This window comes from Stenella coeruleoalba (assembly GCF_951394435.1).
Source record: "Stenella coeruleoalba genome assembly, chromosome: 6".
Lineage (NCBI taxonomy): Eukaryota > Metazoa > Chordata > Mammalia > Artiodactyla > Delphinidae > Stenella > Stenella coeruleoalba.
Window position 1 is genome coordinate 127,146,422 of NC_137151.1, and position 138,908 is coordinate 127,285,329.

General features: G+C 60.6%; 3 protein-coding genes across 4 annotated transcripts in view; 2 read left to right on the forward strand and 1 right to left on the reverse strand.

The window, feature by feature from the left end:
• Positions 1–1,750: 1,750 nt before the first annotated feature.
• GPR35 (G protein-coupled receptor 35) lies at positions 1,751–2,668 on the forward strand (the record flags this gene model as incomplete). The annotated part of the gene is made up of 1 exon (XM_079924954.1): positions 1,751–2,668. The coding sequence occupies one exon, from the start codon at positions 1,751–1,753 to the stop codon at positions 2,666–2,668; it is 918 nt and encodes a 305-aa protein (XP_079781080.1).
• A 14,400-nt stretch (positions 2,669–17,068) lies between these two features.
• On the reverse strand, positions 17,069–83,159 carry KIF1A (kinesin family member 1A; the record flags this gene model as incomplete). 2 transcript variants are annotated; one of them, XM_079923608.1, is made up of 47 exons in its annotated part: positions 17,069–17,271; positions 17,631–17,749; positions 18,648–18,840; positions 19,084–19,236; positions 20,107–20,231; positions 21,030–21,107; positions 21,603–21,797; positions 22,666–22,811; positions 23,123–23,184; positions 24,124–24,257; positions 25,193–25,307; positions 34,458–34,563; positions 37,157–37,241; positions 37,335–37,401; positions 37,653–37,761; positions 39,193–39,248; positions 40,192–40,310; positions 41,650–41,740; positions 41,874–42,042; positions 42,240–42,378; positions 43,083–43,168; positions 45,390–45,508; positions 51,949–52,188; positions 52,883–53,020; positions 54,419–54,597; positions 54,945–55,093; positions 55,829–55,922; positions 56,102–56,174; positions 56,257–56,437; positions 58,146–58,229; positions 59,123–59,229; positions 59,509–59,588; positions 61,827–61,902; positions 62,147–62,226; positions 63,119–63,252; positions 64,883–65,025; positions 65,671–65,749; positions 66,732–66,807; positions 69,702–69,719; positions 70,164–70,229; positions 70,470–70,547; positions 71,803–71,914; positions 72,986–73,164; positions 73,530–73,595; positions 74,329–74,508; positions 75,561–75,637; positions 83,054–83,159. In XM_079923608.1, the coding sequence occupies 47 exons, from the start codon at positions 83,157–83,159 to the stop codon at positions 17,229–17,231; spliced, it is 5,304 nt and encodes a 1,767-aa protein (XP_079779734.1). In that variant the 3' UTR covers positions 17,069–17,228. The 2 variants fall into 2 exon arrangements, with proteins under 2 accessions (XP_079779734.1, XP_079779735.1); XM_079923609.1 differs by lacking the exon at positions 51,949–52,188.
• A 50,632-nt stretch (positions 83,160–133,791) lies between these two features.
• AGXT (alanine--glyoxylate aminotransferase) overlaps positions 133,792–138,908 on the forward strand; it is a gene marked incomplete at its 3' end in the record, with an annotated part of 9,204 nt that continues 4,087 nt past the window's right edge. The window contains exons 1-5 of the mRNA XM_079923757.1: positions 133,792–134,060; positions 134,156–134,348; positions 135,663–135,727; positions 135,900–136,000; positions 137,667–137,737. Of these exons, the coding sequence (XP_079779883.1) occupies positions 133,830–134,060; positions 134,156–134,348; positions 135,663–135,727; positions 135,900–136,000; positions 137,667–137,737 (661 nt within the window). The 5' untranslated portion in view covers positions 133,792–133,829. The remainder of the gene's footprint in view (positions 134,061–134,155; positions 134,349–135,662; positions 135,728–135,899; positions 136,001–137,666; positions 137,738–138,908) is intronic.

Consider the following 138,908-nt stretch of genomic DNA (forward strand, 5'->3'; position numbering starts at 1 on the left):
AGCCTGTGCAGAGTGTCGCTCAGAACAGGGCGAGAACAAGCAGAACCCTGCGAAAACGAGGAGAGAGGCTCCTCGGGCTGTAGACATTTCATACACGGTGAAAGGGCCCATGACAATGTAATTTCTGGCAAATGTGCCGTTGATAATTCAGCAGAGATAGAATGGGGGTAACTGGTGGAAGACTTCTGCTCTGGCTACAGTCTGAGCTCCTGCCTCCCTAGTGGCCTGTGGCCTGGAGGCTCCCAGGGGGCCGTGGCTGAGGAAGTGGGCGCCCGCATGCCGGACACCAGTGAACCTGACACTGCAGCCGCGGGCTCCAGGACTCTTCCCTTCCCGTGTGGGGAGGGGGCCGGCGGAGCAGAACACACCAACCTGGCTGCGGGCCCTCCCCTGAGTGGACTGAACCCCCTTCCCTACCTCACCTAAAGGTCAGCGAGCCCCCAACAGGGCCTGTGCCCATGGGGGAAGGAAGGCCACTCCCGTCCCACCCCTCCAGGCCCTTCCAGCCAGAGAAACAAAGGTGGGGGGATGGGAGGGGGTCTGGTGGGCGTGCGCCGCTCACGCATGCGTGCTCCGTGGTCCCGCACGTTTGACACCAGCACCCCCGGGTGCTGCCCGGCTCAGGGTGAAGCCAGAGCCTGACCTTTGCACCATCTGCCCCGGCCCCGAATGTCAGAGCGCTGACCCCGCCCACCTCCACCCTGGTGAGCTGATCCCAGCAGCCCCGGGCTGTGTCACGGAGCATGTCCAGGGGAGCGAGAGGCACGGAGGGTGAGGCCACGTGCGTGCTTCTGATGACAGGGTGTACGACGCCCAGGGCCACCCTAAGGCCGGCTCTGAGCCACGGGTCTGCACCCGGAGGAGCAGGGCTGCCCTCATGGCCCTGGCTGTAGGGAGCTCAAGGGGACTCCTGACCCCAGGGTGGCCTCAGGCCAATCTAAGTGGGACCTCAGGGCAGAGAGCTGGGGAGGGTCTCGGAGGGAGGGAGGGAGGGAAGAGGGGGGAGGGGGGAGGGAGGGAGGAGGGAGGAGCGGGGAGGGAAGGAGGAGGGAGGAGGGAGGAGGGAGACGGAGTTCTGGAGTTTTCTGGAGAGCTGGTTGACTGAGCCACAGACCCTGCTGTCCTGAACCTCGGCAGCCAGGAAAGGCCAGGCGGGGCAGGTGCCGGCCCACCGAGGCGCAGGTGTGGATCAGACGCGGGCACCACCTGCAGCTGGGTTTGCCGAGCGGGTGGAGGGGGCAGTAGGCGGCCCTGGGCTTTGTCCTCAGCCTGTCTTGGAGTCGCCTCTGAGCGTCCCCCCACCCTGTGAGAATGGTACTGGGTCTGGGGCGAGGCTGGCCCCCCTGGCCCCCCCATCCCAAGAGCTGGCAGAGTTGGGGTGGCTGGGACTGGAGGTGGACGGTGGGCTCCCGATTTCCTCTCTGCCCAGCGGCAGGCAGGTCCCTGCAGACGGGGCTCGGGAGAGGGGAGGGGAGCTGGGTCCAGCCCTGGGTCTGCTCACCGTGCACCTTGGGCCCGCGGGCCTCTGAAGGCCTTGGTTTCCCCACCCATCCAGCAGGTGGGGGTGGCCTGGAGGGTGCCTCAGAGCTCCTTTTGATTTCTTCTTTGGGAAGGTGAACTGGGGGCTCCTGACTGCAGGGTGGGCGCTCACCGCCTGCATCCCTGGCCGGAGGTGGGCGGGCCCGGGCTCCCCTCCCGGCCTGCGGCCTGCGCGCCTCACACCCTGCTCCCCTCCTGCAGCCCCAGGACCATGAACAACAGTACCTGCGGCTCCAGGGAGCTCCCCGGGCCCCAGGCGGTCAAGTACATCTTCTTCATCTACACGGGCGGGCTCCTGGTGCTGGGCCTGCTGCTCAACGGCCTGGCACTGTGGGTGCTGTGCTGCCGCCTGCTGCGCTGGACGGAGACCCGCGTCTACATGGCCAACCTGGCCGCGGCTGACCTCTGCCTGCTCTGCGCCCTGCCCTTCTTTCTGCACTTCCTGAAGAGCAGCACAGACTCGCCACTCTGCCAGCTGTCCCAGGGCATCTACCTGGCCAACAGGTACATGAGCATCAGCCTGGTCATGGCCATCGCCGTGGACCGCTACGTGGCCGTGCGGCACCCACTGCAAGCCCGCGGGCTCCGCTCCCCACGCCAGGCCGTGGCCGTGTGCGCCGTGCTCTGGGTGCTGGTACTGGGCTCCCTGGTGCTTCGCTGGTTCCTGGATATGCAGGATAGCGGCTTCTGCTTCTCCAGCCGCTCCAGGCAGAAATCCTACACCGTGGTCTTCTCACTGCTGGGCTTCTACCTGCCGCTGGCCGTGCTGGTCTTCTGCTCTCTGCAGGTGGTGACCGCCCTGGCCCAGAGGCCAGCCGCCGACGCAGTCCAGGCGGAAGCCACCCGGAAGGCCTCCCGCATGGTCCTGGCAAACCTGGCCGTGTTCGTGGTCTGCTTCCTGCCCTTCCACGTGGTGCTGACTCTGCGCGCGGCCATGGGCCTGCGCGCCTGTGCCTTCGATCTTGCCCTCCAGATCACTAGCAGACTCTCGGACGCCAACTGCTGTCTGGACGCCATCTGCTACTACTTCATGGCCAAGGAGTTCCAGGAAGCATCTGCGCTGACCGCCCTCCGCACCAGAGCCAAGGCCCACAAAAGCCAGGACTCTCTGTGTGTGACCTTGGCCTAGGAGGTGGGCCACGGGCTCCTGGGCAGTGCTGCCAAGGCGGGGACTCGTGAGCAGCGACGAGGAGCTCCGGGGTCGGGCTGGGGGCGCTCTCACGAGGCCCAGGTGGGCAGAACAGCCCAGGCACGGAGCGTGGGGAGGAGACACCCCTAGCCCTGGGGCCGAAGAGGGGCAGGGAAGACGGCAGGAGGATGAGGCCTGAGCGAGGCCAATGCCAGGGGCCCTGGGTGGGGCTGCACCCGGAGCCTGGTACCTCTGGGGTGCCGGGGGGTGGGGCCTCCTGGGTGCTGTGAAGCTCTGATGGCTAGCTTTCTGCTGCTGCCCCACAGGGGCCGGAATAAAGCTCTCCACCAAGGCTCTGTGTGTGCCACCCACACTCACATGGCGGGAGGTGGGGGCCTGGGGGCATCTTCCCAGGTAACTTTCTAGAGCTTTCCCCGTGGGGGCTCTCCTCGGGCCCTGCCACCTGCTTCCCACCCCTGCCCACACTCCACATCCGTCTGGCAGTTCCTGGAGGGGCCACGCTGGCCGCCCTGGAGGGCTGGCTCTCATCTGCCTTGCCAGGCCCAGGCCCGGGCCGTGCCGAGTGTAGGCAGCTGGTCCTGAGCTCCCAGGCCAAGTGTAAGGAGGGGCGGAGGGGACGGTTGACGTCTGTGTCTGGCAGGTGACACGAGCGAGCATCTGTAAGGGCCAGAGGTGGGAGGAGCCCCACGTGCCTCAGCCCGGGGCGTGAGGAGGCCCTGGAGACAGAGACAATCTCTGGAATAGAGAAAAAGTGAGAGATGGGAGAGAATGAGAGACAGACGAGGAGAAGGCAAGAGGCAATGGGGGTGGGAAGTGTGGAGGAAAGGAGCAGGGGGACAGAAAGCAACGGGGGGAGAGTGATAGGGAGAGCAGGAGAGAAGGCCCGGCCAGAGACGAGAGTGAGGAAGACGTTGAGCAGAGCGAGAAGGGGCATCCGAGGAAGGTGAGGAGGGAGCACGAGGGCAGAGCCGGAGACGAGGGACTAACAGACAGACAGACGACAGGTCAGCCTGGTCTCCCCGAGGCGCCAGGCCCTCACGCCCTCCTGCAGACCGGGAGCCCCAACGGCTGGCCTGGGAGCCCTTCTGGTCCCTCAGAGGGTCCCCGAGAGCGGGTGGGGGTCCTGGATTCTTGAAGAAGGGCCAGGGGCCAGCTCTGCCTGCCACAGGAGTCTGGGGACCCCACGCCTAGGGCCGCAGGAGGATGGAACTTACAAGGGGCCACGTGGCCTGGGCGGACAGGGTAACCGGGCGGAGGTGCGGACCGGCAAAGGTGCTGGGCTGAGCAGACGCCTTGGGTGGAGAGGCCCAGAAAGGACCCCCCACAGAGCCCCCTGCCTGGAAGGATGCCACAGTCCACGCCCAGGCACAAGGCCAGGGGCTGGGGCCCCTCGTCCCACGGGGCAGGGTAGGGGAGGTCCACAGGCTGGAGGGGGCCTTGGTGGAACCCCCTGAGGTTAGGGGAGCGACACCCTGACCCAGCTTGTTCGGGAGCCCTGGGGCTGGCACTGGAAGTCGGCGGGAGAGAGGGAGAGAAAGATGGCGGGGCTGGGGGAGGGGGAAGAGAAAGGCGGCGGCATCTCCCTCCCTGGCCCAGGTGAAGCTCAGCCCAGCCGGGGCAGTGCCGGCCCCTGACCCGCTGAAGCTCCCTCCATCTCCCCCGCCCGCTCCAGGCCGTTGGCCTCGGTGCCTGTGGCCGCTGCCCCCGGGAACGACTCCAATGGCTGCGGTACGGGCAGGAGTGTCCTGTCCAGGTGGTGACCAGTGTCTCCATCTGCCTCCTCACGGCGCTGGGTCTGCCCTCAGCGGCCCGGCACACTGTGTGCTCTGCCACTGTCGGCGTAGGTTGACAGAGACCTGCATCACCTGGTCAACCAGGTGGTGGTGACCGCCTGCTGCTGCTGAGCTGGACGGATCCTGCCCCCAGGGCCGGGAGGCCGCCCGTGCGAGGTCCTGCAGTGTCTCCTAGGTCAACACCTACAGGAGCAGGTGCGTCATTTCAGCGCGGCCTGAGGGGAAGCTCCGGGGGACCCTGCTATGCCCAGATCGTCATGGACCTCAGGATGTGTCCACTCCACTGGGGCCAGAGGGCCTGGCGTGGAACCAAATGACTGGATCAGCACAAACACCTGCACTAAGAAGCCCAGGAAGGCGACCGTCCTGAGGACTCATGCTAGAGCCCGGAACCCCCAAACCGGGGCCGGGCAGTAGCGGTGGGTTCCCCTGACAACCTCAGGTGGCCAGGTGACTGGAAGAAGGATCGGGAGGCCCAGGCCCCTCCTTGGCCTCCCCAGCCACACAGGGAGATTTGTTCATGCAGAATGAGGGCGGACAGGCCGCAGGCAGGGCAGTCCCAGGCCAGAGCTGCTTTCCTGCCTGGCCACCAGCCTCAGCCTGAGGGAGACAGACTTCTTGGCACTGAAACAAAGCAGCAGGGCCCTGCACCTGCAGGGTGGTCAGCATGGCCTGCTGGTAAACCCCCGTCTGCCCATGCAGGTGCCCCACCCATGGCCTGGCCCCGGGGTCTTCCGCTGCCAGGAGGTCCAGGCTCACCTGGAGGCCCCGGCCACGCTGCCCGCCAGCAGCAGTTCACCCGCCCCCTCCCGCACTTGCTCTGGTGAGGTGGTGAGTACCTCTGGCCCCTGGGCGCACTGCTCTGGGCCCAGGCCCAGGGACGCTTCAGATGGCCCGTCAGCAGGCTCCTCGGAGAGGCCGTTTATGTAGCCAAGGCTGGTGGCGGCATCAGTGCCCTCGGCCGCTGCTCCAGTGCCGAGGACGTCAAGAGCAGCCGTCCTGTCCTTGGATCAAGTGCAGAGCTTCTCGGGGTGCCAAGAGCACGGCCACAGCCCCTGCCCCCGTCTCCTCTCGGGGCTGCCTGCTGGCCAGAGTGGCAGCTGGCCGGCAGAAGGAGGTGTGGCCCTGGCCCGGCATCGCCCCCTCTGGAAACTGCAGGGCATGAAGTCCGCCCCACGGGGTCCAATCCTGACCACCGGTGGGTGGGGAGGGGGTTCCTGAAGGGGGCACCGCCATGTCATCGTGAAGAGGCAGCGCCTTGGAAGACAACCCCGAGCTGCGAGTGACCCCCGGAGGGCCAGACCCGAGTTGACTTATTCATCAGCAAGTGGAGATAAAACCAGCCCCGTGACAGGCACTGGACCCCAAAACGTGCACCCCGGAGCCTCAAGGGCTGCGTTCTGAGGCCTCGCATGGAGGGAGCAGGGAGGAGAGAAGCTGGGAGTGGGCCAGATAGGATCATGGGGCCTTGCAGGGGGATGCGGGCTCCACGGGTGCTCTGAAGGTGGGGGAGGGTTTGCGTCAGAGGAGCCGGAGGCGCTCTTCGTGCGGGCCTCTCCTCGTGCTGCGCTGGGGCGTCCAAGGGAGGGCTGGCCAGGGCCAGGGTGGCAAGGGCAGAGGTTGGCCAGGATGAGGGCTCCGACCGTGATGAGGGGCAACACGGGACTCAGTGGGACACGCTAGAGGGGCGTGGCTAAGGAGGAAGAAAGGGTGCCCCCAGGAGTCCGGTGTCCTGGTTCCAGTGCGGAGGGGTGTGAGGGCCGGAGGAAGCAGGCAGCAGGCAGAGGCAGCGGAGTGACCCTCCGTAACCAGGAGGGTGCTCTCTGGAGAACAGCGGGGCGGGGTTGCCCAAGGGTCACGCTAAGTTCTGTCTCTTCTCAAGGACACCCCGGACCCCACCCCCACCCCTGCAGAACCCCCACCGGTTCTGTAGTCTTTGCGCCTCACACACTGGACTGGAGGCCAGAATCGCTGTCCTTGACGATGCTCAACTTGCTGGTCCCAGCCCTGCGCCCCGCACGGGGCAGGGACAGGCTGGACAGGACAGCTCTGGCGGGCGGGGGCGGAGCTTCGGCGATGGGGGCGGGGCCAGGCCACCGGAGCCGCCCACGTCCCCGCCGCTCCAGGTTCCGCCCCTCGGCGCCAGGTCCGGCCCATGCCCAGGGCCCCGCCCCTTAGCGCCCCGCCCCGCCCCCTCCCCTCCTTTTCTAGGAGGTTCCGCGCCCCGTGGGGCTGGGGCCCTCTGGTGCAGCCCCTCTTTCGTCCTCAAAGACTGTTCAGGCTCCAGGAAAAGAGCTGGGGGGCGGCTCCCGGCGCTGGTGGGGAGGGGGAGGAGGGCCGGGGCTTTGCCTTCCCCCTCACCTGCCTCTCACTACGCAGCTGTGTCCAGCTCTGCTTAAGGTTTTAAGTTAATTTACGAAGGGAATGTGAATTCTGCACTGCGACCGAGACCGACAGGGTGAGGATGGCATGCTCAACAGAGACCCAGCGGGGCACACAGGCAGCTCGGGTCATGGGTCTGTCCTGCCTGCCACTGTCCCTCGGCCCTAACTCCTTCCTGTAGGACTGTCCCAGTCTGCCGGGCGGTGGGGCGCTGCAGCGGAACACCACAGGCTGGGTGGTCTGTAAGCGGAGCCCCGACATCAGTGCCCACTTGGTCCGGGTGCCGGCGTGGCCGGGTTCTGGTGGGGCAGGCTCCTGGTTCCCAGACCACCGTCTTCTGCTGGGTCCTCACATGGTGGAAGGGATGCGGGAGTTCCCCGGCATCTCTTTCATAAGGGCTCTAATCCTGTCCCCGAGGGCTCCACTGTCGTGACCTAATCAACTCCCGAAGGTCCCACCCAGTACCATCCCACCCGGCCTTAGGATTCCAACATAGGAATTGTGGGGACACACAGACATTGTGACCATAGCAAGGGGCAAGTGATTTGACTTCGGTCATCACCTAGAGCTTGCCTGGTACATAGTCAGTATCACAAGGTGCTGGTGTCTGTTAGGAACTTCCAAGCCCCCCTAGATGAGAACCACTTTGTTAGTGAGAAGTGCTACCCAAGAGAAACAAAGCTGAGCCCTGGGCCCCTGCCCTCCCCTCCCTGCGTCCCGGCTAGCACACACGCAACAAGGCCCATCTCCCCTCGCCTTTCCTACCACCTCCAAAGTTTACACCCCAGCTGCCCTGTCCTCAGCCTGCCACAGCCTCTGGAACCCTCCCGCCTTTGCCCTGTTGGCCTCAGCTGGGAGCCCAGTGTGCCAGGGCCGGCAGGCTCTGACCTGCCCTTAGGATAGCCTGAGGTCCCGCAGTCCAGAGCGTGGTCCCGCAGCCTGGCTGCCTGCGCGCAGGTTCGCGTGGCTTCCTTACCAGCCACGGTGTTCTCGCCTGTATCCTGGGATCCTTGGATCCAGGGTCGCCTCTAACATTTGTAGGGCCAAGGACATGAGTACAGGTGAGACCCAGGCACGTCCAAGTATTGAACTTACACCCGAACCCTCGGAGTCTGGCCTTAGTTCCCAGCCCAGGTCCCCAGGCCTGGAGACCCCATCCCTGGCAGGGCTCTCCGGGAACCTGAGGCACATCCCCAACTTCAGGGTCTCCCAGGACTCCTGGGAGTGAGTCCCCGGCTGGGAATGACGGGGGTCAGGGTGGCCTCCCTCAGGCACCCCTTTTCAGACTTGGGATCCCGAGGACTCCCCCAAGCCACCAAGTGAGCAGAGGACAGGGAAGGGCATGTCCCGCCTGCACTGTCCCTCTGAGCAACTCTGAGAAGCGGTTTTCAATGCTCCTCCCATCTCATCCCCTGGACGTGCTGCAAGGCCCCTGGGGGTCCAGGCACCACAGGCCTTGGTCCCTCTGTTTGTACGTAATATTGCCACGAATGGTCACTATCTTCCTGTCAAGATGCCGAGGCAGCTCTGCATCAGACTCGGGGAAGGCTGTGGGCCTGGAGAACCCCAGGCAAAGCTTGAGTTTCGGGTGTTGGCTTTGAGGCCTGGAAATGGGGAAGGCGTTAGAGAGTCAGGATAAATGGCCACCCATGAGATTTAGCGGCGAGACCTTTGATAAAATGGTCACCTGCATCAAGGTCAGGGCCAAAGATCACCAGGAAGCCTCCGTCAGCAGCCAGCATCTGTTTTTTTTGTTTGTTTTTTTTTTGCGGTTCGCGGGCCTCTCACTGTTGTGGCCTCTCCCGTTGCGGAGCACAGGCTCTGGACACGCAGGCTCAGCGGCCATGGCTCACGGGCCCAGCCGCTCCGCGGCATGCGGGATCTTCCCGGACCGGAGCACGAACCCGCGTCCCCTGCATCGGCAGGCGGACTCTCAACCACTGCGCCACCAGGGCAGCCCCAGCATCTGTTTTATTACTCACTGCAGCGGGGGACTATCAGGATTCACATTTATAGCAGGTACATTTATAAAACTCTATCCCAAGAATTATAATTCTATCAGGTCCCCATTTGAGATGTTGTTTGATCACTTAGGCGATAGCATTAACACTGAAAGAGAAAAACATCAGAATTATTCTAGAAGACAAAACAAAATTCTTGCTGTGGGGCTGGATTATTTTATTACCCTGTTTGCGACAACAAGATACTGTAATTACACTTCCCACAAATGGAATAACTTGGAAGCCCTCACCTTCTAAGGGAAAATAAAAATGATTTTAGTGGGCAAAAGCATCTCTCTTGGTTCTAGATCTTCAGAAGCTCGTGGGAAGGTGGGGGCAACTCGGAGGTGACTCATTGCTGGGACCCCTTGACCTAGAGCCCATGCCCTGTGTTTCCAAAACCTGTGGGCGAAGTCCCAATAGAAGCGAACATTAGATCTTAGGAGGAGAAAGGAACGCAAGAGTTGATGAGACTGAAGTGAAACTTTGGATGAAAATTGGAATGCTTGCACAGACTGCAGGGGAGGTGCATCTGCTGTAGCAGAACGTATTCTGGGGATATGTACTGTGTCTGACTGGGGACGGCATCCCCTACCTAATCCCGTAAAACAGGAGGCGTGTAAACGCGCCCTTCAGCCAACATTGATCGGGAGTTCTAAGTGGGGGTCAATGAGATTGTCCAGCCCACAGAGGTTATTAATACGAAATAGTATAGGACGCCTGATGGACGAAAGGGGATTACCATCTTCATTATGTCCGGTAGAAGCTGGAGCGCAGTAAGGACAAATTGAACTATAAGGCAAAAGAACTACTGCCCCATGTGGAGCACAGACTGGGCCTTAGGGTAAAAGTCAGTGAGCGCCACCCAGCGGGGACCACTGGGATGCTGGACCGGAACATTTCCGTCTGAGATGATTGGTCAGCTATTGGGCTTTGATTGAGATCACTCCTCTTACCCTGGGACATAAAGTAATTCTGAAACATCCTAAGTGATGCCAAAGAAACCGCCAGTGGGGAGGTCCGTGACCAGAAGAGCTCCCCAATAAGATGGAAATTTTATTTACTTATTTATACGGGTGCATGCTCCCAGAGGAACATCCATGATCAGGGAGCCTGTTTCCCCCTTGCACTGACTTTGGAACCCCTGAGGAGCCGCCAGACGCCACTACCGCATGGACGGTGCCCTATACACAGCTCTCAGCAGACCAACAGAGGGCTGCCTGGTTTACGGACGGCAGTTCCAGGGGGATGGGCAGCATCCTGCTTGCATGGTCACCATGTGATCAAAGAAGGTAAAAACGAATCAGCTCAGTGGGCTGAATTGCATGCGGTTTGCCTCTGCATTTGAGTTTTTACTGACTCGCGGGTGGTGGCCAATGGCCTGGCCATACGATCAGGTAGATGATCAACAGAAAACTGACCTGTTAAGGAGACAGTCCCACGCAAATCACTATGGAAATTTAAGGGGTGCATTAAACTAGGGCATTTCGATACCCATCAGAAGAACCCCCTTCCAGGATCAGAGGTGATCGGGATTGGCAAATGGCTATCCCGGTGCTTTTGCCTAAGGTGGCCACAGGGGCCCATGAAATGAGGGGACATGTGGGCACTGCAGCCACGCAGAGATGGGCTGAATCTCTACAGGGGCCTCCTGCACCCGCTGAGGCACAGAGTGCCGACAAAGGCTGTGTGTCCATCAACGAGAGAGACTGAGACTGCAGACGGCTGGGGGTAGGTTCCCAGCTGGCGGTGGCTCCCACAGGGCTGACAAGTCAGATTGATGCCCCATGGCCCCAGGTGGCCACAAATGGGTCCCACTAGGAGCAGATGCTGACCCTGCCCTGGGCTTTGCGGGCCCAGTGGTAGATGCAAGCGCTCAGAGTGCCAGCAGGGTTTGCACCAGTTTGTATGGTCAAGTTCCGTTCCTTCAGACCAGAGAAGACACTTTCATCTTCAGAGTAATGGTCTGACAGAGAATTGGAGCAGGCGATTGAAACACTGGCTGTCTGAGCGGTGGGGAGATGTGGCACAAAGGGCCGGTGTGTGCTAGGGGCCACGGGCAGCTCCTCCCAGAGAGCTTCCTGTGTTTTTCTGGGGGGTCCAGGGAAAGGGGGTGAGGGAGAAGCTCGTCCAGCTATACAAGTCTAGGAAGACTTGAAACGGGGAAGGATTCTAGTGCGACTGTGCGGTTTGGTGCACATATATTAAGGATTGCCTTGTCTTCTTAGTGCATTTAACCCCTCTTATCAATATGTAATGTCTCTCTCTGTCCCTGGTAATCTCTTTGCTCCGCAGTCTATGTCTGATATGAACATAGCCACTCTGACTCTAGTTCATGTTTGCACGGCGTATCTCTCTCCATCCTCTTACTTTCAGCCTCCTTGTCTGATGAGGGTTGAAGTCGGCTTGTGAAAGGCGGCATGGACTAGTGTTTTCATGTCCATCCAGCCAGGCTCTCTCAATTGGCGTATTTGATCCATTTACATCTCAGTGGATGTTGACGTGATAGGGCTTTGTGCTGCCACTTTCTTTACTGTTCCTTCTGTTTCTGTCTTTCTTCTGTAGAATTTACTTTTAGAATAGTTTTAGATTTGTAGACAAGTTGAGAAGATCGTACAGATAAGTCCCACGTGCCCTGTGCTCCCTTCCCCATTGTTAGCATCTTACATCTGTGTGCTGCGTTTGGTGCGATCAACGAACCAATATCGATTGTTGTTATTGACTCCTGTCCATAGTTCATTCCTATAGTGTAGTTTTACATGTCCCAGCATCCCATCCAGGACGTCACGTCACATCTAACTGTCCCAACTCCTGGGCTCTCCTTGGCTGTGACGGTTTCTTAGACTTCCTCGTTGTTGATGACCTGGGCACATGTTTTGTAGGATGTCCCCCTATTAGAATTTATCTGGCCTTTTTTCACTATTAGACTGGGATCGTGGGCGGGGGGAGGAAGACACAGAGGTAAAGTGCTATTTGCTTCTCGTCATATCAGTGTACGTACTAGCAGCATGATAGATCACCGTGGGTGTTGACTGCGGTCACCTGCCTCAGGTAGTGCATGTCAGGTGTCTCCACTGGAAAGTTGCCCTTTTTCCCCTCTTTCCGTCATGTCATCTTTGGAAGGAAGTCACTAAGAGTGGTCCACACCTATAAGGAGTATGGGATAGGCTCCGCTCCTTGAGAGCAGAGTATCTGCGTCAATTGGAATTCTTCCACACAGGAGTTTCTTCTACCTCATTCATTTATTTATGCGATAATTTATTTTTATCAGCGTGGATTCGTGGGTATTTATTTTATAAAGTGGGTTATTGACTCAGTTTTTTTTTTTTTTTTTTTTTTTTGCGGTACGCGGGCCTCTCACTGCTGTGGTCTCTCCCGTTGCGGAGCACAGGCTCCGGACATGCAGGCTCAGCGGCCATGGCTCACGGGCCCAGCCGCTCCGCGGCATGTGGGATCTTCCCGGACCGGGACACGAACCCGCGTCCCCTGCATCGGCAGGCAGACTCTCAACCACTGCGCCACCAGGGAAGCCCTTTGTTGTTGTTTTTTAAATTTTTATTTTATGTTGAGTCTAGTTGCTTTACAATGTTGTGTTAGTTCCAGGTGTACAGCAAAGTGATGCAGTTATACATATACGCGTATCTATTCTTTTTCAGATACTTTTCCCATTCAGGCTATTACAGGATATTGAGTAGAGCTCCCTGTGATACACAGTAGGTCCTTTTGGATGATCTGTTTTATATATAGGAGTGTGTATCTGTTAATCCCAAACTCCTAATTTACCCTCCCCCACCTTCCCCTTTGGTGACCACGAGTCTGTGAGTAGATTTTTGTTGTTGTTGCCCAGACTGTTCCAGTCTCGGCCACTGGGGACCCTTTTCGGTTGGGTCCTTGTCCCTTTGACATACTCCCACCAGTGTGGGTGTCTGGGGGGTTTTCCTACCTTCCTGGCGCTACAAGATGCTGCAGGCTCACCTTGTGTACTTCCAGCCCCAGCCCTAGAAGCAGCCATTTCTCCAGGAAGTGCTGGTTCCTTTGATCGGAGGATGGGTTTAGAAATCAAGCTCTGGGAGCTGGAGGGGTGCTTTTGGGCCCTCTCTGCAGGCACCGGACTCCTCTCCAAAAGACCCCTCCCTCGCCGCAGCCGGGCTCCCACACCCCACGCAGCCAGGACGGGTGGGAGTGTGCTGGGGGGAGGGAGGGGCAGCGGGCCGGAGATGGGGGAGCTCTTGCTGGAGCCAACCTGGACGTCGGGCCTGGTGTCTGGAGCCCAGGAAGCCAGAGGTGTTGCAGGGCAGCCCGGCCCTCGCTGCAGGCCCACGAGACCAGCCCCTGGAGCCCCTCCCACCACTACCCTGATCACTTCCTGCCTTCAAAATGGGCAGTTTAGACCATCAGGGGCTGGAGGGTCTAGGAGGAGTAGGGTTGCAGAGAAAGCTCCAGGGCTGTGCCTGGAGGCCTCAGCAGAGGGCAGCCCCTCTCGCCCTGTAGCCAGGCTACGGTTAACGCCCGCTGCCCACAGCGGGCTGCCCTGATCCCTACATGTACCGCAGCAGGTGCGGAGCAGCCCACGCCTGGGGCGCTCCCCGTGGAGAAGCAGGGCAGCCGCAAGGCCTCCTTCGGCTGCGCGGCGGACTCTCTGGCCTCCCACTGACCTCTTTCCCATTGCGCCTCCTCCCTGGAGGGCCCTGGGCTAGGCTGGGCACTGCGTGGTCGGTCAGCCTCTCCCCCTCCCGGCACAGAGGCCGTGAGGGCGCAGCCAGGGGACCAAGGAAAGGTCCTTGGAGCAGGTTAGCGGCGCTCGTTCCTTAAGTGGCCAGCACGGGGACAGCATAGGGGCTTAACCAGCACCCGCCAGGTAACGCTGACATATAAAATAACGGGGTTGCCTGGGCATGAGGCTGGCAGTACAGGGGTGGCATACCCAAGGGCACCTGGAGCTGTTCAGACAGGTGCAGCCAGGTACTGATGGAAGCAGCTGGATGCGACCACGATAAACACCACCTTGTACCTCCCACCCCTCAAGGCTCTCTCCCCTCCCCACCTCGCCACTGGGAGATGCGTGCTGTCTCCAGACAGCGCTGGACACCTGGCCCTGTGGCTATTTCGGGCCCCAGCAAACAGACCTATCGCATCAGTAAAGCCAGGCGGAGACCTGCGGGTCTGGTGTTGCATGAAGAGCCATGTTTATTTCTTAACTGGACAGAGCCTTGAGTGCACACACATCGTACAGGAGCCTAGAGCCTAACACTTGGGTTTCGGACATCAGGGAGCTAGAGTCATTACATCAGGACGGCAGTTACAGTGCAGGGGCTGGGGTGTGCCACACAACCACGTATGTACAAGCCACAGGGGAACTCAGGGGACAGCTGGCCGCAGGACGCACGGACTGGGAAGAAGCCACAGCCTGTCGTCTCTCCCGGGGGAACACGTGGCCCAGCCCCAGGGATACAGGAGGGTGCCTGCGGGGTCCCCACACTGAGGAGAGCTGACGGAGGACCAGCGTGGCCACCCTGCCCGTGCCTGCAGCATGGGCGACGTTTGGGGACCCTCCCCGAGTGCCTTGCGACATCCGCCCCAGAGGTGTCGAGGGGGGACGAGGACTGCCGGGAGACCACGTCACTGCAGCCGCCCTGGTGTGTGTGTGTGTGTGTGTGTGTGTGTGTGTGTGTGTGTGCACGCACGCGCATTGTCGGTGAGTGAGACAATGATTACTCAGAACAGAGAGGCCTTGAAGCTTACGAGCGTCTCAGTAGCCGGCCCTGGGCACCAGCCGGATCGCTTTGGAGCCGGGGCGCTCAGCCGGGAGCCCAGCATCTCCCTCCCTGGGGCTCCTACTAGGGCCGCAGCGGAAGGAGCCCACCCCTCCCTGGGGGACGGAGAGCCCTCTCCAGGCGAGCACGGCCTCAAGCACAATGAGGCTGCAGCCTGGGCGGCAGCAAGCACTGAACCGAAACCCGTCCAAGGGAGACGGCTTTCTGGATCTTTCTCTCCTTCCCCACTCGCAGGACACAGCAGCCACAGCCAGACCTGACTTTCCTGTCTGCACCCCACAACCTGAGGACCCTCACGGGCCTCCAGACCAGCCTCCCATGTCACAGATGTGGCAACTGAGTCCCAAACCACTCGTCTCTGGCTTACGTGACACCGGGCACGAGAGAGCAGCTTTCCTGACTACACACGGAATTCTCGGACCCAGGCCCTCGCGTGGAGCTGGCCTGAGAGGAGGAAGTGGTGGCGGGTGGGGGCCACCAGGTGGGCCACACCTGGTTCCGAGTCACTGCCAAGACGGCGCAAGGCCCAGACGAAGCAGCCCTGGAGGCCTCCATGGCCGTGGAGGCCCCTGAATTGGGGGCGGTTCCCAGAAACCCTCCCGGGGGCCCCCTGCCCCACTCAGCGGGTGCTCTGCAGGTTGGCTGGCCCCAGACACCTGTGCCCGGGGTGAGAGGGCCTCAGACTCTCAGGAGGCCTCCGCCTCAGGCTGGCTGACCTGAGTGGCCGTGGCCTGGCCCTGCACCTCCAATCTCCTCGCAGGAAGGAGGGGCTCTCGGAACCGACCCATCTTAGAGCAACTCACCCCACCTGTCTCTCCTCCCTGCCCTCAAGGCCATCGTGGTGGCCCGCGTCAGCACTTGCTCCAGAGTGTGCTGTCCCTCTGCCTCTGCGTCTTGGCCTCTGCCTCCAGGGAAGCCCTGTGCGGGGGGCACAGGCCTGCTGGTTTCTGGACAGTGTTTGACTTCAGTCTGGAATGTGAACCCTCCGTCACCCCCTCTTGGGGGACGTGGTAGGGGCGGGTCTTGTGCTGCGGTGGCTGAATGTGCCTCTGAGTGTAGGAACAGGTCACTGAAGACCCCGTGGTTTCTCTGAAGGGCTTATGGCCTGGGCATGACACACGACCAGACTCTGAGCCCGGGGCTGGCTCCTGCCCGGTCCCGGGCAACCCTCAGGCATGGGGTCTGCAAAGGGGACGAAATGGATATTGTCACGAGAGGGCAGAACAAGACAAGGGTGACACCCTCGGATACAGGAGGAAGCCCCCTTGATGACGGATGACCCCAGCACTGGCTGCCCTCACCTGACCCCATGGAGTTTTCTCACCAGGACTCAGAAACTCCGCTCTTGGGGCAAAGAGGGGAAGTCACGATTCCTTCCCTGGAGCTCACCCCGGGTCTCACAGTGGCTGCAGACGCCGCACCAGAAGCCCCTCACTGCCTGGACCACCTCTAAACACAGCTCCCCGCACCCAGCCGGCCTGGACACGTGACACTCCCGGTGGGACCCTGACCACTCTCCCGTTTGGTTCCCACCAGGACAGCTGCCAGCCAGGCGCCTGCTGCCTCACCTCCCACATGCCGCCAGGGACGGGCTGCCCCACATGCTGCCAGGGACGGGCTGCCCCACATCCCGCCAGGGACGGGCTGCCCCACATGCTGCCAGGGACGGGCTGCCCCACATGCTGCCAGGGACGGGCTGCCCCACATGCTGCCAGGGACGGGCTGCCCCACATGCTGCCAGGGACGGGCTGCCCCACATGCCGCCAGGGACGGGCTGCCGGCGTCACCGGGACAGTCACACCTCAGGTAGCTGCTGTCCAGGTGAGACGTGGGTCCTCCCTCCTGTGAGGAGGATGCACCCACCTTCTGCGCTGCTCAGACCTCAGGCATCAGACCCCCCAGACACACACACGCACACGCACACACACGCACACACACACACGCCCTGGGACCAGGGCCTGCCCCACGTGCCGCTGGGCAGAGGCCTCAGCTCAGGCCGGGCAGGTGCCCCGTGGTGCCAACCAGGAGGCGCCCGGCCTGTCCAGACACCACCTCACTGTGGTCTTCCCAGGCGGCTGCCCCGCCTTGTGTGTCCCCCAGAAGCTTGGGAGGTGCGTTTGGGAGCAAGCGGGGTGGGTCCACCTGAGCCCTGCGGGTCTAGGTGAGGGCATTAGAGATGCACACTTATAAATAAAACAGTCTTACAGTTAACTCCCGAGTGGCCGTTTCAGTGTCACTAACTGATGCATATTAATTAGAGTCTGTCTATGCTTAAAAAAATATTAGAACGGCAGCGATGCCCCCGTGGCTCCTGTCCTCTGGCCTTCCTGGCGTCTCCCAGCTCTTCCCACCCAGGCTGCGTTCTGAATGAAGAAAGGACAACAAACGCGGCCTCTGCTGGGAGCACGACAGGTCGTGTGGCAGGTCCCCGGCCAGAAGAGGTCTTTTGGGCCCCAGCGCAGGCATCCCCAGGAGGAGGGGGCGCGTTGGCTGTCTGCTGGGAGCAGGGCTGGGCGGCGGATGACACGACAGATGGTGACGAGGGTGGGAGAGCGGGGCCGGGCCTGCTGGCTGTCCAGGAGGGCTCGGCTCAGACCCTCATCTGGGCAGACCTCCTCCTGGAGAGCTTGGACCTGCCGGGGGCGGGAGAGACGTGGCGGTCAGGGCGCCAGGCTGCCGGCATTAGCGTCTCTGGTTCCCCGGTCGCCCAAGAGCCGTAACCTCTGTCTCCTGTCCCTGCGACTCGCGGGGAGCGGTCCCCCCCCCCCCGCCCCAGCTTCCTTTGTGAGTCACTGACTAGGGGCGGGGCTCCGTCCACCGGGGGCCTGGCTGTCCCCAAGCCTGGTGCAGCATGTCCCCGACGTGGAGGCCCGCCCTGGTTGAGTGGCGGTTCTGAAAGTCGGGGATCTACACACTCGGTGAGGAGCGACGGCCCGCAAACGAGAATCCACGTCCTCAAGACCGCGCCCCTCCCTCTGCAGGCAGGACGTACCGTATGGTCCCCGCCAGGAGGGGGTTGAACGCGTACAGCCAGTCGTGCATGTCCTTGTCGCTGCTGGCCTGCAGCAGGATGCCCCGGTGTTCCGTGCACACGGCGAACGTGTTGGGGGTCTGTGGGGGGGCGCTGCCGTGAGGGGCGCCAGGCCTCCCGCGGTCAGCTAGGGGCGGTCGCCGCTCCCCCGGGGCCCAGGCGGGGGGGAAGGGCCCTCCCCCCAGGGGGAGCGTCAAGGATGAGGAAGCAGAAAAGAAGACCCCGAGGAGGGGGCAGCGCTGCTGCACGCACAGCCCGTCCTGACCCTGCAGGCGGTGGCTCCCCTCCGGAAGCCGGTATCTTCTGGTCATCCCCGTGGCCATGCCCGAGGCTACCTTGTCACTGCTCTGTGTCCCCGTGGGATGAGTCAACCCCTCACAGGCCAAGGTCCCTCCCCCGGGGACCCTGGCTCAACTGCTCGCCCAGATGTATCCTCTGGGGCCCGTTAATCCTGGCGTCTTCTCTCAGGCCCGAGCCCTCGACGTGGTGGGCGTGGGTGGCGGGCTGAGCTCACACCTCCCCCTCCCCCACCACAGGGAATCAGTGCCCAGTGGGCCCTGTGGCCACCAGCCAGGAGTCAGGGCTACTCACGTCCAGGGCCACCGCTTGCTCAGAGAGGAGCAGGGGCAAAGCCAGGCACAGGGCGCTGGACTCCTGGGCCCACTGCCCCGCTGGCCCTACAGGGCTCCATGACACCCACTGTGGGCGTCCCCAGGAAGAGGGGACTGTCGTTAGCCATCAAATGGGAGAGGATTAACGCCTGCCGCACCCGTCACCGCCGTTGTCACCAGGACTACAAGCCCCGTGGGTGGGCAGAGTGGCCCCGGGACACGAGAGGCAGAGAGACAGTGAGGCTGACCCCAACGGCCCTGCCCGTGACAGACGGGCCCGGCTTCAGTCGGGCAGTGGGCAGACGCAGGGCCCGCAGAGGAGGACCCGTCCCGGCTCCCGCCCTCCCCGCCCGCGGCCGCGTCGCACCTTGAGCATCGCCTGCTGGTCCTCGCTGTACTCAACCTGGGCTGTGGACAGGTTGAGCACAAACCTCTCCACGGCGTCCTTGTCGCTGTTGTACATGTAGGCGTAGGGCCGCCGCACCACCACGAAGCGCTTGGCCCAGCCAGCCGTGTGCGGCTCCAGGAAGTGCAGGTACCCCTTCTTGGAGACGATCGGGCTGGGGATGGGGACGCCCCAAAACCATCTTTCTGCAGCTGCCCACCAGGTGCCCAGCCCCCGCCCAGCACTGGCTCTGGCTCTGGTCCACCCTCCTGCCCTTTATGTCTGCTTATTCTCCACTGCTGTCCTAGGTCAGGGGGCCCCTGGCATACAGCTGTCTCCGTTCCAGGTCAGGGGCGGCCCAGCTGTCCTCGCAGGAGCAGAACGGGCTGGCCGGTGCTTTAGAAGGGCCCTCACGCACCTGACCCGGATCTCCTGGATGTCGGGCACCAGCAGGCGCCGGGGCTCCTTGTCGGCCTCCGTTGCCCGGGCAGGGGAAGGGGACTTCTTGGAATCCATCTCCGGCAGGGGCTCAGGTTCTGGGCTGGCCGGCCGGGAGCAGGGCTGTGGGGTCCTGGGAAAGCACAGTGAAGCCCCTGCACTCCTGCCAGAAGGTGCCTCTCCGGCCCGGCTTCCCGACGGCCAGCGTTACCCGCTCAGAACCGCCAGGGCGCCTGCCTGGGCCTGCCCCCCACGCTGGCTCAGACCTCCGGCCGGCCCGCCGCTGCGCCGCGCTGTGTGGCGGGCAGGGTCCACACCGACGCAGCGCCTTCTCCCGTGGCATGTTCTGGCTCCCCACCTCCACCCCCTGTGAAAGCGGCTTCCGCGTCTCTTGTCTCCAAAGTTAAACTGAAGCTGACCCGACTTCCTCAGGGACCGTGTGCGTGCAGGGAGCTGCTATAGTCCACTGGAGCCACCAGGCCCAAGCGACGGACCCGGTGGCCAAGGAGGCCTGACTCAGGATGGCGCCCAGAGGGCTTGATGCCTTTTTCTTTCAAGAAGAAAATCTGGAAAGCCTGAGGTGTTATACGACCTGATGGGTCAGACACGAGCGCTGTCAGCAACGTGCGCCCTGCTCCCAACACCGCTCGGCAGGTGTCAGGTGGGCTCAGGTGTCCTCTAGGCTCCGCTCTGTCACCACTTTTCCCACTGAGTATTTTGTGAGAGCTGCCACTGAAAAGGGCTTTTTGTTCAGTGTTCCGACCCGTTCCTGGTTTTATTCACGACTGTATTCTAAATCTACGCTTTAGCAGAAAATGACCTTGGACGGCGCCGCATCAGCTGGGCAGGGCAGACCCCTCCCCCGGCCCTGCCCTAGTGCGCAGCTGTCCCCAGACACGCAGCCCCTCGAGCCCTGGCTTCTTGCTCTGTGCCCCAGTCACAGCCGTTTTGTCGGTCAGCTTGTGCAGGTGGAAGCTTTGCCGGGAGCCTGGAGCTCACTCACCTCAGTTCAGCAGCCCCGTACCGGCCCTCGACCAGGGAGGGGCAGGTGGAGGAGGGGGTGAGCGTGGCCGCCCCCAGAGGGGACATGGACGGGTCCCGCAGCAGGGTGACAGACATCTCGGAGAGCTGCGGAGGAGAGACGGCTCTTCAGGGACAGCCTCAGGGCCCTCTGCGGGTGGAGACATCCCTGCCGCGGCACCTTTGCCTGCATTTTACCCCTGTTTAGGGCAACCCCACTCCAGCTGCGGGCTGGGCTCTCCTCCCAGCCCAGCCCCCACCGTCCCCCGGCCCACCCCGCCCAGGGCTTCAGGCTCTGCCTTTTGCTGCAGGAGGTCCTCGAGGCTGCGAGGACCGCTGGGTGGGGGTCGGGGAAGGAGTAGCCTCTGAGCCCCGACTTCAGGGTGCGCAGCCTGGCAGCCGCGGCAAGAGGAGGTTTGGGCAGAGGGAGAGGCCGGTGCGGAGCACAAAAGCCGGGCAGGGCTGTCTACCAGGCTGAGGGGGGACGGGTGATGGGCCCGAGCGCTGGAAGGGAAGCCTGGAGCCTGACACGGGCCAGGGCCAGCCTCCAGCACGAGAGCCGCCCCAGCCTTGGGCGTGGGTGTAGGGCTGCAAGACCAGGGTGGGCCCCCAGGTGAGGGAAGGAAGCCGAGGAGAGGGGGCTTGGCCAGCCCAGGACACAGGCAGCTGGGTGAGGGCCAGCCTGGACAGGGCCGGGGACTGGGGAGAGTGGGAGCCAGGGACGACACCGAGTGGACACCCCTGGGCCCGGCGGGCCCCAGCCTCAGGCCCCGGGAAGCCAGCCCCTTAGCTCTGAGGCATCCCTTTAGGCTGGGAGAGGAATGTTCCTAAGAAAACCCTTATCTCCCTCTCTCGGCCACAGCAGCCCCCCCCCCGCCACCCCGTGGGCGGCCCCTCCACGCCCACCTTGCTCTCGCTGGCGCTGACGCAGACGTGGCTGTGGGTGTACTCTCTGTTGAAGGAGTGGGTGAGGAGCCGTAAGCACTGCCGGGAGAGCAAACGCCTGGTCAGGGACCTCCCGGGACCCGGCTCTGCCACGGACACAGGCCCAGGACACGGGAGACTGGCCGAGGGGCCAGGCACCCCAGGTCAAGGTGGGAAGCACCCTCACCTCTCCCAGGTAATGCGGCGGTCTGAGGAAGCCCCCCGGGGCAGGCCTGGGGCCTGGGCGGGGGTGGGGGTGGGGCCAGCACCCCCTGAAGTGCGGGAGGCCTTCCCCGTGGCCCACCCAGCAGCTGAAAGGCCAGCTCTGGTGTAGGTGGCGAGCTCCCCATCAGCACAGGTATGCAAGAGAGAGCAGGTCACTGCCTGGGGGAGTAGAGGCTATAAGAGGTCCCCGGGTTCCAATGTGGGTAGGGTGGGGTGGGGGTGGGGTCAAGGTGATCCTACGGACTCATTCTCCCAGGTCCTGGTGGCCGTGACAAGTCACTGGCACCAGGAAAGGGCCAGGAGCATGGCCGCCGCCCACCTGCCACCCACCTTGACCGCTAGCTCCCGCTGCCTCTCGTTGGGAGCCTCCAGGGACGACGGCCGGCCCGCAGCCGCGAGCGGGGAGCTGGACGAGCTGTGGGCCTCGGAGTCCTCGCTGGAGATGGGGGACAGGGCCTCGGGACCAGGCCGCTGGGCCGTCTCCAGCTTCTCCCGCAGCAGCAGGTAGTGCCGGGTCTTCTCCACCTGCACAGAGGAGCACGAGTGTGGCTTTGCCTCTGCTCCCGCCAGGGCGGGGAGAGCGGGCGGCTGCTCTGAGCCCCAGGCCTGCTCAGGCCCGGGAGAGCCGGCCGCCCTGCTGGGCTGTGGCATGTGACGTGGCGCCAACAGACCTGCCCGTGCGCCGCCGTGAGCCAACGGGACGGACACTGTGTTCCCGCAGCTGCGTTCCGGGGGGCCGTGCGCGCTGCAGCTGCGGACTCGGGAAGGGCCCAGAGGGTGGACATGGCCCCCGATGCCCGCTTCCCACCCACGCCCCGGGTCAGCAGTCAGTGCCGCTGCTGGACACTGGCCGTCCTGGCCCGAGCGACAGAAGGGCCTCGCCCCGCCCACTAGTTTCCCTCCCTGTTCCTTTCTTGTCTCATCTACGTGCCCAACAGTCTGCGCTTGGGTCAAGAATGAACTCCCGGGCTTCCCTGGTGGCGCAGGGGTTGAGAATCTGCCTGCCAATGCAGGGGACACGGGTTTGAGCCCTGGTCTGGGAAGATCCCACATGCCGTGGAGCAACTAGGCCCGTGAGCCACAACTACTGAGCCTGCGCGTCTGGAGCCTGTGCTCCGCAACAAGAGAGGCCGCGACAGTGAGAGGCCCGCGTACCGCGATGAAGAGTGGCCCCCGCTTGCCGCAACTAAAGAAAGCCCTCGCACAGAAACGAAGACCCAACACAGCCAAAAATAAATAAATAAATAAATAAATTAAAAAAAAAAAAAAAAAAGAATGAACCTCCCATCCTAGCCGGTGGCGTCATGCGGCCCTAAGCCCTGTGACGGGCGGCTCGAGGGCCACGCGCTCCATCCTGGGGGGGGTGGGGACCTGGTGGGCTTGGCCCTCTCACCTCCTGCAGGAGGCTCAGCTTCTCCAGCTCCCACTGGTGGTCCAGGATGAGGCTGTCGCTCCGCGGCCTCCAGCCTGCCAGGTTCTCCTCACCCCGGACGTAGGCCACGGACGTGTCCAGCACCCGCCGGCGCCGCCGCTGCATCCCTGGAGCGGACGCCCGTCAGACGTGTCCCTAGCTGCAGGCTTATCCCCCGAGGGAGGCAGGACCCCCCCCCCAGAGCCAGGTGTCCCGCGGGGTCTCGGCTGCCCCTCCTCTCCCTTCCTCTCTCCCCTCACTGTCCTCCAGCCCCCCAGCAACTCCGGGGGGCACGAGGTGAGCACTCGAGTCTCCAGGTGAGGGGCCCCCAAATGGCAGCGTGGCTGAAGTCACCCAGGTGGTCCCAGGGACGGGGCTCCCTGACCTCCAACGGTGCCCCACCCCACCCCCGACCAGAGAGCCCAGGGCAGACGCTTACCTGGGCTGCCCGTGTCGGCCACGTGGCACAGGCTGAGCTCGTACACGCCCGTCACGCGATTGCTGCCAGGAGTGGTGGGGGATGGGAGGAGGAACGTCGCCACCTGGCCCCGCGTCGGCCAGGCACCGACTCTCGCCACCACCAAACGCACACTGGGCACGAGTCCTGCAGCCGCCCACGCCAAGCGGCCTTGCACGAGGTGGCAGAGGTGCTTGGTTCCCCGCGATGCAGTCCCTGTACACGGTCCCCATCCCAGACTCCCGCTGGGCCCCCCTTCCTCTTGGGACCACTGATTCTGCCAAGGGCTCCCTGCTAACCTGCTCATGGAGAGGGGCTCACGCTCACGGGGTGACCTCCTGGAAGACAGGACCATGGCCAGCCCAGGACCCCCACCCCCCCTTCCTCCCGGCTGTGCCAGGGCAGTGGGGACACAGGGGCCACGAGACAGTGCGTGGGGAGCCTCACTGAAGGCTGCCAGTGGTGACCCCCAAGAATGCAGGTCAGAGCGCAAGAAGGGACGCGGGTCCTGGTGTCCGACTCCCCCACGTGCCCCCAGCCTCCAAGAGCACTGGCTTAGCACAGGTCCTCAGGAAGTGCTGTCCAGAGTCCCGCTTCCCGCCCAGCCCCATGTTTACCCAGTTTCTCCCACAGAGTGGGGGGAGCAATCCCAATAGCACAGATCCGCATGGCCCCTGGGGAGGAAGGTCACCAGCACCTCCCAGGGAGGCCCCAGAGTGGACACCTCAGGCCTTCCCACTGTGCCCTGTGGGGAGAGCCTGGCTCTCTCACACCCCCCAACATGACATCGGGGTCCCCACAAGTGCCCGGCGGCGTCCACTGACGGTCCGAGTGAGATGGACCCCAGAGCCGGAGGCCCGACGGGACCGGGGCAGGTCCTCCGTCTCATGGGCCAGCCGGCCTGGAGTGCACCACGTGACATACTGCTCCGCGCAGAGCCCAGTCTGGTACCCGCTGCGCCCAGGGCGCCACTGCAGGCTCACCTCTCCGAGGCCCGCAGGCTCCCGCTGCCGAACAGGTTGCGGATGGAGCGCGAGGCCGGCAGCTTGGCATCGCGGGAGTAGAAGACCATGCAGAAGTCCTTGGTGATGACGGCCGGCTGTGTGCAGTTCTCCATCTGCGGAGGGCAGGGAGGGGCTCGTACCCAAGGACACCCCGGGGGCTCGGCTCCAGCCGCACCTAGCCATCTCCCCCTCGGGGCACAAGAGCCTCCGCACCGAACCACAGCCACGAGGGAGAGACAGCGGGGCACCCACTGCCGGGGGCCCCAAGTGTCCCGGACACGGGCCTCAGCTGCCTCACCATTAAATCGGGGTGACACACTCCCCAAAACGTTTGTGAGGATCTGACCGGACCCTGTCTGTGCACCCACAGTTTAACTCTCAAACGCCACAGGAAATGACTGCACAGCAAGCGAGGTGCTGTCTTAAACAGCCGGTTCTTTGGTTTTCCCGAAGCTCCGGGATAACTGCTGACAAAGCTGGTGTCTTGTCTGGGCAAAGCCCTGCAAGTGTTTTCTCAGCCTGAGCCAACCTCATCCCGTGGGGCAGTCACACAGGTAGGTCCCCATATTACAGCTGGAGTAGTTAGGCTCTCAGGGGGTGGATGCCTTCGTCTCTACCATCCCGCTGGCTGCCGACCCCAAAGCCCCGCCCCCATTCCTCAGTACTGTGCACAGCAAGAAACGCCCACGCCCCCAGCCTCCTCCTGTGCTTCAAAGGGAGGTCACGGCCTGAGACCCTGGGGATGGGGAATGGGACGCTTCTGCTTTTGTGCTGCCTGGAAGATAGATGCAATGTCTGGTGGTGCTGCAGCCATCTTGCAACCCCAAGGACAAACCCATACACTAAAGGTAGCAGCATTAGTTAACTGCGAGCACAGCCATTAAAAGTACATAGATTTAATTCAAGGACTTAAGAAGGCTTCTGAGAAGAGAATAGGGTTGACTGGGTTTGTCCAGGGCTAACAAGCACCCTCACTGCCCCTTGGCAAGCAGCTCAGGCTTGGGGGACGGGTGATTTTGGTGGAGTGCCCTGGGGGCAGGTTTCTTGCCTCAACGTAAGCAGAGAGGGTCATGTAGATCTTCTCTCGGTAAGGGGTGACCCGGTTCAGCAGGAGGGAGTTGTGCATGGAGCTGTCCCACGCAGCCTCAAACTGGTAGAAGGTCCTGGACGGAAGCAGAGACAAGGTAGAAGGTCGGATGTGGCTTGCTCTTGGTGGGGGTGGGGACATGCAGACGGACAGACACAGACAGACAGACGTGTGGGCCACCCGCAGGGAGAGCCGCTGGGGCCACAGGTCAGAGGCCCAGGTGTTGGTGTCCAGGGAGGATGGAGCCCTCCTTACTCAGGACCATGCCAGGTGGGGGACTCAGGCGCCCCCCAGGGTGAGTGCGGAGCCCTCTCAGCTCCACCCTGGGGGAGGGGGAGAGGGGTCCCCTGGAGCTGAGGCAGGAGTGAGAGGATGGAGAGGGGAGGAGAGGAAAGGGGAGGGGGCTGTGACAAAGGGGAGGGAGGGTGAGAGGAGGGGGGAAGGGGGCAGAGGCGACGGTGGTGGTGGGGAGACCATGGGAAGGGGTGCCCAACTCCACCCAGTCTCGGCCTGAGTAAGGAGGCACCCTGGCCTCTCCCTGGCCTCAAAGGGAGCCCGCCCGGCTTTGCCGACACTCTCCATGGCCATCTCCTCCACCAACCGACTCGCCCTTGGGGGAGGATGCTGGGGGTGAAAACCGGGGTGGCCCCTCTCCCAGACGGCATGGCCTCCGCCCACCTCAGCCAGGCCCCGTGGAAAGGCAGGGCCCCACGTAGCACAGAGCGGGCAGTGGTGGTTTCTTCCTGTCCCCAGTCTCTAACCCGGAAAGTAATGACCAGTGCATGAGCCAGGGGCCAGGAAACCCCTCTGAGGGCAGCTCAGGGCAGGCCCAGGGCCCAGACAGTTTGGTGGGCTCCAGGGCAGGGTTTCCTGTCATATGACAGCTTCCGTTTTCAAGCATCTGATGGCAGAGCTCTAAACTCTTGCCTCAGGCCGGGTGCTGTTTTGAGGACCCTCGTATCTGAGCTGGGGCTGTGCCTCAAGGCACAGTGTGGCCGCTCTGTGGGCCCTGGCAGCCCCCAGCCTCACCCGGTTTCCGTCCAAGCATCCTCACGCAGACACAGTTGAGGAACGCATCACCACAAGCAGCCCTGACACGGCCCGGCCCCTGTGGAGGAGCCGGGCCCACCCGGCAATGCAGAGGGAAGAGGAGGGAAGCCGCGGAGGGGCAGGGACAGTGCCACGGCCACCCCCTCTCTCCATGGCGCAGTCCAGGGGCGCGGGAGAAGCAGCGGGACAGGGCAGGGCCACTGCCGGACACGCCACTGAGGAGAAAGTTCCAGAGGCAGGACGTGAGGACAATGGGGTAACCAGAGAATGGGCAGAGAGAGCGGGGAGACACCGGGGGAGAAAGGAAATTGAAAGTCAGGAGAGGACAGACCGAGCGAGCGCAGAAGAGAAAAGTGAGCTGTACCTAGTGTCATTTCCGAACGAAACGCTAAAGGCGGTGGCAGCCAGGACACACACGTACACACACAGAAGAAATTCACGTCAGAACGAGCACCGCCACCCGGCCAGGTACCAGCTAACTGACACGGAGCAGGTGGGGCTGGGCCACACCAGCCGCGGAGCTGCTGACTGCCGTCTCGTGGGGCCCAGACGCGGCCCACGGGGGTGGGGGGCTCCCTGTGGGTGGGGCCCACTCTAAGCCCCAGCCCGGGGACCTGCAGACACCCCTTCCCCTGTGTCCACAGGGAGAGCCTTGGGTCCATCTCCAGCAGGACCAGCCGGGCGCACCTGGAGCTGCCACCCAGACCCAGAGGGATGCCCTCTGTCCCAGGGGTCCGCAAATGCCCCAGGTCTGCGGACAGAGCCAGAGGCCCGCTGCAGCGCAGCTCAGAACAAATGCCCCCCCGCCCCCCGCCCCCGCCAGCCCAGCTCCAAATGCCACTTCACAGCACGTGACCTCGGGCTGACAGCGGACACGTGACCTCGGGCTGTGCCCTGCTTCCTGGACCAGTGACGGGCAGTCACTGCCCCTCCTCATTGGGACATCCTGCGGGTTCAGTAAGCCGGGGAGGAGCTGAGGACAGGCCTGGGAGGCATTACTGTTATTACAAGTCCTCTCCCCAGGAGGCCCAACCGCACCCTGGGCACGGCCCAGCCTGAGGCCCCGGCCCTGGCAGGCTGGCCAGCCCCAAAGCCTCCCGCTGGCCCCGGGCCTGGCTCAGCGCTGCCACCTCTGTCCACCTGCCTAAAATGTTGCTACAGGACGCTGCCGGCTTCCTTCCCGCCGCAAGTGCTCGGGGCGTGAGGACCCAGCCCAGCCCAGCAGGGCGGGAGGGCGGCAGCCCACCGACGTGGGACCCAAGCAGCCCCCCTGGGCCGGGTGTCACATGGCAGGAAACTAAGACCCAGCGGGCTGAGAGGGAGCCGCGGTGCCTCCCGGAGGTGCCTGGCCTGCGGGGAGACCACGCCAGGACCGACTTGTGAGCAGCCCCAGCGGACCCTCTAGGGTCAGGTCACCCGGAAGGCGCCCCTCCCCTGCGGCGTTGCTCACTCTACCTGAGCGAAGTTCAGTCGGCCCCCCAGGGACACTTTCAAGGGGAACGTGTGGCCCAGACTTGGGGTCCCTGGACCCGCAGCATCTGCACCACCGGGAACTGATCAGAAATGCAGATTCCGGGGCCCCCGCACTCACGGAAGCAGAAACGCTGGGGTGGGGCCACCTTCAGGGCAGAGCATCAGAGCTTCACCACTGGCTCAGCACCGTCATACTGTGGACCCTCTGCATCCAGCCCATTCTGGGGAAAGTGGCCAGTCCCTCCCTCCAGCGAGGCCGTGCCAGGCTCCACCATGGATCCTGGTCCTTCGCCCTTTCCTCTGCGTGCCGTGCCCTGGGACCCCGTGTTAAAGAAAGGGGCCGCAGGCAGGCCAGCCTGCACCCACAGCAGAGCCCCAGGGGGTTCCTGCAGGGCCCCCAGCCGGACGGAAAATGCCCATCAACACAGTCCCTCTGCAGCAGAGTGGGGACCCAGCATGGAGAAGTCCCCCACTCAGACACCTCCGGTCCACTTCCGGGAGCCTCCGGCTGACATCCTGACTCCAAGCGAGCCTTCCAAGCCTGGGAGGGAGGGGTTCCTGGACGAGGAGGCCTGTCTGGCGGCTCTCCTCCAGCCAAAGGGGTCAGGCAGCGGACCCCGGAAACAGAACCACCCCAAATTAGCTCTGGGACGAGAGCGTGATGCTCAAACAAGCGAGGACCCACACGGGGAAAACTTGAAAACTCAGTTAGAAAGTTTTGTTGACGAAGAAAACGCCACATGTTGTAAACATCTTTTCTGTCCTGCCACAAGTAGGCTGCAGCTGTTTCGTTTTCCCCGGGGTTGGTGGAGCGGGAACCCTGCCTGTGAGCACGTGTGGGTCCGCGGGAGGCCCTGGGCTGCCCGGGTGGGAGGTGACGGAATCTCAGGGCTCTCGACACGAGCACCTGGTCATTCTGTATGAGACTCTCCCACGCCTGCTGCCGACGGCCCATCAGAGCTCGTGTAAACTTCTGGCGTGCGTCACAGCCATGGTGCAGCAACAGGCCGGCGTGGGGCATCCTAAGGCGAATGGGTCCGCCGAGAATCTGAAAATTAAACCCCACGCTCGAGGTTGCAACCTGAAACTCGTGATGCTCTGGGAACTATGTTTCTCGAAAGAGTGTCACACTTGCAGGAGTGGCCCAGGTTCTTGGGGGTGGTGATCTGATGGGCAGGTTTCCAGGACTGAGCCCCCGGACTGCAACCAGGGCAGCCCTCCTGTCCGGTGGGGACCGTGATCCCAAGACGTGCCCACGCGGCTAAGAGCAGTGGAACGGCCTCGAACCTCAGGAATTCTGCTGTGTCTGGATGCCACACGTGCTCGGCCAAGTGGCATCACCCACCTCGCAGAGCGAGCTCTTAGACCAGAGGGACACAGGGGACGGAGGATCGAGGGGATGAGGGGACAAGCGAACCCCCGGGCCAGGCTTTGAGCTTCCTGGGGACTGACTGTTCCGGTCTTAGTCTTTAATCCCCCTTTCTAACACCCCAAAGAACGTGGCTCACATGTGACAGATGGATGAATGAGTGAGGGAGGGTCATGGCCCCATAAGTGGCGCAGCATGGCAGGACAGAAGGGGAAAGATCCCACATCTGGGCCCTTCCGGGGAGGCTGGAGTAGCCTTTGGGGCACCTGGGCCACCTGTTTGGGGAAATCAGATCCCGCGCCTGGTGGGATGGTGGGGGTCACCGTGCACTGCCAGTGTCCCCCAGCCTTCTCCTCAACACCTTTGTGCTTTAAAGGGTCATGAGGACCCTTTCTGCTCCAGGCGGGTGGAAACCCGAGCCCTGGGCAGGAGCGTGAGCTGGGGTAAGAGGCGCGGACAGCGTGGAAGGTCTGACCCAGCTCTTCATGGGTCACAGGCTGTGTCACAACCCCTCCTGCGTGTCTCGGAGGCTCCGCAAGGTGGGCGTGAGTCCCTGGTATTTAAGTGGGGCCCCTTCGGCAAAATTGGAGTGGTTAGAAGAAACAGGCTCTTGCTCAGGAGGTATGTGTTTTAAATTAAGTACGAGTATTTTAAATTAAATACTAACGAGGTAGTAGTGAAAATAACCACACAACTTACATTAATGAAGTTCCACACGCAAGACCCCTGCTGAGAGCTTTCCACGTTCATCTCATTGAACATCACCACCTTAGGCCCTAATAAAATCCCCATCCTGAGGCGGAAGGAAACCAAGGTTCCAGAAGATTCTGCCACTTGTCCACATTCACAGCCAGGCTGCCCCAGCCCAGTCGGTACAGCCCCAGTCCCCACCCCACTCCAGATGGGATGGGTGGGGGTCACCGTGCACTGCCAGTGTCCCCAGTACTGGGGACTCTGCTAGTCCCCAGTACCACCCACCACAATGGTTTCCTGCCCCGCAAAACACAGCCCCATGAAGCAGGCACTAGCCCGAGTCTTGGGGTGCTGACCCCTCACCTCTCTGAGCGCCCTAAGCCTTCTCTTCGGGCCAAGTCCACTGGGGGCCGATGAGCCCACCTCTGAAACTGGGGGCTGGGGCCCCCTGCTCGGGTGCAGGGGTGAGGTCCTCCTGAAGTCTAGGGGCTGGCGAAGGAGACCCTGCCGGGAAGGAGGGGCTCCCCCTTCCTTTCCTGGTGCCATGTCTCCTCCTGGCCCGAGGGTATGTTTCCATTTTACCCAGAACCCTCCTGGAGGCATGAGGTATTTGTAGGGGGGTGTCCAGGACCAGCCTGAACACCCTCTATCATGCTGGGCTGCTTGTGGAAACGCAAACTTGAACAGAATGCCCACACACCCCCGTGCGATCGTACTGATGGGCCTGGAAGTTTCCACTCATCAGGGAAACAGCCCCTACATCGGGACCCCTTCAGGGATGAACCCGAGCCGATGGGATCCCGCCCCAGCGCCTTCTGAGACCCGGCAGACTTCCACCTCCAGGACCAGCTGGTAAGCTGCCACCTCCAGCAGGCCCTCCGGGCTGCCCGAGAGGCAGGTCCCTGCTCTGGGCTCCGCAGGGCTGTGACCCTCCCCTGGTACAGAGTCCACTGCCGTTTTCTCCTTGACCAGGTCTCGGCCGCACCCAGCTGCGTGTCCCCAGGGAGGGCAAGGATCTGCTCCTGGAGTGGGTGCGTACGTCCTCGGGCACACCCCGACAGGAACCACAGGCTGCTCACTGCCCCAGGGGGCCTCAGCTACAACTGCCCGGGGCACATTCACAGTGACCATCTGTCCTGACACACCACACCCATGACCTGACAAGGACACGGCCTCCGAACGTCCTGCTGTGCCCCCAACCTGGTCCTGGGGCTCCCCCCTCACAAAGGGGCAGGTGCCACCCGTTCCCCTCCCCGCAGCTTAAAGCCTCAAACATCGGCACTGGAAGCCTTCCTGCCGCTCCTTTCATCCTTCAAAACAGTGACCCCCAGGGCCACCAAGCTCTGGCCACAATCCACAGGGACCCATGAGCTGCCCGCCCCGGCTTGGCCCCCAGAAGCCTCTCCCTCCCTTGCCGCCCAGCCTGGCAAGACAGTTACGGCCTTGACCCTCCGCTCAGAACAGACTAGAGTCTCACGGACAAAGTCTGAATTAGGGACCATGAGGCTGTCCACCCCCAGGGTCTCAAGGACCCTGCACCCAGTCACCGCGCGCCAGGGCCTCACTCGAGTTGGGAGGGATCTGCTGTCCCCGGCCCAGGAGCCCGTGCCTCGGGGGGTTGGACCTGGGGCCACCCGAGCGCGTCCAGAGCCTGGGCCCACCCACCTACTTCCAAAAAGGGTGTGCGGTTGGAGCCACCCGCCTGGCCAGTCAAGGGGCTCGCATCCAGGCCTGGGAAGCGCAGAGCGAGGAGATCTCAGCCGGGCTGCTCCTGTCTACGGCCCCTCCCCCCTCCCTCTTTTCTCTTTCACTTTGCGGGGAGTGGGCCTGGCCGGCCAGCCTGCATGCGGGTGCTCCCGCTGGGGTGCAGGGACGGGCAAGGCTCAGGGGTGGGGTGGGGGGAGGGGAGCAGGAAGTCAGCCAGTGTCTACCGAGGGCAGGAAACTACCAAAGCGGCCAAAATCAAGAGTGGGGGCAGAAGGGACGCAGCCAGGGGAGGGTGACAGGGAAGGAAGCAGTAGGAAGAGAGAAATACAAAAGGAAATAAAATGAAAGGAGAAGATGGGAGAGACGGCAGGGAGAGGTGAGCAAGTGTGGAAGGAATCCAAAAAGCGGAAATGAAATCTCAGGGCTGCGGGGGTGGGAGGCGAGGCTGGAAGGAGACCAAGGGGCGCAAATGGTACCTAGGCATGTCCGAATCAAGAAACTGCCTGCAAAACACAAACAACCACAGGTTAGTGAGGGCGGGGCGGCGCGGGGAGAAGCCGTCCGCGGCCACAGAGGGGCGGGGCGGCGCGGAGAGAAGCCGTCCGCGGCCCCAGGCCCACTCTGAGCCGGGGAGGCTGCAAAGCGCGGCACCTTTGAGCGGGGAGGAGGCTGAGGCCGCGGCAAAGCGGGTGGGCAGCTGAGGCTCCGAGGCCCAAGCAGACCTGGGTCTCTGAGCCTCAGCGTCTCTGGGGGCAGAAGGGCCTGCCGGGTCCCCCGCAGAGCAGCCGGGCCCATCGCGGCTCCGCGGACGTCAGCCACCGTCCAGGGAAGACGAGGGCCCTCGGGAGGAGCTGCCGGCCTGGCCAGCTAAGCCTCAGAATGTCTCCTGCCGGGGGCCACCCCCCGAGGAGCGTCCCTGAGATTTTCCAGGCCGGGCTGGGGTCGGGGCAGTCCTGGGGCCGTACAGCACGGGCAGAAGCCAAGCAGGGGGCAAAGCAGCTACGGGCAAGGACTACAGCCCCAGCCCAAGGACGTCCTTGAGCCGTGAGGGCCCGGACCAGCCCAGAGCTGGCCGGCCTCACTGCCCACAGCCCCCAGGGAACAGGACAGAGCCCGTCAGCGATGGGTCCTCTGGCCTCCAGGAACAGGGAGAACCTCTTTAGCCAAAGCCCCACTGACCCGAGGTCCAGCCAGGAGCAGCTGTCCCCTCCACTGCCTGGGGACTGAGCCCAGGACGAGGTCCCCCTGTGCCCTGCAGCAGCCGTGCTGGCCGGAGGACGGGAACCCAGAAACGCAGTCTCCCTCCTCAGAGCAGGGAGACCGTGTAGGGCGGGAGGCCCAGAGGCACCCCCGCCCCCTTCTCCCCCCCCCCCCCCCACCCTTTCTTGCCCCAAGAATCTAGGAATTGCCGAGGCAAAGGAAGGGTCAGAGGTCAGGGGAATGCTGAGGTCATTCTCCAGGTCCAAAGCGGCACTCAGCATGGCAGACAGAGCCCTCCCGGGCCCCACCTCCCCCGGGGTCCCCACCCCTGACGGCCCGGGCACAGCGGCCCGTGTCCCTGCAGGCAGCCCGTGCGGGTGGGCGCCAGGCCCTCTCTGCCATGTCCCCAGGGTGTGTTCTCATGGCGACAGGCCCCCCCTGCCCCCGCACTGTGCCTCACTGGCCCCTGCCCCGAGGTAAGCCCCGCCTGCCTGTCATGGTGTCCCCCGCCCCTGTGAGAACACCCCCCCAGCATTCTTCACCCAATCCCTCCCCGCTCTGGACATGAGTGCAGGGTGAGTTTCTTCTGGAAGGTTCTGGGGCAGGGCTGGAACCAGAGCCACACCTGCCCCTGTTGGGGTCTCTGCCCCCACCCCCCAAGCTGCCCACACCAAGGGATGGTTCCCTACAGCCACTCTCCAGGGAGTCAATAAAGAAACTGAGCTCCGTCTGGTCCCAGGACCCTTTATCCTTATGGATCCAGTTCTCCCTGCACGTGCGGGGTGCCCGCACTCCGCTCTGAGCACACCCAGCCCTCAAGACATCTTTCCTGCAAACACAGCCGCGAAGCCCGCGGAGACGCCCATGGCTCGAGCGCAGGGTCAGCTCTCGGCTTCCTCCTCCTGGGCCTGGTCGAGCCCTCGGGACTCGGGAGCGCCCTCCCCGTGTCCCCGAAGCCCCAGAAAGCAGCACCTCAGACACAGCCAAGCCTTCCGACCTTCCCCCCGGGAGGGCGGCTCTCAGTCATGAGCTGCCTGCCCCGGCCGGGCCCCCACAGGCCTCCGCCTCACATCCCCGCCCGGCCTGGCAAACCCCGACAGGCCTGCTTTGTCAGGGGCTGCCGGGGGGGCCACATCCACCCACCCTGATGCGGTCAAGCTCAGACTGCCCAGGTTGCAGAGATCTCGGCCATCACCTGGGAGCTTGGAAAGGAACAGCCCAGTGACGAGGAGCGTGGGCTAAGCTGTGCCGCTGGGCAGACCTCCACCCCGGGACGCCAGACTGCCGACCCAGCTCGACCCTGAACTCCAGGACCCTCGGCCCCAGCACCCCTGCCAGAGGGTACAGACTTGCCCGCAGTGGTGTGGTTGGGAAATCCAACCTGTTTGTCCGCCCCATGCTTCCCACTGCCCCATCCCGCCCACCCACCCACGACACTCCCGAGGACAGGACCCAGCTCATCCGCCGGCAACTCCCACGCGGCCCCTCTGTCGGGTGACCGAGTGAGCCAGAGACAGGACGGTGCGCAGACAATCCTGCCGGGGGAAGTCGCGGCCACAGGCACCCCTCCCTGCACCCCTTCCCGGAGGGCTCAGAAAGGAGGGCTTGGAAAGCTTTGGGCCCTTTGTGGCCGGGGGGGCCAAGTGGATGAGCTGAGAACGCACCCTGGGTTCTGACGCGGACCCTCCTCCAGGGAGTCGGGAGCAGCCCTGCCGCCGCCCCCAGGGGACTCACCGGTCGTCCTGGGCCGGGTAGATGTATCCAGACGAGAGGATGTTGAGGGACAAGATGTTGGGGTCGATCAAGGACTCGTCGGTTTCCGGGGTGTTTCGGATGCGACCTACAGGAAAGGGGACAGGCCGCGTGTCACTGCCCAGGAGGGCAGGTGGGGGGCTGGGTCCCTGCTCTCCGCCTCTGCCTGGGCCGGAGCCTCCACCTGTGAGGCCACATCACGTGGCTCCCCACGTGGCCACAAGAGCACCTGACAAAAGGCAACACCGGGTGCGTGGGGGACAGGGAGGCCCACACGGGGTCTGCACCTGCACGTGGTGCCGCCTGTCAGTGGGCGTCCTGCCATCTTTCCCTGCGGCCTAAGTTCTGAGTTTCTCAGTCTTTCAGCCATCGATAACTCTCGCAGTATCTCCCCCACCCCAACTGATAGACGCCAGTCCCTCAGCCTAGAACTCACAGGCCCTCCTACCTGCTGGAAAAGGAAATCTTAGCAAGATGAGAAGGAGAAAATGTTCCCTTTTCTCTTTACACTTAAAAAAAGGAAAAAAGAAAAGAAACACTATCTGCATCAAAAATCTCTCCCTGTAAGAAGCATCTCCAACAGCGCCCTCCAAGGCGCCCGCACTTGGGTGGGGGGTGGGAGTGACTGTAAACGGCACCAGAACCACTGAGTCAGAACTCCCTCTTGGTGGTTTCAGTAATAATTTCGTGCCTCGTAGAGATCCTTAAATTCACTGCTCTGCTTCCTCGAGGAATAAACAAATACTGACTTTTCTTTGTTAAGCCAGAAAGGAATCCCTGGCCTCTCCCCTCCTCCCCGCCCCCCATGCAGAGTTGAAATAAGACCCAGCACCAGGACAGAATTCTGAGCCCACACCCTGGGGCTCCACTTCCTGGAAGCCTCTAGCAACATTTGAGCTCTGGGAGAAGGCAGGTGTGGGCCTCCAGCCACGTGTCCCCGAAGGGTGTGTCCCCCATGGCTGGAGGCTAAGGCAGGGGAGGGCCACACGGCCCCTCCTGGGGCAGCTCAGCTGCAGGAAGAGACCTGGCCCGTGTGCCAGCCTCACCCCTCCTCACCCCCCGGGCGTGGGCTTCAGTGGAGGCTCTTCGGAGGGACTCTGTCGGCTCAGAGTCTGCCCAGGGCTCCACCTGCAAAACTGATGCCCTCGGAGCCCCGGTCAGGCCGAGACGTCCACTCAGGTCTGCGAGGTTGATGCAGCCCAGAGCGGCAAAGCCCAAACCCCTTAGCCCAAGAGTGGGGGCCTTGGTGTTCCTGCCAGCATCTCCCCGAATCCCCTTCAATAGCACCCTTATCCCCTCACCACACACACAGGCGAACACCCCTGTCTGCATTTTCAAATGGGATGTGGCCCGGAGAGCAGAGAGAAAGGTGGGATCCCGGGACCAGGGCCTGGCTCCCCAAGGCCAGCGAGGGTGCAGCCTCTGTGCAGACACAGTCCTAGGGATGAGGGTGATGGGGTGGGGCGTCAGGGAGAGTTTCCACCAGGACCAGAGCCGGGTCAGTAGGTGGTGTAGACCCTTCCCTCTGGGCAGAACAGGCTCGGGGTGACGGCGGCATCATTTCCCACCCACGTGCAGTACGTCCGCGAGCGAGCTGGGGGTCTGCTTCACCTTCTCTTTAAATTGATGCGGAGTTTTTAGACTCACCCTAAACAACATCTGAAATGGGGGTGTGTGTGCTTGTTCGACTGTTTTTCTGATTTGTGTGAAAATAGATGCGAAACGTCTAGAATGAAAGCGTTTGTCCTGGGCCCCCAGAACCTCCCTGCCCACAATCCTTCACTTCGGGTGCAGGCGATGGGTCCCTTGTCACAGTCCTGTTACTACACCCTCAGAACCCCCCCTACAAGCCCCAGGGACACTGCCCTGGAGCTGTTGCCCCCCGGCCACAGCAATGCCCCAGGGTGGGCCCTCCACGGGGCCCTCAGCTCCAGGCCAGGGTGGCGCGGGCAGCTTCATGCTGATGACACGCTGGAATGGACCGTGGTCCCTATCCTTGAACGGAAACTGGGAAGACAAATTCTTTACAAAGAATCAGCAAAGGAAATGTTTCCAGTAGATGAAAGAGTTCAGGACATGAAGTTACAGAAGGAAAGCGTCTAAGCTCCTGGGTGATCTCTGTAAGTTGAACTGTGTCCCCCCAGAAAGACGTGTTGCAGCCCTGACCCCCAGAACCTTATTTGGAAATAGGACCTTGGCAGACGTGATCAGTCGAGATGCTATCACGCTGGAGTCAGGTGGGCCGTCATCTAAGTATCTAGGCCCTGTGAAGACGGAGGGCGGGGTGATGTGTCTACAAGCCGAGGAGTCCCTACCAACCACCAGAAGCTGGAAGAGGCGAGAAAGGATTCTCCCCTGAGGTCTCGAGGCACCGTGGCCCCTGCTGACACTTGTATCACAGGACTTGTGCCGCCAGAACGGGGACAGGATACATTTCTGTGGTTTTAAGCCACCAGTTTTTGGTACTTTGTTACGGCAGCCCTAGCAAGTTAGTACAGCGATTAAATAGAAATCTGGACTCATCACCTGAGGCCAAGCCCTTCTCTTCAGGTGAGGGGCTGAGGCACAGGGCAACAGGGGCAGGGCCGCGGTTAGAACCCAGGCGTCCGGCCAGGGCCCGGGGTGAGGGCGTGGTCTGTGCTCTTCCCCCGAGGCCCCCCCCCCACCCCCGCACCACTCACCCACGACCAGCTCTCGCACTTCCTTCCAGTGAATGTGGCTGCCTGTCTCGTGCAGCAGAGTCACGGTTATCCGTCTCTGGATGCCCTGCGAGGCACCAGGAGAGAAGACAGTCAGATGGCCTGGGGTCCCTGGGGGAGGGGGCGCTGGAGGCCGGCGGGAGCAGCAAGCGCTTCGCACCTGGTGAAGCAGGAAGGTCCCCATGCACGGCATCCCGCCACGGTGGTCCACCACTGCAGGGATGTAACTGGGAGAGAGACGTGAGAGCTGAGGGCCGCGCCCCTCCTCCCTGCCCCCCACCCACAGCACACACACCCGGCCCCCAGGAGCAGAAGGGGTGAAAACAGGAAAACAGATCAAAGGTGGGGCGGCCCGGTCCGGGAAGACCAGAGTGCCACCACGTGCCACCTGGCCCAGCCCCCGGACCCCTCCCTGCCCCACAACCCCAGAGGACCCCAGCCCATCCCCAGCGTGGGCTGCACCAGCCTTGGGACTTACTCGCCATTGGCCTCCAGCTCGCAGATCTCGAAGTAGACCAGCAGGTCGTACTTGCAGTGGCAGGGCCCGGGGCAGGGCCGCGTCAGCGTGCTGAGCTTGGTGGCGGGCACTGGGGGCGACAGGGGAGAAGCACACACCGGTGGGAAGCTGAGAAGGCACGTGCCGAGGGTGCGCTCAGAGGGGAGGCCGGGGAGGGGACGCCTCAGGAGCAGCGAGGTCGTTGCCCTCCAAGATAAAGCACCAGCGGACCCCTCCCCAGGGCCCAGGGTACGCCCCGCTCTGGGTACCGACGGGCCTGGGGACAGACGTGACCGTGGGCCTCTCTGTGCCCCGCGGGAGGAGCGCTCAGCCACGCGCGCCTGGCACGGGCTCTGCAGAGGGCGGTACTTGAGCCACAGAGAAGCAGCAGGACGGAGGAGCCCTGCCCGCTCGGAGGCCGCACAACCCGCCCAGGACCCTCTGCTACACCACCCTCACCCTCAGCGCCACACCAGCCCGAGCACCTGCCTCCAGCTCAAGGGGCCCCGGCCCTCGGCTCCCCCTGCCCTCCACAGCCCCTTGCCCATCAAGTCCCACCTGAGCCCCACCGCTCCACCACAAATGTGCCTCTGGGTGTCCCCCTGGAGGCTGCAGGGAAGGCTGAACAGCCCAGGAAACACAAGGGGCCAACCTAAGACCCACAGAGAGGCCAAGAATAATGTCCACGAGTGGTCTGCAGGCCTGGAGGGGCTGGCGTGCGTCCCCCTGCGGTGCCCTCAGTCTGAAGACCACCATCTTACGGGGGCTCGGGGGCGGGTACGCAAGGGTCACCGCGGACGTGGCCCAGGAAGCAGCAGATGCACCTCCTGCACGGCCCGTCTCGGGCACCCATGCCGGGGACAACGCCCCCCGACCTCCAGGCGGGTTCCTGGACAGTGAGGGCCTCAGCTGCACCGCCCGCCCCCGTGCTGACGCTCCAGCCTTCTAGAGACTGTACCCCTGGACTTCAGCCCTTGTCGTGAGGGCAGGAAAAAGCCCTATAACCCCTTTTAACTAAAACCCAACCGATCTCCCGGGAAGTGGCTCCTGCTCCCGGGGAGGGGCTCTGGGCGCCAGGCAAGGTGCTGACCACCCAGGGACCCCACTGGCCTGGCCACCACCAGCCTCAGCCTCCTGTGGACCACCTTCCGGCTCTGCCTTCCACCCCAAACCTCGTCCAGCCTGCGAGGTTCAGCTCAGATGTCCCTGCCCCGCTGAAGCCCCTGCCCCCCACTGTCGGCTCCGGGCAGCCTCACGGGGCTCTGGGCAGGCACCCCCGACCATTGCCCTGCTGCCCTGTGCGTGCCGAGGGGTAAAGGACGTCCCTGTACCTTCGCCCTGTGCCCCCCGCTCCGGTGTGAGCCCCTTACTCCATGGGGACCCCATGAGGCCAGCAGGGGCAGGGTGGCCCCAGGAGGCCGGAAGAGCACCGACCTGTCACCAGGACAGCACTCGGCCTTGGAGGGGCCGCCTACACGGGCACCCACTCGCCCAGGCGTGCACCCAGGAGGGCCCCGCCTACCTGGCTTGGACAGAGGCATGACCCGCGGGAAATGGCGGCGCGAGGGCCTCAGGGGGCTGTGGAGACAGAAGCACCCGTGTGAGGTGACCAGAGGCTGGTGTCTGCGGGCCCCCACGGTGGAGCGGGCAGCCGAGGGCAGGGGCTGGCCGGGGAGGCTAGCAGGCTGCCAGCGCCAAGCCCGGGTCTCCCTCCCTCCCACAGGGCCCGGGGAAGGCCCGGTCTCAGGCCCTCCACCAGCTCGGAGCGAGAGGGGGGCCCCTCAGGACCCCAGAGCCCACCTGCGAGGCCCCACGAGGCCCCGAGAACCGGGGCAAGGGCCAGGGGCTCCCGGGACAGGGCCCCCTTGGCACTCCCAAGGACCGACAAGGCTCCTGGGGCCAAGTACCCCGAAAGCAGCTCCTCCCTGGGCCCTCTCTTTCCTCGACACCCCAGATGCTTTGCTCTGGACCCCTCGTGTCAGCTGAGGGGAGATGGAGGTGGCGACAGGGGGTCCCACTGCCCCTGACGCCCGTCGGCTGTTCCCCCCACGCTCTGGGTGGGGTGGCCCCAGAGGGCACTCGCCCCCCATTGAGTGAGCCCCCGGCAGGTTGCAGCAACGAGGGAGCAGATGAAGGGCCCTCGTTCAGTCTGCGGAGCTGAGGACTCAGGGACCCTTCGGCGGAGTTCTCGGGGGGCCACAGAAGCCGTCTCCCCATGGGCCACCCCGGCCTCCTCCAGCCCAGCACCCGGCTCCCCTCGGCCCCAGTACGCGGTCCGTGCCCAGCCTAGGCTGAGGTTCTGACAGCGACGGTCTTTAAGAAACCCCTCCTCGGTCCTCAGGGGTCATCTCTGACCCGCTCTGGGTCCTGCCGACCCGGGAAACCGGCCGCCGTAGGCGGGAGATAGGCGGTGGGAGGCGCGCGGCTCTGCAGCTGCCGCACCAGGCTTGTCCGGGGCACGGGCCGACCCTGCTGGCCAGGGGGTGGAGAGGCCCTGACCCCCCGGCCCGGGGCCGCTGACCTGAGCACGTCCTTGCAGAGGGGCGGGAACGGGTGCTGCTGGTAATGACCGAAGACCTCGAACACGATGGGCTGGCTCTTGATGTACTCGATGAAGGACCTGGTCACCTCCACGGCGATCTGGAGGGAGGTGTGGTCGAGGGCGGGAGGGAGAGGCACAGAGGTGAGCGCTCAGCCCCCACAAAGGACTCGGCACTCCAGGCCCACATTGGAGACCCCCAGCCGGGCTGACCTGTGCCCACGACGCGGGCAGTGCTGCTTGCCTAGGTCTGTCCAGCCCACCTCTCCTACTGTCACACTCCCAGTGGACAGGCCACCGGGCAGCGGCCCTAGGGCTCGCTCCCCGGGACAGATGGGGCTGGGGGCCCCTAGGCTCAGCTGCTCCTTCAGAACACAGAGCTGGACGAGGGGCCTCTGTGATCCGGTCTGACCCTCCTCGGGCCCTCGCCCACTCACCAAGAGTTGTGGGTTGAACTGTGCCCCCCCGATTCATAGGTTGAAGTCCTAACCGCCCCCTGCACGTATGTTTAGAGACAGGGTCTTCACAGAGGTGATCAAGTTAGAATGGAGCCCCAATCCAACATGACTGGTGTCCTCGTAAGAAGGGGACATTGGGGCACAGGTACGGACGGAGAGATGACGTGAGGACACAGGGAGAAGACGGCCGTCTACGAGCCAAGGACGGACCCTCCATCACAGCCTCAGAGGAACAGCCCTGCCCACCTGGGTCCCGGGCTTCCAGCCTCCAGGGCCGAGAGCTGCTAAGTCTTTGCTGTTGAAGCCCCAGGGCGTGGGGCTCTGCCGGAGCAGCCAGGAAAGGAGTCCACCAAGCACACCTTCAGCCCTGGCCCATTCCCCTGCCTTAGAAACCACGGGAGCCCCTCTTCCCGAGGGTCAGGACAGGCCATAGCTCGCAAGGCCCTTCTGAGCAAGGCCCCTGTGCCTGCTTGGGCTACACACCCACAGCCGGGCGGCCAGGGTCAAACTCGCATCCCCTGGCCGGGCCCCTGAGGCCTCGCCACCCGACAGTTTCCGTCATGGCCCCATTTTCCTGCCTCACAGCAGCAAGTCCCTGCTCTCCTGACAGCCTGGCTTGGAGACACTCCCCGGCCCGGAGCTCTCCTGGCCTCTCGGGCGTCTGCCCGGGCACCCTGCAGCTCTCCGCGTGCCCTGCCCCGGCCTCAGCCCCAGCGCCAGTCCAGGGTGGCTTCACCGGGCACCCCAGACACTGCACGTCCACATCTGCCCAAGGCTCGCTGCAGGGAGCCCTCGGGGGCTCTGATCTGCCCCCACCCCCAGTCTTAAACCCACCAAGGCCCCCGGTGCCCAGGACAGGGCTGGTGCTCAGAGGAAGGAGAAGCCGTGTTGGAGAGAATGAATGAAGCTGGGGGAGGCTGCACGAGGCCCCGGGCCCAGGAGGGGCCGGCCATGGAGGGGAGAAGGGGCTCTAGGGACGTACGTTCTGGACGTGGTAGAAGCCGAGTGGGGGCCCCCTCCCCGTGTTCTTCAGGGGCTCCGTAGAGAAGGCCTCGTCATGGCGATGGATGAAGCTGTGAATGGGGAGGAGACGTTCGGCGGGTGTGGGGCCTGGACACGGGGACCCACAGCCTCCCGGGGGTCACCAGGTGCCCCCGCACCTTGCCGAGACCCACCCGCACAGCCCGGCCCCGGTACGAGACTCACTTGAACTGGCAGAAGATGTCGGCGTACTCGGCGGAGATGCTGGACGCCTGCAGGACGGTCACGCGGAAGGTGAAGGTGCTGCCCAGGCCGAGGTGGTCCAGGGCGGCGTCCAGGGGCCCGTCCAGGGCGGCTTTCTCGGGGCTGTCCAGGAGGCCCTCCGGGGTCACTGCTGCTGGGAGCCAAGGGCAGAGGGGCATGGCGGGACCCGAAGGGGCTAGAGCCCGGGCTCGAGGGCTGGGCCTCACCGCCTGTGCCGGCTAAGAGGCGGGGAGGGGGTGCGGGGGTGGGGGGGGCGAGGAGGAGCTCCAGGCCCTCGCGGGGTTGGACCGTGTCCCAGAGCCTGTCCCAGCAGCCGCGGGGACCCACCTGAGCAGGTGTTGTTGTTGACCTCATCGGCCGAGGGCCCCGCGTCAGCACCCTGGCCCTGGCCCTCCACGATCCGCAGCTCCTCCTGGGAGGTCCCCGAGCGGGACATCCCCACCACGGGGCAGGACTCGGACTGGAACTGTGTGGGCAGGGGACACAGTCAGACAGAGACGGCCTGGGCGCGGCCACTAGAGCGGCGTCGAGGACCCCGGGAGCCTCGTGCCAGGACTACCCTGCCGTGGGCGGGCACCCACCTCCCCAGGCCTGTCTCTCATGCTCTCACGGCCTATATTAGCCTACCAAGTGGGAAAGGAAGGTGGGAAACGGTCTCTGGCCTTAAGTTCTGTCCCCTCTCCCCAGTCAGTACCCCTCCCGCAGCTCCTCCCCACTGTGGGCAGGACGCAGTGAGACTCTCCCATTGGCTTTCAGGGCCCTGGCCAGGTCCCCCCATAGCCTCTGCTGCCTCGTCCGTGCCCCCGCACTCTCTGCCTGATGCCCTCTGCCCCTCCTGTGCGTCCCCAGCACTGACGACCCCTCCGATAGGGACCGCGATCGCTGGGGGGCTCTGGGCCCAAGGCCTCAGAAGCACTGAGGTTCAGGGTGGGGCGGTGGGTGGCTGGGTGGTGTCAGGTTAGGAAGGGGCCTAGAGGAGAGAGGAGGAGCTGCCCGCCCCGGGGGGGCACCGAGCGGGACCCCCTCCTCCGCCCTCTCGCCTGAGAGCACAGATGGGAGCCCTGGGAGGGAGACACCGTCTGCCCTTCCTCCGAGTGAGGCCCGGAGTGCTGAGGGCGGGCTGCAGGCCTGTCCAGTGGCGCCCATGGCTGCACCACCCCTGCACGCTACCTTCTCAAAATGCTGGTCGTCAAAGGAGATTTTGGCGGTTCCCGACTGGCGGACGCCGGAGCCGTAATCAGGGGCCTCTTCGTCGGCTGAAACGAGAACGGAGCAGGTGGTCAGGGCCCAGCTGGCCCCCCGGTGGGAGTGGCAGAGCTGCCCGGTGCGGGGAGGGCACGGGAACCAGGACGGGCTCTGACCCACTTTGGGGGGAACCCCGACACCGTCAACTGGCTCTGGAAGAATGAGGGCGCTGTCCTGGGCACACTGACCCCCAGCCTGTGCTAGCCCGGGGCCCAGAGGCAGCCACGTCCTCGGCACGCCCGCTCTGACGGGTCCGCGAACTCCACATTTTCAGAACAAAATCTTCAACCCCTGCCCCTCTCCCCCCCAGCCCCGCCCGCCTGCCCCCACCTGCCCCAGCCCAGACTCAGATGCTCCAGCAGAACCCAGGGGTCCTCCGGACCCTACCTCCCCCTCAGCAGGGCCTGCCCCACCAGGTCCTCCTGGCTTCCTCTGGGAATCGCACCTGTCCCTCTGCCGCCACCGTCACCCATCTGGACACTCAGTGCCCCACACGCTCTCACACCCCGTCCTTCACAGTGTTTGGGGTTCCCCACTGTGCTTGGGACAAAACCCTAACCCTCCTCCTGCTGCCTAAAGGGCCCCAGATCTGACTTCCCACAGACTCCCTGGCCCCCAAGTCCAGCCACTCTGGCTAGATGCCACCCCAGCAGACTTCACAGACCCCAGGGGGCTCCAACCCTCTGTTCCGCGGCCTTGTCGGGGTGTTAACACCACCGTGCTCTCCACCCTGGCTGCCCGAGGGGCCGTGGCTCTGTCCCACCATCACCCAGGGCCGGCCCAGGGCCTGTGCACAGCCGGGCTCCGTGCTGGGAGGCTGGATCAGTCGAGCCCTGCCATGGTCGAGGGCAGGGGCAGGTGTGGCTTCTGAGACCGTGAAACAACACCCTGTGGCTTTGTAACGTTCCCTCTCCTCCACCACAGCCACTAGACAGGGGACGCCAGGTGTGGCCCGAGCACAGACCGTAGACCTATAAGGCAGCCGGCTCAGGCGGACCCACTCACCAGCGCTGAGCGGGTCAGGAAGGGCCCAGGGAGAGCCCAGGGAGGACAGGCCCCCGGGGGCTGCAGGGGCAGCGTGCCCCGGGGCATGAGGTGACACTAGATGCTCCCAGCATCCCTGTCACCTAGAGCCACCCTCCCCCCGAGCCCAGGCTCCCCCTTCTCAGCTGGGTCCCCAGGGGCCTCGGCACCATGGTGGCATGACTGGGAGGTGCGGAAAGAGCACCTGGAATGACGGGGTAGTGAGAATTTGGCGAGGGGGGACCAGACATCCAGAGTGGGGTCGTGTGAGCTGTCCAGTGGGAGCACAGGCCACCCAGGTTGCTCACACTCTGAGCCTCCCTGTCTCAGCCTGGAGACACTCCGCTGCCACACACTCTGTCTGTCCTGCCCCGTTCTGGCCCCAAGGTGCCTGGGCTGCTGAGACGTGTAGAGGAAAGAGAGTCCTGTGGAGGCCCCGGGGGCCCGAGGGCAGAGAAGGGAGGAACGGCCGTTACGGTGCGAGCACCAGGCCCTCTGGCCGAGCGCGCCCACGTCTGTGTTCTCCAGTGACCTCTCCGCACTCCTGCCTCTAGGAAGCTTCAAAGCGGACGCCATTCTCAAGGCAGCAAACCCAGGCTCAAAGGCCTGTGTGGCTGCCCACGGCCAGGAGGGGGTGCTGGGAAGGTGACTAGGCAGGGCGAGGGTGTCTGCCTCTGCAGTGAGGGGGGCTGTATCGCCAGGCCCACGGTGGAGGGGGTGTTCATGGCCTCTGAGGACACAGGCCAGCACATGAGAGGTCAAGGGGTCCAAAGGGGGCAATGCTGGGGAGTCAGGAAAGGCTTGGGGGCTGCAGTGGGCAGGGCCGGAGCTAAGGGCTGCAAGTCTGTGCGCCTGCCCTGGGGCAGAGATGGCGGTGGAGGGGGTGTGGCGGGGGGCACCTCTGCGCCAGGCTGGCTCCGTGGGTCCACCTGGGGCTGCCTGGTGGCAGGCGCGAGCCGGAGTGGGCTCAGACAGCCCTGGGCTCGGGCCTGCACAGCCCCGGAGGCCCCAGCCGACCAGGAAGAGTCCAGGAAGCTAGAGCCAGGAGCCGGGCAGCAGGGGCTTCTCCCACAGGGAGAAACAGAGGAGGCCGGGGGCCTGGGTGGGGCTGGATGCACGCGGACCACCACGCGAGGCCCGCAGAGGTCTCCCCACCCAGGGGCCCCATCGGTGAAGGGACAGAGCCAGCCCGGGCCGCCCCGCACGCACCTGAGATGGCCTGGACGGCCACGCGGAGAAAGCCCTTCACCTCGCCCTTCTCGCTGACGATGGCCACACGGTGCACCAGGGGCACGGGGTACAGCAGGTTGCTCAGGTACACGAAGGCCCTGGGGGAGGCAGGGGCCACGGTCAGGACCAGCCCGCTGTGCGCTGTGACAGGCGGCAGCGGCTGCGCGGCCCGGGCTCACGACACAACACTGCAGAGCAGAGCGAAGCGGGCAGCCAGGGCGGCAAGCAGCAGGGCGGGCGGGCAGGCGGGGCACTGCGCTGGGCGGGGAGGGGAGGGGTCCTCGGCCGCAGAGGAGACGGGAGGAGGCGCAGGGACAGGGGGCACGGGCGCCGGCGGGAGCAGAGGCTGTGGTGAGGGGGTGGGCCGGGGCGAAGCCCGCGGCCTGAGCAGAGAACAGCCGAGGAGGGAGGTTTCAGCCTGCTTCAAGGAGGAGGACCTGGGACCCGCCTCGCTGATCTACGACCCTCACGCTGGTGCTGATGTCCCCCCCCGCCCCTGTCTCCCCACCCGTTTCCCAGTGGCCCCTGACGCTTGCTCACGGACCCCACGACGGAATACGCCTCACGATTCCCTCTGAGCCCCTCCAGGAACACAGCGGGTCGGAGCTCCATGTCAGTAAAGCCAGGGCACCCCCCCCTCACCGGGGCCCAGGGGTCCGGCTGAGCCCTGAGGGACACCCCAGAAACCGTGGCACTGCCTGGCACGGCCCCACCAGCTCCCAGGGTGCCCAGAGCCACCCTCTCCTGTGCAGCTCAGCTGTGCACCCAGCTAGTGCCAGCACAGGCGGGACAGAGGCCACGTCACCCTGGCGGTGCCCCTCTCCCCGAGCCGGCCAACGAGTGGGAGTCACATGGGCAGCCAGGAGGACAGGGGGGTCCCTGGAAGAGCCTGTGCTGCCCCGCCGGGTGGGCCGGCTGCTGTGAGCACAGCTCCTCACCATTCGGGGCACCCTCCTTTCGGGGGTCACCCTTGCCTCCCACCCTGCTCTGCCCTCCCCTCCAGCCCCGAGGAGCAGACCTCGGCAGCCCTGAGCTCGCTGGGCTGGGGGTCCGGGGTGGTGGTCCCGGGGGAGGGGCATGGCTTGGGCAGGATTTGGACAGAAGAGGGTGGGAGGCGCTGGGGAGGAAGTGCAGAAGGAGGGGTGAGGGAGGCCCAGGGCCTCAGTCAGGGATGGGGGAAGGTGGGAACAGAGGTGAGAGCAGCAGGGAGGACAGTGGAGGGGAGGTGGGAGTCTGCTGGCCAGGTGGGCGCTGGCACCTGGTGCCTGGCCAGTGGGGGGGGGAGGACGGAGCTGGGAGGACAGGAGGAGAGGTGTGTCATCCCAGGCACCCTGCCCCTCGCCCAGGCTGAGCCACTGATGTCGCCCCACACTGAGAGCTCCGGGGTCCCCACTCTGGACCCCCTGTGGTGAGAGGCACGGGGAGGGGCTCTTCCCCAGGGGCCCTGATTCCAGGCCCTGGTGTCCCCTCTCAGGCGGGCTCCGTGTCTTCCCGCCACCCTCCCCCCGCAGGAGGTCGGAAACCTGAGCACCGTCCTGGCTTTTATCTCAGATGCATCAGCTCTACCTCAAAACTCTCTCTGAAATCCGCCACCCAGCCCATCACGCCTGGCCTCCCACCCGCTTCCTTCACGGCCTCCACAGCCGCCAGAGGGGACTTGAGGCGCGACCAGACCCGCACCCGCCGTGGCCCCCAAACTCTTTGCATCCAAGAGGCACCTGAGCCCCTGCGGCAGCCCCACCCGCCCCGCTCAGCCCCGCTCTGGCCCCCGGCGCCCATCTCCCTGCTCCTGCCACTGCCCCCAGCGGCTCCCATCTCCGCGTCCAGGCCGCCTTCTGCGCGGCTCTCCCTGTCTGTCTGAATTCACTCGTGGCCCATCTCTGTTGACTGCTTTTCGCTTTCTGGGCGCCCACAGGCCAAGGCAGGCCCCCGTCAGGGGAGGGTGTGCTGCCCCCTGGGCCACCCTCCTGGGGCTAGAAGAAGCCCCTCTTCCCCAGCACAGTGCCCCTTCCTCCCACGAACTCTTCGGGGGCACGGTGTAGACAGATGGTGGGGGCGCATCTGCCCATCGCGGGGTTGGTGGGGGCCTGGGGCTCCATTGCCCCGACCACCCACTAAGGTGAGCCCCGGCCCCGGTCCCAAGAGGACATTGAGGCCACAGCAGCAGAGGACACCAGCGGGCAGGGGACGGCCGGGGTGGGCTGCTGGCCTCATCCAGCACCCACCTCGGGACGGGACGGTGGTGGCCTTCCCTCGCCGGACACCCGGGCTCCTGGCCAAGGGCCTTTGATTGACATTGGGAGTGGGAGGGGGGCTACCATGAAACGAGCAAAGTCATGAGGTCCAGAAGGGGAAACGGAGGGGGCCCAGGACTCAGGCTGTGGGAGGAGGTGCAGACCCTGCTCTGCCCCTGCACCTGGAGGCCTGTCCCCTGGGTTGGGGCACCGCCCAGCCACCCCACCCTGCCTGAGACAGCTTAGGGAGCTGGGTAGGACAGCCCCAAGCTGCAGGGCCAAGTCAGCACCCACCCTCCAGCAGGTGGAGGGCCTCTTCCCCAGGGCAGGACCCCTTCCCCGGGGCACTGCCCGCTGCAGAAAGCCGGGTGTCGGGAGGCTCCCAGAAGCCCCAGGCACAGCCGGAGGGAGGGGCCGCGGCCTGCCCACTCCACCCGCAGCCTGCAGGGAACCCACAGGAGGACCCTCGGGGAAGGCGGGGACACCTCTGGTTGTGGGCTAGGTGAGGGCATGGTGCCAGGCACAGGGGTGCCTAATCAGCACAGCTTGCCCGAGGGAGAGTTTAAGGGCTGTCCAGGGCCACCTGGCCAGGAGGGGAAGCCAGGCTCAGGGCCGCCTCAAAGCCCCCGGCCCGCCCAGGGCTGCCTTCCTGAAAGGGCCAGGGGGCAATTCCACAGGGACTTCAAGCTCCCAGAAGGCCACTTACAGAACCCTGGAGGCGACCCAGGACCGCCCCTGAGGGGCAGGAGCTACCCCTCCCCCTTTTTGAGTCCGCAAAGGCCAGGCCAAAGGGAGTCTGAGGCACTGCACAGAGAAGTAAACTGAGGCAGGCGCCGGACGCAGCCCAGGTCATAGGCGAAGGCCATGGCAGGTGGGCCCCCTCCTGGCTCCCCCCCCAGGGCCTCACCGCTCCACAAACCTACCGTGGTCTCCCAGGGGGCGCTTTCTACCACGTGGCCCACCCGTGGGCACAGACGCCAGGGTCCCACACATCAGAGGGGGCTGCGCCCCTCGTGTCCTGAGGCTCAAACAATCCCACTGGCAGCCCACGAGACTGAAAACTCCAGTGAAGAAACCATATGTGCCTGTCCCTCCAAGCTCACGGGGGAGGCACTGGAGCCCCCAGCACCCCGGGCGGCAGGTGCGCCCGCGTCTCCTCCGTTCACATCCCAGCACGGAGACCAGGGCCCTCACCAACGGCGCATCTTAGCTGGACTGGCTGCGTCTTTCTTTCTTAGGGGCACAAATACGGTGCCGGAGAGCTAAGACGCCGTGTAGAGCTGGTGAAATACGCCATTCCTGCCCCATTTCACAGGTGAAGACGGAGGCCCAAGGACATTAAGGAAGTTGCTGGCAGCAGAGCCCCAGCTGGCGTGAGACCCCACAGGCCGGCTCCTGTGCAGCTCCCACGGACACCACGCTCCACCCCCCACCGGCTTAATTAATGCAGCTCATTAACTAAGTAAATCTAGCCTTTCTTGATCTTTCAGGATTTCCTCACGTCAGAGGGGAAAGAAAGCCCAGGTACTTCTGGCATTGAAAAACGGCAGGGCCGGGGCCTCGAGGGAGCCCTTGGCTGGAGGTTAGGGTCTTACAATGAAAAACACGCCTGGAATCCACGGCCACACTCCCTCCCTCTGAACCCCATCACCGGCTGTGGGAAGGCTCTCACGCTCACGGGCGCCCAGGTGGGCTCGCGTGCAGATCCAGCTGCGGCTCCCAGAGGCAGAGAAAGAAGCCGCGCTGGATACGCTCTCCTTCCTGCTGCCCCGGTCCCTGTCTGATTGGTGATAGTGACGGGTGCACTCAGCCACAAGGGACCTCTGGGGGCCCAGCAGCCACGGCCCCTGCTGGCAGCACCACCTTCGAGGGCAGGGGGCGGGGGCTGGAAGACCCCAGGCCCACCCCGCCCGGCAGCCCCAGAACTTGAGGGGATGGGGCCACGGTGCAGAGGCTGGGCCTCCCCCTCACTGCCCACCAGGTGCCGGAAACAACCTGACGTCAGCACCCGCCACCCTGGGCCAGAACAACCCAGCCCTGTCCAGAGAACCCTGCCGGCCACGGCGCACCTACCCGCACACGGGGTGGCTTGGAGCCTCGCGGGGGCCGATTCGGGCTGAGCGGCTCGGCACACAGAGCGCGCCCAGCTGGGAGCTGAGGGCCCAGCCTCGCCAGCCCAGACGGCACAGAGCAGACACGGCGGGTCAGTGCTTTCCCACCCAGTCTTGAACACGTCCCTTGGGCGGTCGCCAGTCCCCCTTCCCCGGGACCCTCCATCCCAGACAGTCACCCCCTCGCCTTCCTCTCTCTGCAGCCCACCCGCCTTCTGAAAGCCACGGTCTGAGCAGGGAGGATCATGGGGCAAAACGGAGCCCCCAGGCCCACTTCCTCCACCTGGGTTGGCCCATCTCACCTCCCAGTTCACTGGCACCCAGACCGCCAGAGGGAGACCCCCCGGGGGGCTGACCCTGGACTTGGGTGAGGAGCCCCGGCTGAGGACGGGGGAGGCCCCTGCCGGGGGCCCTGTGAGGTGAGGCACCTTGAAGCAGGCTGAGACCCGCCGGAGAGAGAGGAGGTGGCAGAGCCGGGGCTGAGTGTGGGGCAGCGCTAACCACGAGATTGGTGAGGTGCAGACGCATGCTGGGGCCCGGGAAGCCTGTCCAAGGGAGACAAGAGTGGGCGCCCCCATTTCGCTCAAGCCTTGGAGAGAGAGCCAGCGGCTACCAGAGGGAGAGAAGGAGACCAAGGGCGGGCCCTTCTCAGGGCCTGGGCCGGCACAGCTGCTGCGCGGGAAAAGCCAATTCTCGCCAAACCAAAAAGATCAGGACGTTTCCAGATGAACCCCTCGCAGACGGCCGCCGTGGGGAGCTGGCCTCTCGCTCGTGGCTTTGGTTTGGCTTGGTGGTTTTGTCACATCCCAGATCCACAGAGGGGGGAATGTCGGAAGGACCCAGCTCTTTCCGGCTGAGACTGCGAGAGCCCACCCCCGTTTCTCCCAGTGTCCTTGCCCCCGTGTGCCCCGACCCCGCGCCGGCCTGGCATCCGGCCACCCTGGCCCTAGCGGCCGGGCGTTCTGAGAGGCCCGCGTGCAGCTGGCCCTGGGGCCGCACCTCCCCCTCGGGCTCAGCAGAGCAGGAACCCAGCCGGGGCGTCTCGGAGAGAGCCACGCGGTTTTGTCCAGTGGGCCAGCATCTCACACTCAGGGAAGAGTAATCAGAATAAATCCATGACGCGCCAGCTGAGAACCTGCTTCCTTCCAGGAGGAACCAGTGGGGCCTTCACTCCACCACCCACACCCAAGGGCTCCCAGTGCAAACCCCGCTATCTGGGGACCAGCCTCGGCCTTCAGCTTTCAGTACTGGTGCTGCAAGGTCAAGACTTCCAAACACTTCCATCAGTCTGGCCCAAGGAAGCGTCTGAAACTCCTAAAGGGCGCTGTTAAAGCTATCTTACACCTTTGCGTATGTGTGAATTCAGTCTTCAGGAGCTGAATTTCCTACTACTGCAGCTAGGTTTCTCGGCCTTTCCTTCACCTTCCTGCTTGCATTCCATTCCATGGTCATAGACATAAGGATGGACTGGGTACGCCCAACCTGCCTGCAGGGCGGGGGGCCCCGCTCCCCCGCTGAACTTGGCCTCTCTCCTCTGTCCGGGAAACTGAATCATGGGCTCCTCTGCAAAGGGCCCTTTCCCACGAGGGCACGCGGCCACCGGCACCGTCTCCGGCACTGGGGGTCAGGAGGGACAGAGACTGGCTCAGAGAGAGGCCGGGCTGCCCGGGACCCAGGGCCTCAGAAGGAGGCCCTTCCACTGCCCGGGCACCTGCCCTTCCTTCCCTGCCCCCCGGCATGGCCGGCTCCAGCTTCTGCCCCTCTCCCCACAGAGAGGGTAGGGGCACTGGGAGCAGACCAGGACCCCCCATCTCTTCTGGAAAACAGTGGAGGGAGGGGAAGCCACGCTGGCCGGTGCGGGGCGGGGGGGCCGCAAAGATGCACGGCTCCACCTTTCCGAATGCCCCCGCGGGCCCTGAACGGGCAGGGGCGTTGCTCTTCCCGAGTCCCGGAGGCCTCTCTGCGGAAACAGGCCCACCAGTGAGGAGCCCGTGCCCCGGGGCACCCTGCCCTCCTCCATCACTGGGGCCCCTCCAGGAAGGCCAGGAACCCCCGCGCCCCCTCACGCCCTGTCCTGGGGAGGCCCCGCTCGCCGGGGGCCGCGCCCTGACGGCGGTCAAATCGTGCCCGCAGCAGTGCTCCTGTGCAAAAGAGCTGGTTCCTTCCCAGCATGCTGTCCTCGACCTCACCAACCTTCCTACTACACTGAACAGGGGGGGCCGGTCGTAAAACGGGTCCCGGCCGTCGCACGGCATGCGCTCCGGAAAGACGTCGTCCTCCAGGTCCTCCTCCTCCCCCACGCTCTGCTCCTCAGCAGGCTCGGCAGCGTCGGAGTCGGGGCTCGAGGAGGCGGGGGAGGGGGTGAGAGCAGCCATGCGCTCGCTCATGCATGTGTTGAGAAGAGGGTAGCTGTTGCAGCCAGAGGTGACTGAACTGGGGTTAGTGCGACAAGACAGAGAGAAGTTAACGCCAGCTCCTCGCGGGCGGACGGGGCGGGGCAGGGGCTTCCGAGGAGAACCCAAACCAAACACACGACCGTCGAGGATGCTGCCTCGACAGGCAAGAGAGCCAAAGTGCCCGGTCCCCAGGCGGGGAAGACACCGCACGGGGGTCAGTGTAGAGCTCCAGAAGGTTCCGGAGGGCACCGGCAGGTATGGTCCCGACCAGGTGCGGCTGAGGCCGGTGAGGGCCTCGGGAGCCTGGCCGCACTGAGGCCTCAGGAACCTTGCCCCGTCGGGGGCAGGGGCCGGGTGCAGCCCCCGGACCAGGAGGCTGGGGACATTAGGCGTGGACTCTGAGCTCTGGGAGGACACGGCTCCGCCTCCCGCTCACACCCCACCTGAAAGCCTGACCAAGCCTCACGTTCACACACACGGACAGGTGTCACCTGCCGGCCATGGTCCCGGAGCGGGGGTGGGTGGCGATGCTGAGACCCCGCTCCCTGGCCGGGGCCCACCGATGTGTGGAGAGGACTGGCCAGGGGGCTCAGACAAGGAAGGACCAGGGCCGGGGAGTCGGGATGGAGAAAGGCATCTGGCCGGCCCACTCCTCGTGTCAGGGCCAGGGCCCAGCCCCGCGCTCCCCCCACCTTCTCTCAATCTCTCAGCCGGGGGGAGGAGGCGCCTACCTGCCCACGAGCCGGAACCAGGGGAAGCGGTCGTAGAAGGGGTCTCCACCAGTCACCACGTTGTCACAGTCCTCAATGACGCTGGAGGGCACCTCGGCCGCCCGGTCGTACATCTCCCGCATCAGGTCCAGCCGCTGCCTGCAGGGCAGAGGTCAGCGTGGGCCCCGGGGGAGCATCCTGGGATCTCAGGCCCAGCACGGCTCAGGCCACAGCATCCTGCTCAGGGCCACCCACGGCTCAAGCTGGCTTGACAGGAGGACCCTCTGGGGTCCTCGGAGTCAGCCGACCGTGGCCAAGGGGCTTGCAGTTCGCCACACGTTCCTCTCGGCCCCCGTGATGGCCGCGGCACGTCAGCCGGGTGGGGTCGGGGACCAGCCCCGCTCAGGACGGGGAGTCGGGGCACGGAGCCCCGGAAGTTTGGGGGGCAAAGGGCAAGTTGTGAGAAGACACAGGAAACAAGGCGTTTTAGAGGCTATCCCCCGGAAAACCGGCAGGTGGTGGGAGAGACGCAGACGTCTCCCTCGGGGGCTCAGGCGCACCAGGAGGGACGTGGGGTGGGGGGGGACATCCGCCCTCCAAGAGCAGACGGCAGCCCAGGAGGACGGGGCAGAGGCAGGCACGTGTCTGTGAATGCGCGTGGGTCAGTGCGTGTGCCGGGGGCGGGGACCTCATAAGAAGGGAAAGCGTCTGCGTGTGAGGGTGTGTGAGCGGAATGGAGCGCGTATAAACGTGTCTGTGTGCGTGAGCGCGTCGTGACCACGCTTTCCGTTCTCTGCATCTCATGACGTTTCCACATCTCTGGGGCCTGCCCCGACAGTGAACAGCCTGTGGGTGAGCCCACCTCCACACAGGCCACCACCCGCCCCTTAGCCGACTTGCACGCCAGCCGGCTCCCCAGCCCTAAATCACCCGGGCACAGCCCGGGCCCGAAGCCCGCAGGCGTTATGCTGACCAGCCGGTCCTCACTGTTCACCCTGCCCTGCTTTGCCCATGAAAACCTTGCAGAGGCCGTGGCAAGGCCCTCCTCTCCCTCCTTGGACCCCGGACGGCCCTGTGCCCACGCGCCTCTCGTTTCTAGGGGCACTTGAGCAACATTAAAATTGTCTTCAGTGGCAAAGAGCCGTCCTGTCACCTTCACCCAGGAAGAGCCAGGCGCACGTCACGGTGAGCGTGCGGGACCTGAGGTAGAGCCGTAGGGCAGACACCTCCCAGGACACCTGGCCGTCCTCCCTGGGGCCCCACCCGGCCCTCCTCCACCCCCCCCCAGGTGGAGGAGCCCCCAGCTTCCTGCAGCGCCTCACCCGCCCCTTCCTCCAAACTGTGCCACTGCTCTGGTCGAGGAGAACGTGGATTCTATGATGAGGCTGGATCCTACTTACATCTTTTCTTCTGATTTTAAAAGAAATCGAAACAGGAGGAATCGCTGCCTGGACGCGTGCGCCCCTTGCATCCCACGCCCGCCTGTCTCAGCGGCCTCGGCCCAGGCCCGGGGAGCAGCCCCGCCCCACTGCCCACCGCACGGCCCACCCACTGCACCTGAGCTTCTCCAGCGTCCAGTAGTGGGTGGCCCCGTTCTTCTGGTCCTGGACCTCCACGGCCACGATGGTTCGGGGGAAGGGGCGAGTCTCTCGGTCTTTGGCGGCCTCTGGGGGCAGCAGGTCAGGCGGCAGTGGGGAGTACAGTGTGTCCGTAAGGAGGACAAACTGGAACTGGACCTGTGACCAGTGAGGAGGACGCCCGTCAGCCCCGGGGAGGGTGGAGCCCGGCCCTGGAAGGGCCTCCTTCCCGCTGCCTGTCCCTCAACCGTCCTCGGAACCTTCCCGCCGACTCCACCTGGAGAGGAGGCTCCACCTGCCCACCGGCCTGCCTACGCATCCTGCTCTGTCAGTCTGGGGCCCCCCCTCCTCCCGGGGGCTGCAGGTCAGGGGGTCTGCCCCGCCCCCCCCCCCCCCCCCCCGGGAGGCGGCGCAGCCTGGCACCGAGGCCCGGAGGGAAGCAGGACGGGTGACGCCCGCCCTCCGAGGCACAGACAGCAGGGGCAGGCGCAGCGGCAGGGGCCCACCTTCTTCTTGAGCTCGACGCTGATGGCGTTGGCCTCCTTGAGGAAGATGGCGTTGCCCCACAGCAGGTCCCGCAGGGACGTGAACTGGTACCACTTCCACTTCCGGAAGGCCCACAGCGCCAGTTCACACTCCCTCTCCGTCCACTGGACTGCGGGGAGAAGCGCACGGGGTCATCACGGGGCTGGGCGCTCGGTGCGCGGGTCCCCAGTTGCACACTAACTGGCAGGAAGCTCTGCCGCAGGGGACGACCCTCGTGCCCCAAAGAGGCCGCCGGCTCCCCCAGTGTGAGCGCCAGGGTCCTGAGAGTCAGGCTGGAGCTCAGCAAGGGCCTGGGGGGCAGCAGTGGGACGGGGGCAGGAGGGCAGACCGGGGCTTGTCCCACACACCCTCTCAGGTGGACGAGTCCAGCCGGTGGAGACCTGGTCACATCAGCACAAAGGTCCCGACCAGCTGACCGGAGGCCGAGCTGGACGTGAACACCCTGCCCTTGGGCTGCCCTCGGGCCGCCAGCAGCGAGAGGTCAGCCAGTGGGCCGCCCAAGCCAATGCTCCCAAAGCGGGTCCCGAGGTGTGGAGCAGAGACCAGCCTCCCTCGGGCAGGACAGGGGTGAGTGGACGCAGGGCACCCGCCTGGGAGCACCCACCCCGCCCCGTCCTCCTCACGCTCCAGGCCGCCCCCGCCAGAACCAGCGGGTGGGTGCGCACACGGGTGTGTGCGTATGCACGGGTGTGGGCTGCTGCAGCACAGCCTCCCGCATCCTGCCTGCAGACCGGGGACCCCAGGGCAAGGGTGCCAAGCAGCTGACCTGCAGGGAGCAGCCCGGGGCCGCCTCTTTCCTGAGCCCCCTCCGCAGCCCACCTCCACGTGGGACAGGGCCCCTCACCTTCGTCCTCTGGCCCCTCCTCCTCCTCATTCGCCTCCGGGTAGCCCCGGGAGCCCATCTGCTTCTGCAAGGCCTCCAGCTTGCTCTCGTAGTCCTGGCGCAGAAGCGAGGCTGGTAGCTCCACGTGGAGACCCGCCCGTCGTCCCCAGCCCTCCCGCCCGGGCCCGGGCCCAGGGCGCCCGGACGCAGCCCCAGCACAGCGGGCCTCCCCACTCTCCCCGGCTCCACCCCTCGGCCCCTCCTCTTTCGGCCTCGAGCGCCCGCCGCCCTCACCAGCCTCTGCTGCTCCAGGAGGTAGGTGGCCTCCTCGCGCTCCCGGCGGTACTGGTCCTCCAGCTCCTGCAGCCTGCGAGAGCGTGCGGGGGTGAGGGCGGGCGGGGCGGCGGCGGGTGCGGGGGGCGCCCGGGCGGCAGCCCCTGGGGCCTCACCTCTGCTCCATCTCCTGCTTCATGTCGATGCCCTGCTTCTCCAGCAGCTCGCGCTGGGCGAAGGCCCAGTCCACGGGCTCGGCAGGCGTCTCCGCGCAGGGCGTGCGCTCACGCTCCTGCCTTGCCTGCTCAGGGTGGTTGAACCGGAACACGTGGCTCTTTCCCATGATGATGCGGTTTCCTGGGGGATGGAGGCGAGGCCAGAGTTGGTGGACATTTGGCCTCGGCTGGTCTCGGGGGTGAGAGGGGGGAGGAGGAGGGAGAGAGGACGAATGCAGCCGGGGCTGCATCCTAGCACCACCCACCCCTGGGGGGGCCTCCAGCCGCCAGGAGCCGGCCCCCCGGGTCCTGTGCCCGGGGTCACCCTTGCCCCCGCCAGGGGGCCACCTCCCCCACCAGGACCTGAGCGGGCCTCCCCACTCTCCCCGGTTCCTCCCCTCGGCACCTCCCCTTGCAGCAGCAGCGATGGTGGCAAAACACAGCCTGGGGCTTCTCCACTGCCCCATCCCCTCCAGGGCCCCACGGGTGCCACCCCCGGGGCCAGCCTGGCCTCCTGCTCCCGTGCCCTGGGCCTTGGCACTCCCCTACCCGAGGGCTGGGCTTGGCCCCCTCCTGCAGGGAGCTTCCCTTCCCATCTGTCCCACCGGCGGAAGCAGGGCAGGGGTCTGCGTGTTTCCGGGGCAGGGTCCACCCTGTCTGCAGGACCCTCCAGGGTGCACCTGTCCCACGAGGGCAGGGCCTGCTGTCTCTGGACAGTCCTGCCGGTGGGGGTCTCTTTGGATGGCCTAGTTTCTCTCCAGCTTTTTCTCCAGGAACCTCGGCTCTGCCTTGCGGCCTGCAGAGCTGGTTCAGCCCCTCTCCCCACAGGAGAACCCGGGCCTGCAGGCTGGTCCTCCCCAGGCCTCCCTCAGCCCTTCCCCAGCTCCCGAGCCCGGCTGCCCCTCCCAGCCCGGGCCCTGCCCCGAGCCCGCAAGCACCAGGCCCCATCCTGAAACAACAGGGGGGAGAAGGGAGCTCTGGACCTGCCCTGGCCCAGCTCAACTGCCCCATCTCCCCACACTGGCGGCCAGGCGAGGTCCATGAACCCAGGATGCACGGTGTGTCCCTCCCTCAAAGCAACCCTCGGGACCCCAAAGGCAGGACCCTGGGTCCTGGAAGCTAAAAACAAGGCCCTTCAGGGTGGTCGGAGAGGTCTGCACGTCAGGCTGCCAGGCGTCACCTTCTAGGCCTCCCATCCCCTCTGCACCCCCAGTTGGGGAAGGGGAGGGTCCCCCTCATTCTTAGCAAAAAGTCACCCCAGCCAAAGGTGACATGATGGTCAGTGTTGTGTGTCAGTTTGGCTGGGCTGGGGAGCCCAACGGCGCACCTACAATCACGTGACCTCGGGAAGGAGCCCACCCACCGTTACGCAGGCGGGCCTCCCCCCACCGGGTGAAAGGCCTCAGGAGCTAAACTGAGGCTGCCCTGAGGAGAAAGTCCCGCCTGTGGAGTTCAGACGTGCCTGTCCAGCCCTCACCACGTCCTGAGCCAATTCCATTAAATAAATCTCTTGATAGGTGAACAGACAGATAGATAGACAGACAGACGTATCTCCAGGTGTGATTTAGAACACGAGGACACGAAGCCAGGGGGCCGGCGTCCGGAGGCCGGTGCAGCGCACACCCCGCTGGCTGTTCCTCTGCTCCACCACGCGCCAGCCCACCGGGCCTCTGGGACAGGCGCCCCCCGCCCGGAATCCCGCCTCGGCACCCCTGGAGCGGCCTTCTCCCCCCACCCACCCCGGCCCGTGCGCTGCCCGGCTGGTGGGGGGCGGATTGGGGTGCCGCACGAGCAGGAGGGGCGCACGTGCAGGGCGGGCGGCACAGGGGCCACCCCTGCCTCCACTGTACCTGACCGCAGGACACTGGGCTCCGTGACTTTCTTGCCATTGACGTAGGTGTCTGCCCCTTCACAGGGCTCCAGGGTCACCACGGCTATAGGACAGATGGGGGCACGGAGAGGACCGTGAGGGGCTGTCCTCCTGGCCGCGTCCCCGTCTGAGCCCAGCAAGCCCCGCTCAGGGTCGGGGGCAGGGGGCTCGACCCACCTGGCCACCTGCCACCCAGGCGCGGTCCCCGCCAGGCCCCTCTCCCCCCTGTGGCACCTGGCTTGGGCCTCGAGAAGCCGGAGGGGCCTCTCAGCCCCTCACAGATGAGGAAAGTGATGCCCAGTTGGGAGGCTCACGGGCCCAAGTCAGAGGCGGGGAGGCCGTGCTGGGTGACCGCCCCGCCCCGCAGGGTCTCCAGGTGGGATGGGAAACAGTGGCTCGCATGTCCCCAGGAGTCCCAGAGCCCCTCCTGCCTTTGTGCCCACCCACCGAGGGGAGAGAGAGCTTTGGGGACGGAATTCTGGGAGAACCAACGTCCGCAACACTGTTTAAGGCCACCCTGAAGTGGCCTGGTCACAGAGGGGGCTTTGGTCACTGGTCTGCATCCCAGAGGCTGTCCAGACACCTGCCCTGATCTGGGGGGCCGTGGGCACTGGGACAGCCCAGCAGGTGCCTTCTTGAGAAGGAAGGGTCATGCCCAGAACCGGCAGTGGGGACGGAGGCCCGAGGGCAGGCCGGCCAGGGAGAGGGACAGATGGCCGCTCCCAGCCCACGGGAAGGCGTGGCCTAAGAATAGCCGTCCCTTTGATCCAGGCTCAGTGCCCTCCTGCCCGAGAGCACCCCAACCAGCCCCCTGTGCAGGGACGGAGCTGCATGTCCCCAGCCCAGCCTTCAGAGCACCTTTCGGGGTGGGGCAGGGGGGCTCCCGGGACTGAGTGGGGAGCCAGGAGGGCCGACACCAGCAGCGCCGGGTAGGGGCGGGGCTGGGGGAGGCCATACCTTCACCGCCCCCTCGGGAGTCGCTCCGGAAGACGCAGTGCTTCTCCTTGATGAAGTGTCCGCTCAGGACTATGTCCTGCCGCTTCTCTGCGCCTTCCCGGCCCACTCTGTGTGTGTGGTGCGGTCGTCAGCGCCGGCTGGACCCAGGGCGCCACGACGCCACCCACTGGCCCGCCTGGTCCCCCTGCAGCCCCCAGGATGCCCAGCTCTTACGGGAAATGCCTGGAGAGCACAAGCGGGGGTCCAGGGGACAGCCCCCAAAGCGGCCTGGCCTGGGGGAGCCATACTGCCCAGAGGGGCCCACAGCACCCCTGCCAGCAGATGCCCGGGCTCAGCGACCCCTCAGTGGGGGAGCCCAGTCCTCCCCTCGCCCCGTCGACCCCCACCTGGTGATCCCATCCTTGATGTAGTAGAGAAGGCACTCGGACATGAGCGGGTCCTCATTCAGGTTGACGAGATGCGGCGTCTGCGGAGATAGAAGGGTCACCTCTCTTCGGGGGGCAGGGGGGGAGCCCGGCCCAGGCTGCCTGCTGCCCTCTCTCTCCCCAGGACCAGATTGCCACCCGCCCTAGGCCTGGCCTCTCGGGGGACACAGTATCCTCCCAGCCTGGCAGACAGGAGAAGACTTTGACGGGGACCCCAGAGTCTTGGGAGGACAGCTGCCAGGCGGCACGTGGGGGGCTGGGCTTCGGGAGGGGCTGGGACCCCAGCTCTGAGCACGTGAGTGCCCAGGGAGTGCTTGGAGGCTGTGGTAGGCCCTTGGATGTGCAGGGCAAGGCTGGGTCTCATGGGGCCTGGGCCTGGTCCTCCATCCTAAAATGGGGCTGCAGGTCCCCATTCCAACCGGGGCAGCCAGGAGCTGAGGGCCCTGGGATTAGGACGCTGGGCAGGGAGGGGTCGGGCCCTGGACGCCAGGGAGCAGAGAGGCTGTGAAAAAAGTCCCCCGAGCCACCCAGGTCCGACGCCCACACCTGTCCTGACCACGGCTCTACCAAAGCATGACCCAAGGCCAAGTGACCGCTTCCCGCAAGCTGCCCCGCCTGAGCGCTGCCCTTGGCTCCCCACCCCAGCCCGTGCCCAGGGCAGCCACTGCAGGCTCTGTCCACTGGGCCTTGGACCAGCACCCCCTCTCTTCACTCTCTCCACTGCTCTCACCCGGGGTCTCTGGGCCCCAACACTTCCTGACCTCACACCCGGTCCCGGGCAAGGATCCTGCAACATGGCGGAGGCTGGGAGAGCTTCCTGTCTGTTCCCCACCTGGCACCTCGGGGCAAGCTGCCCCCACCCTGAGCTACAAACCCCTCTGACACCCCTGCACAGGGCTGTGGACACCTGGTCATCAGACACAGGACAGGCCATCCACAGCGGCCCCTTCCCCTGAGCACAGAAGGCGTCCAGCCAGGAAGGGCCTGTGCTCCCTCCATGGGGCCGAGCGGGGGACCCAGCTGGCCCATGTGCTTCTCCAGAGTCCAGTGGGGACCCCACTGTCCTCCAGAGGAAGTGTCCCTGGTGGTCCCGAGGGCCGCCTTCCCACTCCTGGACAATGTCCAGACCCGGGGCCACCAGCAGATCCCTCTGCCACCAATGAAGCCAAAGGACTGCACAGCCAGTGTCCCGAGGGCACCTGTACCCCAGCTTCGCCTGCCCACCCCGGGGCACTGCACCCATGGACAACGCAACAGCTCAAGAGCGAAGCATTCCAAACGGAAACCAAAGGCCCATCCCACAGGCACTGAGGCAGGACCCCGCCAGGGCGCCACCTGCTCCCCGCCCTGCCGAGGGCCTCCCGGCACCCCTCCTCCCTGCTTCTGGGCCTCAGCTGCTCCCTGGGCCGGAGTGCGTGGGTGCAGGAGAAGCCTGAGGAGCCCGGCCCTGTCCCCGGGGAGCAGCCACCCTAGCGGATGTGCCCATCCTACCAGCGCCCCGTGCTCCTTTCCCTTGGGGCCCCAATGGCTCCATGGGGCTCCACGTGCCGCCAGCTTCGCAGGCTGGTGAACGAAGAAACCCTTTGCTGGGGTGAAAAGTCAGCCAGGCAGCGGGGGCAGGGCCTGCGGAGCCCCGTGCTGGCGTCAGAACAGACGCCACTGCCTCCAGGCAGGCTTCTGGGCTTGAAGCTAAGCTCCTAAGGGCTCTGAGGGTCTGGCAATCTTGGGGGTGGGGGCATGGGGGTGGGGGTCTGGGTCCTGGAATCACGCAGAGACTCTTCCCCTGATGTTCATGCTTCGCCCCATCGGAGCTACTGAACAGGGGGCGGTGCTCTGCCCCACTTGAGGGCCGGGGCCATGGGCAAGCTGGCCTGGGTGGGAGAAGAGGGGTCCCTGCTGGGACAGCCAGACCCTGCTTGAGCTAATCTCCGAGAGGGCAGCTGGCTCCCAGCTCGTGTCCAGCCAGGCCCTGCCCATGAGGGGTACAGGCTCCTGGGGGGTCCAGGTCCCACCTGTTTCAGGACCCCATCCACCCCTCAGGCAGCTAAGTGACCTCTCTGACGTCCTAAGGCCATAGGGACATCCCACCATGAGGAGGCAGGGTCTAGGCTCCACACAGGGAAGGGAGGGCTGCGGGTGAGCCTGGCCGGGTGCCTGGAGCCGCTCTCCCTGCTCCCAGGAGGACCCTGCTGACCTTCCAGGAGCCGACACCTGCCAAGGGCCGCAGGTCCCCCAGCCCTGTCCACATCGGGGCAGCCCAGAGAATGGCCGGCTCCTACCTTTTTGGGAGAGAACACCCCCAGGGTGCCGCCGTCCTCCCTCATGGCCACGCCCATCTCGGCCAGCAGCGCTTCCCTGGGGGATAGAGCGGGGGTCAGCACCCGCACAATCTTTCATCTGGTCAGTGAGTTCAGGTGTCCACTTGAGGGACTGGTCCCCTGACTGGGGATCGGCTCAATGGGGCCATCGGTGACAGCGGGGGGCGTGTCACTGGATGAGAGGGGACGGGTGTGTCCTGCACTGGGCGCGGCCACCCCTGGGTGCAGGAGCCGAGAGCTGAGCACAGGGCTGCTGCCGGCCCCCAGCCCGCACCGCCCACCTCTCCATCCGGATGGCTTCCGTCCGCCGCAGCTTCTCCTCCCAGGTCTCATTGAGCTCAGCGATGATCTTCTCCGTCTCCTGGGGAGCAGACAGAGCAGAGCGAGGTCAGCGCGGGGGGCAGGCAGTGGACAGAGGCCTGCGTGCCAGGCAAAGGAGAGACGAGTAGCCGGGCCTGCAGGGCCCAGCACCCCAATTCCCGGGTCCATCCAGACTGCTCGAAGTCTGAAAGGTCAAGGTGAAGGGCTGAGGGCTAAGACGTGCAAAGGACGCGTGTCTTTGCTGTGGACACACAGAGAACAGAGGGAAAGGCAGAATAAACCCAGAGGGAGAAACAAACACGCAGGGAGACGCTGACACCGGTTCTGAGGCTCGCATGCCCCAAGACCACGGGTGAGACGGACGACACTTCCCACACCAGCACCGCCTCCCCGTTTCCTTCCCAGCCCCCACATTCCAGTGGGCCTCTGTACCCCAGGTCCATCCCGGGTGGACGCCTCCCACACCTCAGGTGGGCCCTACGCCCCAGGGTGGCCGCACAGCCCACCCCCTCATCAGCCCGGGTCTGGCGCCTGTGCCGTTGTCCCCTCCGTCTGGGCTCGCCGTCCGCCGCTCACACCCGGCACCTTGTACCCACTCGCTGAAGGAAGCCAGTAACCCTAACCCTAAACGCAGGCCGCCGTGGCCAGGCCGGGAGGGTGAAGACCATGCAAGAGCAGGTTGAAGCACGGAAACCCGGGAGGGAGGGCGCAGAGGCCCTAGGACCCCCGCCCTAATCAGCAGACGGGCCCCACGGTCCTGGACAGGGTGCACCGACCCCCTGGACGGGGTGCTTGGGGTCGGGGGCCGAGACGCACCCCGCGCCCCCCTGCATGGCTCACTTCGCCTCCGACCAAGCCCCTCCGCCTGCGACCATCCAAGAGGAGGGGTCTTGGCCTAGCGCCCACCAGGTCCGAGCCCGGCCCTGCCTCACCTTCAGCCTTTCTATGGCCTCTTCACTGCCCGGGGCAAACAAGATGCGCTCGTGCAGGCTGGACACAGAGGCGGCACGGCTGGACAGGGCTGAGAGCGAGGACGACGGGCTCACACCCACCAGGGCGTTGGTCACTGTGGAGAGATTGTCAGGGACTGCACTCAGCTCCACCCCGCCACGGTTACAGTTACTGTTCTCAAGGTCGGACACGTCTACGGGAGGAAGCAGGGAAGACAGACGGGAGGAGAGAAAAGAAAGACCAAGTTGGGAAAAAGCAAGAGGCAGGTGAAGAGAAGGTAGCAAGCAGGGACCAGGAGCTGGGCACCCGCACGAGCACATGCACTGCTGCCCCTGCCACGGTGCGGCTGCGCCACCAGGTCCCTCGGCATCCCCGCCAGGGCCTCCGCTCCCCCCCCGCACACATGCCGAGCCTGCGGGCCACCGGCGTCCCTGCCCCCCTGCCCCCCTTCCCACTGCCCTTTGCTGCCACTGCCCAGCGGCCCCCCTGCACCCAGGCCCTGACTCTCATCCTCATCCTCTCCGCCCCTCGAGCCCACCACCCACCAGCCCGCCACGCACCCCGAGCTGCGGGCGCGGGCGGTGCTGTCCGCCCCGCCGAGCGGCCTGGCCGAGCCGTGGACTGCGGGACCTCCGAGGGAGCCCACGCTCCTCTACCCCAAGAAGCTGCTCTGGGCCCCCCACCACCCCAGCCTCCCTGCCCCCCAAGGCCTGGGAGTTGGGGCTGACGCAGCCCCTGGGGCGGGAGGTGCCCAGGCCCCTCCTGGCAGAAGCAGACACACAGCAGAGCAGCGGCAGACATAGGACAGCACGGGCACTGCGGAAACTGAGGGCGCCCTGTGGCCCCTGGGGTGGGGAGGCCCCAGCACGTGCCCCTGCCCGGGGAGCCGGGCCCACAGCCGGCGGGAGACGCAGGCTGGGAGGACCTGGCCGCATTCACACTCCTGGCGTTTCCAGGGGAAGGGGCCTCGGGGTGGGTGGGGTCAGAGGGGGGCCAGAGCCAGGAGTCGGGGGTGGACCCGGCCCTGTGAGCTGTCCCAGCCTCTGCTGACATTCAGGCCTGTAGGAGCGCGGCGGGCAGAGAGCCTGACCCCAGCCGCGCTCAGCCTGAGGCCTTGGCTGCCCCACGCCTCCCGGTTGCCTCAGTTTCCCAGCAGACGCGAGGGTGAACCAGGATCACGGCTCGCAGGGTGCCGTGCGAGAGAGGGCTCAGGTCCCCCAGACCCCAGGGGGGGAGGCCAAGGAGGGGTGGGTGCGCCCCGCCCCCCCCCGTGCTGCCCTAGGCCCCGCGGGGCTGGGCCGAAGCGGGGTGCGCAGGGAGCAGCGGGGGGGATACACACATTTGGGTCCTCCGGGCACAGTGTTGGCTAAGGGGGGAGGCGAGGGGGAGAGACAGAAACAGAAGAACAGGTTTGTCTCCAGAGGGCGCCATCGCAGGCCGGGCATCAGGTAGGGTGGTGGTGGTCTTCAGCGGGACGGGGGGACAACCCCGGCACCGCGGCCGGCCGCTGTGGCTTCCGGGGAGACCGTCACCGGCCTGCTCGGGCCAGCGGCAAACCCGAACCATGCAGCTCCCCAGGCCCAGTCCAGAACCCCGGCCCCCCACCCGGCGGCGGCTCTGCCTGGAGCCCGGAGCAGAGCCTGGGCCTCGGACCAGAGGGGCCGCGAGGGCAGCGGGACCTGCCCCAGCCCCGCAGCCCCGCAGCCCCGCTGCCCTGGCCAGGACGGGCGGGCACGGACACTCACTGTCGGCGATGTCACCGAGCCCCTGGGCGTACAGCAGGTCCCGCAGCCGCGTCACCTCATCCTTCAGCTCGCGGATCAGCTTGTTGTTGGGGTCCTCGTTGATGACGGCGTTACAGCGGATCTGCTTGGCCCGGTCCGCGTACCTGGGCGGCAGAGGGGGGCTGGGGGCTGTGCTGCCCGGCGGCCAAGGGCACCCGGAGCCCCGCCTGCGCCCAGCTGCAGGGGCATCTCCGACAGGGAGCCACCAGGGCCACTGACCTACGGGGGGCTTGCCACTTGGGGAAACCGAGGCCCCGGGAGGGGAAGGGACGGGGTGGAAATTTCTCCACACGGCGAGGCCTCCGCGTTTGGACTTGTGGTCCCAGGTGGACGCTGCGAATCTAACCTGCACTCCAGCCCTTTGCTGGGGCAGCCAAGAGGCCAGAGCGCCGAGCCCGGCCGCCAAGCTGCTTCCCGCAGCCCGGGACGGCCCCTGGCCGGAGGGACCTTCAGACATGCCTGCCCCCCCGTGGCTCGTTAAAAACCCCGGCGGCTCTGTGGACCACGGGTGGGGGCGAACCGCTCAGCCCGCGAGCCCAGCTCTCCCGGTCAGATGGCAGGGCCCTGGGCCACTCGAGGCCACACGCGGTGGGAAATGGAATGGGGCCCGGAAGCACCAGGTGCCCTGCCAGCCATCTGGAGTCTAAGAAGTCCAGGTGAGTCGGCCCTGCAAGGAGGCACCCGGAGGATCCACTCCCGCCCAAGCCGGCTGGTGGGGGACAGGGAGGGTCCACGCCCCGCGGACACACCTCAGGGTACTCAGCGTCTCATCGTAGTTGATGTCTGCGGGGCTCAGCGCCGCCACCATCGCCGTCCGCGAGTTCCCACCTGTGGGCGGAGAGCAGGTGGTCCCAGAGGAGGGTCAGCCCCACTGCTGCGCCCCCTGCCCTCCGCCCGCACAGGCGTAGCTGGGAGGTGAGCAGACAGCAGGCGGCCGGCCTCCCTCACCGCGCCGGGCACCCTGCTCACTTTTCGTCTACATAAAACCATGCTTTTCCGACATTTGGGGTCACATTACAACCAACAGGCCTCCCCCTCCCCATAATAAAGAGAAAAGTTGTGGAGAGTTTTATGGCCTTTACTACAAGGACTGTTTCTGCTCCATAAACGTTTCACTTTTATCCTTCTTATTTGATACGTTTCTTAACGTTTCATGTCAGATTCCCCGCTCGGGTCACGTGGATCCCAGCATCAGGAAACGCACGGACCCACAGGGACCTGTGTCCCGGGGACCACATCCCCAGGGTGTGGCCTCCAGCAGACTGCGAGGCGATGCCGCGAAGGGCTCGGGGTGCCATGCTGTGAAGGGCCTCCCCACCCACCCTGGGGCGGGACCTGGGTGTGGCCCTGGGGCAGAGGCCTCCGTCCAGGCTGCATCTCAGGTGAAGGGACACTCACTCCTGTGATTCTCACGTCCTCTCTTGGGGGACCCACCTGCCCCCGGGGTCTCCCATCTGCCCTCTCCTCCACCGGGAGGCCGGCCACTGCACCCGACGCTGGCCCGAGCCGCGGACCAGCTAGGCTGGTTCTGGGGTGCAGGGTCAGCCAGCCGGGGCTCCCCAGAATCACCGAGGCCCAGAGGGTGGGTCCTGGCTCAGGAGCGCTGACGCAGTGTCTGCTCATGTGCAGCCCCGAGGGCCATCCGGGTCCCCGGGCCTGGCGTCGCTAACCTACTGCTGACCCCTGGCCCGGGCCCCCGGAGGAGCCCCCGGGCTCGCCGCACAGCCCGGGAAGCATGGGCACCCGCCCAGGCCGGGGAGGACGGCGGCGGCCGGGCCGGGCGTCAGATCCGGGTCGGGCGAGTCCTCACCCAGGTTTTCCCGGAGAAGCCAGGTCAGCACCGAATCTCTGTAGGGAATGAAGTCTGTCTTCTTCTTTTTCTTGTTCTGCAGGAGAGGAGCATCAAGGTCAGCCCCGAGCCGCCGCAGGGGGAGGGAAGAGGGGCTCGAGCACGGGTGTGTCCCCGAAGTCCAGGCGCCTGGGGCTCGGGGCGGGGCTGCTCCCAGGGCCTCTCCGCCCCCCAGTCCCAGTGCCTCCGCTCGGGCTGCAGCCAGGGACTTGCTAGCACGTCCTGGCCTCCCCCCTCCTCCGTCGCCACAGTGTGGAGAGCCCGGGCAGGCTGATGCCAGGGGCCAGGGCCAGTGCGTCCTCGCTCCGCGCTGTCAGAAGGACCAGCGCGAGCCCATCGCCCCACACACACCGCCAGCAGCTCTGCTGACGGAGGGCAAGAGGCCCCTCGCCTGCAGGAAACCCTGCGGGGCCCCGCCCCGTGCACACGAAGCCGCCTCCGCCTGCGCCACGCCCGGGCCCGTCCCGCCTAAGCGGCTCCAAAGCCCCCAGCAACCTGGTCCCCCTCGGCACCCGCTACCCCCGTCAGGACGGGGCTCCCGCGGGCACCACTAAGCGCGGCGCAGGGGCTTCCCCGCCTCCCTCGTTCGCGCACGTTTTTGCCTCAGGAGCGTCTGCTCGGCAGCCGCAGCGGCCCCCAGGGCCCCGCGAGGGCGTTCCTCAGGGCACAGACGCATCACCCCCGAGGGGAGCCTGCAGGGCCCGCGAGTCACGGACGCTCCGAGACCCGCCGCTGGGGGGCGGCTCCCCCGCGAGAGAGCAGGTGTGGCGGCGAGGAGCCCAAGCGGCGCCTCTGACTCGGTGGCTCCCTCACACGTCCCTCCCTCCACTCCGCCCCCCGGCCGCGAGTGCCTCAGCTCCAGGACCTTCGCCGCCCCGACCCTCCGCCGTCCTGCCGGCCACCGCGGCCGCCCCTCCTGCCGGTGGCTCCTCACACGGCAGCCCAAGGGCGCAGCCAGCTGCAGTCAGTCTTCCTGAGCCTGCGGCCAACCCATGGCCGCTTCCGCTAGATCACTGTCAGCTGCTTCCTGGTGACGCTGGGGAGCGGGTCAGGCCCGGCCCTCTGGCCTCATCGCCCACGGGACCCCACGCTCCCGGCTCCAGGCGCTGAGCCCCCAAACTGGTGTCGCTCTGTTCCTGCAAAGTCTCCATCGCAGCCCCTCACAGTCCCTTCCTTGTTCCCTCACACGGTTCCCCACACGGTTCTTCACATGGTTCCTCACATGGTTCCCCACATGGTTCCCCACGCGGTTCCTCACACGGTTCCCCACACGGTTCCCCACACGGTTCCTCACGTGGTTCCTCACACGGTTCCTCACACGGTTCCTCACACGGTTCCCCACACGGTTCCTCACACAGTTCCTCACGGTTCCCCACACGGTTTCCCACACGGTTCCCCACACGGTTCCTCACACGGTTCCCCACACGGTTCCCCACGTGGTTCCTCACGTGGTTCCCTACACGGTTCCCCACACGGTTCCCCACACGGTTCCTCACACGGTTCCCCACACGGTTCCTCACACGGTTCCTCACACGGTTCCTCACACAGTTCCTCACATGGTTCTTCACACCGTTCTACATGGTTCCTCACAGTTCCTCACACGGCTCCTCACAGTTCCTCAAACGGTTCCTCACACGGTTCCTCACGGTTCCTCACATAGTTTCTTACACAGTTCCTCATAGTTCTACACAGTTCCTCACACTTCCTCTCACACCTCCACAGTCTCTCACAGTCACACCCAGCTCCTCACACACTTCAGCACACAGTGCCTCCCAGTTCCACTCAGAGCTTCTCAGAGCTCCCACAGGTTCCCTCACGCACTTCCACACGTCTTCTCACGCGTCCCCACACAATTCCACACGCATGTCCCTCACAGGTCCTCACACCACCTCCCACACTTCCTCTCACGTTTCCACAGTTCCCCCGAATCCGCACGCTTCCTAACGATTCTGCTTGTCGTTGCACATGTTCCCACACGCTCCTCACACCTTCTTGCACAGGCCCCCTCCCAGGTCCCACCCCACGCTGTTCCTCACAGCCCAGGTTCCGCACGGCTCTCTCCCCGCCACACGCAAGACCTCACACGTCCTCACGTATCTCCTCGCACAGCAGGTCCACACCTAGCTCCTCTCACAGCTCCTCACGGAGCCCCTCACAGTTCCCGCTGTGCTGCAGCTCCACTCGCCTCCTCACGCAGAGTCCCTGCACAGAGCGCCACGCTTGCAGCACAGCTCTGCACACAGTTCCTGCCAGTGCCTCACACATGCCCGCGCCTGTCACACGTGGCCCTTCAGCCTTCACGCAGCTCCTCGCAGCGCCCAGAGTCCCTCCGCCTCCTCACAGAGCTACCCGCTCGCTTCCCCCAACACGGGCCACGCTTGCCTACAATTCGTCACACAGCCCATCACACGGGTCCTTCGCATTTGCCCCCGAAGCGTCTCACGCTTCCTCTCACAGCCTCGCCCGGTGTCGCGGTCCGCGCGCTCTCTCCGCTCCTCACGGAGCCCCTCACGGCGCTCCTGGGACCCCCGCCACCGCACGCGCTTCCTCCCACCGCTCCTCACACAAACCAGGCTCTTCCACCTCAGCACGTCACACGCTCGGCGGGCTTCCCGCCCGGTGCTTCCTCCCCCGGGGTCTCCTCAGCCCCCAGGCCCAGCCCCGGAGCCACGACGCCCCCGGCCCCCCAGCCACGCGGGCGGGAGGCCACCCTCCTGCTCAGGGTCACCCTCGCAGCCCCGTTCTGTCCTCCACGAGGCTCCTCGCCGGTCATTCACCATGATCTCAGTTCCCGCCATCTCACCCACCCCCGCGGGCTGCTCTCCCCGCACCGGCCCCGGCCCGGCTCTGCTTCTCAGGCACCCCCCAACCCCCGCCCGAGAGGGCTGAGACCCCCCCCGCTCCCCGAGAAGCGAGGAAGAAGATGCTTACCTTGTTGGGCCCAGAGTCCTGCAGAGGCAAAGACAGGGTCTGAGGACGGAGCACGCCGGGCCCAGGGGCAAAGCGGTGGGGGGAGCCCGAGCCGCCCGAGCCCCCCGCACTACACTGCCTCCCCTCCACCGCCCCCCAGGCCCAGCCCCTCAGCCCGAGGGTCCCGGCTCCTCCCGACAGCCCGGGGGCCACCCAAGGCCCCTGCCCTGCCCGCAGCCCAAGGCCGCCCCCAGGGCCCTGTGGGGAGGCGGCACGTCCCCATTTCACAGGTGGGACAACTGAGGCTCGGGGGAGGGACAGGGTCGTGGCTCCATCTCCAGCCCGGGGACCCCCCACCTCCAAGCCTCTGGGCTTTTCCGTGAACCTGGCCCCACAGCAGGGACAGGTGGCCGCTCCCGGCACCTCCCCAGCAGGGCCCCCCACCCCCGAGGCCACCCGACCGCAGCGCTTGGGGCCGCTCACCATCTCGGCCAGCGCGGAGATGACCTTGCCCAGGGTGGTCAGGGACTTGTTGATGTTGGCCCCCTCCTGCGCGGGCAAGACGAGGCCGGGCGTCAGGAGGCCTCAGGCCCCTCGCTCCGGCAGGACCGGGCCTGACCACTCGGCCCTGATGGAGACCCAGCGCCCAGCCCTGCACCGTTGACCCTTCCCGCTTCCCCGTCCCACGAGAGCAGGGGCAAAGGGGGCGCCCACCCGAGACGCCCTGCAGCCACTGGGCGCCAGGCCCCGCCGGCAAGTCGGTGGGGACCCTGGTGGGGGCGGCCCTACCTTGAGGCGCGTGCCCTTGGCCCCCGTGGAGTCGGCCCGCTCGCTCCCGGCCAGGTCCACCAGGCTGACTTTGCTCACCTGCGGGGACACGTGTGTCACGCGCAGGAGCTGTGACGCTGCGTGGCCCCCGCCTCCCCTGGGTGCGGCCTGCAGGGGCCCCCCTCCCTGGGGCCGGAGCGCCCAACCCTGCGGAGCACAGCGGCCCTGCTCTCAGCTCCTCTGAGGAGGAGGCCACCTTCCCTGGGAGGCTGCACGGCCTCTGCCCCGGGCACCTGGCACCCAGCTGTTCCCTGCCTGCTGGCCGCTCGTCACCTGCACGTCACTGTCGCTATCACCCGTTCCACAGACCAGGCTCACCGAGTGGTGGGATTTGAACCTGGCTCCGGGAGCCCCTTCCCCCACTGCCCACTGCCCCCGGAGCCGCCCGGGCACTGGGCAGGGGCTCCCTCCCCAGCACTCGCCCAGCCCGGGCTAGGCAGCCACATGCACCCGGGGAAGCCCAGGGCTGCGGGCAGGAGTCGCCTGGTGGGCCTGCCAGCTGCCCTGAGCCCGAGGGGTGGGAGCTGCAGGCAGCCCGCAGCCAGGCCCCCGGGAGGACGGCGCCAGGCCGGGGTGACCCAGCCTCATCGGGGACTGAGCACCCCGAGCTCCCCCAGCCACTCTGTGGACCCCAGGGTGCTGCCCCCGGGAGCAGGGCCTGGCTGGCAGGGTGCCCAGTCAGAGAAATCGAGATGCTTAGGGTCAGAGCCACGGAGGGCGCCCGCCCTACTGCCCCTGCAGCGCCCACAGTCAGCGTGTCTGGATAAAGGCCCCAGGAGACGAGGCGCCTGCCTGGGTCCACTGACAAGGCCAAGGCTCATGGGAAAGGCATCTGGGGCGGGGGCAGTGGGCAGGGCCGCTCAGCACAGCCTCTCCTTTGTGCTCACAGATGCCGGTGCCCACGGGGTGAGGGGCACCCCCAGCCTGCACCAGGGCCCACGGCCAGCCTGTGACGGGCACTCACAACCTGCGGCCTTCGACACCGCCCTCCAAGGGCCCCCGAGGCGTCTCCGGCCAGTGGGGCTGCCCCGGAGACGTCCCTCCTCGGGCCTACAGTCTCCACCATAACCGCCTGGCAGGAGGCTGTTCCAGGGTCCACGGCCCCTCCACTCAGTCCCTTCCCCAGCCACGTGGCGCCAAACACCGAGAAGAGGTGGTCTCGCAGGGCTGGCCAGCCCCTCACCGAGGCCCGGGCTGGGCAGGGAACGGCCCGCGCCCACGCCTCACGGGCCGGCACCCGGCTGGGCCTCCCCACCCGCCGGCCCGGGGCCCCGCCCGCCGAGGCTGAACTCACTTTCTCTGTGGTGATGTTGGTCTCTGCGTCGTGGCGCTTCTGCGTGAAGATGATGTTGAAGACGGCGTGGGAGCGGCTGCTGGTCTCGTTCATGTTCGTGGCCGCCACGGTCCTGGGGAACAGAAGCCACACACTGTCACCCAGGGTCCCGTGGTCGGGCGTGTGGGCCGCTGGTGCTGCCGGCCCGCTTGACCAGGTCACTAGACGTCAGCTCCCCGGGCTCCCGGGGCCGCCCTGCCCGGCCTGGTGGCGACCGTGCCCCCTGTAGGGCTCGGGCAGGGCCCACACTGCCTGCCCCACTGCGTCCGGTGCGGCTCCTTCGGCCCCGACTCGAGCCTGGCACTCGGGGCCCCGTGACTGGGGATGTCCTGCTCCCAGGGGCTGAGCAGAGCCCCCTGGGCGGCGGCCTGCAGGCTGTGACGTGGAAAGGCCCCCAGAAGGGAAAGGGGGCTCTACTGTCCATCCACACCGGCCAATCCGGGGGGGCCAGCACGGCCTTGGGGGAGAAGGCCCGAGGCTGCCAAGCGGAAGCCAGTGGTTGGTCCCGATGTCGCCGCCGTGCAGAGCCCCCAGGGAAGCCCCCAGGCTGGGCTCGCTGCCCGACAGCTGCCTCCACAGAGGTGGAAGAGCCCCCGGGGACCCCTACTGAGTGCAGGGTAGGCCACTGGCCAGGGATCCTCACCCTCCCGCGAGTCCCTGCGTGGCAGAAGGCAGGGGGACTGTTGCCACGACAACCAGGGCAGACCCTCCTAGGCTGGGAAGCCCAGGGCAGCGTGGTCACGGAGACCAATAGCTCGTGGCCGGCAGCACCTTGTGGCCGACCCTCCCCACATGCCCGTCCAGAGGGCCATCTGCCCTCCAAGCAGGCAGGGCTGGTCCTCACAGCCTGGCCCCACCCAGGGCAGCCACCACCCCCCAGGGCGCACAGCCTGACCCCCCACGAGGAGCAGACCCTGTGTAGGCGACAGCGTCCCCTTCCTGGGGGAGCTGGAGGCCCCCATGGGCTGGCATGTGCCCTTGATGTCCTTAGGCCCACGAGGCCCACACCTCCATGGGGGCTGCTGGACAGACCCCATGGGGATACCAACAGGCACCCCAAGGACAGGTGTTCCTCGGAGAGACTCGGAGCTGCGCGGGTGGGAGGGGGAGGGCAGGGAGGGTGGGCACGTCACCCCGCACACACCGGGCCTTGTTCCCTGAGTCCATGAGGTCCTGGATGTCATTGTAGGAGGTGACAGCCAGCTTGGACAGGTCCTCCACGTAGGGCCCCAGCAGCGGGTGCTCCCTCACGCGCAGGTTGCCCTTGTTCTTGGGGTTCAGGAGGTCACGGACACGCTCGCAGTAGATCTCCATGTAGCTGACCTGCGGGGCAGCGAGGACATCAGGGACCTCGGGGGGGGGGGGGAGCACACGGTGCGGCCAGGCCCCCCGCACGAACATGTCAGTGGGGGTGTCAGCCCACCCCCTGCCTGGCCCTCCCCACACACAGCCGTGCCGGGGGCTCACCCGACACGGTCACAGCGGGGCCACCCGGGCCACGCAGCTCGGAGCAGCTGCTCAGCAGACACTGCAGAGCGGACACTGCCCTTCGCTCCTGTGCCCGGCGTGGGCTGGCACGTTTGCCACATGCACGCGTGAATGACAAGCTAAGGGCACAGACCGGTGGCGGGCACTGGCTTTAAGTCAGTAAAGCCACGCTCCGAGGGACGGGTGACGGAGAGCCCTACCTCCACGGAGTAGGACATGTTGTCGTTGGTGGTGTCGTTGATTCGGGAGAAGAGGTCCTCACAGAGCTGCAGGGACAGAGCACACCACCAGACGTGAGGCTGGGCTGTGCCCAGAGCCTCACCCCTCGAGGTGCTGTGGCCCCTGCGACCCAGGCTGGACTCTGCTCTCCCGGGCCCCTCCCGCACCCTCCCGCTCCACCTTAAAGGCACTGAGACGGCCTGTAGCCAAGGAGCCACTGTCTTCTGCTAACTCGGGGGCGCCCCAGCTGACGTCTGATCCCCTCCTGTTCCTTGCATCATCCTTGCCTGCATGAGGCGGAGGGTCTGCCATGCGACAGACCACCCAGCACTCTCCCTGCCCTGACCAGGCCAAGTACTGACCAGCTCAGGCTCGGAGACCCACCCCGTGGGCGTCCCCTTGTCCCGGGCCTCTCCCTGCCGGGAACTCCAGCCCTCACAGCCCTCCCAGGAAGAGTCGGCCCCTACCAGCAGCTGTCCCAGCCTCCCTGACTTATGGGTGTGACCATGGTGGGCACTGCCCAGGCCTGGGGCCCTCCCGCAGCTCCCCACCCTCGGATCTGGGTCTCCAGCCCCTTCACAGCCCGTCTGCCCCACGCTGCCCCTCCTGCCCTGCCCTCCCCGCCACCCCCATGCTTTACCTTCCCTCCCGGCCCCCTGCTCTCCCGGGTCTCAGCTTGTGCTCGCCTGCCTGTCCTGCCCTCACCGGGTCCCCCCGCCCGCTGCGTGCCTGCGGGATGATGCCCTGCTGGTCCCCCTCACCGGCCCCCCCACCGCGTGCCTGCGGGATGATGCCCTGCTGGTCCTTCTCCTGCTTGCCCATCATGGTGTAGGACTTGCCGGCCCCGGTCTGCCCGTAGGCGAAGATGCAGACGTTGTAGCCCTCGAAGGCGTGCTGCAGCATCTCCTCGCCAATGTCGCGGTACACCTGCTTCTGCGAGGCGTAGTTCATGTCTTCCGGCTGCGGGACAAGGAGGGTAGCAGCTGCAGGGGGCTGGGCCTGCCGTGCTGGGCTCTCGGCCCACGATGCTCACTGAGAGCCTGCGTCGCACCCAGGGCCTCCGGGCGCCAGGGCCACAGCACCGTGGGGAGGGACGCCTGCCCGGCCCATCCACTCACAGGAGACCCGGAGAGGGGAAATAGTCCTGCCCGGGAGGCAGCTTCCGGAGGGAAGGGTGGGAGGAGCCAGCCAGTCTAGGGCCAGACAGAGTGGAAGGGCATTTTAGTAGTGGGAAGAGCATGTGCAAAGGCCCAGAGGCGGGGGTACATGACGTGGTGCTCAAGGTAGCAGCTGTGGGGGTGACGAGGTGGGGCTGGAGAGGCAGCAGGGCAGGGGCCCAAGGAGTCCATGGTCCTGGCTATCACCCCTGGACGCTGTCCTGAAGACAGCGGTCACTTTAGGCAGGCCCAGGATTACCCTGACGACGTGAGGGGCGGGGCTGGATGGGGAAGGTGAAATGGGGAGCCCTGGGGCCGTCCCGGGACCAGGCACTCAAGGTGTGACCCGAGGTGGGCGCTGGCCCTGGGGCAGGGGGCCTGGACACCTTCTCAGGTTCAGGAGGCTGGGGGATGGGAGGACTGGTGTAGGCCCGATGGGGGATGGGGAGGCGCAAAGGCCGGGGCTCTCCCAGGCTCCAGGGGGCGGGGGAGGGCGTGCAGGGGCTGGCGCCAGGGGGGCAGCTTCCGCTTCGGACACCGAGCTTGGGGTGTCTGGGGAAGAGGAGAGGCTGGCAGGCAAACGGCTGTACGGCTAGGACCCTGGGAAACTGCCCCCAGTGGGCGGATGGCCCCTTGGTCCCTGCCGCAGCTGGGCAGTGTATGTCACAGCTCACACAAGGCGGCTCAGGAAGGCAGGCCCCTCCCCACAGGCCTCACCTGCGCCCCCGCCTCCCAGTCGGCCCTGCAGAGGAGCGGGGTGGTCCCTCGCCCGTTGGCGCAGAGAGGTCAAGGCGTTGGCTGAGGGCCGCACAGCGAGCAGCAGCCCACCCCCTGGAACCCCAGCCCTGGGCTTACCGAAGTGTGTGACCAGTAGGAATAGTCGAAGCTGAAGCTCTTGGGCACCTCCTTGGGCTGTTTGGGGTTAACGATGGCTGCGGGGAGGGGACAGGCATGGCGCTCAGCGCTGTGCTGCAGGGACAGGCTGACCCTGGATGCGCCCGCCCGAGGGGGACCCCAGGGCAGGGAGGCGGGGTCCTCAGAGGCCTTGGCCCCAACAAAGCCAGCCCCCCTGCCGATGGGCAGCGACAAGGGCCCTGTTTCCAGGCAGACCAGCCATCTCTGCCCCCTACCCTGTCTGACCTCCCCCCAACCCCCGCCAAGGCAGCCCAGAACAGTCCCTTGGCACAGGCACTGGGTCAGACCTCGAGCCCCTGGCCCGTCCCACCTCTCGGGTCCACACCCCACTCCCCCCAGCCCAGGTCTGTCTTGTCCGCCCTGCATGCGAGCGCTGGGGGGCGCAGCACAGTCACAGCAGCGTCCCCGCTGCTTCGGGGCCCCATCACGCCCGCGTGCTCATCCGTGTCGGGGGCGCGCTGGCTGTCCCCCCGCAGGGACACCACACGTGTCCCTCCTCCTGCCGGGGCACCTGCAGGTCCCGTCCAGGTTGCTCTCAGGGGCTGTGGGACTGTCCTCTGCTTAGGTCCTCTCCCACCCCGTCCCCCTCCTCCAGCAGCTGCACCTGGGCTGGCAGGAGGCGGTGCTCACAAAACGTCGGTTCATCAAAGGAGGAGCAATGCCACCGGCACACACCGCCGGGCCTGCTGGGCACCCTGGGAGCCCCCCAGGCAGGGCTGAGGCATCCCATGTTCCCAGGCCCTGGACAGGTCTCGGCTCCCTGAGGCCCGGGCCCAGCGGGCGGCACGTCTTCGGTGGCTGGGCAGAAGGGGCTGCGGCCCCCGCGCCCGCCAGGCTGCCCTCTGGGACGCTGTCTGAACCCCCGATGTCTGTGTGGGTAGAGGACCCCGAGGACCCCCGAGGGCCCACCTGGCCGGGGGTTTTCACCTCCACCAGGAACTTGGGCTGTCCTGGTGGGAGAGGGCTCCAGGCCACCGCTCCACGTCATCCCATCTGAGGGCCACATTCCCCCACCTACTTGGAGATGAAAGACGTGTCTGCCAACCCCTTGGACTGGCTTTCCCCAGCTGCAGTGGGCTGGGGGCCTCGCCTCTCTGGACTCCAGGACACCCCACCCTTCCCCACCAGCACATGTCCAGGGTGACCTGTAACTCACACCAAGGGCACAAGCCCTGGCCCTGTTGCAGGTTGAATTCTACCCCTCAGAATTCCCATGTTGAGTCCTAACCCCCAGGACCTCAGAACGTGGCCTTATTTACACACTTGCAGACGTAACTGGTAAGGACGAGGTTATACGGGAGTCAGGGGGGCCTTAATCCAACATGACTGGTGTCTCATGAAAGGGGAAATTTGACACAGACTCACACGTAGCGTGGAGGCCATGTGAAGGGGGAGGGGGAGACTGGGATGGTGCTTCTGCAAGCCAGAGGATGCCGGCATTGCCAGAAAACCACTCGGGGCTGGAGAGGCAGGGAATGGATTCTCCCTCTGGACCCCAGAAGGCACCAGCCCGGCGACACCCTGATCGGGGACGTAGCACCTCAGGAGCTGCCATCTAAGCCGTCCAGTCCACGGTGCTCTGCTCCGGAGCCCTGGGACGCTGGGACTCCCACAGCCTCACCCCACTCGGTAGCTGCCCCGGGCCACGGCTTGGCGGGCAGGAGCCGACCGGCTCTGGGTCCCAGACCCCAGCCTTTATGGGTTCTGGGAGATGACCCGGCACCCTCGGGAGGCCGGCAGGAGGGAGCAGGTGACTGACCATCACAGCCCTTTCTTTGGAGCCGAGAGGGGGTCACGTCCATGCTGGCCCCAGGAGTGAGGCTGAGAGGAGACCTCGCCATCCCGGTTTCAACTCCTGCTGGACCTGGGGATGCGGCCGCCAGAACCCGAACACGGTAACGCCGGCGCCATGGGAACGACAGTCATGGCGTCTCCGGAGCGCAGGCAACCTGGGCAGGGCCCCCGACGGCGCCCACCAGTGCCCCACCTCCACCCACCCCACCCAGCCACTCCTGCTCGCGGGCTGCGACACCTGCCCCCCCGCTGACCTTGCTCTGACTGTGTCCTGGTGCCGGGGCGTCTGCTGTATACCCTGTGTGGACCGGGAGCTCCCTGACGACCCCCCCACCAGGGACGGGGCACGGATGTGCTCAAGGAACGCTGGGTGGGCAGGGGACAGCCGGCTGCGAGGGTCAGTGAACGCGGAGTGGGCCACGAGGAGAGCCCGCAGTGGGGACCACCAGGCAGAGCTGCTCTGGCCCGCGGGAACTGCTGTCACCTGCCCCCTCCCCCTTGGGCGGGGTCCCCTGGAGTGGCTCTGACCCCTGCCCTGGTCCTGACCCCCAGGTGTCCTGCGGGGGTCCTGTGGTGTCTCCGTGATCACAGATGGGGTTCTGCGCTCCAGAGGGGACAGCGCTCCCCAGGTTCCACCCCAGGCCTGCTCTCCACCGACGCCTGGGAGCCCTCACCAGGGCGACCTGCCTGGACTAGGCCTGGACGGCAGCCCCCTGCTGGCACTGAGGCGATTTGGTGGCGAGGGGCTTCCCGGGCAGCTCTCGGGTCGCTTCCTCCCGTGGGCTTGAGGAGGGGGACGGGACCGCGGGCTGTTGAGCGGGGGGCTCCGTGCCCTCTGCCCCTGCTGCAGGAGCACAGAGGACAAAGGCGACAGCTGGGAGGGCCCAGCTGGAACAGGGGGCGGGAGCAGCTAAGCAGGGGAGCCGTGTCCTCAGAGCCTGAAACCCCACAGCCGCGTGCGGCGCCCGCCCTTCTGGGAGCCGTGGCCCAGCTCTGCGGAATTCCACGGGTCTGTGGTTAAACCCTGGGTAGCTTGCACCGTGGGGAGAGCACTGACACCACGGAAATCGGCAGACAGGGGTGTGTGTGTGTGTGTGTGTGTGTGAGAGGAGAGAGAGAGCGAGCGAGGGGCCTCGTGAAAACGGAGACCGAGACCTCAGTGTCGGGAGTCTCGGGGACGTTCTCAACACGGGGCCGTGCCGGTCCTCATGAACCCTCAGCGACGGCTCCTCCCACTGACCTGACTTGGCCCCCACGCTCCACGCCCCCGGCAAGGCCCCCCACGCCCGTCACTGCCTGCCTGACTGCGATCTGTGGCCCTTGTCACCGGCCCGTCTAGTTCCATCTCCGTGTCCCCACTGGAACGTCACCCCCAGGGCAGTGAGAGCCTCTGCCCTGCTCCGTGGGGCCCGATGCCAGGAGTGGAGCCTGGCGCAGGCTGGAGCTCAGCGATGTGTGCTGACCTGACCCCACCAGGCCTCGTTTCCCCACCTGGGCCGTGGGAGCACCTCAGCCCTGAGGGGCTCAGGCAGCCCTAACCCCAACCCTAACCCCAACCCTAACCCTAACCCTAACCCTGAGGGGCTCAGGCAGCCCTAACCCTAACCCTGACCCTGACCCTGACCCTGACCCTGACCCTAACCCTAACCCTAACCCTAACCCTGAGGGGCGCAGGCAGCCCTAACCCCAACCCTAACCCTGCAAGTGGAGAGCCTGTCGCGACTCTCACGAGTGGCCCCCGGGGAGAGGCAGCTCAAGGCAGGGAGTACAGGGGCATCTTGGCCTGGGGCCAGCCAGTGGCGGCAGGCCCCCAGCACCGTCGACCAAGGCTGCTGACCAGGACTCTGCTGGCCCCCGGGGTCCGTCCTTTGACACCACGTGTGTGGAGCCGTTCCGCTAACAGAAAGGCCTGCACCGCGTCACCACCTCCTGGCAAAACCAAGCTGCCTGCTGTGGACTCCCAGGCCCAGTCTCACTGTATTTGGAGCCCAGAACATTCTAGAATAGTGATGGCAAATGGGGCCGACTTCTCGGGTGGGTTAGGTTTTGAGACCGCACGGGGGCTGCTGGTCAGTAGGGTCCCGGTGGACCTTCCAGAATGGTGGTCCATTCCCTGAAAGCACACACTGGGCCCAGCCTGCCAGGGTCCAGTTGGAAGGCTGGGGGCGCGGCCCTGAAGACATCACCCTGTGGTCTGGGCGGGTCCCTCCCCTCCAGGCACTGTCCTGGGTTGGACAGTGTTCTCCCGGAACCTCACAGTGGCCTTATTTGGAAATAGGGTCCCAGCTGTAGGGACAGAAGCACACATCACGTACAATTTGGTTGGCTCACAGAACTGCTAGATTTGCTGTGTTTCAGATGAAGAGCGCTGTTATCGAGGCCATGATTACAGGATAAGAATTTAAACGACTTTTAAGCGTTCTAATTTCTGTGTCACAGTGGAGATTCCAGGTGGCACGTTCCAAGAACTGGGGTCTCCTGCTGTGCCCCTCGTTTTGAGATTCAAGGAGTACGTCACCGCCCCCGCTGACAGGGCTGGCAGATCAGCTCCTACCCTGACAAAACGACCGTGAGCTGCTGCCCAAACCCAGCTCCTGTGAGCCTCTGCCTCCGGCTGGCTCTGGAGCCGCCTGCCCCGCCCTAGCCCCTGGCCCAGGACCTCCCGGAATAGAGCTCACCCCGCCCTCCGACGCCACTCCTCAGGCAGGCTTCCCTGTGCTGGGGGCTGCCTCTCTCTCTGTGTCTGTCTGTCTCTCTCTGTCTCTCTTTGTCTCTGTCTCTCTTTGTCTCTGTCATTCTCTCTGTCTCTGTCTTTCTGTCTCTCTCTGTCTCTCTATCTCTCTCTCTGTCTTTCTGTCTCTCTCTTTATTTCTTTCTGTCTCTCTCTCTCTATCTCTGTTTCTCTCTCTGTCTCTCTCTCTCTCTGGTCTTTCTCTCTGTCTCTGTCTCTGTCTCTAACTCTGTCTCCCTCTATCTCTCTCTCTGCCTCTGTCTGTCTCTCTCTCTATCTCTCTGTCTATCTCTATCTCTCTCTCTGTATCTCTGTCTCTCTCTCTCTATCTCTCTCTCTGTCTCTGTCTCTGTCTGTCTCTATCTCTCTCTCTGTCTCTATCTCTGTCTCTCTGTCTCTGTCTCTGTCTCTATCTCTGTCTCTATCTCTGTCTCTGTCTCTGTCTCTCTGTCTCTTTCCGTCTCTGTCTGTCTCTATCTCTCTCTCTGTCTCTGTCTCTGTCTGTCTCTATCTCTCTCTCTGTCTCTCTGTCTCTATCTCTCTCTGTCTGTCTCTGTCTCTGTCTCTATCTCTGTCTCTATCTCTCTCTCTGTCTCTGTCTCTCTGTCTTTCTCTGTCTCCCTCTGTCTGTCTCTATCTCTCTCTCTGTCTCTCTCTCTGTCTCTCTCTCTCTGTCTCTGTCTCTGTCTGTCTGTGTCTCTCTCTCTCTCCGTCTCTGTCTCTCTCTGTCTCTCAGGCCCCAGGTGGATCAGAAGTTCCCCTGAGTGCAGCCCGACATCATCTCCAGCTCTTTGCTTCTGTGACACCTGCCCCACCCTGTCCTGGACCGCCCCCAAGTTCCAGGGGAGACACAGGGTCTGCCTCTGATCCTTTGTTCTTTCTGTCCATTCTACAGGTTCCCGTAGGGTTTGGTCACCTGTGAGCCCCTCAAGCCGAGACCCCCAGCTAATGTCTAAGGTGGCAACTATGCCGCTGGGGCCTGACCCAGCATGGACGGGGATTCTCACAGCCATTCCTGATGTCCTGGGTCACCCAACAGCGATGTGGCCGCAACCCTATCAGCTCCTCGTGCAGATGCCGCCTGCCCACCCAGGGTCACGCTCCCACCTGCGGTCACAGTCCCTGGCTTCCCACCTTAAGGCTTGAGTCACACCTCCTGAGCACTTTCTCCAGCCTCGAGGGGGCCAGGCTGGAGATACAAGAAAGCCAGGACCTGAACGGACCCTCCGCCCGCGTTGGGCAGCAGCTGAACAAGACCCCCAGCTTCCTGGGGAGGACAGCCCAGAGGTGCACTCTGTATTCAGAGGGTCCCAGCGAGCTGAGCCCCCGCTGCCCGTGGCGGCCACCTGCTCACCTGCTGCTTCGCAGCTTCTGCACCCCCGCAGTGCATCCAGGGACCACCTCCCACATAAGCTCTTGGCACCCAAATCCTCACCTCAGTTCTGCTTCCAGGGACCAAGCAGAGGCAGCACCACTCACAGTCACTATGAGCCCCCAGATATGCCCAACAGACCCCCTACAGGCTCTGAGTGGGGCCTCCACAACCTGCTCCAGGGCCTCCTGCAGAGACCCCCAGCCACGCCCGAAGCCTCAGCCCCAGAACAGGCCTAGGGCGGCAGCCGCCATCAGCCCTGAGCGCCCTTCCCCTGGGGCAGCCCCTCCCTCCAACCCGGTGGATGACAGAAGGGGTGGGGTTACTCAGGTGCAGGCGCACCACGGGAGCCTGCGGCGACGGCAGCAGCTCCAGGCGCAAACCTCCCGGCTGAGCCCTGCCAAACCCACAGCTGGGAGAGAGGACGGCGAATTCTTGCTCTAAGTCACCGAGCGTGGAGGTGGGCTCTTGACCAGCAGGAGATGCCAAACACTGGTTTGACTTCCAGGGGACCCCAAACAAGCCTCTAACCTAGTGTTAGAAGCAAGGATGCTGGCTCCCCTGTGGGTAAGGGTGGGTGGGGCCGGGGAGGGGGGCTTCCGGGTGCCGGCATCGCTCTGTTCTCAGCAGTGGGGTGCTGCTGAGAACTCCTTGAGCTGCACACTGGGCTCTGTCCACTCTTCTGCAAACGTGCCCCAACTCAGGACAAAGTCTGTGGCACCAGAAAGAGCAAAAGGGGAGGCTCGGGGCTAAGTCCTCTCTGCGGCTCCGGCAGCCGGGTCCTGCGCACTAGAGGGGCCCTGGAGGCCATGCCTGTCCTTCTGACCTTCTCGAAATTGCCATTCTGTCTCTTCCTACTCCCTGTTCATCCTGTTGACCCCAGGCCTCCTACTTCTCAGAAAGGCTTAAGATGACTTACAATTAGAAACAAAACAGAAGAGCAGACAAAGTAAAACGCAGCTGAAACAAGACAAGAAACAGGAACCTTGTGCCCTGGGTTGAAAAGCGGCCCCACCAGAACTCCTATCTGCCCCGAACCTCAGAACGTGAGAAACAGGGCCTTTGAAGATGTAGTCAGTTGTTGAAATGAGGTCACACTGGATTAGGGTACGTCCCATGGTCATCAGGTCACACAAAGACGCAGACATGCAGGGAAGAAGCCACGTGATGACAGCAGAGTTTGGGGTGATGCGGCCGCAGGCCAACCTGGCGGCCACAACTGGAAAAGCCACAAGAGGCAGGAAGGATCTTCCTCCAGGAGTGTGGCCCTGTCAACACCTCGGTTTTGAACTCTGGCCTCCACAACCACGAGAGGATAAATTTCCGTTGTTTTAAGCCACCCAGTTTGTGGTCATTTGTTACTGCAGTCCCAGGAGACCGACACCCCGGGTGGACCAGGAGGGAGCCAGGGCCCCGAAGGCCCAGCAGCCACGGCCCCGAGGGCCCAGCAGCCACGGCGGCCCCGAGGGCCCAGCAGCCACGGCCACGAGGGCCCAGCAGCCACGGCCCCGAGGGCCCAGCAGCCGCGATACTCACTGGTGGTGCTTCCGGACATCTGGATGATGCACTTGGAGTCGCGGCTCATTTCTCGGGAATTGAAGGGGCGGACGCGCACCGCCACCTTCACTGAGGCCCCAGCCATCTCTGCGGACTTTGTGGGTCACTCCTAGTGGCGGCGGGAGCCCCAGCGGGCACAGGAGACACCTTGGGAAAAAGGGAGACGCGAGTTAGAAACAATATCCACAAGGGCAGCGCAGATGTTTCCGGCCGTGACACCTGCTCGGATAACCAGTCCACAGGAAGAGGAACGGAGCAGGGCAGCTGCGGGTGAGAAATGCTGCGAGTTTTAGGAAAGAACGCCAACGGGATGAGAGGAGCCTAGGAAAGCTGGAGCCTAACCAGAAACAGCCGATTCGCTCTCTGGGACCCAGAAAGACTCCAGGTGCCTCTGAAGGTCAGCGGCTGGGTGGGACCGAAAACAGGTGTTTGTGGAAAGTTAGCAGAGGGAGGGTCAGGCCATGTCATGGGTTAAACTGTATCCCTTGAAAATTCACATGCTGAGTCCTAAACCCCAGGACCTCAGAACGTGACCTTATTTGGGGACGGGGTCCTGGCACTGTAACTGGTTAAGATGAGGTCCCACTGGAGTGAGGTGGGCCCTGCCCAGGGTGACCAGCGTCCTTATAAAGGAGACGCACACGGAGAGTACCACGTGAAGACAAAGACAGAGGTCTACAAGCCAAGGACTGGGGGTAAACCGCCAAAAGGCAGGAGAGAGGCAGGCAGTGGTTCTCCCCCACGGCCTTGGAGGGAACCACCCTGCACATCTGGGACTTCCAGCCTCCAGACTGTGAGACAATACACTTCTGTTGTCTCAGCCCTCAGTCTGTGGTACTTTGTTATGGCAGCCCCAGCAGAGTAATGAAGACCCCGAGACCACCATCCCCACCCGGTGAATATCCAGGACCTGCCCCCCCACCCCATGCCACCATCAGGCAGGAGGCCAGAGGCTACCCTCTGGGAGAGTGAGGCTTGGTCCAGCCTGGAGTTCTGAGGACCAGCTGAAGGTGGGTGTGAAAAGCCCAGTGAAGATGCCCAGTAGTGGGGGACCCCAGCCTCCTCCTCCTGCTGCAGGGCCCCCACCTGCTGGCTGCCAGGGAAGAGGGCAGGGTCCTCTGCTGGGGAAACAGGACCACAGCCTCTAGCAAGCAATACAGAGACTAAAGCAAACAGAAAAGGAGCACAGCAGAAAGAGACAAAGCAGGAAGAGAAGAACAAACATGTTTCAACACCTTGTAATGAATATCCTCAGAAAGGAAATTTACTCACCCACGAGCAAGTGAAGTAGCTTTTTTTCAAAGGACCATTTAATGAATAAGAAAGAGTCCTTGGAAATTAAGACTACGAAAACAGGACCTTCAGAAGTAAATAAAAAGGTTGGAAATACAATTAAGTAATTTTCTGTGTGAGGAGAGAAATGAAATTTGGGGATCAATGAAAAGAAGCTACTAAAGAAATAATTCAAGAAAACTTCCCAGCACAGCCAGTCATGAGTCTCCAAATTCAAAGAGTCTACCTACCCCACCTGCTTTAAAGGTCAGAAACCACAGCAAACTGTGAAATCTCAGGGCTAAAGGGAAGATTCCAGAAGCTTCCAGAGAGAAAGGATGGAGACTCAGAATGGCACCAGCATCTCAGGGATACCAGATGAAGAAACACTTTCCAAGTGCTGAGGAACGGCGACTTTCGGCCTAGAACTCTGAGCTCAGCCAATCACAACTGGGAGGGAGGGTGAGAGGAAGACCCAGGAAGACTCTGCAGGAGGCTAGAACCTGTGCTCCAGCAGGTAGGTGGCTGGTGGGGCAGACGTGGGTGCGGGCCCAGCCCGGAGGATGGTAAAGGGGTCCCAGCAGGACCCTGGGGCTGCCTCGAGGGGGGGACGTCCCTCATCGGAGGGCAATGGAGGGGACCCAGCCAGGAAGAAGACGGGGCTGCGAGGCGGGAGGTGGTCTCCCTACGTGGAGAAGCATCCACCAGAGGGTTTGATGAGAGGTCAGTGACGACCCCAGGCATTCCGTTATCACTCATTCCTGATACCATGTTCTTCAAGAAAGCAAATATAAGCAGAGTGCACTCCTCAGAGCAGCAGGAAAGACTGTCCACTAGTTCTGCTGGTGTAAACACAAAATACTGACCAACACACAGGAAACACAGCAGGAAGACGGGGAGAGGCCTTGCATGCGGTGGGGTCGTTAGCAGTGCGATGGGGCAGAAAAGCTGACTCTGTCCCAGTGGGATCTAAACGGATCAGACAAAACCAAAAACGGACTGTGGAGGGTGAGGCCCGGGCGGGGCTGCTGCTCCCGTGGAGACTCGCAGCCCTGATGGACCTGGGTGCCACGTCTCCATGTTACTTTGGAAAAATTTTAAGAACAAACAAAAGGGGAAAGCCAAGAGGGAACCCACGGTGTGGCCAGGCTCGGGGCAAATGCCTGAGGAAGGAGGGCAAGGGCGCGGCCACTGTCTGGCCACCACGGAGCGAGCCTCTGCACGCGGCTGCCACTCCCTGGGCCTGCTTGGCCACCACCCAGGTGTGAATGTGAAGCTGACCCTCACGTCCACTTGCAGGTCACACTCACACGGAGGAGGCACCCCCCACCTCCCAAGGACGCAGGCCCCGGGCAGGCTCCGTGCCAGGTCTGTGCCAGCTCGAGAGGGCTGTCCCTCCCTGGGCTGGAAGCCCACGGGCCCAAGATGAATGGACAGAGCAGTGCCCACGAGACTCGGGTGAGCCGGGAGGTGATTCCATGGAACACTGAGGTTTCATGACATCTCCCCTTCTGAAAAGGGAACCTTCTGCCTCAGTCTCCCTGCCTGTAATTGACACCCTCAGGAGAATCTGGCCCAAAGACCCCCTTCTAGAATGGGGCAGGGACCTCTGTACATAGACCCCAGGACCAAGAGCAGGAGGGGCCTGCAGATACCCTGGGGACCCTCTCTCTACAGATGGGGGAGGGCATGGCCAGGGCTGAGGTCAATGCTGTAAAGTCCCAGGGCCAGCTCCTAGGCTCCCCAGAACTCCCCAGAGCAGGCTGGGCACGGAGCAGGACCGTCCCTCAGGCAACACAGCTCTTCCAGAGGCTACAGGGAGAGAGGAAACTTCCAGGCCAGCCAACAGCTGAGGGCCAACGGGTCCAGGACACGAGCAAAAGCCCAGGTGGGTGGAGCAGAATTCAGGGGCTGGAATCATGCCCAGCTCCACCCCACAGCCCCTCACAGATCAAGTGCGCCCTCATCTACCCACCAGGAACGTTTTTTCCAACACTGTTTCACCTTCTTACATCCATGAATGACCGTCCAGGGTGGACTGGAGGACGTGCCTTTCTGAGAATCCACGTTTCCTTGTGCTGGAAAATCTTTGCCCTTTCTAAACTGAGAAAAGCCTTAGGACATGCTGGCTGGAGTGGGAAGAGTAGGAACAAGGTCATGAATTCTTGGTGAGAATGCAAACTGGGGTGAGATTTCTAGCAAGCCTTTAGCAACAGGCCTCATGCCTTAAAAATAAAGGCCGTACCCTTTGAATAAGTGATTCCCAAGTGGCGAAACAGGTAATAATTAGAAACGAAGAAAATATTTATGAAAGATATTCAATTTGACATTGCAAAATGTTCAGTTCTCCTCAGACTTAGCTATATTAATTCAGCGCAATTCCAGTAAGCAAAATATTCCAGCAGGATTTTCAGTGGAATTTGGCAAGTATTTGGAAGAGAGTTTTGAAAAATAAGAACAAAGAGGGGGTGCCTCCCCTGCCAGCTATCGCATTTACTCTAAAGCTACAATAATTTACAAAGTCTAGTAGTGACACAAGAACAGAGAGATCAATGGAAAAGATGAAGCTTGGCCACAGACAGACACACACACACACAGACAAAGCCAACATATGATAAAGCAGCATTGCAGGGATTGGGTGAGATTGGGATCGGACAACTGGCTATCCCATGTTGAAAAATAGAGCTAGAACTTTATCTTGGAAAGTGTTACAGGAACATATAGGAGACTCTGCTTATGGCTCTGGAGAGAAAGTATGCATTGACACCAAGCATGACAAACAAAGGAGGACTCGTGCGTCCAGGTGGCGGAACGGCTCCCCTCCGTGCACAGCTAGAAGAGCTGCATACAATTTTTAAATCTGTTTGAAGGTCTAAGAGCTACAGAAGCCACGCAGACAGGCAGGCCAAGATTCCAGAGATGGGGCTACCGGGGCAGGGGAGGACTTTCCCCAGCACTTTCTCCCTGAGCGTTTTGCATTCTGGTCACGGCCTCGAGGCTGGGAATCTAGAGTTTTCCCAGGCAGAAAGCCGTTGCTGAGGGATGGAGAACCTGCAGAGCTTTTTGGTCGAGAAAAACAAAACTTGAGAGGTCAAGATCCCAGGAGAAAGAAGCAGAGACTTAAGCCGAACAAATGGTCAGTTCTCCCCTTAAAACATCTGCCTAACTCCGAAGGCATGAGGGGCGGAAGTTTAAAACTCAAGTAGGAAGCCTCTGGAAATCAAAGAGAAGTCTTCCACGGTCTCAGGTGCCAAGGAGTCGGAGGTTAGAGTTCTGGGTCCACTGGGAGGAGGGGCCACAGCAATCATGCCAGGGTCCGATTTGAAAGCCCTGAAGGGCACAGAACCTACAAGCAGGGCAGAGCCACAGGTGGGCTGCACCTTGTCACACTGCGGCCAGCCCTGGCTCAGCTCGGCCTCTGACTGAACGAAGGACGACCCTCACTCCGCCTGCCTGGAAGAGAAAATCTGAGCCATCTGGAGCCTCGCATATGTATTCGCAGGCAACTTCTGAGACCAATCAAAACTCACAAGTCATGAAAAGAGACGGGGCTATGTGACTCAAAACAAATTGGGAAAGAAAGGTAAAAAGAAAAATAGAAACAAACCTACATATGATCCAGATCTAGGACTTATCAAACGAGCACTTTAAAATAATCATGACTTATACGTTCAAAATAAGAGAGGAAAGGATGGAGAGAATAAAGGGAAAATGGAGAATTTTGCAAGAGGATTTGAAACTATAAAAAAGAATCAAATGGAAATTTTAGAACTGAAAATACAATCACTGAAATTAAACACTGAAGAGATTAGACACATCTGAAGACAGTGTTCACGAAGTGGAAAACAGGTCAACAGAAAGTTAAAGAACAGAGAAAACAAAGAACAGAAAATATAAAACTGAGCGTCAGAGAAACACAGGACACAGTGAAACGGTCGAACATGCGTGCAACTGAAATCTAAAAGGAGAATAATGGAATAGGACAGAAGCAATACTTTAAAAGATAATGACCATTAATTGTCTAAAACTACTGAAGTATTTTAGTACTTCATCCAGATTCAAGAAGCTCTGCAAACACCAAGAATACTACACCAACGCACATCAGAGTAAGGCTGTCGAGTACCAAAGACGGAAAGAAAAGTATTAAAAGCTGGCAGGGAAAAAAAGACCTTTAAAGGAACAAGAATAAGATTGACAATTGAGGACTTCCCTGGTGGCGCAGTGGTTAAGAATCCGCCTGCCAATGCAGGGGACAAGGGTTCAAGTCCGGGTCCGGGAAGATCCCACATGCCGCAGAGCAATTAAGCCCATGCACCGCAACTACTGAGCCTGTGCTCTAGAGCCCTCAAGCCACAACTACTGTGCCCACGCACCACAACTACTGAAACCTGCGTGCCTAGAGCCTGTGCTCCGCAACAAGAGAAGCCACCGCAATGAGAAGCCTGCGCACCACAAGGAAGAGCAGCCCCTGCTCACCACAACTAGAGAAAGCCCACATGCAGCAACTGAAGACCCAATGCAGCCAAAAATAAAATAAATAAATTTATATTAAAAAAAAAGATTGACAATTGACTTCTCAACAGAAATGATGGAAGCCAAAATACAGGTTCTAAGGTTTCAACGTTAAGTAGAAAAGTAATCATTTATATTAGACTCTCAAGGATACTTGTTTCAATTGCTAGGGTAACCATGAAAAGAGCAGAGAAAGAATGTACAACTAACAGGTTAATAGCAAGATAAACAGAAAAAATTTTAAATATTTTTATTAATCCAATAGAAGGCAATACAGGAGGAAAAACAGAACAAAAAAAAGTGTCAAATGGAAAATGAAGATTGAAGACCCGAGATAAAAGCTCAAGTCAATTCGTATGGACCATTTACTCCAAGTCAAATGTTACAGTTGTCAGAACAGATTTTTTTTTTAAAGTTATAGTCTGTTGACGAGAGACATCTTTAAATAAAAAGACACAGAGAGGCTGAAAACAAAAAGATAAAATTTTTTCCTTTTCCTATTCTTTTTTTTTTTTAAGTGGACCATTTTCAAAGTCTTTATTGAATTTGTTACAATGTTGCTTCTGTTTTACGTTTTCTGTTTTGTTGTCCCTTTTGGCAAGGCATGTGGGATCTTAGCTCCCCAACCAGGGATCAAACCTACACCCCTTGCACTGGAAGGCGAAGTCTTAACTACTGGACTGTTAGGAAGTCCCTGCTTTGCCTATTCTATCAGCTACGGAAAAGGAAAAATATCTATCATGCACATTCTTTTAAAGCGCCCATGGGACATTCACTAAAATTAGCCGTATGCTGGTCATAAAGTAAAGGCTAATGAATTTCAATTTATAATTAAATTCATTAATTTCATGAAATTAAATTCATATGTTCTCTGACCACAGTAGAATTAGGCTATACATCAATACCAAACAAAAAAGCAGTAGGGCTTCCCTGGTGGTGCAGTGGTTGAGAGTCCGCCTGCCGATGCAGGGGACACGGGTTCATGCCCCGGTCTGGGAAGATCCCACATGCCGCGGAGTAGCTGGGCCCATAAGCCATGGCCGCTGAGCCTGAGCGTCCAGAGCCTTTGCTCCGCGACGGGAGAGGCCACAACAGTGAGAGGCCCGCGTACTGCAAAAAAAAAAAAAGAAGCAATAAAAAAACCTACAACCAGGACTTCCCTGGTGGTGCAGTGGTTAAGAATCTGCCTGCCAACACAGAGGACATGGGTTCAAGCCCTGGTCTGGGAAGATCCCACATGCCGCGGAGCAACTAAGCCTGTGCGCCACAACTACTGAGCCTGCGCTCTACAGCCCGTGAGCCACAACTACTGAGCCCGCGTGCCACTACTACCGAAGCCTGCACACACTAGAGCCCGTGCTCCACAACAAGAGAAGCCACCGCAACTAGAGAAGAGAAGCCCGCTCACCGCAACAAAGAGTACCCCTGCTCGCCGCAACTAGAGAAAGCCCTCAGGCAGCAACAAAGACCCAACACAGCCAAAAATAAATTAATTAATTAAAAAAAAACACAAAACCTACAACCTCTCGACTGTTTGGACATAAAGCAATACAATTCTAAATAACCTATGGGTCAAAGGAAAAAAAACTCATTGACTATTAGAAAATATTTTGAACTGAATAATGAGGATACAACATATCAAAGCTGTGGAGTGCAGTTCACACAGAACTCACGAGGAAATGTATAGCTTTAAGTCATGGGGGTCGAGGTGGGGAGTCCTTCACAGCAGTCCCAGGTCAATCCAGAACCCACCGTCCCCCAGGGAGCCATGGGTTTGCCAGGCGGACCTTCGGGACTTGAAGGTTTGCCTTGAGAAGGACCCGGTGCACGTGAACCAGCAGCTGAGGCTCTGCCAGAGGAGGATTACATCTTGTTCACCCCTTAACCCTGGCGCCAGCAGGAGATGCCTGGAGATGTCTGGGAGGAGGCTGGATGTGAGCATCTGAGGAGGAGTCAGGGCAGGAAAAATGCATCAGTTGCTTGTGAGCACTGACTCTTTAAGTCATGGAGATGGATGCGATTAAGGAGGGAGAAGGGTCAGAAAGGAAGAAAGAAATGGGGAAGGAGCAGGTGGGGAGAATTCTCAGGAGTCTAGCTGCTTCTCGAGCAGACTTTGGACCCGTCTGCCCAGGGCAGCTGGGGGCCCAGTTCCTGAGCCTTGTGAGGACGTCCGCGGGCTGCTTCCCAATCTCCCTCCGTGCCTTTGGCTCTCCTGGATCTGCTGTCAGTTACCACGTGGGCTCTGCCTTTCATTTTCCAAAACGTGGTTGCTGAGCCTCGTCTTCTGTTTTTTTATCCTTATGGAAGCATTTAGGTCTTTCTTTAGTTTACCTCTACTGTTATTTCAATGGCATTTAAGGAGGGAGAGAAGATAAATTAGAAAGGATGAACCAAACACTGAATTCTATATAATTCTACCTATGTCACTTCTGAAACAGGCCAAAAATGAGCAGAATAGCACATTATTTAGCAATCTAGAGCTAAATAACAACAGTAGCAACAACAAAAAGTAACAACAAACAGCTAAAGGGAGTTGAAAGAGGTTGCAGATAGACAGCAAAAACTGCTGATTCCCTAAATGAGTTTTGTAGATACATTCGACTCTTCCAAATCATGTTCATATTTTACCTAAAAGAATTATTTTAAAAATAATTACCAAATGGTTCAGGGAAAGAGGGAGAGAGAAAGCTAGCTCACTTTTGGTTGACAAGCGCTGGTGTGCATGAAAACAAAAATCAGTTTTGCTCATTAAAATTAATATTTCAAAACCGATGGGGGGAGAAAGGTGATTGAGAGACTCCCATTTCTGGCAATATGATGGATGAAATACCCTCCTATTAGAAATCACCTAGAAATTTGGGATAAATAACAAGCATCAGAATAAAAGAAGAGAATTCTGGAAAAGGGGGGGAAAGAGGAAGGAGGAGCTGAAATGAAAGTGGGGAGCCCATCCCACAAGCCCACCCAGAAGGAAGCTGCAGGCGTTTGCTGATTCCAGAAATGCAGAGAATTGGGTTTCACCTGCTGAGTGGGGGGATGGGAGACAGCCTCAAACACAGGCAGTCGGGACTGGAATCAAATGTCACAAAAAGTTGGATCCTGCAAAGTTACAGCCCCTGTGGAGTGGAAGGCTGGGGAAAGCCATCTGCCGTCAAAGGGATGTGGGCATTGGTCTGAAGGACTCTCAGCTCCATTGGTGAACAAGCCAGTGCTTCTGAGAATTTGAGGCCACAGCCCTGACCTCATGCAGGCTTGGGTCTAAATTCACCAGCACGATCAGGGAAGCCCAAGGTTGAGAAATTAGCTCAGAGTAGGTCTCAGGTGTTGCACCCAAAGCATCTCACAAAGGCAGATACAAATCCTCCTTGGAAACAGCTTCCTACCCTTGGGGTCCCAGTATTCCTAGAGATGAAGATCTGTCAAATAGCAGCTGATGGTGAAATATTACCCGACACAGAGATGAAATTCACCATGAGAATCAGGAAAAAAGGAAAAGAAAACCAGAACTAGATCCTCAAGGACCTCAGATGTTACAACTGTCAGATACAGGTTACAAAATAAGTGCACTTAAAATGTTTACAGAAATAAGCAGGAATGGGAAATAGTGCAGTAAAACACGAGGGAAAAGCCATGCGGAACTTTTAGATATAAAAATGTAATCCTTTAAATTTTCAAACTTAGCAGACCCGTTAATCAGCAAATTAAGTGGAGCTGAACAGAGAATTAATGAAGTGGAAAATATGTCAGAAAAAATTACCCAGAATGGCCCCAGAGAGACAAAACGATGAAACCATAAAACAAAGGTTAGGAGTCATGCAACATGGAATGATTCATTAATTTACCACAGCAGTTTTAACACACCTCGCACTAACTGACAGATCAAGCAGACATATAATTAATGAGGATGCAGAAGATTTGAACAACATAACGATCATGAACTAATGAACATACGTGCTCCCTTGCCCTCAAAAATTAGAGACATACTTTTCTAGTACATAGGGGACATTTTCAATATTTTACCTTGTCGTAGGCCATAAAGCAACTCCCAATAAATTTCAAAGACTCTGTATCAAATCATCATGTAATTTGAACACAATTAAATTAAAAATCAATAAAAGATCATTAAAACCCATATGTTTAGAAATTAAAAAAATAAACTTCTAAATAACTAACACACAAAACAAAAAATCACTACAGAGTTATAAATAAACTTAGTAGTAAATGATCATGCAAATACTACCAGCAAAATTTATAGCACTTCCACATCCAGCCATGAAGGAGTTACAAGGACCATACTTAACCTCCCACTGTGAACAACGACTAGCAAACTGGACAAAATAGATGAAAATGACTGTTTTCAGACATGGCACAAAAAGCACTGAGAGGAGGGAAACATATGAGTCTCCCTTCCCTCCAATCACTCCAAATCTTCCCAGAGACAATGTACAGACCTCAGGCACTGGGAGGTGGGACCCAAACAGCTCAGCAACTCTGATGAGTTGGGGAGATGGAAGTCAGAGTTTGGGTAGGTTGCAGCTGCTGGAATCTGTGGGTCAGAGGTCTGGAAAGGAAACAGTTGCTCAATAATAGAGCTCCAGAAATCTGCATAGGGATCCCCTTGCATCTTTGTAGACTACTAGTCCATGCCCATGGACTGGACAAAGAAGACTGAAGACTGAAGACTTCCCAAAGCTCACACAAAGTCAGAAGACATCTGTGCTTCCACCAGCCAGAATACAGTTCTCTTGGTCCCTCCATCCCAGGCCCCCAGACATTCAGTAGAGACTCCAAAGAAATCATACTTTAGTGTGGGCTTAACTAGTCCCAAAGTGAAATCTACCCTCGAGCAACTCTGTAAAAGCTTAAAATCAGGCCTTGAAGGATCAAATAAGTCCTCAAGTAATTTAACTGCTTTTGCCAAAACAAAGCCCAACATTCTTTACAGGAAGAAAGCATAATTCAGATGCTCCACAATGTAGAAATGTCTCGAATTCAATTTTAAAAATTACTACACGTGCCAAGAAGCCAGAAAAGATGACCTATAACCAGGAGAAAAATTTGTCAGTAGGAACTTGAATTTTCCTACAATCATTAAATAAATTGACTCAATAGTTTAAAATATTAACCACCAGAAAAGTAGAAGACTCAGATACTTTTTATGAGTTCTACCATACATACAAAAGACCAGATATTTCCAATCTTATACAAACTATTTAAGAGAACAGGAAAAAGAGAGGGAAACAGAGGGAGAAAGTTTATATCCCCAACTCATTCACTGAGGCTAATATGACCTTGGCATCAAATTAGACAAAGAACATTTGAGAAATGACCAATTTCACTGATGAACATAGATAAAAAAGTTCAAAATATTAACAAGAAAGTCCAGCAGAAAATAAAAAAGATAATGCAGTAGGTTTGTTTCAGGAATACCAGTATGGTAATATAATGCATGGCTTAACATTAGGGTATCTATTAATACAATTCAGGATTAAAGGAGAAAAAGGCCAAATGAGGTCCTCTATAGATACTGAAGGAGCATTCAGTCATTTTCAAAATCCATTTGTGATAAAACTCTTGGCAATAGAAGGATAAAACTTCTTTAATCTCATAATAGGTATCTAGTAAAAATCTACCCAAACACCACACTTAATGGTGAAATAGTAGGAACATTTCCTTTAAATTCAGGAACAAGTTCCGGATGCCTGCTGTCACCACTTGTATTCAACATTGTAGCAGAGGTTCTTGCCAGAGTGATAAGGCAAGAAAAAGGAATAACATGGGCAAAATATGGGTTGGAAAAGAATAAAACAACTTGTCATTATTTGCAGACTATTTGCTTATCTACACAGGAATCAAGAGGATCCAGAGACATATTATTTTAATTATTTAATTAGTGGGAAGGGTCAGCAAAGTTGCTAGGAAACAACCATGTTAGTATGCACTAGAGACAAGAGTTTAAAAATATTTTTTAAGGTGGCATTTAAAAAATAACCAAAAATATAAAGTACCTTCATAGGAATAAATGTCACAAAGGATACATACAACTTTTATGAGGAAAACTTTTAAACTTTACAAAAACATTATAGAAAATCTAAATAAATGAAGAACTACAACCTGTTCATGAAAAAGAAATTTAAATGTCTTAAAAATGTTTATTTTCACCCAAATGAATCAAAACATTCAATGTAATTTCAAATGAAATCACAAACAAGTCTTTTTATGAAACTGGACAGATTGCTTCTAAAAATTTATATGGCATAAGATACTACAAATACCAATAACAAGCTTGAAGAAACACAAGAGGGTGGGAAGCAGCCGCATAGCACAGGGAGATCAGCTCGGTGCTTTGTGACCGCCTGGAGGGGTGGGATAGGGAGGGTGGGAGGGAGGGAGACGCAAGAGGGAAGAGATATGGGAACATACGTATATGTATAACTGATTCACTTTGTTATAAAGCAGAAACTAACACACCATTGTAAAGCAATTATACCCCAATAAAGATGTTTAAAAAAAAAAGCAGCACAAGAGGTAGAAGGCAATAGGCCCCACTGATAACAAGACAATATAGAGCTGTAGTCATCAAGACAAGGTGGCTGGGACAAGCCGGTCACCACCATTGCAACAGACGGGCCCAGAAACAGACCTGCACACAGCCCTTCTGACAAGGAGGCTTTACAGGCTGATGAGAAGAGAAAGGGGTGCTGACCCAGGGATGCTGAGAAAACAGGTGTCATGGACTGAATGTCTGTGTTCCCCCCAGATTCCTACGTTGAAACCCTACCCTCCAGTGTGATGGTGTTGGGGGCGGGGCATTGGGGAGGCTATAGGTCATGAGGATGGAGCCTCATGAATGGGATCATCGCCCTAAAAAGGTCCCAAGAGAACTTGCTCCTTGTCTCTGCTCAGCCATGTGAAAACACAGTGAGTCAGCCACCCGCAACCCAGAAGAAGGCTCTCACCAGAACCTGGCCGTGCTGGTACCGCGACAATGCTGCACCCGGACCAAGCTCACGCCCTCATCCTGTACGTCCAGCCTCAGAGCTGTGAGAATTAGTTTCTGTGGTTTTTAAGCTCCCCCGTCTGTGGTACTCTGTTATAGCAGACTAAGACAGACCAGCACAACTGGCCAGTCCTACAGAATTAGAGCCCTTTTTATTCCAAAACAACTTCCATGCAGACTGAAGACCTAAATGCGAACAACAAAGTTCTGGAAGAAACCAAACACTGTTCTCTCCATGCTCACCTTTAAGAAGGATTTCTAAGCCCATGGAAGACACCAAAAGGAAAAGTCCAGGCATCGAGATACCATTGAAAGGGTGAAGAGAAGCCCACCCACCTGGAGATGTCTGTAGCCCATATAATCAACGAGAATTCATGTGCAGAGCATATAAAGAACAGACAAAATCAAAGAAAAGAGACACAAAAGAAAAAATGGGCACAAAGATATGAACAGGCAAGTTACAGGACAAGATACTCAACCACAATAGTAATTAACAAAGTGTTGTCTAAAACCATACCCAACGGATCACAACATTAAAACGTCTGACAACCCCAACTGTTACAAGGATACAGCAACAGGAACTTACAGATCACCTGGGAAAAGCTCATTGGTTCAACCGCTTTGAAAACAACACGGCAATTTTCTAGTAAGGCCGCAGACCACATGGCCAGCAGCTGTGCAACTAGAGGTGTTGTGCATGAGTCCAGGAGTTGAGAGGGAGGGAATGGAGATGCCTAAATGCCCCACACCTGGGGACCAGTCAGTCCTACGGGAGCTCCATCCAGACGCAAAAGTGAATGACGCATCCTAGGGGATCTCACAAACGTGGTTCAGGCAGCAACGTGCAGACAAGTGGACAGGGTGAGACCAGCCAGTAGAGCCGCACACTCCTGGCAACACTACTGAGAGCCCAGGGGCAAATCATGGATTCTGAGAATGCTGACGCCGAATTCAGGGTGGCAGGGAGACCCCTGGTCAGAGGTCCAGCCGACTGGGGCCAAGGCCTCGACGTGGACCTCCAGGATGCCAGCAGCACGGGCGGAACTCCGCACGATCCTGTGGCCCCATGTGCAAAGTGGGTAAGACAGGCCCTCCCCCGACTCCATGAGGATTAGGGGAGCGGTCCTCTGTAGCACAATAGCACGGGCCTCCGGGGGCTCTAGGCTGAGGGCTCATGGACCCAGCAGTGGGCAGGAGTGGGGAGTGAAGCTGAAGAGGGGGCGCTGGGTGCAAGTCTGCCTGTGGAACCACCACTTCGATGGTGAAACCCTCACCCCTTTCCCTGCCTCCTCTTCAGAGGGCTGTGGCTTCCAAATCCTCAGGCAAAAGGTAGGAGGCTCTTCCCTACAGAAACGGAAGAAAACACCAGGCAAGAGTGATGTCCTCAATGTGGACGCTGGCCCCCTGCACTCTGGCGCTTGGGACACAGCTTGGCATCCAGCTCCCACACCTTTGCCTAAAGCAAACCTGCCACTGGGCACCCCCCACCCCACACTCGGCTCCAGTTGGAATCCCACCCAGATCGCAGGAACCCTTCCACTACCCAGCAGGCCACCCGGCGGCTTCAAAGCGAGAGACCAGTAAACCAGCAGAAAACAAGCCCTGTGAGAAAGGGTAAAACCATGAGCAAAAACAAGCAAACCGACAAAAAACCTTTATAACCTGACTCAGAATGTTTCAAGATGCTACATTCTCAAAACAAGAACAGGATGCTATGAAACGGGAACACTTAGAGACAAGGAAGACGGTTCTTTTAGAGATAAACAGTGTGAATGCTGAAACACAAAACTTCCCCAAAGAACTCGAAAATGAAGTCCAAAAATTGTCCAGAAAGTAGGACATAAACGAGGAGACAGAATGAGAGAAAAGGCCAGAACACAGAAGACCAATGCCTGAATTCAAGGAGGAAAACAGAAAAAATGAAAGGGAAGAAACATGAACAGATGAAAGAATAGAGCTTGTCTTCAGCTGAAAGGTCCCACCGAGCACCAGTAAACACATAAACCCACACGTAACCCAACTGCATGGATGGTCAGGAGTCCGCAGATGAAGAAAGAATCCTAAAAGATTTCAGGAAGGAAAGTCGAGTTGTTGACAAAGCCTTCTCATAGGTGACTGGATGCAGACAGTGACGATGACAAAGGCTTCAGGGTGATTTACCAACAAAAAGTGCTCCCAGACAAAGCATCGACCAGCGTGAGGACAGAGCGAAGACACGCTCTAGAAGCCGAGGACTCATCACCCTGTTTAGGATGTCACACAAGGATGCGCTTGAGCCAAACAGGACAGGAAACTAAGAAAGAAGCAGCTCCGGGGCCAGCGGACAGAGTCCAGCCCAGGGGATGCAGCGGGCAGCAGGAGGGGGGTGGCTTCCGGGGCTGAGAGCGCCAGGAAAGAGGGGACTCAGCGGAAGAGAGAATGTGATTGAGAAGCTGGGGAAGGTGAGGATGAAAGGGATGCATTCAGTACAAGAAAGGGACAGCTGAGGTCGCCCACCGCACCACTGCTCGTCCCGGAGCTGCCGCCCTCCTGGGCACAGCCTCGGCCGTGGTACAGCCCTGGACCCAGAAGCAGGTGGAGAGTGAAGACCAGATGACACTAGCAGCTGAGTCACCCTCTGCCCCAGCCCCATGATGGCCCCCAGAAGCATGGTCCCCACTGACCCACAGGCCTTGAGCCTTGATGACCAAGCCCTGCCCCTCACCATCCTGGCTTGAGCTGATGACAGATGGGCAAGGAAACTGAGGACTACCTGAGTGTTACTTGCAGGGCTGAGACTGGGGTGGGGGGCCAGGACTCCTGACACCCCTGAGGATAGGCCAGAGGCTGGGCTAGGGGAGGGGGCCTGCAGGGAGCTGGGCCTACAGGAGCAGTTGGGGCATCCCCACCCTTATCCCAGAGCTGCATTTCAGGAGCCCTGGCAGGTCCTGATGGAAACACAGAGACACACAGACAATCCCCACCCCCGACAGAGAGGCAGCTGCTCGCCCTGGGGCCACAGGAAACGAACGCCTTGGGCTAAAGCCACTGGCCCAACAAGGAACCGGCATTTACGGAGTGGCCACTGCGTGTAAGGCACTGTGCTGGCACGGGATGGGGTGGCAATGGGGTGGGGGTGGGGGGAGCAGAAAGTGCTAGAAGAGCAAAGTTTTTGGCGTCAGAGGCAGCTGGGGTGGAACCCCAGGTCCTCTGTGACAAGTCACATGCTTTCTCAGGAGCCTCAGCCTCTAAATCCGGAAAATGGGTGCGATGCCAGCTGCGCGTTGAGGTGTTGGGAGCGCGGACAAGGCGGCACTCGGAGGTGTGCAATGCAGTCTGCCCCGATCAGTGTTCCCTTCCTCCTCACTGACCCCAAACTACCTACGTGGGGTGGGGTGGCCCTCAGGGGTGCTTCCGGCAGGCTTCAAGGTGCTGGCAGCACTGGAGGGGGGCGGGCATCTCACAGTGGGGGCTCATGTGGAGTGCTCCAGGGGAGAGAGGGCCAGGCAGGAACAAGCGGGTGAGGGCTGCAGAATCTGTGTGTGTGAGTGTGTGTGAGAGCGTGTGCGTGAATGTGTGTGTTTGCGCGCGCGTGTGAGTCTGTGTGTATCTGTGTGTGTGAGCGTGTGTGTACACGTGTGTGTGTGAGTCTGTGTGTGTCTGTGAGTGTGTATCCGAGTAGCAGCTCCAGTCAGCCCAAGAGCCAAGTGGGGAAGGCGAGGAGTGAGAACAGGAGGCCAGGGCTGGGGTGTCCTGAAACCTAGGTAGAGGGAGGGGCAGGGGGGCGTTTCCCCACCTGGGGCTCCTGAGCAGGGGATGAGGCGGGGGCGGGGACCCAGGGTTCAGCCAGCCCAGACACGAGGACAGGATTAGGAGATTAAACCCAGCAGAGGCATTAGAGAAGCAGCAGGCAGAAGCGGGGCCCAGCCACGCAGGCGGTGTGTCCTTCCCAATCCCAGGGGTGACACCTCGGAGGCCGCAAGGGGAGTGGCTTCCGGCAAGCATGGGGGGGGGCAGCTGGGAGGGAGCGGGCTCAGGGTGGTGTGTGTCGGGGGAGGGGAAAGCCCACAGGAGGGGCTGCGGAAAACCCCAGAGGGGTCAGGAGGCTCAGCCTCGGCTGACCGCTGACCTTGACCGTACCCTCCACCCTTCCAACGTCTCCATTACTCTGGGCTGGGGAGCTGGGGGAGCCCGGGGTCAGCCAGCGGCCCCTCAGCCCGAAGCCAGGACCCTGGTGGTGCTCAGCAAACCCACTAGAACAGGTGGGACGGTGCAGCACACCTGCCACCAGCCCCATCCCCGCCCCCTGCCCTGGGCCTGCCTGTTCGGGGTGAGGCCAGGTGGGAGGAGTTCCACCAGCTAACTGGACAGAACCACGTACTGAGCAGGCCCAGCAGCCCAGCGGCGCCCCTGGGCACCCTGGCAGAGCAGAGAGGTTTGCGGGAGGGCACGGTCCGGCCCCTCCAGCATTCTCAGAGGTGCTCCAGGGTATGGGGCAGGGGAGACAGTGGGAGTGGCCCACCTGGGTAGGGGTGGTGAGCCTGGTCCTTTGGGCCGAAGAATACTGAACGGGGAGTGCTCTAGGGAGCACGTAGGACTGGGCAGGAGGGCAGCCACGCACTCATCCTGGGGGTCACTCGCTGCGGAGCGACCCCTGGCCAGCCACTCTCCCTCCCAGGGGAGGCAGCCCAGGCCCCTCCAGACTCAGAAGGGTCTCAGGTCTGAAGGGCTTGGCAGGCCTGAGCACAGGCCCTGGTCAGTCAATCCTAAAGTCCAGGGTGGGGTTCCCAGTGCTGGTAGCCCTTCCACAGGCCCCAATCCTGTGACAGCAGGACCGCATGAGAATATCCCCCCCCGCCACGCCCAGCTCACCCACCTTGGCTGGCCTATTTGAGCTGAATGGGCCTAGGCAGACTGCCCCATCCCTTCTGAGCCTTCTCCTGAGGCTATGCCCCCCATCTCCACCTCCCCCCCACTCCCGGTCCCTCCCCCAGCCCCATCCCACACTCCACAGAGCCCAGGGGAGGACTTCCCTGCTCCGCGTCCAAAGGACGTGGTCAGCCCTGGGTCAGCAGTGGTGACACCAGGGGGACTGAAGGGGGACGAGGCTGGGGGGCTGGACCCCCTGCACCCAGTGAGTCTGGGTGTGACTCCCACTGCGCCCCACCTCTGGGCTTCAGGCAGAGCCTCGGCTTCCACCTGGCCGTGGCTGGCCCATCGGGAGGCCCCAGGACGGGCAGTCTATGGGCCACTCCTGCGGGGGGAGGTGGAAGGACGGACACTCAGCAGGGGTAGCAGCCAGTGGGTGGACACAGCAGGCAGCTGGCAGGCCCTCCTCAAAGGGGCCCTCCCTGGGAGCCTTGGGGGGGGAGGGGCCCTGACCCCACACCGACCCTCCCTCTGTCCTGTGGGCCGCGCCCCACAGGCAACTCCCTGCTCACCTTCAGATCCAGGCATAGCATGGGATGGAGTTTCTAGTCCCTTCCCTGGCTCTGACCCAGTACCCTCACCAGACTTCACACCCAGGTGGAGACTGACTGTCCCCTCCACCTCGTCTGGGTCTCTCAGCCAGTGGCCTCCTTGCAAGCATCAGCCCCTGAAGGTTCCTGGATCTCGACCCCAGCCAAGTGCAGTCCTGAGATCCGGCCCTGGCCCCAGCAGCATCCTTCACCCTACACCGCAGACACTGCAACCCGCTGCAAGTGCCGCACCTGCTTCATTCCTGACTACCCCCATCCCTCAGGCTCAGCTAAGGCGGGTGGCCGACCACACCTGCAAAATGGCCGCCGCAGGTACAGCCCCAAGCCCCCACTCCAGACCCCAGAGCTTCCCTTCAAACCTGCGGCGGCTTTCTCAGCCCGAGAGGGGGATGGGCACGGTTGCCCCGGTAAAGGGCCCTCAGCCAGCTCGAGAGCAGGGAGAGGATGGGTTAGGTGTGACTGTCCTGCAGAAGCGCGCGCTGGGTGTCGCGCTGACTCCCCAGGGTTAGGACAGGGGCAGCCCTGCGCCGCAGGGGCCTCTCCGCACCACCTCCTCTCCGCAGCCTTAAGATCCAATCCTTTGCTCTAACAGGCCTTTATCCCAGCAATGCAGGCATCCCCTGGAGGGGGCGGCCGCTTAGGGAGGGTCCGCGGGTCTCTGTGGGAAAGTCCTTCTTCCCGGGAACGTGGGCGCGCATCGGGTCCGCGCCGGGGCGACGTCGCGCCCGCGCCAGGCAGGCCCCATGACTTGGCATTCCCTCCTTCCCCTCCCCCTTCCGCCCCTGCGGCCCGAGGTCCCCCAGCCCACCCAGCGCCAGGCAGACTGCGGACCCTCCCTGCCCGCCGCCAGGGCTGCGCGGCGGGTTTGGAGGGGAAGTAAGGGCGACAGGCAGCTTAAAGGACTAGCGAAAGGGTCTAAGCTGCAGTGTCCCTGTCATCCGAGCTCAGGCGCCTGGGGAGCGCCGCCAGCCGAGACGTCGCGGCCCCGCAGCCCCCTCCCCTCCTGCAGGCCACACCTGTTACTGGGGCGCTGGCTGCGTGGAGGCCGGCCGCATCCACAGGCGGCCCCTCCCAAACCGTGGGTCTTTCTGGAAGGGAGACGGGGTCTCTTGGGAGGAGGACGCGACTTGGGGTGGGGCGATGGGCAGTCTCGGAGGTGCGCACCAAGCTGGCGGCCCAGCCCTCCCGCCGCAGCCCCCGCCCGCCCCGCCCGCCTGCCCGCCTGCCTGTTTGGCTCTCGGCTCCAGCATCCGCCCTCCCCCACCCCGGGGACCAGGGCCTCTGCTCGCGCCCGGCCGCCCTGAGTGCCCTCCCCTCAGGCCTGGCCGCTGCAGTCGCGCCCCCTCCCGGATGCCCCATCCGCATCCTCTCGCCTTCTCTCCATCCCTCCCCTCCCCCGCCGGTCCGGTCGCAGTCCCGGCCGCATCCCTAGGAATGGCTCCACTCCAGGGGAGGGGAGGATCGGCGAAGGGGGGGAGGGTGTCTCGAGATGCAGCCAGCTGCCTGCGCCCTCCCCGTAACGACCCCCGCCCATCCCAGACGAGAGTCCCCCTGCAGCCGGGGCCGCATCGGAGGGGCCTTTCCGGAGGGCCCTGCCCAGCTGCTAAAGAAGGGCGGACACCCCAGAATTTGCACCATTGTTCTCCGCGGGGACGGGGGAGGGTCGGGGGAAGGGAAGGGGCCGCGCGGCGCCAGCGCCTCTGGCCGAGAAGAGGACGCCAGCGCAGGGCGCGAGCTCCCCGCCCCGGGGCGCAGACGATGCAGGTGCAGGATGCGGGGTGCAGGTTCTGGACGCGGGGCTCGGGAGGCCGGGAGAGCCGCTGCCCTACCTCTCCGGCGTCAGTGGCGGCGGCCCGGCATGAGCACGGGCATGGGCGCGGGTCCCCGAGCGCGGAGCTGCTGCCGCTCCCGGGCTGCTCTCGGCGCTCTGACGGCGGCACCGCGTGACGGCTGCGGGCCCCCGGCCCGGCCCGCCCCGCGCCCCTCCCGCCGCGCTGGTTGGCTGCGCGCGGCGCCCAAGCCCCAGCCGCCAGCTGGTTTGTCGCGCGGGGAGAGGGACGGGCGTCGCGGCTGCGGCGGGGATGGGGCTGGGGCCGGGCTGTGACATCACCGCTGACACCGCGGTGCGATAGGTGGGGGAGTGGGGGACCGACACCCGGGCCCGGACGCGCCGCCCCCTCCCCTGGCGCAGCCCTGGGCCCCCCCCACCCCGACTCGGACCCCTTTCAAGTGAAACCACTAAATCTTCACCTGCCCCACCCGCGATGCCAGCAGTACAAACGCATCGACGCTGAGGGACAAAACTCGCGTTTGTCCCTCCGAGGGCCTCCCTCCTTGCACCGTGGAGGGGCTGTCGGGGGTGGTAGCGATACTGACTTCTAGGTGTAACAGGTGAGTTTTCAATCGCGCCTGGCGTCTGGGCCAGAGCCCTGGAGGGAGACCAGAGCATCGCAGACAGCCCTCCTAGCAGGGATGATGCAACCGGCCGGCCAGTGGACCTGCCGCTTCTCCTCCCGTCATGCCTCGGGTGGAGACCCCCGCCATCCTCTCGCCCCACTTCTCCAGGTCGTCAGCGCCCCCGTCCTCACGGCCTGTTTCTCCAGCTTAACTTCCTTGGACCGAGTCACACGCGGCTCTTGGTCCACACTGGCAAAGCCCAGCCTTTGTCAATCCCCCAGCCGGAAAACAGGCCACCGGGGACGGACTGGCATCTTTGCGTGCCACCGACCTCCTTCCGCATACCCCATTGCTGGGCAACTTTGACAAAGCCTCTGGCCAGCTCGCCCCCCGGAACTGCGGTGGGTGCGGTGACGTCCTGCCGCCCTGAAGCCGGGGCGCTGGGACCCCCTTCCCACGCAGCCCCTGCGTCAGCCTCCTCCGCATCCCCAGGGCCTCGGTGGCGTCGGGCAGGTGCCAGGCGCTGCCCCCAAGGTTTACCCGGTTAACCAGTTACCCCTCACACTGTGCAGTAAGGGAGGTGCTTCACCTCCGTTTGCAGCATCCGTGGGGCTTGTGCCTTGCAAGTAGCAAGGGCACAGACACATACACTTCTGCAAAGGAGGCCGCCCTACCCTCCAAAGGCCCCCAGCTAGCTTCTGTTTTTCTATTCCCTGGCACCACCTGCAAAAAGAGAAGTTATTGTTCTTCCAAACTTTTGGTAGAAACAATAAAACTATGTGGGACCCCCAGGGAGGGTGGGTCTTTTATCCTTTCTATTTCCAGCATACTTATCCCTCTGGTCAAATTCTCTATTTCTTGAGCCAAATTTGGCATTTTACATGCTTCTAGGAATTAGTCCATGTCACGGAGGTTGTAGAATAAATACTAGCATATTTATTCTTATACCTACTGTTCCTGTACTTCTTTCTCCTTTTTATTCTGTACTTTGCTGATTTGCATTTTTCTCTTTTTTAACATTTTCAAAGGACAAACTTACACTTTGTTAATCTTCTCATCTTTCCCTTTATTTCATTTATTTCTGTCCTTATCTATTATTTCCTTCCTTCCTGGTTCTTTGGGTTTGATCCGTTGCTCCACCTCGAGGTCAATTCTTAGCTCATTTACTTGTAACTCTTCTAAATTCCTTCTACAGCACTGCCTTAGCTGGGTCTCACAGAATTTGAACATACAATGTTTTCATTATCATTCAGATCTAAATATTTCTTAATGTTCCAGGTGATCTCCTTTTAAACCCAAACCCATGGGTTACTTAATAATGTTATTTATTTTCCAATAGTGTTTCTTTTATTATAAACTTTTGTTACCAATTTCTAATTTAATTGCATTATTGTCTGAGCACGTAGTCCGTGTTCCATAAGGATCCTGGCAGGAAGCAGATGGCACGTTCAAATGAGCAGGGCCTGGTAAAGGGAGTACTTACAAAGGTGTGGGTAGGAGGTAGGGAAACCACAGAGCTGAGTGACGCTGTCTCCTGATTGCCCCGGGGGTGGGGGGTGGAGGTGCCCTGGCTGTAGGAGCAGAGGCCTCCGTTGAGGAACGCAGCCAGCCTGAGCGCCCATCGGAAGGGACTTGGGAAAAAGACCCTGAACCTCACTCTCCGCTATCTGTCAGTGCTCCCTTTGTCTGAACCCCCCACTGACATGGTCTGTGTAGGACGATCCCTTAGAGCGTCGGGCAAGGGGGATTGAGAAACACAAACAGAGGGCAGCAGCCCCGTCTGCGTGGATTTCTCCTCTGGAACTTATGGAGGCTTCTTTACGTCCTAACACCTCGTCTATTTCTGTAAATATTCTGCGCGTGCTCAAAAGGTTGTGTTCTCTGTATGACGGCTGTAAAGTTCTGTATGTATTTAAAAGTTCAGAATTATTCATTATATTGATCAGAATGTGGAGATGATGCTAATTTTTGTCTGCTCGAGCTGTTAAATTATTAGTTTTAAGTTAAAGTCTCCAGTTACAATTGTTGAAATACCTACTTTTCCGGGCAAATCTGGCGGGCGTTGCTTGATGGGCGCTGAGGCAGACTCAGGCATTTCAATGATTCTGATGGATGTGCGTCGTCATTCTGCGGCCCCTCGCATCAGCGTGCATGTACGGTCCTTCTCATCTGTTGCTGGTTTTTTTCTGTTTGTTTGTTTGCTTTTGCTTTAAATTTGAATGTCATATATGAAGAGGTCAACCCAGTTTTCTTGGTCCGTATTGGCTAGTATGTCCTCTGCCAACCTTTTTATTCTAAACTTTTTGTACCTTTAAGTCTATGTCTTTTAGGCAACCCATTGCGAGGATGTCAAAATCCAGACTGCTTCCACCTTTTACTTGGAATTTAACCCACTCACATTTATAGAGCTGTCATATTGAGACTTAGCTTTGCCATCTTATTAAAAATTTCCATTTATTATATATATTCTTTCCTGTTTCTTTTTGAGTATATATTCTTCCTCCTGGTGGTTCATCCTTATTCTTATTTTTATTTTTATAGCAATTGCCCTTAATTTAAAACGCTGTTTCTTTCTTTCTTTTTTTTTTTCTTTTTCTTTTTTCTTTTTTCGCTACTCACCACCTGTTTGGTCACTTACTCCTCACTCCCTGGCAATATTGAGATTGTCTGGAATTACACAGTTCTGAGTTATTGTGGATATATTCTATTTCTTTTCTTTTGTCCTCTCTTTTAAGACAATTAATACACATTCTAAGAAACTTGGTCGTCCTTATTGTCCATACCTCTTGAAGGGTCTTCTTCATTTGTGTTACTTATGAAATACAAAGTATTTTCAATGTGGGCCTTGGGTGGAAACATTCTGAAACCTTGTATTTCTGAGAATATTTTTTATAATACTTTCAATTTCACTGGATGTAAAATTCTAGGTGCAAAGTTTGTTTCCTTCAATACTTTAAACATATGACTTTGTGGTCTCCTTGTGTGCCTTTGAGAAGAGTCCACGCTTATTGGGCTCTAGTTCCATGTTCTCTCAGGATGCTTCTAGAATTTTCTTATGGTGTGGATTTTTCTGTCTCCTGTTTGACAGTCTGTGAGTCCTTCAATCTGAAGTTGTTTATTTTTCTTTAATTCTGGAAAATTCATTTCCTTTGTTTTTCAAATATTTTCTCTTCTCTGTTTTTTGTTTTTGTTTTTTTTGGTACGCGGGCCTCTCACTGTTGTGGCCTCTCCCGTTGCGGAGCACAGGCTCAGCGGCCGTGGCTCACGGGCCCAGCCGCTCCGCGGCATGTGGGATCTTCCCAGACCGGGGCACGAACCCGTGTCCCCTGCATCGGCAGGCGGACTCTCAACCACTGCGCCACCAGGGAAGCCCCTCTTCTCTGTTTTAGCATCTTTTTTCTTTTGGGATGCCTAGCGTCGGTGCCCGTCCCCACCATTAAAACGGCTTAACAATCACATCCTTCATGTTTTAGCCCTGCCACAGCGCACTGCCCTGTGTTTTGTGCTCTGACCCTCTTCTGAGGTGCAGGTCGGCATCCGCTTTCAGTTATGTGCTCCACCCCATCACCGCTCATCGTGATGCTTTCTGGTTTGAAAATGTCCACTTAGGTTGCATTTCAAATGTATCAACTCAAGGGCTTCACTCCGCTATGGACTCGAAACGGCTTCTGGAAAGATGGGGGCAGCGGGTGAAATTGTGGATTTTTTTTTCATGGATAAAGGAAAACCAGTAAATTTGACAGGTTCAGAACTGAGGTCAAGGAGTCTCCCTGCTTCTGGTTGGGGGCTGCTGCCCTTCTTTCTTCCTGCAGACAGGTCCTGAAAACATGATCAGACCTATGTTGCAGAAATGTCCACAGCATAACAAGCCTTCTTGCCTTCACCTCATTGCAGTGTGGAAAGGAGGCCACGCTCAGAGACGGGGAGCCACACGTGGCCTGCAATCTAAGCAACATTAAAATGACCCTGCACCTTGACTAAATTCTCTGGAAGGCAAGGGTGGTTCAGTATTAAGGACTCCACCATTATAATCTACCATTCTAGTAAGTCACAGGATAAAAAGAAATAGGATGACTTTAGCAGGTGTTGAAAAGGCATTTGACCAGAGGGCCATCCATTTCTGGTTAAAAAGCAATAACTACTCCCTTCGGGGAAAGATGGCTTCTTCTTTCACTTTAGGAGACAGCATCCCTTCAGGATCTTGGGGGATAAGAGTGCAGGCAAGGGGCGGCATGGGTTAGCATCTGACTTCACTCTCCATCAGCTGTGTGACTCTGGGCAAGTTCACCAGCGCCTGTGTCTGTCACCTCTCCTGTTGGTGGGATAAGAACAGTACCAACATCAAACGACAGTGGTGAGGATTCATGTATGAAGTGCTGGGTCCAGGGCTGGGCACACGGTAAGCCCTATACAAACAATACTCGTAATGGTGAAACAGCAAAAGAATTCTCGTTTAATTAGGGATGTGCATTATCATCTCATCTCTGTTTTATTTAGAAGTATCAGCCAATGCAATTACAAAGGAGAAAAAAAGGTTAAAATATTGAAACAAAAAAAAGAAACAAAATTATCAATATTTGCAGATGACGTAATCATCTACCAAGAAAATTTAAGGGATGAGTGAAAAGCTATGGGAAACAGTACTTTAGGGAGAGGTAAGAAAAATTATCACTGAGAAGGCAACGGTTTCCATAAAAACAAATAATAACCAGTTAGAGCCTATAATGGAGGAGTCTAACCACAATAGTACTAAGAAAGGTAAATAACAGGAAATGTGCAGGTTTCTCGTTTACAAAGAAATTAGGTAGGAAAACTTCGAAAATCCATGAAAAGAGGTAAATTAATGGAAAAGTATAGTATACTCTTGGAAAGGAACAGGTGATATTGTAAAAGGTCTAGTTTTCCCTAAATTAAAGCTACACGCTTGTTGCAATCTCAATTTAAAAAGCAGCAGAAGTTCATGTAGAAAAACAAACAAGAAAGACTAGTGAGACGATTCGTTAAAAAGAAAGAAGAATAAGGAGGATTTGCCGTTAGATATTAAAACATATCATGATACTCTAATCATTAAAAATATACCAGTATTAAAAGAAAATAGATCAAAAGTTTATGATAAAGGTACCAGTTCAAAAAATTTGGAGGAAATAGATGATTTGATAACTGGTGTAGGACACTATAGGAAATACATAAAATTGGATCCCACCTGACACGACATCAAGATAAATTTCCAATGAAGTACACATTTATTTGTAAAAAATGACATTTTAGGAAACTAGAATGAAGTGTGAATGGATGCATTCAACATCTTGGTGTGGAGAAATCAGGGTACACAAGCTGATTGCTCTAAAGAAGAAGATGGACTACATAAAAAGTAAACATCTACATGGCCGAAACATCATAAACAAAACTGAGAGACCAACCCTGCCCTGGAAAAAGTATTTCAAAACGTATGAAGATGAAGGGAACTTCCTCGAGGTATAAAAAGCTTATGCAAACTAATAGCAAAAACTCTTAGTAACCACCAGAGAAATGGCCACGGACCATGACAGGGACACTTTACAGAAAGAAAATGGGCCAATAAGCAAAGATAGTCATAGTTAAAGAAATGCAGGTCAGAACAGTGAGATCTTTTTTCTGACCTGTCAGGGTGTCCAAAGTTTAAATGTTTGGCAGCATCCAGTACCCTGTGGGTGTGGGGAAAGGAGCCCTCCACACCACAGCTGCGGTTGGGGCAGTGGAGAGATTTTTCTGGGCGTGTCTGCATTCAGGTGCCCCCTCCTTGATTCAGTAATCCCACGGATAGAAATCTGCCTGCAGTACCTGCGCACAAAAATTTCCCAAGAGACAAGATAACCAAGGTGTTCACCCACGAGCCCTGGTTAAATTAATCGGGGCGCACAGGAGAGAGTTCTCTGATGTTACTGAAAAGAATGAGTCCAAAAGTTATGTGCCAGCGTGGAAAGACCACCGGGATGTTCGTTCAGTTATTTAAAAGGGGCACAGAGGAGTGTGCATAATATACCCAAACAACCACAAGAAACGGTTGGCAGTTTGCCAGCGCCGGGCCTGCTGTTGGGGGAGGGAAGCAAGGTTGCATTCACTTAAAAAAAAAAGTATCCATCTATCTATCTATCGATCTATCGATCGATCTGTCTACTTTCTGTTTATATAGTTTGAATTTTCTACTCATATTCAGGGATACTTTTGTAGGCCAGCAGCACTATCTAGGAGTAGAAATTAAGACCCATTTTCATTTTTTACTTTTTTTGGCACCATTTACAATACTAATAAATACTACATTAAGTTTTTTAAATTTTAAAAATCTATCAAAGCTGTAGACTTCCCTAAGGCTAAGCAATGTTGAAAGACCCCAGTCCCTCCAAATATTAGGTTAAGTTATATAAAATTGCTTATGTTCAACTAATTTGGATCATGAAAAATGGTAATTTCAAATGGTTTAACCTCATAAGAATAAGTTGTAGAAAAATACATTACAAAATTCAAAATACACAAACCAAGCTTGCAAACAGAAAAGAAAAACTACCCAGGTGTCACAAACCAAGAGGAAACTAAAAATGTAGTGGTGGCTACAGTCAAGGTGAGCTGATGGCAGGATGGTAATGTCTGGACAGCAACTGGGCAGGTGCAGAGGGGACCAGGTGAACCAGGTGGGTAAGGAGTCAGCTGAAGGAGCTCTTCGGGCAGGATGGCATGTCCAGGTCAGGAAAACGACTGTCCAACACGGGTCATCCCTGGGGCCTGAATGTGCTTGAACTGGGGGGAAGCTGGGAGGAAAAGGCTGGGCCGGGGCTCCTGCCTGGTGGGCACCCAAAGTCTAGGCTAGGCCAGGGCTCAGCAGAAAAGCCAAGGATGGGTGGTGGGGTCCGGGGAAGCTGGGAGCCAGGTGGAACCCGTGACCTGTGCTTGAGAAGCGATCCTGAAATTCTTGAAGGAGGCATAGAGTCATTGAAACCATATTTGCAGCAATATTGGCTTCGACTTTTCCAGAATTGTAGATAGACAGAAATACTTAGTGAGGAATTAGCATGAACCCCAATAGGAAAAAGAAAACCAAACCTGCAGAAACCGGAGACCATGAATGAACGAATGAATGAATGAATGACGGAATGAAAAGACAGGTTGCCTGAAAAGAAGCCACAGCTGGGGGAGTGGTGGGATGTGAGGCTGCTATGGAAGTACATGGGAGCCCTGGAGGAGTTGAGGGGACACGTGGAATTTGAACAATGCCGCACTGCCTCAACCTGGGCCTCCTCTGCCCAAGCCCGCCTCCCCTCAGGGGCCACAGAGCATCTGGTGTTCTTGCGGTCCAGGCCCTGGAGACCCCGCCCCACTGGAGACCCCTCTCATTGGAGGCCCCGCCCTTTGGAGGTGCCGCCTGGTTGCCGCGGCAACCCACTGCAGCCGAGTTCCGGGCTCTGCGGGGCCCGCAGGGGAACGCCGTTGCCACAGCAACGGTGGGGCGTGTCTGGCCTGGTCCAGAGAGCGGGGCGCACATCCCCGCGGACGCAGGTGTCGTTGCCTCTGCAGCGAGAGGGCCCCGCGGGGTACGGATCCGGACTGTGAGGTGAGGCCAGGCCGCGGGGGGAGCTCTGTGGGCTCGAGCTGAGTCGCGGTGGGGTTCCAGATCCAGCACTGGAAGGCCTTTATCCGTATTTTACAGATGGGGAAACTGAGGCCAGGAAGGGAAAGACCTGCTCCAAGTCAGCGCGTTGATGTCCAGGCAGAGCTGGACAGAGCTCCCCTATCTGGCTGAAGCTCCCTTGCCCACCTGGTCCCCGTTGATCCCCTACAGCAGGGGTCCCCAGCCCCCGGGCCCCTGTGAGGGACCGGGTCGCAGAGCAGGGGGCGAGCAGTGGGGGAGCGAAGCTTCATCTGCTGCTTCCCATCCCGCCATCGTTCACATTACCGCCTGAACCACCCCCCACACCCCCCGCCCATCCGTGGAAAAATTGCCTTCCACGAGACCAGTCCCTGGTGCCAAAAAGGTTGGGAACCGCGGCCCTGTCGGCATCTGCAGAGCTACACTGAAGTCACCCCCTCTCTTCAGTTTCTGCAGCCTTTCCCTAAGCTGAGCCTCCCATCCTCCACAGCCCTATGAGAAAGCCTCCTCCATGCAGCCTTCCTGCCGTCACCACTGGATGGAACGTTTCCACCCTCTGAGTTCTCATTTGTTTCATCCTCTGAGAGTCTCATGTTGTGTTTAAAGTGGGCCCAATGCCCTCCTTGGGGTCTGGGGAAGAGTAAAGCAAGTGAGCCAACAGGCAGTGTGTAAATTGTCTGAGAACCAGGCTGTCTGGGTCAGTCTTGGGCAGGAGAACACGACACTCAGGCTGGGAGGCCAACACGGGTGCAAGCATCCAGGAACCGCAGCAACGGTGCGGACAGGATTCCTGTATGACCCACCGGAGGCTGCCGAAATGGGGCAGGGACCAGACACCAGCCACTGACCTGGGTGCAGGGGAAGAGGCCCAGCAGAGCTCCTGTCACTGGCCCAGCATATGCAGTGGGGCTGGGGTCCAGAACGGGCCAGAGACTCGAGTCCTAGGGCTGGGACTCTCACCCAGGCTGACCTGAGGGCAGCCTGAGGCTGAGCACGTGTTAACACGGGGGGGCCGCCAGGGAGAGAGCCTCGAGCCCGCATACGGACACTGCTCTGGGCTCCCATCAGTAGTAACCTGGGCCCTGCCAGCGTTTGTATCATGCTGCAGAATTTGCAAAGTGCTTACTTTTGAATAACTGAGCTCCTTACACGCAGGTCCCCTTGCACAGGGAGGCACAATCATCGACCCCGTTTTGTGGATAAAGAAACCAAGGCTGAGAGACTTGAAAAGGCCCTGAGCGTCCCAGGTACTTGCGGTCAGCCTGAGCCAGACCCCTGGTTGAACACACTTTCTACGACTCCAGTAGCTTCTCAGGGGCCAGAGCCACAGGGGGTGAAGCAGCCCTTGGGGGATGGTAGGAGCAGGTTCCCAGGTGACTGGCCCACCCCAGGCTTTAATTACTGGAGGCTCTGATTAGCCGGACCCCTGAGCGCCTGCCCTGGAGAGTGGGCAGGGCTGGGATGAAGCCCAGGAGTCTGAATTTGTAGGAAAACGCCCTCCCCCTTAACCATTCCCAATCTCACCTCACTGCAGAATCACCCAGGAGGTAAGATCAATGTTATCAAACTTTATGAAGAAGGGAAATAACCTGCAGGAGGTTCCAGGTTTGGAACCCAGAGCAGAGCTGGGAGATGCGCACCCAGTCGAGGGTGGAGATTGGCGAGGCCCCAGGTGAACGGGTCCCTGGGCTTTGGGCTTGGGAGGCCTGGAGGGGATCTGCACTGCGTCTGGATAGCTCTGCTGGGTTCTGCTCCTGGTGTGCCTGACGGCCAATTGCTGACTCAGTGTCTGGCCAGCAGCAGCTGGCAGCCGGGTGGCTGGGCTGGGGCCAAAGCCCATTGTGGGGGACCGTGTCCGAACAGCAGCTGCTTCCAGAAGCTCCCTTCGTGACCCAGACCAGAAGGAAATGCTGACTCTTTAAAGGTCAGTCAAAGTCCCCAACACACCCCCTGCCCGGCCCCTCCACTGTTTTCCCTCCTCTGCACATCTGCAAAGACCCCACAAGCTCTGAGCTGTGTCTGGGCTTGTGGGGTGAGGGAACAGGAAGGGTGTCCTCTGTATCGTGAATATGTTGTTAGGTAGGGCTAGTAATCAGGACTGTCCCGCCACCCACCCTGAGCCGTGTCGAGGGAGGGAAGGTTGAGCCTCCCCAGGGATGTGGCTTATAGATTCTGCTGTCAGGCAGCAGGTGAAGCCAGGGGGAGGCTCTGGGGGCTAGAGCAGGTGCTCTGGGGTTCAGAATGGAGGGGGTCCAGCACTCTGCTAGGTGCCGGCAAGGGTTCAGGGGCTGGGTAGGGCACCATGCTGCTCAGGGCAACTGCCGTCTTATAGAAGACGGGGCCTTCCCCAGGAAATTTCTGCGAAGTGGGAAGTGTTGCGGTGGCGATGCCCAGCAGCGCACAGGGCAGGACCCCCCCTGACCCCCCACTTCCCCAGTCAGCCTCCACCCACTCTGTCCCTGACTCCTCTGGGCTCTGCTTTGCCTTCAGCCAGTGGGAGGGTCCAGCAGGAGGTTAGAGGGCAGGAGGAGAGGGTGGGGCGAGGTGGGGGCAGGTTTCCCCAGCGCCTCCTTTTCAGATCTCGCTGGGGGGGCTGCCACCCTTGTTGAGGGCTGTTCTCTGTTTCCCGCACAACCTTCTCCAGGTTCTGGTGCGGCCCGTCCCTGTGCCCTCCGGGACCAACAGACTCCCAGCGCTGCTGACTCCTGGGGCTCCCCCTCCCTCAGGGGCCCCCAGCCCTGCCTCCGCTGAACTCTCTGCAGCTACCCCAGCGAGTTTCCTCCTGTAACCCTCACCAGTACATGCTGTCCCTTCGCAAAAGCCCAAGCACGTTGACATAATTTTAATTAGGCCTAGAGCCCGCCAAAGTATCAGTAAATTATTCGAAGAAGAAACTGTTCAGGTCATCTCTTTCTCTCTGAGGCCCAGGTAACAAAACAGGAAGTACACGAGAAAAGTGTGGCTCCGGGGGACAAAATCAAACATCTTAGAACTTAGAAAACTTATTTGGTTCAATGAGGAAATAAAACTGAAATTATACTCTAGTTAGAAATGAATGAGAATGAGAATGTGCTTCGTCAGAACCAATGGGATGTAGCCATTGTGTTAAAAGAAACAAATTCAAGCCTTAAATGCTTGGAAAAAATTCAAGAAAGATCGAAAATGATTGGCCTCTACATTCAACTTCAGCATTTATCTTTTTATCTTATTTTATTTTATTTTTTGGCTGCATTGGGTCTTCATTGCCATGTGCAGGCTTTTCTCTAGTTGTGGTGAGTGGGGGCTACTCTTTGTTGCGGAGCGCGGGCTTCTCATTGCAGTGGCTTCTCTTGTCATGGAACATGGGCCCTAGACCATGAGGGCTTCAGTAGTTGCAAGCACACGGGCTCAGTAGCTGCGGCTCGCGGGCCCTAGAGCACGTGGGCTTCAGTAGTTGTGGCGCACGGGCTTAGTTGCTCTGCAGCATGTGGGATCTTCCTGGACCAGGGCTCGAACCCATGTCCCCTGCATTGGCAGGCAAATTCTTAACCACTGCGCCACCAGGGAAGTCCAACTTCAGAATTTAGATTATGAGTAACAACAACAAAATTCAACAGATAGTACAAGAAAGAAGCTAAGGAAAACCTGAAATTATGAAATAGAAAATAAACAACAATTAGACTTAAAAAAAAAAAGGATTGGTTCTTTGAAAATGAGGAGAGGATATAACTACAGAAAAGATATTTAAAATGCAATGTTTATATAAAAAGTGAAAATCTAAATAAAATTGATAACTTTCTAAGAAAATATTAATTACCAAGATTTTCTCACAAGGTGCTATAGACTGAATGTTTATGTCCCCCCATATTCATATGTTGAAATCCTAATCCCTGATGTAATGGTGTTAGGAGGTGGGGGCTTGGGCAAGTGATTAGGTCATGAGGGTGGAGCCCTCACAAATGGGGTTAGTGCCTTTGGAAGAGAGACCCCAGGGAGCTCCCTCCTACCTTCCACCGTGTGAGGGCACAGGGAGAAGTCGGAGGTCTGTGAACCAGGAAGCAGACCTTACCAGACACCAAATCTGCTAGCTCTTTGGTTCTGGACTTCCAGCCTCCAGGACTATGAGAAATAAGTTCCTGTTGTTTCTAAGCCCCCAGTCTGTAGTGTTCTGTTGTAGCAACCCGAGCAGACTAAGACACAGGGAGAGAGAAAACCTGAAGGGTCCAGTAACACAGGGGAAAAAGTGGGAGACGCAGTAAATGATTTGACTTCCCTCACACGTGCTCGCGGGTTAGGCCCGGATTGTTGCATGGGCAAGTTCTCCCAACTCCTCCAGGAACATAATATCTGTTATCTAAAGTGATCCAAGGCAGAAAAAATATGTCACGATCCCTGATTTGTCCTCTGAAGATAACGTAGTCCAACATCAACAATAGCACAAAAGAGAAACTAAAGACTAATATCACTTTCTAATATCCACGCAAACATCCTAAGTGGGGTTGAAGAGTACAGTACAAGAATGACATGTCTTGACCATGTAGAATTTGTTCCAAGAATGAAAGGATGGTTCAACATTAGGAATCTTATAATTAAATTCATCGCACTAATAGGGTAGAACAGGAAAAACCATGTCATATTGATCAATGCAAAAAATACATTTGATAAAATTCAACAATGATTCCTGATACAAATGCTTAAACTAGTAATAGCATGAGTCTTCCTAACTTCAAAGAGATAGATCAAAGCCTAACATCAGACACAGTCTCCATCACCCTCAAACATGGTACCCTACTCTATTTTCATTGTAATATTTACATGTCCCTTAAATTGTTTTATTTTTCTCTTGTTTACTTCCTCTCTTCTTCCAGGGAGGAAGGACCTTGTTTGCCTTGTTCGTAGTTGTGCTGCCAGAATGAAGAACAGTGCCTGGCACAGAAGACACAGGCCAAGAAATACCTGATGAATGACTGAGTAAACAAAGGAACAAATAAATGTTGGAATGCATAACTCAACGTAGTTCCATCAGGGTTAAAAACAACCAAGGATGGGCTTCCCTGGTGGCGCAGTGGTTGAGAGTCCGCCTGCCGATGCAGGGGACATGGGTTCGTGCCCCGGTCCAGGAAGATCCCACATGCCACGGAGCGGCTGGGCCCGTGAGCCATGGCCGCGGAGCCTGCGCGTCCGGAGCCTGTGCTCCACAAGGATGGACGCTATTGCTGTTCAAGTTCAGTATTTTATGATGCTTCTGCTCCATGTGAAGGCAGGAGAAAACAAATGCTAGATCTAAGTGTGGAAAGGAAGAAAGAGTTACACTTTTCAGATGAAATATTGTCACTACTTGGGAAATCTAAGAGAACAAACAAGGAATTTAGTAAGCTGGCCAAATGGCAAAATAACCAGGAAAAATTCCAGCAGTAAACGTGGAAGAACACCATGGCAAGAAGGACTCATAGGGAGGAACGCAAATACCCAGAAGACACAGCGAACACTTGAAAAGGTGCTCAACCCAAAGTCACGATTACGACAGTGATGACGTAGCACCCACGGCCTTCAGATCTCCGAGCACTCAGCCTGCACAGCCCCAGGCGGCCAGGCTGCTGGCCGTCCAGCAAACCCCACCCCGCTCAGGGACCAGGGCTCGGAAGGTGAGCCATTACACTCAAGATGTTACCCCAGCACAAGTCCAGAGGAAACACACACAAGGGCAGTCGTCACAGTATTGCTCAACACCCCCAAATTAGAACCCCCCTGAAAGTCCACCAGTGGAAGAGTGGATACATAAAGTGTGATGTGCTCATGTAAAAACTGCCACAGCAGTTAGGATGAATGGACCAGATCTATGTATAGCTGCATGGATTAAACCCTCAAAACACAACCCTGGATAAAAGGGGCAAACAGCCAGTGTTTACCACGTGCATTTGACCACGTAAGACATTTTTACTTACGGTTTATGAATCCACACAAGTATAGTAAAATTCTGGAGGCACGATTTTAATGTTAAAGACCTTGGAGCTGAGTTTCTCTGGGGAGGGAGGAAGGAGAATGGGGTTAGGGAAGGGTACATAAGAAACTTCAGTTGCGTCTGTGAGACATTCTTGGCTTTAGTCTTTATCGAGGTGTACTTTACGCACAGTGCAGTGCTCAGATGTGTGCCACTTAATCAGTTTTGACAAATACCCAGCAAGCCAGGCACCTTTCCATCACTCCGGAAAGTTCTCACGTGTCCCTTCCCAGTCCATTCCCCACCCCAGAAGCAATCTCAGACCTGATTTCTAGTATCAGGGGTTCCTTTGCCAGCTCTAGAATCTCAGTGAATGGAATTGTACGCTTCTGAGCCTGGACTCTTGCAGCACAACATTTCTGAGCTTCACCCATGCTGTTAACACACCGGCAGTCTCTCTTCGCCGCTGAGTGGTGATCCAGCTTTGCAGCTATGCCGTGGTTTGCTTGCCCTTCTCCTGTTGATGAGCATCTGGGTTGTTTCTAGTCTCTGACTATCATCAAATAAGCTTGAGCATTCTTGTACAAGGCTTTTGGGGGATATATATTTTTAGTTTCTCTTGAAACTGAAGAGGAACTGCTGAGTCATAGAAAAAATATATATATATTTAACTTTCCAAGAAACTGCAGTAAAAATTTCCACTCCCGTCAGTAGCGTGAGAGGCTCCACTTGCGTCGGTCTTGCCAACATTTGGTATTGTCAGCCTCTTTCAATTTTAGCCACATCTTATTTTCCTTGATCGTTCCTTGATGGCTAATGATGTTAAGAACTTTTTTATATGTTTATTGACCACTTGTATATGTGTGTGTGTGTGTGTGTGTGTGTGTGTGTGTGTGTGTGAAGTGTCTGTTCAAGTCTTTGCATTAAAATAAAGTTGGATATTTGTCTCTTTATTATTAAATTGCAGGCTTCTTTACATATTCTGGATACAACTCATTCGTCAACCATGTGCGCTGTGAATATTTTCTACCAGTTTGTGATTTGCCTATTTATTTTCTTGATGATGTTTTCGATGAGCAGAAGTGTTTAATTTTTATGAAGTTCCATTTATCTTTTTTTGTGTGTTTGGTTAGTGTTTTTTGTGTCCTGAGAAATCTTTGCTTACAAGGCTACAAAGATTTCCTCCTGTTTTCCTGTGGTTTATTCTTGCACTTTTGTTGTTTTCACTTTTACCTTTAGGTCTACGATGCAGCTCTGCTTTTTGGAGCACCGCTCACTGGAGAGCCTTCCTTTCTCTGGTCAGCCACACTGGGACCTTTGACAGAAACCGTTGGCCGTACGTTTTGGGTCCATTTTTAGTCACTGTTCTGTTGCAGTGATCAACTGGTCTTTTTTTTTTTTTCCAGTACCACACTGTCTTGATTACTGTAGGTATCAGGACACTTTATTGTTTTAAAAAACAGGATCTGAAGCAAAAGGAAGAAAATGTTAACATTCGTTAAATCTAGTGGTGGGTCCATGGATTTTGAAACCTTTCAAAATACTAAAAAATGTAAATATGTAATGGAAGACAGATTCCAATCACAACAGCAACAAAAACATATAAGTACCTGGGAATAAATTAAACAATAAACGGACAAGTTCTTTATTAAAAAAAACTATAGAAGGTTATTGAAGACATAGAATTTATATGAATAATTGAGAGATAGTATACTTTCTTGGAAGGAAAGACTGAGTATTATAAATTTAATGTAATTTCTATGAAAATCATAAGAGAGTATTTTAGGAAGGTAAGTTGGTTCTCAAGTTAATCTAGGCAAAACCAATAAGAGTGGATAGCAAGAAAAAATTGACACGAGTAAAAGAAAAAATACTCAGGGAAATTTATCTGCCTTATGGGAAATCAACCTTAAAGCTATAATAATGATAATAGCTCAATACTGGCAGAGGAATTGACAAAAAAATGACACAGAACAGACATACATGAATTTAGCTTGTGATAAAGATGGCATTTCAAACCAATAGGGAAAATCAGTCTATATTCTGAACTGTGTCTGTTGATTAAAGATCTATTTGGGGGAGGAAAAAATAAGGTGTCTTCCTCATTTTACATACACACAAAATTCCAGATGGAGTCAAAATCTAAAAGAAAAATTAAGACTTCTGGTTACTTTTGTCCCCCCAAAAATACAAATCCTAGTTTTCTCTTCCTTGGGCTATGGAAGACCTTTCCAGAACATAAGGAGTCCAGAAACCTGACAGATGGGGCCACAGCAAAATCTAGAGCTTGAATGTGACAAAATCAACCAGAGACAGAGTTAAATGGAAAAAAAAAAAAGGTCCAACCTAGGAGAAAATGTTTATAACACACCTAAAAGACTGCGTACCTGTACCCAGAACATTGAAATACCTCTAAATATTAAATCAATGCTTCAGGTACATTTGAGTGTTTATAAAAGAAGGTACTAACTTTGAAATGTTTTGAGAAATAAATAACCAATTTTTTAAAAACTACAAGAAAGTATGAGGCTATAAAAAAGAGCCCTGACAACTCAGAAAATTGTGGGTGGCCTCTACTGGGGTGGCTCCCTCCCCCACTCACCCGGGAGTCAGGAAGCAGGGGTGCCAGGGGAGGGTCCCGGCTGATTGGGGCATATGGAGGAGTGTGGGGTCCAGGCCTTCCAGCTCCCGCCTTGTTGTGACTGTGTGTTTGTATCTGTCACTTGGGCCACGTGTATGAGTTTCCTGTGGCCGCTGTAACAACGCCCCACAAACGTGGCTCAGGACGACCCAAATTCATTCTCTCCTGGTTCTGGAGGCCACAAGTCCGGATCAGTTTCGCTTCGCCGAAATCAGGGTGTTGGCGTCAGCAGGGGGGGTCCGTCTGGAGCCTCCAGGGGAGAATCTGTCCTGGCCTCTCCCACCCTCTGGACCCACACTCCTTGGCTCACGGCCCCTCCCTCCGTCTTCAAAGTCAGCATCTCAGCGTCTTTAAATCCCCGCTTCCATTGTCACACTGTCCTCTGCCTTCTCTGTGTGTCTAATCTCCTTCTGTCCCTCTCTTATAAGGGCTCTTGTGATGGCGTCTAGGGACACCTGGACACTCCAGAAAAATGTCCCCATCTCAGGACCCTTCCTGTAAACATACCTGCGAACACTTTACTTGGTAAGATGCTAGTCACAGGCGCCAGGGCTGAGACCTGAGAGCCCCGGGGTCTTCGTCTGGCCTGGTGCCGCGTGTCGCTCTCTCTTTTATGCCGAGATATCAAAATAGGTGAACGTGTGGGCGCTGCACTTCGGCTCGTTTCACCACGTGCGCTTTCCTGCCCTGCAGAGGCTGCGTAGCCCTCGCCGTGATATAGGCTCTGCCAACCCCGTGAGCTCACAGGGGTTTTGAAGGCAGAGGGCTGCTGTGGCTGGTGGCCCAGGTCAGTCACATGGCTTTGGGTCATTCCTGGAAACCCGAGAAGGTCCCGATGGTCAGGAATGGGGACCAGCACCCCTCAGTACACCCATTTCTCCTCAAACCAGCCACAGTGAATTCTCACTGACCCCTCTGACGCTGTGGACCCCATCCACTGCTGCACTTAGCGTCCCCGGGAAGCATGCCTGAGCCTCGTGGAACTGACTGAATCAGGAGGTCTGTGGAGGCGTCTGGCCCAGGCCGTTTTTAAGGCTCGTCGGTGTGACCCACGTGTGCAGCTCGGCTGAGAACCACTGTTTTGGCGGCTCCATCTGCAGAGGCATCGGCTCTGTCCCGCTAAAATGTGATTGATACCATCTCATACCACTTCTCCCTATCAGGCTCCACGACCACAGCAGTCAGAGCTGGAACCTCCCACGGCTCCTCCAGACCACCCTCTGTTACTGGTCGTGTCCATCACCTGCTTCACACAGGCTGCCTGGAGCCCCTTCCCCTGATTAGGCACTTCTGCCGACCCCTTAGGTTAAGTTCCCAAACCCAGAATTTTTGTACTCAGAGGTCATTCACCTCCACACTTTTTGGTGTTGGTAGCTTCCTGTCTGTTTTTTTCTCCCGAATTTGTGTTTCCCTCCATATGATGATGGGCTTGTTATTTTTCTGAAGAATCCATCAGTCATCTGGGACCTCTTCTGTGCAGACAAGCCCGCGAGTAGAACTCCTCTGCAGGACTGGCCGGATGTGGGGCTCTCAGGAGCAGAAGAAGCCCCGCAGCGGGGCTTCAGCCCAAGAAAACGCAGCTCACAGAGGCTTTAATCCAGAAGATGGCATCGCAGGGACGAAATGGGCAGCAAAAGCGGCTGAAGTGAACTCTTGTCTTAGATCTTGTCAGAAGAGAGGCTGACCTGGGAGGAAGCAGTTTGGGGATCAATTGCTTTCTCATCCGCTATTCAGGAGCAGAGGAGAGGGAAGCCGGAGGCCACCCCACGCCCCGATGACGCTGCTACTGGCTAAGCCTTCACCAGGAATGAGCGTGGGGCTGCGGTCCCTCTGGCCGGTGCATTCAGGTCTCCTCACTAAGCGGCCACGGGCTTTGAGTTGGGAGCCTGAACGCCTCCCGCCCGAGGTGCAATCTCTGGGGAAAAATGGGTGAAACAGAGGCGGCAGTGCACCAGGGGCTCCCAGGACCAAGGCGAGGCCTGTGCAGGCCCTGGCGGAGGAGCGCGAGCTCCCTCGGACGGGTCAGCACGGAGCAAGATGCCGGCGGCCTCGTGGTCTGAGCCACGTGCTGGGAGCAGTGGGGAGAGGGGGAGGACGCGGAATGCGTCTGGAAATGACAGGGAGGTTAGCAGAGCGCTCCTGGTGGGCGAGTCTTCATGTGAGCTGCCACACCAGGTCCTGCCTGCCTGGGACCGCCGCCCCCCAGGAGGACCACGGCCCTGGCTGAGCTGGGGGGTGCCTGCCACCTCCCAGGGAGATCCGGGCTGAGGCCCTGACGACAAGCACCCCTCGGAATGACCCAGCGTTTGCTCCTTCCACACTCGCACCCGGGGCTGAAAGCCGGGAGCCCAGCTCACCCCTGACGTCCATCAGCGTGTGCTCACTGTGGCCGCGGTCTGGGTGGACACAGGTCCAGGCCCCTCCTCCCCCAGGCCGGCTTGGTCCCTCCCCTCTCCCCGCGCTCCTCCCCGCTGTAACGGAGCTGCCCTTGCGGAAGGCGGCCCCTGCTCCGTGCCTTGTGTCCTAATTCATAAACAGGGAATTAAACAGCCTTCCTTCCCTGAGGGGCGCCAGGCTTGGGTGAGTCAAGTGCTGCGAAGTGAGGACGGGCAAACCAGGAGCCCTCTCCCCACGCCCTGGGCTTCTAGAACACACGGGAATCCCACCGCCCCCTGGGCTTTTGGTTCCAACCCTTCCCAGGAGGAGCTGGCAGAGGAGGGGCCCCAGTCCCCTTCAGGACCTCCCACCACTGTGCTTCTGGAGGGACAGTGAGGACGAGCGTCCTCTTGGGGTCCTGGTATCTCCCCGACACCTCCCCCAGCTTTGTCCGGTGCTTCTGGAGGGACAGGGAGAACAAGCGTCCTCTCGGGGTCCTGGTGTCTCCCCAACGCCTCCCCCAGCCTTGTCTGTAGCCTCCCGGGTCTCCCCGACGCCTCCCCCAGCCTTGTCTGTAGCCTCCCGGGTCTCCCCGACGCCGCCCCCAGCCTTGTCTGTAGCCTCCCGGGTCTCCCCGACGCCTCCCCCAGCCTTGTCTGTAGCCTCCCGGGTCTCCCCGACGCCTCCCCCAGCCTTGTCTGTAGCCTCCTGGTGTCTCCTCGACGCCTCCCCCAGCCTTGTCTGTGGCCTCCCGGGTCTCCCCGACGCCGCCCCCAGCCTTGTCTGTAGCCTCCTGGGCCATGTCTGGAGTCTCAGGAGCTTGGGTGCCTTGCGCCAGCTTCCTGGGGGGCAGGGGCAGGGGCAGAGGTCAGCAGGAGGCCCGTGACCTCAGTCACCCGCCCTCCTGCACATACCGGGTCTGGGGGCAGGGGCAGCACAGAAGGATGTGCTGGCATTCTCAGAGCCCCTACCAGAGCAGGGCAGAGGCAAGGGGGGATTCCAGGCTGGGAGCTGGACCCCAGGGTTTCCAGCAAGACCGGGTGAAGGTCTGAGCTGGGGTCTTGGGAAAGGAACCTGAAGGGAGGGGTCTGTCCTGAGGAAGGGGGCATCTCCTGACCTGGGATGACCCTTCTCAGGGTAGTCTCACCCTTCCCACCAGGAAATCAGTCGCGGCCTTGGGCCCCACGCGGTCAAACCTCAGACCCTGGGGAAAGGTGACCCTCCTGCCCTGTCCCTTCATCCCTCCCCTCTCAGAGGCTCCTGGAACAGGATGTCTGTGTCCCAGGGGTGCTGGGGGGTGACGGAGATGCAGGAAGAGGAGGCCGGCCGGGTGGCCAGGGGCTGGGGGCAGCCAGCAAAGCCCTCGAGACCCAGAGCTTTCCATGACGTGGGGGCTTGTCATAAATGCAGAGTCTCGGGCCCCACCCTGACCTCCTGAGCCAGGATTTGACCTTAGACAAGCTTCCTGCAGAGGCCTGTTTCCACCGATGCACGAGAGACGGTCGTCCATGAACGGAGACGTGCACCAGCAGCACACGACGCCGGGACCCGGTCTGAACCCAACGCTAACCCACCACCTTTGAAAGGTCATATTTTGGACAATCGGGAAAGTTCGTCTCTGGACGGGCCGTTAGATGATATGAAGCAACCTGATTTAGCTTTGTGAAGCATGAGGCATGTAAGAAAATGTCCATTTATTTTAGATGCACACTGGAAGATTCGGGTAAAACACCATAAGGTCTGGGATTTGCTTTGAAACAGGGAAAATTAGACAAGTGAACATGGGGGGCTGGGGGACCAGATCAAAGAAATGAGGTCGACAAGATGTAGACGGCCAGTGGGCCTGGGCTGCTGGTGGGAACCAGGTTCTATGAGCTCTACGTCTGTGTCTGCCTCGAGTGTTTCTGTCGCGACTCACGCTGAAGATAGTTGAAATTTGTGACTGTCCCCGGTGAGGTTCCGCCACCGCGTCCTTCCCGCGGCTCACCCACCTCTGCCTCTGCACGTCCCCGCAGACTCCGCAGGGGTCACTGTCGCACTGCTCAGAGCACAGCCGCGCAGGCAGGTGAGTGCCTAGCCACCTCCAGGGGCCGTGCACAGCCCAGACCCTCTGCAGGGCTGGCGCTCTCGCCCTGGCCCTGGGTGGGATCTTGGGTAAGGGGCACCGTCCTCTTTAGACCTTCCTGCAGTCCCCCTGTGCCCGCCTGGAACAACCAGCCTGTGTCACTTTGCCATCAGGAAGAGCAAGAAAGCTGCGTTTTGAGGAAGGAGAATGAGAAGCATCCTGTGGGGTCTCAGGCTGGCCGCTGGGTGTCGCTGTTCTCCGCGGGGCCAGCACGTGGTCCCCCTACCTCATCTGTCCCATCCCCAGGCTGGAGGCTCCCAGGGCCCAAGCACAGGCTTTTGGAGTCAGGTGACCTCTGACCCCAGACCCACACCCTCTGAGCCTCCCTGTCCTGTGGGTCCCCTGGGAATCCTGGCCGCCTCGGGCTCCCTGCTGAGGATCTCTGGCCAGAAATGCAGATTCCCGGGACCACCCAAGTCCTGCTGAGCAGAAATCTGGGGATTCAGATACCCACTCCCATTTGGGACCCTCTGCACTCCAGACACACAGGAGGTCACCAGGGGAGGCGCCCCCCTCTCCTGGCCAGCTCTCAAAGCACCTTCCTTGCTGGATCCGTCATTGCTCAGGAAGAGTCTGCGGTTCCGCGGGGCTTTCAGGAGAGACCCCAAATGCGCCTTCCTCTGCTGCTGACGCTGCCGGCTCCCTGGGGCTGGCCCTTTGTGCCTCCCACCCTCATGGCCCGGTCAACCTTTCTCCCCTGTCAGACTCAGAGCTTCCTGCCCGCCCGTCCCCACCTTGGACAAGCTCCCTGCTGCCGCCTGGGCTTCTCGGAGGCCACGGCCGGCAGCTGCACCCGTCCCTCCCCGGGGCCAGCATGTCAGAGCCGTAAGCCCGCGGGTTTTCTCATCATCTTCTGCACAGTCATTTATTCTCGTACGGTTGACTCAGAGTAGACGCAGTCAATGACGGTGAACAAACAAAACCATGAACTAATGAAGCGCAACGTCAGAACGTCTCTCAGCACAGGAGGGAAATGAGGCTGAAGTTTGCATGGATCTGATTACAGAGCTGCCGGCGGTGCAACTCAACGCCCTGAGCTTTGAAAAGTCAACTGTGCATATTTGCGTCCCCAGGACCACCCCCAGGTTCGCTAGGGGGCCCCCAGGACTCAGCAGAGGCCGTGCTCACAGCTGGATTCAGGACAGAGAAAGGATACAAAGCAGCATCAGTAAAAGGAAGGGGCGCAGAGACAAGTCGGGGACCAGGCGTGAGCTTCCAGAGCCCCCTCCCCTCACACGACACGCTTAGCTCCGCACCACCAGCCGTGACGAGACCGTGAGGTGCTGTCTCCCCGGGGAGCCCGTCGGAGACACAGCGCCTGGGGCTTTCCTGGGAGTGGTCGCGGGCACCTGTGCCCGGTGAAGGTTCCAGACTCCCAGGAGGAAGCGGCACTCCGCAGGAGCCTCACTGGGCACAAACGTCTAGGGGCAGCGAGGCCCTCTCCTCCTCGAGGGGGCTGGGGACCCTCCTGGGAGCTCCCAGCCCAGGGCCTGCCTCGCGGGCAGGTGGGGGCCTGTTAACCCTTTTCTCCACAGCAGATGGAAAGCAGCCCCCAGGATGTCAGGGAGAGACACTGAGAAGATGTCGCTCTAGAAACACCAAGCTAAATGATTTTAGCTGCAGCTGGATCGAACAGACCTGCTCACCCGACACACTGACAAATGAGCGTATCAACGCTCTGCCTCTTGAAGGTCTATGAAATGGCTTCAGAAATCGTTTCTTTTCCTGTTCATTAAGAAAATCTTGGAACGGGAAAGGCGGACAAAGTCTGAGCATCCAGACGGTCTCAGGAGTGAAAGGCAGCATCGGCTCTGACCTGTTCTGTATCCTTCCCTCAGGGACCCAGGAAGGCTCCGGTGTTAACGCCACTGAAATATCAGCGTATGTTAAATGATTTCAGTGACACAGACAAAAACCTGGCAAGATGAACATGGAGTGTAAAAGGGGCCTGGTGTCCATAGAGGGTTTCCAAGCATTTGATTTGTTTTAAATTTCTTTTGTCTTTTAAAAAATTATTTATGGTGAGCACATAATACTTTTATCTTTTAAAATTCAACTTAAAAGCTGAATGTCGGGCTTCCCTGGTGGCGCAGTGGTTGAGAGTCCGCCTGCCAATGCAGGGGACGCGGGTTCATGCCCCGGTCTGGGAAGATCCCACATACTGCGGAGCGGCTGGGCCCGTGAGCCATGGCCGCTGAGCCTGCGCGTCCGGAGCCTGTGCTCCGAAATGGGAGAGGCCACAACAGTGAGAGGCCCACGTACCGCCAAAAAAAAAAAAAAAAAAAAAAAAAAAAAAAAAAAGCTGAATGTCAGGTAGGCATTGAATTGTTTTTCCTGGGAAAACTCCTGAGAATAGCAGAGTCCCCCAGGTTCTCCATAGCATCAGGTCAAGGTGACTCAGGGCAAGAATTTGCAAAGTGTCTTCTCACATCCTATGTCTTTTGAGGTTCATAAACCCCTGGGATGCCAGTGAGGGTGGGCACCTATACCTCCTGCCGAAGAGGCAATCCCAGTTGGGGGCGTTAAGTGACCGATGAGGGCCAGGCCCCAGGAAGAAGCGGGTCCACTCAGGTCTCCCAACCTCCTCCAACAGCGTTCACCCGGCCCCCAGAAGTAACTGCGTTTAGGGCAATGGACGTTTAGGAAGCTCTCAGTGAGGGTCAGACATGGAGGGCCATGGGCACGAGAGTCCCAGGGGACGTGGGCCGTTTCTCATCTCTTTCCGTAAGAGCTGGGTGAGTTTTGGAGGTGGGGCAGGGCTGGCAGCCCACCGGGAGGGCTGAGCGGCCACAGGGATGGCATCCCTGTCATCAGCTGAGTGCTTGTGTAGCCAGAGAACACCTTCCACTTTTGTGTTTGCTGAATCAGAGTTTCAGAAATCTTGGGGGTGTGAGATTGGAGAGAAGAGTGAGGGCTTGTGAAAGAGACACCAATGAGCCCTCAGAGGAGCTGTGCCAGGCAGTGGGACCGGGGGGGGGGGATTGGAGTGCGGGGCTGGCACCGACGGGCAGCGGGAGGCCGGAGCGCGGCGGCCAGCAGTGCCCTAGCTCTCAACTCTTAACAGCCGTTGACAGCAAAACCTAAAGGTAAAGCCCCAGCGTCAGGGGTCCCCTGCTGTATTAGCTTCCTAGGGCTGCTGTGACACATCCCCGCAAACTGAAATGTGTTCTCTGCTGGTTCTGGAGGCCAGACGTCCAAAGTCAAGGTGTGGGCAGGGCCGCACTCCTCTGAAGCCGGAGGAGGCTCCTTCCTGCCTCTCCAGCTTCTGCTGGTGGCTGGCGATCCTTGGCGTCCCTCGCCTTGTGGCTGCGTCCTTCCGATCTCATAGCCTCTGTTGTGTGTCTGTATCCGTGTCCAAATCTCCCTCTCCTTGTAAGGACACCCGTCATCGGATGGGGGCCTGCTGTGCCCAGGATGACCTTGTCTTACCTGGATCACACCTGCAGAGACCTATCATAAGGTCACATTCACGGGTACCAGGGGTCAGGACCAGAACATACAGTTTGGGGGGCACAGTGCCACCCACAACACCTGAGAGCACCGAGATCTACGTGGCAGGGGCCTGTTCCCCTGGCACCAGTGTTGGGAAGGCAGGCTGCAGCGAAGACACGCGGAGGTGGGGCTGACCCCGCAGAGCCGCATGCAGTCCTGCCCTGAGCACCAAGTCCTCGCAGACAACCCGCCTTCTGGCTTGGATTCCACGGTCGCCTCAGAGAAGAGGGTGAGGCCGTCCCGGCATGCGAGGAGCGCTCAGCTTGGTGGAGGCCTTAAAAACTCCCTGAGATTCTGACTCCTGAGGCCCAGAGGAACGTGATCCGGCCCAATGGCCCTGCAGCACCTGGCACCTGTGTGCCAGGCAGCCCCGGTCTCCCTGCTCACCGTGGCCCGTGATGCCAGCGCCTCCCCGATTTGTGGTCCAGGCGGGGTGAGCAGCTGCTCAGGCCACACAGTGGAGGCCATTCCAGACGCCCTGCCCGCCGCTGCCGCCTCCAGGAAGGAGGCCAGGTCCTCGTCTCTGGGCCCGACGCAGAGTCTGCTCATAGCCCCTGCGTGGGGCTCCCAGAGTCCCGAGGGTGGGGTCAGGGGACTTCTCTCTTCTGGGAACCCAGAGTGGACTCCAGGAGGGCAGTGCTGGCCGCCGCCCCGGCCCCCCGCCGCCCCCAACACCGAGGGAAACACGCCAGCCAGGCATGGGCCTGCCGACAGGTGGGGGCAACGAAGTGCTAGAGGCAGCTCCCCCAGAATCACAGAACTTCTGACTTCTGAGACCTTCCAGAGTTCAGGGGTCCTGCCCAGACTCCCGGGAGGCCACCCTCGGAGGTACCCCTATGCGCCCGTCCTCAGCTTGGAGGGTTCGGCAGGGGAGTGGGCAGTGCTTTGGGGAGATCAGAGCCTGGATGGGAGAGTCTGGGGTGCTAGACACCCCTTTGCTTCCCAGACCTCGGCGGGCAGAGTGCCCTCAGCCCGTGTGCAGCCCTGGAGGCACAGAGAGATGCGGGTGTGGGCAAAGGGGGCAGCAGCGGGGGCGGGGCTCAGACAAGCACAGGGCCCGGGTCGGGGTGCGCCAGCAAAGGTGTTGGTCCAGCCCATCCAGCTGCGGGCCCTGGGCCAGCTCCCTCCCCACCGGGGACCTGCACTCACGGCCTCCGCAGGACCAGCCAGACAGGACAGGCCGTGCAGTCCCTGACGGCAGAACGTACTGGGTCCCTGGGATCCCAAACACGAAGGGCGGGGCGACCTTTCACCTTGCCTTGCAGCTAAACTGCAGCTTCCCGTTAATAGGAAAACAGTCAGAGAGGGTTCAGTGCCCGCACCGCGGCGATTCCCGGGAGGAAGCTCCAGGCATGCGCGTCCAGTCCGGCCTGAGTCTCGCCAAACTTTCCCACAAACTCTCGTGCCCTGGGTTTCGACGACCCTAATCTCATGCTGGATTTTAAACTGACGTTAAAGTTGATGCTAAATGTATCCTCCGACTGACAGCAAAGCCTGGATTCTGTGATGTTTGTGAGGCCAGTGTGTGTCATCTCCTTAGCTCTGTAGGCGGGACATACAAATAGCTACTTCCTGGGTTTTGGGGTGTGAGAGGGTGGGGCACCCTGGGCGATCCTAGACCCCGGTTCTGCTGTGTTAAGAGCAATGTTTTAAAAATATATATAAATAAATAACTAATAAATTAATTTTAAAAAAAGCAATGTTTTAAGTCCAAACGTCAGTGGGAAATACTCAGAAGTATCTCTTTACTTCTTAGTAAACTCAGCAGGCTGGTACCCAGCCGTCCCTCTGGGGCACTGGCCATGGGAGCCGGAGGGCACGTGGGAGGCAGCCTGGCCAAAGCTCCCACCTCACGGGGCAGGCACGAGGCTCCGGGGTCCTCTCTGGTTTGTCACGACTGTCACATTATGAATGACACAGGGACCCATATGGGAAAGGGGCCGAGCCCCCCATGAGGCCCTGAGAATCGCAGCACACAGAGCGGGCACTCGAGAGCCCCAGGAGTGCTTGGTTTTTCTGCGAGGGTGCTCTGCTGCTGTGGTCGACGTGTCATTCGTCACCACGTGGCCAGGGGCTCGTCTGCCTGCTCAGCGCCTGGAGAACGGGGGTGACTTGCTGCCGCAAGTCGCCCGTCCACCCTCATCGCAGTGGAGCTGAAGCGCCTGAGCCGTAGCTGTGGCAGCGCCCTGACACTTCTCAGTCCTGATTCTCCAAGGCGGAGCTGGGCTCCTGGCCCCTCGCCACAGGCGCAGGCTTCCACGCCACGACCTGGTGTCCTCACCCAGGGCGCCCTGACCACAAGGAAGCAGCATTGTGCTGGGCCGGGGGTGGGTGGGGGAACAGCAGTTAATCGATGGTGTCCAGAGCCTGGCCCTTGTAGCACCTGCCAGGGCACAACTAAACAAATACCCAGGCACGTGATGCCTCAGCAGGGGCTGCTCGCTGGGACAGGCTCCCACTGACCTTCTCCCAGCAGAGACCCACCCCTGCCACTCAGGTGGGGACCTGGCCGTGGCTCCTTGGGCCGTACGCCCTGAGGCAAAGCTGCCTTTCCCACCAGGCAGCCCTGGGGGTCCTGCCGCTCTGGCTGAGGCTGCGGGTTTCAGGCCGTCTGGGACCTGGCGGGCTGTCTGTGAAAATGGGAGCGGTGGGCCTCTGACGGCCTCCTCTGGCCCAGGATGTCAGGACAGGCTGGCTTTCGCCGTAGGTTTGAAACAGAGCATCCATGGAGACTCCCAGCTGGTAGATAGGACGAGAAGCCCGTCGGTACCGGCACACAAGGTCACTGTCTGCCCGGAGGGCCAAGGGGACAGACGGCACCGCCTGCCTTCACGACACGCCTCTGGGGTGCGGCAGGTTGCAGACCCTCAGGCAAAAGCAGTCGTTTGTGCTTTTCACGTCAACTGTGGGAAACCAGAAGTGAAATTTCAAAACCAGGCTCAGTGTGTGGCAGGCATCAGCCCGTGGGTTCCACCACTGACTGGGAGACTAAGGCACTCCTGGGTCTATGGGCAGCTGGACCCGGGAAGCCCGCCGCGGGCAGGCACCAGGAGCTGGTCTGCACTTCATTCCCAGGCCCCCACGGCTGCTGGCTCAAGGCCCCGCAGGGTGGCCCCGGGTGAGCCGGCTGGTCCTTCCGGAGCTACAAGACGCAGCTTCCGGGCGACGCTGTGCTGACCTTGGCCTCAAGACCAGGAACTGCCTAGCCCACCTGGCCAGGTGGCCCTTGTCTCCAGGGCTCCGGGAGACAGAGGTCGGTTACCTGCCGCGCTGCTCACTGGCGTCAATGGCTCGCGGCTCCCAATCTGCTCTCGGACTGAGGAGACGCCTCTCTGGATTGCAACACTCCCCTCCCGGTTACGTTGACACAGGACATCTTCCTGTTTTGGAACAAAGAACACACACCTCCCTCGTTTCCCTGGGCTGCCCCCACCCGTCCACCGGCCAGGCCGGGTCAGCCAACCCCGGGCCCAGGCTTCTCCTGCCCTGATGTGCCACGCTGGGCACCCCTCAGGGCTGCACGAAGTGGGGTCCTGCCCGAGGCCTAAACAGACAGGGCGGCCCATGCAGCCTGTGGCGTGGCGGAAGGACGTCTGAGGAACTCCAGACAGGATGGCTCCCCGGACAGGAGGCTTGGCCACAGCTCTGAGAAAAGAGCCAGAGGGGCTGAGCAAAGAAAGGGACAAGCCTTCCAGGCAGAGGGAAGAGCACGTGCAAAGGCACAGAGACATTTGTTAGACTGGAGCGAAGGCAGCAGTGTACCTGGCGGGAGGCCCCGATGATGCACTGGTCAGGTGGTGCAGCTCTCAGGTGGGCGGAGGGCGGGCTGAGCAGGACTCTGGGCTCAGGGACTGAGGGAAGGAGCCCAGGGACCGTGTGGCTGCAGACAAGGTGGCCAGGGCAGGAGCAGAGTCGAGGGGTCTGTCCTGCGGACCGGGTGGTCCCCCTGCTGCCAGCAGGCAGGGGACCCCCAGGGTGGGCACCGCTGTGGGGCTGGCACCCCCTCCAGCAGGAGAAGGTTCCTCAGCTGTGGCAGGTCAGCACCAGGGCTGGGCAGGGCTGACACACCTGTGACTCCAGAGGCCCAGTGCCGCACAGGTGTTACCAGGCCAGTACCGGGCCCCAGCCACCATGGCCGGGCCAGACCTGAGGCTGCTGGCCCCAGCAGGGGTCTGCACGGGCCCCCCTCACACAGGCCTCCACCTCTGTGCCCAGGTCCCTGCAGCTCCTTCTGCCTAGCAGGCCCTCACCACCCCTCCCACCCTGGGGTGGGCCCGCCTCTCCCTTCTCCAAGGTCCAGCTCCGAAGCCCCCACGGACTTTGCCCAGCAGCCCCCCGGGGTTGTCCCCTCCTCCAGGCGCTCAGGCCCTTCAGGCGTCTCCTCTCAGCTCCCAGGAGGCTGTCGCAGACCCCAGGTCCTCTGCCCCACCCGCCGGCCGCCGGTAGGAGCTTCTGCTTCTCTTCTAGCTGACACTGCATCAGTTGGAGCTGCCAGACTGGGTCCTGGCCCAAAGGGATCGCTTGGTAAGGAAGATGTCGGGGCAGTGGGGAAAGAAGGGAAGGAAGGAGCGAGGGAGGGGGCGCCCGCTGGGCCTCCCTGTGCAGGACAGGGCCAGGCTAGCGGTGGCGTGGCAGGCCTGCCCTGGGCCAACAGGGACATGTCTGGCCCCCCTTCCCTGAGTTTCTTTCTGCCCACCACTCGGGGCCTGTCCCCTTTGCCTGTTCCTCCCAGATGGACAGGGCGCCCTGACCCAGGAGGGCTGTGAGGGTCTCCAGGTGCTCAGGCCGTGCCCGTCCATCCTGGCTAAAGCTTGTGGAGTCCCTGCCACCCCAGGATGCCAGACGAGCCCAGCCCAAGCAACGAGTGCTGAATGCAGGGCTCTGCTGAGCTGAGGGCAAGTCCCCATGGGGGAAGGTCATGTGCAGTCACTTGTCGACCACGGGGGCTCCGTGCAAGCCTGGACGCCCCCCTGGTTACTGAGGCCCAGGCGTCAGATCCCTAAACACAAAACGGGAAGTGCTGGCAAGCTCCAACCCGGCCCCTTGAGAGCTGTCAGAAGCAAGAGCTACTCAGAGAGCATCCGGTCCAGTGCCTCCCCGGCCTGGTCACCCACAACGCAGGGCTCCTTCGATGTCCCAGGACGCCAGCGGCTCTGCTGGGCTGCCGCCCTGGGCTGGGCCTGGCTCCTCCTGCAGGGAGTCTTGGTCGCATTTATTCGACCCACGTGCTGACTCAGAAGCTGCGGAGGCTCCCCAGTGAGCACCCCTTGGTTACGTGTGTGGAGACCAATCATCGGGGCCCTCAGGTGTAGACGGGCAGAGGAAATACTCCGAAAGGATCAAGAATGGACATGTCCTCAGTGTGTACATATGTGTGTTTATACACGTGGAGCATATATTTTCTGAAGTGAGTCTTTCCGGGAGCTAAGCCAGAATCAGCAAACTGTGGCCCTGGGCCAAATCTGGCCCACCGCTTCTTTTGTAAATAAAGTTTTATTAGCACACAGCCACACCCTTGTAACCGCCTTCTCACCACCACAGCAGGGCTGAGTAGTTTTAACACAGCCTGCAGGTCTGCCAAGTCTGAAATGTTGGCGCTCTAGTCACATAAGAAAAACGCTGGGGCCCCCTGAGCCCAGCCAGGCGTACCAGGCTGGGCATCCTTCGGGGACGGAGAGGGAGGGGTGGCTGGAGGGCAGAGGGCAGCTTGCCAAGATCTGTTTTTCACTGACTGGACTTTGTTGGCTCCTCCTCTCCCACCGAGGGTTCAACACCCCTGCTTCCAAGCCTTCACGTGCAGGACAAGCATTGATAACGGCCTGGTAACAACGACACACAGCAAAAGACAGCAGGTGGAGCAGAAACCCGTCAACCAGGCTCACCTCCTGGACGCCCCCGTGTCCTCCGGTGCCCATCGTCCAGTGCAGGGCCTGCTGGGAAATGCTCCGGGCACTGACCGCGGCCAGTGCGGCCCTGGGGCACAAGGCGGCAGGTTGGGTGAGGACCATGGCCTCCCACCCACTGCTGGTGGCCCCCCCAGAAGCCCTGAGTAAGCCCCTGTCCCTCCCCAGCCGGCTTCTGCTGGGGCCCGGCCCCTCTAACCTGACCCCCCGCGTCATGGCGGCTGGGGGGAGGCAGACAATAGGACACATGCACAAGGAGATGTTCCAGGTAGGCCACTGAGACACAGCGGTCAGTGCCCTGAGTGGCCTCCTCCCTGGGGTGGGAGTAGGGGAGGCGGTGACCTGCATGTCCACTGCCCCCAGATCATGGATGAGATCAAGCAAGGCATCCAGTACGTGTTCCAGACCCGGAACCCCCTCACGCTGGCCATCAGCGGCTCGGGGCACTGCGCACTGGAGGCCGCCCTGTTCAACCTCCTGGAGCCGGGGGACTCCTTCCTGGTCGGGGTCAACGGCATCTGGGGGCAGCGGGCCCAGGACATCGGGGAGCGCATCGGTAAGAGACGGTGTGGGCGTGGGGTGCGGCCCTTCTCTCCATCCTTCCCCAGAGGCCTCCCTCCTCCGGCACAAAGCCTGGAAGCCCCCCTCTCCAGGTACCAACCTCGGGCCCTGAGCACTTACCCCCCCTGGAGGCCCTTCACGCATCCCCCTGCCTGCCAGCCTGCTGTCTCCTCCAAGAGGGCGTCGGGATGCTCGAGGGGCCCCCATCCCCCTGGTCTCCCGGAGTTTGGGGAACAGCTATTTCCGGAGCCCATGGTGGGGACGGCACTGCAGGGACTCCTCTGGTCTCAGCACGAACCCAGAGCATCCCCGCAGCTGTCTGAGGTCCCCAGGGGCCACCTCTACTCTGTCACAGGACAAGGTTTCAGAAGCTGACATCCCCCCCTCAAAATCTCAGAAACAGCTGTTTCTAGAGCTGCAAAATACGGAGGTATGGACAGGGTGTCCAGTTCCAGAGTAAAATTTACTAAAGGAAGAGACAGAAGTCGAAAGCCCTAGGGTGCATTGGGTTTAATGATTTACCGCGGGTTTGGAAACATCACGGAACCCCTGCCTGGTCAGCTCCGCACATGGGCACACTCGGTCCAGGTTAATGGACAACCCCCGACAGCCCGAGGGCATCCTGACCCCTCACCGGGGCCCCTCCAGTGCACATGCCGGTTTTCAAGGGGAGCTCGGGTCAGGCAGGGTCCGGGACCCTGAGCAGACCTCGGCCACCCTCCTGGCCTGGGCAAGCCCCTCCCCTGCCTCCACCACACACCTCAGGCCCCTGAGGCTGGATGGTCCTAGGGCCTCCCTGCCTCCTGCATATGACACTGGGGGCCTGCTGTGCACGGGGGTGCAGGGCTTCAAGAGACAGAGCAGGACCAGGGCCTGCCTCCCTGGAGCCCCAAGGCCCCAGAGGGGGCAAAGCCTGCTCCCGCACCCCCTCAATCCTTCACCCAGTCATCCACCAAATGCATGGCCCCTCTGCAGCTACCCTCTGCTGGGAAGCGCCCATCTGCTCAGCCTGGCACAGATGCTTCCCTACTTCCCATGTGGAGAGGGCTGCAAAGGACCAGGGTGCCCCGGCCTGGCTGGGCTCAGGGAAGGTGGGCTGGGGAGGCGACAGTGGAGCTGAGGGACCCGCTCTCATCCACGGCACCCCAGAACCTGGGTTCACCGAGCACACTCCACCTTCCCCCTCCAGCAGCGGCTGGGGGCAGGCATGGGCGGCCCTCACAGGACCCACCTGCTCAGCCGGGCCTCTGTCCCCAGCACTGGCTCCCCCCAGCGTGCGGGGACTGCTCACCACTCACTCTGCCCCCAGGAGCCCGCGTACACCCCATGATCAAAGACCCTGGAGGCCACTTCACGCTGCGGGAGGTGGAAGAGGTACGGGGGGTGCGCCAGCCCGGGGAGGGGGCCGGTCAGCTGGTGGGGCAGGAGGGGTTGAGGGGCGTCCAGCTCCCACTGCCCAGATTTGCACTGTCCCTGGGGAGGGGGACAGACGGAGGCCCCTTCCCCGCACTGGGTCTGCCCATGGCTGTAACCTCTGTCCTCTCAGGCCCTGGCCCAGCACAAGCCCGTGCTGCTGTTCCTGACCCAGGGAGAGTCATCCAGTGGCGTGCTGCAGCCCCTCGATGGCTATGGGGAGCTCTGCCACAGGTGAGCCTGTCCCCTCAGGTGTCCGCACAGGTGAGCCTGTCCCCTCAGGTGTCCGCACAGGTGAGCCTGTCCCCTCAGGTGTCCACACAGGTGAGCCTGTCCCCTCAGGTGTCCGCACAGGTGAGCCTGTCCCCTCAGGTGAGCCTGTCCCCTCAGGTGGGCCTGTCCCCACAGGTGAGCCTGTCCCCTCAGGTGTCCACACAGGTGAGCCTGTCCCCACAGGTGAGCCTGTCCCCTCAGGTGTCCGCACAGGTGAGCCTGTCCACACAGGTGAGCCTGTCCCCTCAGGTGTCCGCACAGGTGAGCCTGTCCCCTCAGGTGTCCGCACAGGTGAGCCTGTCTTCTCAGGTGTCCACACACGTGAGCCTGTCCACACAGGTGAGCCTGTCCCCTCAGGTGAGCCTGTCCGCACAGGTGAGCCTGTCCCCTCAGGTGAGCCTGTCCGCACAGGTGAGCCTGTCCGCACAGGTGATCCTGTCCCTTCAGGTGAGCCTGTCCGCACAGGTGAGCCTATCCCCACAGGTGAGTCTGTCCCCTCAGGTGAGCCTGTCCACACAGGTGAGCCTGTCCCCTCAGGTAAGCCTGTCCCTCGGGGGAGCCTGTTCCAGGGTGGCAGTGCTGGGGGCAGAGCCAAGCACAGCTCAGACCCAGTCTGAGGACAGGGTGGGAGTGTGGTGGGCTGCTGGCCGGTCCGCCCAGCCTCTGCCGTGTGATGGTGGTGCAGGTCCTCGGGGGTCCTCCTGGCTCTGGGCCGAGGCTGGATGGACCCTCCCATCTGAGAGCAGGGTCAGGTGTCCCCCCAGTGCCACTGCCCTCCTGGCCCCATGACTAGGGAGGGCTCAAGCTGACCCTGCAGCCTTGGTGCCAGGGCCTGCCCCCTTGCCCCGAGGTCCCAGAGCCCCAAAGCAGCACCGTCCTCCACTGCCTTCCGCCAGGTTCCCCCACCCCTGCATGGGCTGCCCAGGGCCTTGGGTGGGGTCAGGGGGGATTCCCTCCTAGGACCAGCAGTCGTGCTCTGGACAGCTGACCACAGGGTGGGAGGAGAGAAGCTCCACTGACAGGCAGGGTCACCCCGGCAGGGCTGCCATCCTCCATGGGGGCCTCGGGCCCACTGGGCACAGCCCAGCCAGGACCACCTGCCGCCTGGGGTCTTGTCCAGTGAATCAAGCTCACAGATGTCACCTGGGCTATGACTCCCATAGGTCCGCGTGGAATACTCTTTGTGTGTTTTTTAAAGAAAATGTGGAGGTGGAGGAAAGTCAGAAGTTTCAGTTCAGGCTGTTCCTGGACTCTGTCCTCCCATGCTCTGGACTTCTGCCCTGTGGGCTGTCAGCAGAAGAGATGCAGCCTTGTGCTAGGCTGGTCCCTGGACCCCACACGGCCCTTGGGCCTGAGCAGTCAGAGCACCCAGCCAGCCCCCAGGACACAGACTGCCTGGCTGGCCTCACGAGTACCTGGGTCCGGCCACCTGGGGCCCCCAGGGCGACTCGCTGTGCCGGGGGCTCACCCAGGTTCAGACACAGAGCTGGTCCCGGGGGGCTGTGGGAGGTGGGAGGCTCCCCTGCTTCCCCGGTGGCCCTTCTAAAGGCTCTTAAGGCCCCTCCAGAAACCCCACCCCGGGGCAGAGTCTGACGCCCCTCCTGCTCTCTGCTGCCCCTCCCCCCAGGTACCAGTGCCTGCTGCTGGTGGACTCGGTGGCATCCCTGGGCGGGGTCCCCATCTACATGGACCAGCAGGGTAAGGGAGTGCCCCCCGCCCAGCCACCCACCGGTGGCCCGAAGCGTCAGAAGCCCTGGCTGGGGGTGTGCTGTGCCAGGGCCTGCGGGTCCGTCGGCTGCATACGGATTAGGCGCTGGTCTCCACAAGGCGTGGGAGAGCCGCCAGCTCCTCACGGGGCAGGACACGCTCCAGAGACTGGCCACACCCCGTGTTTCTGCTGGGCCGTCGGGCCGGGACCGGGCGGCAGGCGGGAGGAAGGGACCCTCCAGGGGAGGCATTTGGAGAGGCACCCAGAGCCTTGGAGGAGGTGTGGGGGCAGTGCCAGGGCCCCTGCCAATCAGGGCGGAGACCCCCCTAACACCTGTCACACGCCGGGAGCACCGCTGACATTGTCACCTGCAGGCCAGCCCGGGGAAGCTTTCCAGGCCCAGCATCTCCTCAGGGAGGAAAGCCCGGCTCCACTCTGGGTGGTGCTGCGTCCACGGCCGCCCGGCCCACTTGGCCTGGTCCGCTTCTGCCTCTGCAGAGGGCTCTGCTCCGCGGGATCCAGTGCTGAAGGGGGAGCCTTCTGGGCTGACCCCAAACCACTGCTCTGAAAGGACAGGCACACAGAGGGGCCCTGGGGATGGGAGCAGGCGGGCAGTGCTGTCCCCGGGATGCCCACCCTGGGCCTCCAGGCTGGCCGCCCCCGCCGTGGAGGGAGAAGCCGGGCAAGGAGGCTCCAGCCTGAGGCCCAGGCCGCGGAGCAGCAGGGCCAGGCTCAGGACCTCTGGCCTTCACTGCCCCCCACCGGCCTCCACGGGACCCTGTGGGTCAGCAGACGTCAACCTAATGTCAGCAAGGTCGCTCGTGTTGCTGGTCCTGAGTATTCATCGCTTGTGTGAACCCCCACTTCACCCCTTTCCTCTCGGGAGAACGTTGGGTCCGCCCAGTTTTAGGCTTTAGGAATGAACTGTAAAGAACATTCCGGGTCCACCCGTCCGTGCACCTGGGCACGCAGTTGCCTCGGGTCCCCACCCTCAGGGAGTCAGAGACGGTGCAGGGCTTGGATCTGAATCCTGGTCCTTCGTCCTCCCGGCTTTGGGCTTGACCACCGCCCTCTGCTGCTGCCCCATAATTTGAAACTCCCCTCAGGCTGTGTGGGAGCCCAGGGGACGGGCACTGCAAGATGTGAAGGAAAAACCCGTTT